The sequence below is a fragment of the Lactuca sativa genome, chromosome 8 (genome assembly GCF_002870075.4).
Source record: "Lactuca sativa cultivar Salinas chromosome 8, Lsat_Salinas_v11, whole genome shotgun sequence".
In the NCBI taxonomy this organism is placed as follows: domain Eukaryota; kingdom Viridiplantae; phylum Streptophyta; class Magnoliopsida; order Asterales; family Asteraceae; genus Lactuca; species Lactuca sativa.
Window position 1 is genome coordinate 71,231,796 of NC_056630.2, and position 144,179 is coordinate 71,375,974.

Below are 144,179 nucleotides of genomic sequence, written 5' to 3' on the forward strand. Positions count from 1 at the left end.
ACGCGTATGTGATTGCAAGAGGAGAACTCGTGGGAGTTGCTCTAGGATTGAAGAGTGGGTCTTTCTGTCAGCACGGAAAGGTTAGGGAGGGAGTCGGATCGGGGATCCGATGGTTTATGGCTTTCTAGCCCTTATGGATCGAGCGTTTGTTGAGATTTGGAGCAGTGATGCATCTCGGGTAATTCTCGATTGTTGAGTGTGATTATCAGAGGGTACAGCCGGTGCACGGTTTGAGACGGTGGTCAGGACACTGTAAGGAAAGGGAAAGCGTGTTCGAGTTTCGATGGGTATGCCTTGTTAGACCTGGTCCGGTTAAGGCCAGGTGGCACGTTGTGGGAGTATTTCTGGAGTTGAGTTGTTGTAGGCTTCGAGGACGAAGCCTAATTTAAGTGGGGGAGAATTGTAACATCCCGAAATATCAAGTGTAGAGTTGAAGGGCTAAAAGAGTAAAGTTTTGAAAGAGTGACTCGGCGAGTCCATGGGTGGACTCGACGAGTAGAGTCGCGACTGGGTCGCGTGCTACGTAGCCGACTCGGCGAGTCAGTGAGGAGGACTCGGCGAGTAGGCGCTGATTGGAGAAAACCTTAATTCTCGGGGTTGAGCCCTATATAAAGAACATTATGTCTTCCTCCCAACCTCCTTATCACCCCTTGAGCCCCAGAAAACCCTAAATCGCGGTGAAGCACCATTGTTGAGTGGATTGGAGCTTGGAGAAGTAATTGTTGAAGGAATTTTGGGAGATAGAAGGCTTGGAGCAGGGGACTTTGCTTGGATTCGAATTACATTGCAGTTGGTGCATCTCTTGGAGGTAATATCTCGTTCTTGGGCTGTTGTTATGTTGTTTCTTCATTTTGGGGTTGTGGGAACTTGTCTATGGATGTAATGGGAAGTCTAGAGATTAGATCTGAGGTTGCTACCTCAAATCTGGAAGGGAGAAGAATCAGAGAGTATGAAAGTCGCTGTGTTGGAGTGTTTAGTGAAGCTTTCATGTCCCAAACCCTAGCCCAATGTGCAAATGGCCTAGATCTCTTTGGATTCACGTAAAGTTTGCCACTTTACGTGATGGATGAGTGGTAGGAGGCTAGATCTATGTTTTGGAGCAATTGCATGGCCTGGAATGCTTCTGAATGGATTCAGACCGGTGGTACTCGGCGAGTCACATGAGTGTACTCGACGAGTTGCTTGAAGATGAGCTGGGACTCGGCGAGTTGGAAGAACAACTCGGCGAGTTGGATGAAGATGGCCTGGAACTCGGCGAGTTGTATGAACAACTCGGCGAGTAGGTTGATGATAGTCTTGGACTCGGCGAGTCTGTTCTTGGACTCGGCGAGTCTTGTCAAAGAGTCCCGATATTCCTTGGTTGAGTCGAGTATCGGTGAGTCAAGGGATGACTCAGTGAGTTGTGTGCGAGTGGACTCAGAGTTGTTGGACTCGGCGAGTCTCGGAGTGACTCGGCGAGTTAGGTCGCGGATTGAGTGAAGTTCTGATTATAGGAACTCGGCGAGTCATAGGGTTGACTCGGCGAGTAGGGTCAGTCAGGGGTTGACTTTGACTGAGGACTTTGATTTTGACCAAGGGTTGACCGTTGGCTTTTAGGGTTTGGTCAGCGATGTGGCCTTTGGGCCAAGAGAGGGGTAAAATAGTCTTTTACCCTTAAGAGGGTGCATTGAGAGGATTGATTCTAGTCTCGAGAGTCATAGTCATGAGAGTTTTGCCTTACGTGTTAGGCGGTGGCGAGTTCGAGATTCCAGTATGGAGATATCTGCTTTCTGCTTGCCAGGTGAGTCTCCTCACTGTACTTTACCTTGAGTAGGTAACCAGAGTTATGTGACAGAGTATTTGTATGCTATGTATGTTATGTGTTGTACTGCATTATTTCTATGTGATTTATGTTATGCATGTTTGCAGAGTTGGAACCGAAGGGTTCCTAGAGTTAGAGCCGGAAGGTTCACAGAGTTAGAACTTGAGGGTTCACAGAGTTTGGGTGCACGGACCCATAGAGTTATAGCCCCGAGTGGCTTATATGTGTTATGCGTGTGGTATTTTGGGGAACTCACTAAGCTTCGTGCTTACAGTGTTTTGTGTTATGTTGTTTTCAGGTTTCTTTCAGTATCACGAGACGGCACCGGCTTGATTGTACACACCAGAGAAATAGTCATATTTTGGAGGATCCTGGTTTTCTATGCAAGTAAAAAAAATGGAGCTATGTTTTGTAATTCGATTATGAATAAGATTTTAAACAAGTGTTTTAAGAATAAAATGATTATTTTAAATGAAAATTTTGTCTTGAAATTTACGGTATTATACATATATATTACCTTATATATTAAATGTGGAATTTTAATTTAATAAAATGAAAAATACAATAAAATGACAAGTGGAAAATAGAAAATTTAAAATTTTTAGAAAATGTCATGTATCCAAATGAATGAGAAGAGGACATGTGGCAAAAAAAACATTCATTTATTAGAGTAGATATCAAAATGAATATAACTTTTTTTGATGCAAGTATTAATATATATGCTTATCTATATTTTCCTAAATCTTTTAAAATTAATTTTTTTGATAAAAATCTTATTTTAGTTGTTATGTTAACATACACTTCTTTGTTGGAAGTCTTGATTTTTATTAATGTAAAGTATACGATTCTTAAATACCGTAACACCGTAAATTTCATAATCGAAATATTGTCAATATACTTTTTATTACATAATTTTTTTTGTTCTTAAGCTACAAACACGATATGGATTCAAACGAACATAAACAAAGGCGCAGATATAGAAATTTTTATTTGGATCAACGAAGATCCAATGTTATGTCCAACTTGTCATTTGGTAATTCTTTATCTACATCTCAATTTACTTTCACATTCAGTAATGTTTCATATTTAACGGCTGTTGAACAAATATTGTTTTATATCTTCTGACGTTTTATCTCATATAATCATTGCATTTTCTAATTAGCCATTCTTATTATTATATATTCAATGTAGGTTATTCTCGGCAACATTTATCATCTTCAAACAATTGTATACATATTCGCGATGACAATGAAAATTTGAATCCAAATATATCATCTGTAAATCAACATACAAGTTTCCAATCTACTTCAACTTTTAATATTAGAAATGCATTGTCTGCTAGAAAGAACAGAAAACTTAGAAAATTATATTTGGATAAGAAAAGATCCAATCATATGTCCACATCATCTAATGGTATATCGTTTTTTATCGGATACACTAATTTTTATTTTATATTATATTTTTAATCTCACACAATTCTCTGAATCTTAAATATTATGATGTATTACCTACACTCTTTGCTACATTGCAATTAATTAAACATTATTATTTTATAAATCGCTTATATATATATATATATATATATATATATATATATATATATATATATATATATATATCATTTCTAATTATATCACTAAAAAAAAATTTATTTTTCTTATTATATGTAACTTACACTTATTTGTATCTGCATTATAACTTACATATTTTATATTATTTTACAGTGCTTTCTAATATAACTACCAACATTCAAACACCTTCATCAACCAAGTTTGTGAATATTGTTGGTAACAATGAAAATATCATCCCAACTTTGTCATGTGGATATCAGTAAACACGGGTTCAGTCTATTTCGAATATTTATATCGACAGTCCATTGTCGAACAAGGCTAAAGATAAACGAAAAGAAAGGAAAATTTATTTGGATACAAGAAGATCCAATCACATGTCCACCGTACCAATCGGTATATGATATATATCATCTTACTAATTTAATTGTATCCATATGAACTTATTCTAAATAGTGTAATAAGATACTATGTTATTTTACATGTTTCTTAATTGTTCCCTAATTAATACATATTTATATAAACTTATCTTTTATTGATAGGTAATGTTGGTCGTGATCAACAACATTTTCAATCTGCTTCTGATTTTTTTTCAAGAACTCCGTTGTCCAACATTTCGAATGGTACGACTACGTTTATATTCAACTTACTGTTTGTTACTATATATGGTACACATAAAATAATATGTATTCATTTTTTTGTTATTTTTTATTTTTTATATATTTACTTTATAAGTTTAATACTAATTGTCATACTTTTATTGTTAGTAAATGCACAATATTCTACCTTGTCCGGTGACATGAGAGCTACGAATTCATCTTCAGTCACTCAAGCTTCTTCCAGCAATTTATCATGCAGAAAACTAAATAGAAAAAGAAAGATTCCAAATATATCTCAGATACCCATTTTGGACCTAACATCAGATGAAGATGTACGTGATCAACAAATCCGTCAACAGTTTATATCAGGTATTGCAAAAGGAAAATATTAATTTTTATTTATAATCCCCTTTTATATTTAAATGATTACTTGTTGCAACATTAAATTATTTCAAAGTTTTACAAATGTTTTTATTAAACAGATTACTTGGACCATGGTGACCAGACATTTGTGTGTACGAAGTGTCATGCATAATTATGGACATATGAAGCTCTTAAAGGCAATACTTCCGAAAAAAAAAACTTCTTATTCCATGTGTTGTGGTAACGGAAAAGTCGAGCTTCTTGAATTAAAACAAGCTCCAACAAATTATCAAAATCTCTTTCATAATGTTGATCCAAAAGGAAAAAATTTCATGAAGAATATTCGTCGATTCAATTCGATGTTTTCCTTTACTTCAATGGGTGGAAAAGTTGATTCTTCCATTAATAGGGGCAATGCTCCATATGTTTTCAGACTTAGCGGTCAAAATTACCATTGTATGGGAAGTCTTCTACCTATAGACGGATCCAAACCAAATTTTTCACAACTATACATATATGATACTGAAAATGAAATAACAAATAAACAACACGCTTTGAGGTATAACTTTATTAATTTTTTTTATAAACCATGACTTTTATAATTTTGATATAATTATTTACTTGCTAAATTTTACATATAACCGTTGTTGTTAACAGTACACAAAACGACGGTTGCACATTAACTTCTCATTCTCTTGATATTGAAATCATTAGATTTTTGAAGGACATGTTAGATTCGACCAATGAGTTGGTTAAGTGTTATAGAATGGCCAGAGACTGTTTTGATGAAAAATCCTCATATAGATCTAAAGTTACGTCTTATAGGAAGAAGGTAACAAGATGGAAGGACATATAACTTACCTACTACTTCTGAGGTTGCTGCTTTAATTGTTGGTGACATTGGCGATGCAATTGATAATAGAGATATCATCGTAACAACTAAATCAGGAAGTCTACAACGTATAAACGAATTACATCCGGCTTACCTTGGTCTTCAGTACCCGCTACTCTTTCCATATGGAGACGATGGATATAGAGTTGATATACCTCACAGGGATGTTGATCCTTCAACTAATACCAAACGTCGTTTCTGTACAATGAGAGAATTCTTTGCTTATAGAATTCAAGACAGAGTTAATGTTTTTTCATTAATTTTTAATTCAAGAAGGCTTTTTCAACAATTTCTGGTTGATGCTTATACGATGATTGAAACTGAGAGACTATATCACATACACAACCAGCAAAAAGTTCTTAGATGCGAATCTTATGAAACTTTAAAAAGTGTACAAAGTCATGGTAATATTGATATTTCCAATGTTGGAAAACGTGTTATCTTGCCTTCTTCTTTTACGGGTGGTGCACGCTACATGATGCAAAACTATTTAGATGCCATGTCGCTTTGTAAGTGGTTTGGATACCCAGATTTTTTCATAACCGTAACATGCAATCCAAAATGGCCTGAAATTAAAAGGTTTCTAGCTGACACCACACTTAATCCCGAAGATAGGCCTGATATCCTTTCTAGATTATTCAAAATTAAGTTCGATTCTTTGATTAAAGACTTAAATAAGAAGATGTTATTGGGTTTGGTCAAAGCAGGTACCATATATTACAATAATAGTGTTATTAAAATGTTTTTTTATGTTTTTTATTATCTTATAATATTATACTTATTTAAATATACAATTGTTTATACGGTGGAGTTTCAAAAGCGCGGTCTGCCTCACGCACATACATGTTTATTCATGCACCCTGATTACAAACTCCCTACTGATGAACATATTGATCGAGTTATTTCGGCAGAAATTCCAAACAAAGATGATGATCCAGACTTGTACTCACTTGTCAGTGAGTTCATGATGCATGGTACATGTGGTTCTGATAATCCAAAATGCCCATGCATGACTGAAAACAAGTGTTCGTAAAACTTCCCGAAGCCATTCTTCGAGAATATTTCCGTTGATTCAAATGGTTATCCTATGTATAGGAGACGTAATGATGGATCTTTTATAGAAAAGACGGGAGTTAAGTTAGACAACAGAAGTGTTTTTCCATATCACAAAACCCTTTTGAAACGATATCAAGCTCATATTAATGTTGAGGGGTGCAATCAAGCGGCTTCCATCAAATATTTGTTTAAATATATTAACAAGGGTCCTGATCGGGCTACTGTTGAAGTTGCACAAAACAACAACGGAGGTGATAATGATGATGCTCCGGTTGATGAAATAAAGAACTACTATGATTGTAGGTATTTGTCTGCATGTGAAGCTTCGTGGCGTATATATGGATTTGATGTTCATTACAGATATCCTTCAGTTGTAAGGCTTCCGTTCCATCTTCATGGAAAACAAAATGTTGTATATGGAGCAGATGATGATATTGAAGATGTCCTCAACAAACAATCTGTTTCTTCTTCGATGTTCTTATCTTGGATGAGCTGTAATGAACATAATGAGGATGCGCGAAAACTTTCTTATGTTGAGTTTCCTACAAAATTGGTATGGAAACAAGATCGTTGTTGGGAGCCAAGAAAGAAAGGGTTTTCTATTGGGAGGATTCACACAGTTTCACCTAATCTCGGTGAAGCATATTTTTTGAGAATTCTTTTAAATAAAGTCAAAGGTCCAAAATCATTTCCAGATATTCGTACAGTTAATGGACAAGTATGTCCTACTTTTAGGGATGCATGTTATGCTCTTGGACTTTTAGAAGATGATAGAGAATATATTGATGCCATCGAGGAAGCAAGTCATTCAGGATCTGGTTATTATTTACAGTTTCTATTTGCAATTATGTTAAAGTCTAATAGTTTGTCTAAACCGTGTTATGTTTGGGAAAATACTTGTCAATACTTATCCGATGGAATTCTCTACAATCAACGAATAAGATTAAAGTCTCCAGGTATTATTATTTTTGTCATTCCTTACATTTTGTACATTACTTATATATTTTTTAAATGCTAAATATACTATTATTTGAAATTTATATGTTTCTTATAAATATTTAAAAGTTTTTTATACACATTATTTTTATTTCGTGATAATTTTCTGTATTTATCTTTTAATAATTAACTCTGCAATTGTATAGGTTTATCCCTTAATGACGATCAACTTAAAAACTTGATGCTATATGAGATTGATAAAATTCTACTCCAAAACAATTCAAGCCTTAAAGATTTTGTTGGGATGCCTTACCCTAATCATGATTCGATATCTTCTTCAAACAACCGTTTGATTACTGAGGAGTTAGATTTTGATATGAACAGTCTACAACAAGAATCTCATCAACTACTTGATTCATTAACAATTGAACAACGATCAGTTTTTGATGAAATCATGACAGCTGTTAAACAGACTAAAGGAAGTGTGTTTTTTGTTTATGGCTATGGAGGTATCGGTAAAACTTTTCTTTGGAAGACTTTATCTGCATCTATAAGATCTAAAGGTGATATCGTTTTAAATTTTGCTTCAAGTGGTATTGCTTCATTGTTACTAACCGGAGGTAGAACAGCACACTCACGCTTTATAATTCCTCTAAATCTAACTGAGGATTCCTTTTTTTCTTTTGCACCGGATAGTGATGTAGCCGAATTGTTAAAAAAAACATCTTTGATTACATGGGATGAGGCACCTATGATTCATAAGCATGCATTTGAAGCCTTGGATCGTTCTTTGAAAGATATATTGAGTTGTAATTTTCATGGAAACTCAAAATTGCCATTGGAGGAAAAACAATTGTCTTTGGAGGCGATTTTAGACAAATTCTACCAGTTGTTCCTAATGGAAGCAGGCAAGACATTGTGAATGCTTCTTTAAGTTCCTCGTATATTTGGTCAAGTTGCAAAGTCTTAACATTAACAAAAAACACGAGGTTAAGTGTTCTCACATCTGATATTCAAGAAACTACGACTTTTGCAAAATGGATTTTGGATATAGGAGAAGGAAAAGTTGGTGGTTTGAATGACGGCGAGGCAATTATTGATGTTCCCACATATCTTCTCATTGTTGATTTAGTTGATCCTATTGGTTCTTTAATTGGATTTGTCTATACTTCTATTGTTGAAAATGCCAACAATCTGATTTATTTTCAAGAAAGAGCAATCCTCGCACCGAAGAATGAAGTCGTTGAAGAGATTAACGAGCGTTTGTTAAAATTATTTCCAGGAGATCCACAAGAGTACGTAAGTTCAGATACTTTTCTCATGCTGATTTTGTTCATGATGAAGTTGATGCAACTTTATACTCTCCTGATGTTCTAAATGGTCTTAGACCTTCAGGTATGCCAATTCACAAGTTGGTTTTAAAAGTCGGTGTTCCGGTTATGTTACTAAGGCATATTGATCAGAAATGCGGATTGTGCAATGGCACGAGGTTACAGGTTATTGCATTGGGTAAACGTGTTATAGAAGCTGAAATAATATCTGGAAGTAATATCGGAAACCGTATGTTTATTCCAAGAATGTATTTGACGCCTTCGGATACAAGGATTCCTTTCATATTTCAAAGACGACAATTTCCACTGGCTGTATGTTTTGCAATGACAATAAATAAAAGTCAAGGACAATCACTATCGAGGGTGGGGTTGTTTTTGAGACAACCAATATTCACTCATGGACAGTTGTATGTTGCATTGTCGATAGTTAAAAGTAAAGTTGGATTAAAGATATTAATTTTAGATAAAGATGGTAAACTTACCAACACGACATCTAATGTTGTATTTAAGGAAGTCTTTGGAAATTTGTAATTCATAAAAATAGGTGTCAATATTTTAATAGTTGTTTTTATTATTATACATTAACTTTACTTACTTATTCACATTTTGTTTTTTTATATGTAGCAAATTTTAATTAATTTGTGTTTAATGTTTACATCATTATTGTCGTCATCATTTTACAAATATGTATCATTTTATTAGGGTCGATATATTGAAATATTAACTTTATTCATTATAGGTTTTTGTATTTATGTAAAATTATTACAAAAAAACATGTAATTCTTGACAATTTATATTAATTTTTTAATAAAAACCCGTGTAATACGTGGGTCTCACACCTAGTGTTATATAAAACAACTAGTTGGGAGCTAACAAAAATACAAGAAGAAGATAGCAAGATACCATTGTTAAAAAAGATGATAAAATAATAATATCGGATTTTATTAAAAAGGTATTATATTTGAAGCTCATTATAATAGATGTTAATACAAGAATCAAATTTTATTTCATATATAATAAAGTTAAAAATAGAGTAAACATCATTAATAATTAACATTAGTATCGTTTTGAAGTTATCTTTTTGATATGTTGGTTTTTAGATAATGGTGGATATCTTTTTTGTCATAACAATTCAAATAGATTAAGTTAAACTTAAAACATTGAAATGATAAGCGAATAAAGTTGAAATTAACTAAGCATATAATAGAACTTGATATTTTTTTGTAAATAAAACGGATGTAAATGAAAGATACGTTATTTACACCCCGGCATTTTTTTTTCAAGCACACCAATACTGACTTTGAAAACTAAGAGCAGTTTAGAGGAAAAGATGTTAGAAGAGATGAATTAGATTTGGCAGGTGGAATGATATATTTGTTTTTATTTAAAAAAGCAAAAAGAAGTAACAAAAAGAAAGAGATGAATATGGTAGGTGGAATGATATATTTGTTTTTATCCAAAAAAGCAAAAAGAAGGAACAAAAAGAAAATGTCCACTTCATAGCAAGTATCGTTGAACAATGTTAAAGTAATGAAATTTTACAAAAAGGAAATTCTATTTACACGATAGAAATTTTATATACTCCACGTTATATTATATTATGAACTAGAAATTGCCCTATTTCTGCTTCACAGGGACATAAGTGTGTTCGTTCGTTGTTGTCGATAGAGGGTTTTGTTTTATTATTATAATACCCTACTCCTGTTTCTTTGTATTATAGCAATATAGCATTATACTTTGAGAATATGCGTGATTATATTTTGCAATGTTCATTCAAATACAAATGATAACATTACAATTACAATGTTGTAATAGAAATAAAATAAATAAATAAATAAAAGTAGGATCTACCTCTTCTAATAAAACAAACCTTAAGCTATCAAATGTCCATTTTTTACAGCCCTGCATTGCCACGTAGCAGCTTCTCCTACACCTATTCCTTGTTTCCCACCTATTCTTTCAATTTCAACCAAAATTTGTTCCTCAAAATCATCCATTAAATGTAGAAACTAATACATAATCTCATAAATTCAGCATGATATGAAGGTTATTATTTCAAATGGAATCAAATTAGACAGATATTATGCAATAAATAAGGCAATGTAATATTTTCAAAAATATAAAAGGATAATTCAGTTACTTATTAGTTACATTTTTATATACCTTAAAAGTTATTCCATTATTTCAACATTCTTATGCATTGATTTTTTGGTGTTTGTAGCCGACCAGGCTCCATTAAGTTTCTCCCATCGTTTTGAATAGTAATTAATTTGCTACATTTTAACTTATCTGCCATCGAGTAATTACACTAATCTGACATATGTATGTATGTGTGTTTCTTTTGTTGCTCTTCTGTTGTACCATGTAAAGATCTTGTATAGGCATATGGCCCTTATTTTTGTTAATTCCGTTTACCATTGTCTACTTTTGCTGCATGGATTTCGGCTAAATGATGTCCCCCTATAAACTACTAAAACTGGTACAAATGATAATAAGCATAAAATAGCTATTTACTAAAAACTAGCCAAAATATACGACAAACTTTTAAAAATAAGCATAAAATAGCTATTTACTTTCCAAAAATATGATTTTTGCATAATTTCTAAGTAGTTTCAGAAAAAACGAACAAAAAAAAAACCTATAAACATATGGAAAAATAGCAATGTATTTTCATGAAAATCGGATTTGTGCATCTTTAACAACAAAAATATATGCAAATGATTAAAATTTCTTGCTAAAATGTAGTTTTCTGCATATATTACTACTACTTCCCCAAAAGACAAAAACCACAAAATGACTTTACAAAATATTCAGTAAATAATGTTGTACTTTCGGAAAATCTGATCCATGTTTTCTAACAAATAGATATGAAAATAGTTGAATTGAAATCATTTCTAAAAAGTTTGTGAATAGGAAGCATTAATGTAAACTTAGTAAAATAGGGACCATTCCTGTAAAATTAACCATTTTATCTTAATTTTCCTTCAAATATCACAAACATGTGTAACATTCGTATCCTCGTATGTAGTTTAATTTGGCTTTATTCTTTTTAGTTCATTGAAATTTGAAAAAATGAAATATTGGGCTTTTACCCGAAAGCGCCGTGACGCCTTTTGTGGGGTGCGGGGCACCCAACCATGGGTTAAACAATTTGTTTCGTGTTTTGGTACTATTTAATGGTCATTAACCCCTAATGTTTGATCATTCTCAGCCTCCATAACCCTTAGAGCACTTTTTCAAAAACCCTAACGTCATCTATCTTGTTTTTAAGCTTTTTGTGAGCTTATTTCTCCAAAGTGTGCGCAAAACATAAGTCCACGAACAAAAAGGTATCGGATTTTAGCACTTTGTTTAATAGCTTTAGACACAATTGGAAAAATAATGAAGATGATGGTGAAAATGACGTGGATTACATCAATTTAAGCAAAACTCTTCTAATTTTCTAATCAAAAAATAAAAATGCTTTTAAGTATTTGGAGTTTTGAAATGTTGTCAAGGAGTCCAAAAATGAGTTACAAGACAACACTATTTTTTATTTTTAGTATCATGTTTTATTTTAATGTTATGCTTTTGTTTAATATATATAATGTTAGGTTTTAATTTAATATATAACGTTTTAATTTAATTTAATGTTTTATTTTAATATCTTATTTTCATATATTATTTTAATTTAATATAATATTATTTTTTTAAATTTTACTTCAGGCAATAACTTGTCAGAGCAAATCAATCCTTGCAAATGACAAAAAAAATTAAATTAAATTAAAAATCAAAAAGTATGATAAATCCGTGGCAGAAAAAACCTAATGACAAAAATGATAACACTGATCGGTACTAAACTTTTTAAACCTTATTCAAATTTTTTAGGAAAAAAACAGATAGCAATATTGAGACCCGACCGAACTTCAAATGGGCCTGTTATTTTTATTTTCCAAGACGCGTATGTTCACCTTTTCATGGTGGAAATAGAACTCCACGCCACTATTATTTTATTTCCCTTTTTCATCATCTTCACTAAGCACAATTCAATTTCAACTCCAGTTTCAATAATTTATCAATGGGTGCCGGTAGAAAGCTTCAAGGTGAGATCGATCGAGTTCTAAAGAAAGTTCAAGAAAGTGTTGATGTTTTCGACAGCATATGGAGCAAGGTATGCGTAAATTTATATATTTTTCTTTGAATTATTGACGTTTCTGGTTGTTGTTGTTTAATCTGAATGCTGAAGGTTTAATTTTCGCAAGCTTTAATTTTTGTATTTTAGGTTTACGAGACTGAAAATGCCAATCAAAAGGAGAAGTTTGAAGCCGACTTGAAAAAGGAGATTAAGAAACTAAAAAGATTCAGAGATCAGATTAACACATGGATACATTTCAGCGAGATCAAGGATAAGCAGGTCATTTAAGTTCCCCCTTTGTATTTGTTTGTTCTTGCACTTGACTCGTGATGAATACCTTTCCTTGTGTCACAAGTATGTCACAATCGCAGGTTACCTAGTGTAGCTATGTAGTCGCCATATGAAACAAATTTTGCTCTATGTGCACTCTTGTTGCTTACTTTGAAAGGAATATTGATATAAAAGATATGATGAGTTTACACTGTGTTCCCCACTAAGAGATTGGTCAGAAAAAACAAGATGCTTAGTATCTTCCTTATTGACATGGTTAGTTCCTTCTATGAGCAGGCTCTGATGGATGCTTGCAAGATTATTGAGCAAGAAATGGAACGATTCAGGATTTTTGAAGAGACAAAGACAATCTCTTTCTCTAAGGAAGGAGTGGGACAGCAGCCTAAAACGGTAGCTATGGGATCTCTTTTTGCATATGATACAGAAACTTGGCATACATGGAAATCACCATTTTGTCATTGTAAACTTTATCTCTTGTAGGATCCAGCCAAGTCAGAGACTAGAGATTGGTTGAACAATACGGTATGAAACTATGCTACTGATTGTTGTATGTGGTTTTAAATTAAGCAAATTAACTGCTTAAAATGGTCAAAATTGAGAGGAGTGACTTGGATTGGAACAAAGTTTTTTTTTTTATTCAGAAAGTGAAATTAAAAGTCCAGTGGCTTGGATGATGGAACAGATGGAAAAGTTTATCGCTATTTCATGACCTTAACGATAAATTTTAAGACAACGTCTTTCACACTTCCTATAATGGCACTTATTAATAACAATGTCACAATTTATAACTTATTTAAAAATGAGAGGTGTTATGGTTTAGAAATTCGGTAAACATATAAACAGATTTCCACCCTGTTTCGTGGATGATCAACTAAAATAGAGCGAATACTTAGTTTTGTTGGGTTTGTGGATCATTTTCATGTTTTGTTTATCCCATTTCAATGAGATTGAAGACACATCCAATTCAGATGACCGCATGTTCTATTGAAACATTTATTTCGATAAATGGAATTCTACTTTTAATTACATATTTACCGCCTTACTTGTTGCTACTCCTGATCTCCTTTATATTGATTGGGTCTTCCACTTGAAAATTGTTACGTATGTATCTACATTGCTTCCATTGTTCGAAAAGGTTAAAGCCAATATTCGTTGCTACAAACACTTGTGGATAGTTGTGATATTCACTTCAGCATATTAATTTTCTTTCAAATGTGAAACCTACGATATATTTGAGACTCCTTAAGCTTACTATGTGGGACAGATTGAATACGAGTTAGTATATGCTAATTGCCCTTAACTATAAATCAACTATGCAGGATGACCTTGTTGATGCAATTTTTAATCCTAGTGAAGACCTCATTGGACTTCAGGATGTCGCGTACTTGAACATTCCTCTACGAAAATTAGTTATGGAAACTAACAACTTCAGTAAAGAATACGTGATTGCAAAGGGTGGATTTGGGTTGGTGTACAAAGCCCAAAGTGAACATGGCACTATCGCAGTAAAGATGTTGGATCCTAGGTTTGGGCAAGGAGAGCGTGAATTCATGATGGAGATTGCAATGCTTTCAGCTTATACACATAAAAATCTCGTCTCTCTTGTTGGATTTTGCAACGAGGGTGATAAGAAAATCCTTGTTTATAAGTATGAAAGTAATGGGAGTCTCGATCAACACTTACATAGGAAAGATCTAACCTGGATCCAACGTCTTCGAATTTGCTTAGATGTTGCCCAAGGATTAAAGTACCTTCATGATGATATTGGAACACAGCATAGAATACTCCATCGTGACATGAAGAGCGCAAACATCCTATTAGATGAGAATTTCAGAGCTAAGATTTCCGATTTTGGGTTGTCTAAAATAGCTCTTGCAAATGTGCCGTGTACGATTCTTATCTCTGAAGTTTGTGGCACACCAGGATATTGTGATCCAGAATACTATAAACATGGCATTCTTACACAAAAATCTGATGTTTACTCTTTTGGGGTAGTGATGTTTGAAGTCTTGTGTGGAAAGCTGGTAGGTGTTTCAAAGCATCTTGATGAGCCTTTTTCAGCAGAATTACCCCAAAGACATTACGAAAAGGGAACCTTAGATAAGATCATTGATTCCAATCTACGAAATCAAATGAGCTCCGCTTCCTTGAATATATTTTCAGCCATTGCTCATCAATGCCTGAAGTGTCGTGGACGAGATCGCCCAAGGATGAATGTGGTTGTGAAAGAACTAGAGAAAGCTTTGGTTTACCAACAAGTTCTTTTCCTGGAATAAGGTTTCACATTCTTAGCGTTTATCACCTTTTTTCTCTTTCATAATAATGCTTATTATTGTCAACATCAAATTTTATTATATGGTGCATTCATCTAAACTTAATATTTTTATTTGTTTGCTTTTATAGGCATCAAGTGGATTTTGTGTTGGAAGTTGCCCTAACTCTAGATCAGCTTGTTTGGTGGCTGTATGAGGTAGCTAGTTCTGTTATGAGCTAGTTCCATATGGAATGATATAACTGTAGAGCGTCTGAAAGTTCAAATAGCCAAAGTGATTGGTATACTCGGCACCATAGTATGCCTTCCAATTATGGCTTATTATTCTGAGGAAACTGCAGATACACATAGGATGCACATGTAACGACATTCACACCAGCTATATATCTTATGCTCTTTGCAATATTGCTTTCCCATAACATCTTTTATTTATTGTGGATCTTCAACAAGAGATGGAGTGAATCTATTGTTAATGATCGATAGTGGAGACCTGATCGACGTTGGAGTAGAATTGATCGAAGATATTGAGGATCGGAGACGTTGAAACATAATTTTTTGATGATGATGGTGATATGATGATGTTGAAACAAAATTGGTCGGTTAAGATGTGATGCTCAATTATGATGGTATGATATTGACGATATTAGATTGTAGATGATCGATGGATATAAGATCTGATAAATACTAAACAATTGAGATTTTAGGAAGTCATATATTATTGTTATGATTTAATTAATAACTACAATTACCTACTTGCCTTTTAATTAGTAACTACAATTATTTATTTAGAAAGTCATATACTATTGTTGGAGAAAATTACAAAAATGGTCCATGTGGTATGACATACTAGACATCTATAGTCCAACTTCAATAAAATGGACAAACTTGGTCCTTGTGTTACTTGGATATTACAAACTTGGTCTCTAATCCGTTAACTCTAACTGTAGAGCCCGTTAAATACAGTAAAATTACCTTTATACCCTCATCTTTTTTATTTATATATTTGTCTTTTATTAAGATGTCCTATAGTTACAAAAATGGTCCCTCTCACCCTTATTACTGTTTATCGGAGTGTCAACACCATTCATCATCTGTCGTCGTCTTCAACCAATCCCAATCCATTCGAAATCATACAAATCATCATCTTGATCTTTCATCATCTATGTATGGCAATTTAAATCACATTTCGATCCACCTTCTTATCAAGATCAGTGATCAGCAGATGAAATGGGAGCGAAACATCACAAAATCAGAGCAAATGATCCAACTAATATCGAAACCACAACTTCAATCTTAGTTCATCGAAATCAATCATTCAAGGAAAGCGTCGTAATCATCGACAAATAGCCAAGAACACCATTACCCGAAAATTTCTCAGATCAAAATATTGTGTTCAGGGCATAATAGTCGACTTTTTTTTTTCAGAAATAAACTTCAACCTAAATGAACAATTAAACGGATTCAACTGCAGACAATAATTTTCAAGACCATTACTATATATTTAATCAATCATAAGAACAAGATGAAGAATTGATTCTAGCAGTGGGTTTGAATGGAACACGCTGATGACAAAAAAATCATAAAAATCGGTTAAATCAATCAAGTATAATCCGTGAACTTTAGTGGATTTCAATCGATTCTGATATGCAAGCTTTGAAGCACAAGCCGTGAATGGAAACATTAAAGAATGCAGACCCAAGAAAAATATACGAAGAAGAAGATGAAAAATTAGTGAAAACTTGCAATGAACAGTAGGATGGATTGCAATTTTCTTTTTTATCAATTAAATTTACCAATGAATCAACAAATGAGTAGAATAAATCAACTAAGCAGGAACTCAATGAACACAACAGATTCAATGAGCAATAAATAATGATGGACAACAATATTTATTTTGGCAAAAGACAAAAATAATTATCAAGATCAGATGATAAATAGAGTGGATGTGGGAATAACTCATTAGTGATTATCCTATGTAAGAGAGAAAATCTAAAGAAAACTCATCATAAAGACCCAATGTTTATAAAACCAATAAATACTTATTTTGCAACAAAAAAATTAAAGATTATATATATATATATATATATATATATATATATATATATATATATATATATATATATATATATATATATATATATATATATATATATATATATATATATATATATACAAATATACAAATTGAGAACTCAGTCGGTCAAATTATAACATGAAATGGGCGGTTATAAATACAAAATGTATACAAAACAACAAATTAAGGAGTTTATTTTACAATTAACTAATTAATCTACCCTAATAAATGAAAATATTTTTGTCATTTGTCATTTCCTCAAGATTTTTGCCACATGTCATTATGTGAAAATTTTGAATTACTTAAATTGCACATTTTATTATGTGGTATTTTTATTTTTTTGTTACTAAAAAATTAATGAATCCCATTAATTAACACCTCTATTATAATTAATGAAACATTTATTATTTAAGATAAGTATATTTTTCTCCATAAAATGAATATAATAATAAATTGTTTTTTTTTTCTATCACTAAAAACATTTATTATGATTTTTTTGTTACATAATTAAAATAATGAAATATTATAAAATAATATTGTCAAATTTGAGATATAATAAAATATATTTTGTTAAACTTTGAAATGAAGTAGACATTAAAATTATTTAATGTTTATACCTTGATATTAAACTTTATTTTTAATAAACTCGTGTAGTATACGGATCTCGTACCTAATAATAATAATAATAATAATAATAATAATAATAATAATAATAATAATATGTACAATTAAGAATTGTTTTATTTTTTTGGTCGTTTTCCTAAAACTCTAAATTGAGACCCGACTACCCAACCCAGCAAAATACGTTCAAATAGACCTATTATTATTTTACTTTCCAATTCCAAGACCCTTATATTCCCCTTTTCACCTTCATATTGTTTTATTTTCCAAGGCGCGTATTTCGCTTTTCATCTTCTTCACTCAGAAACAGAACTCCACTGAAAGACAAGACTGATGTGTTGGCCGGCGAAGGTTTTGGATGCTTAGATTTCACAATCTAATTTCAATAATAGATTTAATAACTGTTAATGGGAGCCAGTAGAAAGCTTCAAAGTGAGATCGATCGAGTTCTAAAAAAAGTTCAAGAAAGTGTTGATGTTTTCGACAGTATATGGAACAAGGTATGCGTAAATGTTTTTGATCTTCTCTGAATTACTGACGTTTCTGGTTTTTGTGTAATCTGAATGCTGAAGGTTTCATGTTATGTTTGGATATTCGTATTTTAGGTTTACGATACTGACAATGCCTATCAGAGGGAAAGGTTTGAGGCCGAATTGAAGAAGGAGATTAAGAAACTTCAAAGGTACAGAGACCAGATTAAGACATGGATTCAGTCCAGCGAGATCAAGGATAAGAAGGTCATTTGAGATCCCCCTTTGTATTTCTTTGTTATTGCACTTGAATCGCCATGAACGCGTTGGTTACCCAGTCTAGTTGCCTTATTTCGTCTACTTCCTTCCTCGTAGGTTAGTGCCTCTTATGAGCAGGCTCTGATGGATGCTCGCAAGCTTATTGAGCGAGAAATGGAACGATTCAGGATCTGTGAAAAGGATACAAAGACAAAAGCTTTCTCTAAGGAACGTCTGGGTCAGCAGCCTAAATGGGTAGCTATTGCCATCTCTTTTTAGTCTTTTTGCACATGATACAGAAACTTAATTAGCATACATGGAAATCACCTTTTGTCATTGTAAACTATATCTTTTGTAGGATTATAAGGAGAAAGCCAAGTCAGAGACTAGAGATTGGTTGAACAATACGGTATATGAAACTATTTTATGGATTTGAAGGCCTGTCTTTGCTTTAATGCTTGAAAGTTGGCACTGATTCGTGCTTATAATTGTTTAGGTGTTTGAGCTGGAATCTCAAATCGATGGATTTGAAGCTGAGATGGAGGGGCTATCTTTAAAGAAAGGAAAAGTATGGCCTCCGAGACTGGTAATATGATGAATACTAGATTCAATTTCTTTAAATTTCACCTCATAATTAATTAATAGACACCATTTCTGTAAAATTTAATTACCTTACATTGGATACGTTTTTTGTTTCATAGAGACATTTAGAGTCATCAATTGCTAGGCACAAGGCTCATATATTGAAGCTAGAGTTGATATTGAGGCTGCTGGATAATGATGAATTGAGTCCTGAGCTAATCAATGATGTTAAGGACTTCACTGATGACTATGTGGAACGAAATCAGGTTACATTTTATTTAATTCCTCACACTTTTTATCAATTTTATCTTTGAGATTCTCGATGCTTTGTCACCTTTGTCAAATTGAATATGAAGGAATTTTCAACCAGCATTTAAACCTACCACAAATCGTCTTTACTGCAGGAGGATTTTGATGAGTTTGAGGATGTTGATATGCTATACGACATCCTACAGCTGGATAAAGTAGAGGCGCTAGAAGATTTTGTTATTAGTGGGACACCTGGCCTCATTAAGGTACATAATTTCTATTGTTGAAAACCCTACTTCCAAGTTATATTTCATTTCATCATCCTCATATATCAGTTACAAACTTACAATACAATAATCTTGTCATAACATCAGAGGAGCCATAATCATCGCCATTTGTCATCAAATTTAATTAAATAACAATGTACTCTCTCGTTCTTATCAAGTTAGGTAATACACTAATATTGGCATTAGCCCAACATTAGTTCCAATTTGTGAACGATGTCCTTTTCATGCAGAGGATTTTTACCTGAGAATTATCCGGACGATTTAAATTTCTTTTTATTCAGGTTGGTGCAAGCATGAACAACATTGAACACAGATTTCAAGCTACAAGTCTGTTTCCGGTAATTGTTCCACTGACAAAAGAAGGAAAACAAAATGGTTATAAGGTAATGTATATTGTTTTTTATTGCTTTATACATATACATATACATGGTCATATACAGATACGGATACGGATACGGATACACATACGTTTTTATGGTTTTTAAAGCTTATAATATATTAGTTTTTGGGATGATGACATTGATCACTATAACTTTTTAAGTTTATTATGAATTTTGAAACTTATACATATACGTATACATACACACATTTGATTTTTATGGATTTTGAAACTTAAAATATTTTAGTGTTTTGGGATGATGACATTGACTATAACTTTTTAAGTTTATGACGGACTTTCATATTGGTTTATATGGCTTATATAAAATATCTTATAATTTATTATATACAATGCAACATTGAAACCGTTTTGTTCCTGTATCACAGAGACTTGATACAAACTGAAGCAATAAAATTGAATCAAACCTTTTATTTAGGTCGGTGCAAACATGGACAACATTGAACAGAGATTTCAAGCCACATGTCAATTGCCGGTAGTTATTCCACTGACAGAAGAAAGACAACAAAATGAATCACAACCTTTTATTCAGGTTGTTGCAAACATGGACAAAGTTGAACAGAGACTTCAAGCTACACATCAGTTGCCAATAGTTGTTCCACTGACAGAAGAAAAAAAACAAATCGAATCACAACCTTTGATTCAAGCTGGCACAAGCATGGACAACACTGAACAAAGACTTCAAGCTACATGTCAATTGCCAATAATTGTTCCACTTCCACCAGAAGAAGTAATAAAACAAAACGGTTATAAGGTATAACACGCCTTTTATCTCATCAACTGATGCATCTCACTAATATGTCTAAAGTTATTATTATAAAATTAATCAGGAAGATATTGTTTAACACCTGTGAACAATAGTAGAACTGAGTAACTGATAAAACGTCGAACAAATTAAAAGAAAAAATCACATTATAGTATAGTGGTAGTTTCCTAACAACAACCTCATTGGACTTCAGGACTTCGATCACTTGAAGATTCCTCTCGGAACATTACTTATGGCAACTAACAACTTCAGCAAAGAGTACGTGATTGCGAAGGGTGGATTTGGGTTGGTGTACAAAGCCCAAAATGAACATGGAATTATCGCAGTAAAGAAGTTGGATCCTAGGTTTGGGCAAGGAGAGCGTGAATTCATGATGGAGATAGCAATGCTTTCAGCTTATACACATAAAAACCTTGTTTCGCTTGTTGGATTTTGCGATGAGGGTGATGAGAAAGTTCTTGTTTACAAGTATGAAAGTAATGGGAGCCTTGACCAACATTTATGTAGGAAAGATCTAACTTGGATCCAACGTCTTCGAATTTGCTTAGATGTTGCCCAAGGGTTAAAGTATCTTCATAATGATATTGGAACACAACATAGAATTTTACATCGTGATATGAAGAGCTCAAACATCCTATTAGATGAGAATTTCAGAGCTAAGATTTCTGATTTTGGGTTGTCCAAAGTAGCTCTTGCAAATGTACCGTGTACGGTTCTTATCTCCAAAGTTTGTGGCACGCCGGGATATGTTGATCCAGAGTACTATAAACATGGCATTCTCACACAAAAATCCGATGTTTACTCTTTTGGGGTGGTGATGTTTGAAGTCTTGTGTGGAAAGCTGGTGGGTGTTTCAAAGCATCATGATGAGCCTTTTTCAGTGGAATTACCCCAAAGTCATTACGAAAAGGGAACCTTAGATGTGATCATTGATTACGACCTACGAATTCAAATGAACTCGGCTTCCTTGAGTACGTTTTCAGCCATTGCTCATCAATGTTTGAAGTGTCGTGGCCGAGATCGTCCAACAATGACTCTGGTTGTGGAAGAACTAAAGAAAGCTTTCGTTTACCAAGAAGTTGTTTCCCCAGAATAAGGTTTATAACGTCACTACAACAAACAGGACCTATAGGGACGACATTTGTCGTCTCTATAGGTTCAAAAAGTCGTCCCTATAGCTGTCTGGGGCGATATGTCGTCCCTATATCTCTCGTCTCCATAGCCCCGTCGCAATAGATCTGTATTGTTGTCGTTAAAAAACTCGTCGCAATAGCACACCTATAGAGACGACATATCATCTCTAAAGTCGTCGCTATACTTTTTCCCATCACTATAGATAAAGCTATAGAGACGACATGTCTTCTCTATAGATAAAATTATACACACGACATATACCTACCTATAGCAACGATGGATCGTGGCAGTAGATTCTCCTATAGAGACGATTTGTCGTCCCTATACATTCACTTGTAGAGACGACATGTCGTCTCTAAAGGTATGCCCACATGTTTTCAGTTACACCCTGCTCTCTTTTTTTTCTGTGTATTTTACCGGTTTTCACAATCTCAAAATAGCTAAAGCAGTGTATCTACAAAATAGCTAAAACAATAAATTCAATTGCAACAAATAATGCTAAAGGATTTTATTACATGTTTTAAAGCACTGCAAATTGAAGGAAGACTCCCAAACATTACATGTTCTTGTTTGGAATTACCATGATCAAAATGAACGGTGATAAGCTGAAGGTCAATACAAATTTCAACTTTCATTTTTGTCCCTCTAAACAAATAGTAGAGCTTTTTTGTTAAATATACTTTCAGCAGCAAAGATGCAGCTTGCCACCAAAGGGTTTCCTCCTTGCTTTAGAGCACTAGGATGAATAATTCAAATGAACTGCTTCAACCCCTTCAATATTATACCCCTTTTCTGCATCCTACACATAATAATATAGAAAAACACAAACCAAAATGAGGGATATAACATGAAAAACGAAAAAAAAAAAAAAAAAAAAAAAAGAACAAAGCCTTGGTTTTTTTTTATTGTTTTTGTTTCATGATATATATAACAAGGGTACTTTGGTATTTTAATAAAAAAAAAAGGACGAGCAAAATTAAATTCCTTCGGCGCTACCCTAGGAATGGTGAAATCAATCAAACAGGAAATTCTAAGGAATTGAATTGTGTCTATTTGGAAACAAAACACGGAGTGGAATGGAATCACCAATTCCAACTCCATAAACCAAACATACCTGGAAAAACAATGTAGGGAACACCCGGATGCCTGCTTTCAAGGCCCAACTGCCACAAAGGAACACCAACGAATGCTTGCCCAACTATCTGATGAAGTAATTCCACCCTACAAAAAAAAGAAACTTTGTTAATATTACTTATTAGCCTTTTCATCCTCGATCACTCCTTCCATAGTACCATCATTCCTTTGCAAATGATTTCTTGAAGTTGATATCCAGACTCTCAGAAGGAGCTGAAGTCTTAGGAATAATAATAATTAGCACTTAGATTGTTTAACAAATGATTTCTTGCATTTATCACTACTAAAAATTCTTAAGGTACTCTCTCTTCTGCTGACTTCATTGCAAGTTTATCACCAGAAACCTATACAATTACAGGAACAAACGAAATCAGTGTGTGTGTGTATTTGTGTATGCATCCTCTCAATCACCTCAATGCTTCTCAGATTATGATCACATTGCAACTTGAGCTCTTCGAGCTGTGTATTTTAGGAAAATCAGTAATGGTAATTTATTTAATGTGAAAAAAGAAAACTCAAACTTTACATGGAGAATGAACATTAATTCATCTAAAAACTACTGGACCTGTTTTGTGGTCTTTGGGACATATACTGCCAAAGATTAACTTAAATGCTACACTTTTACATCATATCCAATGTGTACTTATCCATGTCGCTTTCAAGGAGGTTTGTGAGGAGAGGTAGTAGACAAGAACAAATATCCAATGTGATGGTGTCCATTTTTTCTGTCAAAAGACTCACAATATCTGCAGTCACTTGAATTGTAATAAAAAGATTGGGAGTCAAGACTAAAAAGAATCAATCACCAAGAGATTCATGCAATAAGAAGATATATATATATATATATATATATATATATATATATATATATATATATATATATATATATATATATTTACTCACAGAATGATCAGCCATTCTCTCCATTGCTCTAATTGCTGCTTTAATATCATTCCTATCACAGCATCTATGAATCATCTGCAGATAACAAGAGAAAAAGTATGGGACGATATATAAACTTTTCCAATAGCATATATATAACTTGGATCTTATGAAATAAACAATGAGAATAAAGAGAAACCTGTAGTTTGGCTAGACGAGACTGCATTGAAGATACGAATTGATCATGTCTTCCCATTATATCTACAATAGTATCCTCCTCTGTGAGAGGTTCTGTTTCCTTTGCACTAGATTCAGATAACTGTTTCTGCATAGATTCAAGATAATAGCAGAAGAAAGATTAATATTATCTTTTGTTTATAAAGAAAACAAGACAATAAAAAAAGTGTATGGATTGGAATAATGAGTATAAAACTATCTGCAAGTGTCATACCACAGTATTTGGCAGTGTGTTGACAACAGAGCTCAATTTGATGTCATTAATTCTCACTCAATGCTATTGAAATAAAAAAGGAAAATAAGTTACTTTGATTAGTCATAATAGTTGTAATAAGATTGATAAATAAAGGTTCAACGTAACTCATCTGATTACATTACCTGAAAGAACTGAACCAGCATGCCCGAGAGCTTCATCTGTACCTAATGCCATAATCTATACAATGTATTTACAAAATTGAGTGGATTATGTGCTAAATGATTTTATTACATGTTGTAAAACGGTACAAATTGAAGGAAGATTACGGAACATCAGTAAAATAAACAGATCAGTGAAATACCTTTATGATTTTCGAAATTGGATGTTGTTGGAGAGTGAAGAAGCAATCGTTGTCACAGGGGAATTGAAGCATCGTCGATAGGGAAGGTGGTTGTGCTGTGGAGTCGGGCTGGTAAAATGGCCGTCGATTTCGTATCCAGAAAGCAACAAATCTTCGATCAAAGAAGAGAGAAGATTGAAGGGAAGACTGCGATCACGAATTACCGAAGGAGATCGCCGGTACCAACGCTAGCAATGATAGTTGTTGCTACTGAGGAGGCCGGAGGTGAAGGTGTTCGACATAAACCAATCGCCGATCGAGAGAGAGAGAGAGAGGAAAATGTGATAACAGTTGCGATTGAATAAGAGAAAGGGGGATGATGTATTCTCGATTTAGGGAGTAGAAGCCTATGGGACGATCTGTCATCTCAACACCCTTTGACAAAACGACGTCCCGCGAAAATTCCCACCTAACTTGTAGACCCGCCAACTAATGGCTTAACTTTTTGCAACAACTGGTCGTCTCTATAGATTAACGAGTCAAAAAATGTTGGTCAACTATATAGAGACGACATGTGTAACAACGGAAATTTTTAAACAAATTTTTCATTACTAAAAATGTATTTTCATCCCAAACAAGGCATAAATATCCAACGTATCATGTCATAATACAAATCATATGAATCCCAAGATCATAAATCATCTATCAGTGTGTACAGATCACGCCGGCGCCTTCCCACGGTCCTCGCTAGTACCTGAAACACATACACAACAACTGTAAGCATAAATGCTTAGTGAGTTCCCCAAAATACAACTTACGTGCATACGCCTTTCCAGGCCCTGACCTTCCGGTCCATGTGTCTCAGGGGACTTCCGTCCCTGCTGGGTAAACCTTCCGGTCCTACCCACGCCAACCCCTCGGTCCACATTACAACGCCTTTCGGCCTATAACATATTCGCCTTCCAGCCCATAACATAATGCCTTCCGGCCCACATTAAGCATATCATACATAGCACATATAACAATTAACTTATCACATATATCACATATGTCTCATATCATATCCGACCTTCCGGTCACACAATCAGACCCTTCCGGGTACAGTATAGTGAGAAGACTCACCTCGTGAATATCGATAGCTAGCAAATCCTGAAATCACTCGTGCTCGATCCTCCGAGCTACAATCTCCCTATAACATCATACATCTCTTATAAACACTTTTACCACTAAGGCTGACTACCCTTTTTAAGTCAACACTAGTCAACTCTTGGTCAACAGTCAACGGTCAACTTTGACCGGACTCGGCGAGTGCACTAGGGCGACTCGGCGAGTCTAGACGTTTTCACCAACTTTCTAGGATTCCCTTTTGACACGTCGAGTACTCCCCCCTAACTCGACGAGTTCCACCTGGAAGAATCGCGGGGCCACCCCGACTCAACTCGCCGAGTCTCAAGAACAACTCGGCGAGTCCTAGTTCGACTCGGTCCACCTGACAACCCTCTCTAATTTGCCCTGACTCACTGAGTCAACCCGCGACTCGACTGGACCACTCACTGGACGATCTAAGGCAATCTTCAAGCTACTCGTCGAGTCTGCTCATCGGACTCGGCGAGTCCATGCCATGCAATCACTCAAACTCGCTTCTAAGGTCAGATCTGCTCCAACAATTCATAGATCTGGCCTTCCTAGACTGATTCATCACGTAAAGCCCTTATCTTGGTGTTCACAATACACTCCATGTCTCATAAATGGCATTTTGGCCCAAGGCATAAGGATTCCAATCCAAAACCTCCATTGATTCACAGAAAGCTTGGGCAAAGGGACACTCTGGACCCCCAAGGGTCCAGATCTGTGGTCTAAAACGCTTAAGGGACCAAGGGAGCACTAGATCTAGCCACATGAGGCCTCAATAAGCCCTAAATTAATGAAAACATCAACATAGAAGAGGATAGCTCGAAGATATTACCACAATAACGAAGCTCTGGACTCCAAACCCTCAGAAATGGCTCCTCTTACTTTCCCCTTAGCTGATCCTCCCTTTCCCTTGCAAGATGACACTTCCAAGATCAATAATGGCCTCCTTCTTTGCTCCAAACGCTCACACTCGATTAGGGTTTCACTCAAGGGACTGGTGAGCACAAATGACGGCCATAAGGCCCTTTAAATAGGTCCCAAACCCGAGCAATTAGGGTTTCATTAAACAGCGCGGACTCGCCGAGTCCATATCCTGGACTCGCCGAGTCCAGACGAATCCCGCGTCCAGAATCGCGACCCTACTCGGCGAGTCTGAGCTCCAACTCGCCGAGTCCACTCACAAAACATCAAAATTAGAATTATAAAAGATACCTGGAAATCCGGCTGTTACAACATGTCGTCTCTATAGATGATATATAGAAACGCCTTTTGTCGTCCCTATAGGCATGGTCCCTACAGATGCTTTTTCTTGTAGTGCGTTCTTAACTTTTATTATCTTTTTTTTTCTTTCATAATGCTTATTGTCAACATCAAGTTTTATTTTATTGAAAACTACAAAAATGTCCCTTGTGGTGGGAGAATCTAATATTTTATTAGAAGTCATGTTTAATAGTGTGTTCCAAATTACAAGTTCAAATACATTACATATGAATTTTGGGCAAGTATCATAGTCAAGTGGGGTCCAAGCACTCAACTTGGGGAAGTGGGTATCCGCCATTGGGGTGGGTGGATGTAGTGGGACCTTTCTCATTTTAATGATAGATAGATATTAAAAAAAAATGTAAAAGTTAAATCAAAGGGTATAATAGTCTTTTTAGTTTGGGATGAGTACAAAGCCACAACAAAATTTGCAATTTCCAAACTTGTTGGACCGTGCCCAAAGAAAAATGCAAACCATAGGGACCTTTATTTTGTGACTGGTTCATGTAAATTTTATTTCCTATTTGATTGTTTTTACAGGCATCAGGTGGATTTTTGGTTAGAAGTTTCCCCACACCCGAAGCTCCTCCACGCCTCGATGCCTACACAATTGTAGAGGGTAAATATAATCAGCTTGTTTGGCACAGCCGTATGGGGGAAATATTGTAAAACGTCCATCTACTATTCTCCACATGATGTAAGAATGATCGCTACTATGTGGGATCTACCAAGCACTTGAGTGCCATGTGGTATTTGATTATGCTTTGGTTCAGTGGTACCCTTGTTATCTCTAAATGCTCATGGTTTGTTGAACATGTTTCTTGTACTGCTGGTGTTAATTTTGTAACACTTATCCAAAGTGATTCAAAGTCCTCTATCAAGATTTTTTTTACGCCTAACGACAACATGATTCAGATCCATGCCCAACGTGATTCAGATTCCTCTAACGACAACATGATTTAAAGCCATTTCTCCGGTATAAACCATTTCTTACCTTACATGTCAAAACTATTGAAATTGAATTCATGGCTTGCTTTATTATACTTTCAATAATATCAGGGAGACCACATACAAATATTTTACTAAACATCTGTGAAACTTTCAATTCCAAACTGCTTGGTTGAAGGGATAGACCTATAATGTACACAAGATTGTTGTAACTTACATTGTTGTGTTTTCCTTGTTTAAATTGGTATGTGCATGCTGCTATCAACATGGTCAAAAAACCTGACAATGTTGACAAATTTTTGACCTATCTATGGAAATGGTCAATTTCTTGCCTAATGGATACCTTATTGACAAAATGTTCAAAATTATAATGTATTGGTTCACAATAAAATCACAGTAAGGACTCATCATGTTACTATACATGTATAAAAATCATACAACATATTATACATATAAATTTAACAATTGTAAATAGAAACAAGTTCATAATTAAGTCAACATTGTTCATTGCATTATGATATACAACAAGTACCAAAAAAGCCATTCACAGACAATTTAAACTTGATAAACATCTCATAAAACTAAAGACAATTGTTACAGTTTCAACAACAAAAGAACCCCCTTTTCCCTTCGAAAACGTACATCACCCAAAATACACCTAATCCTTCATTAGATGCTAAAAAATAGGCAAAAAACCAAAGAAAAAATACTTGTACTTAGCATTTGTACTACTTGGCGGAGCTCATTCATGGACCTGACTAACCGGGAATAACTTCTATAGCTCCTAGACACATCGGGGGGACTTAACCAACCTACAAAACACAACTGATTCCACTTTGAGAACAAAACCAGAATCTCCTACTTGGATTGAGATTCAGGATGCCAATATTATTGCTTGGGTACCACATGCACATATCACCATCTTCAAAATAGCTTCATGAAGCAGTTGCAGAGAGAAGAGAAGGAAGAAAGAGATGAAGAGGGAAGGAAAGGAAACTCTCTTAGCTTTTTACTTATGCATGAGATGGATCACAAAGGAAATGATTGATCATGTGAGGGCCACATGACTCTTTAATAGTGGAAACAAATGGGGGTTATACTCAGGGACTCATGTTAATTTTAACTCTTTTTGTAGAGGGTATTTCATCGGTTGCAATGTATCCATTTTCATGTGGATGGTCGACCCGTGAAAGAAATGTCCGGATGCACTACAATAAATAAAGAAAGTATTTTGTTTTTTTCCACTAACACTACAAGAAATGTTGCCATTAGCGGCGACACAGGGCATTAGTAGCAACATGTAATTTACGCGTTACATGTCGCCACTAATGCCCTACGTCGCCACTAATGCCCTACGTCGCCGCTAATGACAACCTAATAGCAATCCGCGTCAAACGAGCCCCATCTGTCCGATTTGTTTTCAATCCAAGGGTCGTAGAGGAACGAAAAAACGCGTTGACTTTTTCCTCCAAGGTCTCGCCGCTAATAGTCTTTTGTCGCCGCTAATACCAAGGTGTTGCCGTTATTGCCCGTCGCCGCTAAAGGTCTTGACCGATAACCCCCTATCAGCTTCCTTTTCTATGTCATTCGTTTCTATGTGTTCCTTTTCTCTCTCACTATGAAAACCGGCGACGCAAGCTACAATCCGGTGACCATTCCCCGCCGCCACAAGACCGCCACACCGCCCCAATCCTCCATTACCGACGACCTAGAGATCGATTACCAGTGACCTACAGCTCCAATTACAAAATTTTGACATTGGAGGTCAAATTCCTCCCTATTTTCTATTATTTTTCTGTTTTGGTGCTAATTTGGGTGATAAATTGATAGTATTCTTCAATTTTATTGAGTGATTATCTTTGTATTTTGAGGTATGGAAGTGTTTATGCATTTTGTGGGATTATATATGTTTTTCAGATTTGTAGGAAGTGTTTATGCATTTTGTATATGTTTTTCTGATTTCTGTTTATACCACATTGGCTTAAAAATGAAATTTGGCATGAAATTGAAATTAGATATTGAAATTGGATGTATATATACATTTGTTTGATTTTGTATTTAGAAGTATATATTTGTATGAAATTGAAATTGGATGTATGCATTTGTTTGAAATTGGATGTATACATTTGTTTGAAATTGTATGCTTAATTGTATGAAATTGGAACGTGCAAGTTGTATTGTATGTCTAAAATGAAATGAAAATTGGAATTGAATGTATTGTATATATGTATGATTATGTGATATTTAGGATTAACAGTTTGGCTTAATTAGGTTATTAATAGCAACTTACTTCTAGTAATGTATTGTATATGGTTTCAAAGTGCTTATTTTTGTTAGTATCTTTATGTTGGTCATTACAACTTTAGCTTAATTAGGTTATTAATAGCAACGTACTTCTAGTAATTTTAATTTAATTATAGAATAAAATTAAATTAATTTTAAAAATAATAAAAAATAATAAACTAATTGTAAAATCAAATTAAATTAGTTTTAAAATCAATTTAATATTAATATTAAAATAAAATAAAATTAGTTTAAATAATTAAACTAAAAAAAAAATTAAATTAATTAGAAAATCAAATTAAGTTACCTTTAAAATCAAATTAAATTTATTATAAAATCAAATTAAACTAATTAAAAAATCAAATTAATATTAATATTAAAATAAAATAAAATTATTTATAAAATCAAATTAAATTAATGTTAAAAAAACTAATAACAAAAAATAAAATATTAAATTAATTATAAAATAAAATTAAGTTAATTTTAAAATCAAAGTGCTTAATTTTGTTAGTGACTTAATGTTGGTCATTACAACTTTAGCTTAATTAGGTTATTAATAGCAACGTACTTATATTAATTTTAATTTAATTATAGAATAAAATTAAATTAATTTTAAAAAAAAATCAATAAAAAGAATAATAAATTAATTGTAAAATCAAATTAAATTAGTTTTAAAATCAAGTTAATATTAATATTAAAATAAAATAAAATTATTTTAAAAAATTATCTTTTATTTATGTTGTTTGTCTATATTGCATATCTTATAATTTTGCAAGGTAACTAACTTTTATTAATATTGTATTTCTATATTGTACATCTTGTAATTTTATGTTATGGGCCATGGACATAGAGATGATGGAGATGGGGATCCACCACATTAGGAGACTTTGGTCGCATGCAGCATGAACATGATGGTATGTTTTATTATGATATATTTATTAGCTATTTTTATTAATTTATTATAAGTTATCATGACTAATATTTTTAATTGTATTTTTTCAACCGAGCTTCCAAAGAATAGAAGAGGCTTGTCAAAGAACATCGAGCTAGGAAAATCGATACGGGCAAATAAGGGAAAGCCCGTGGATTTAGCTTTCTATAGGGAGATCATATATTCCCCTGTCGGGAAGGTTGGTAATTGGTTGACACATGAAATTGGAAGGTATTTGTGGAACAACGTCCCTTTGAACGTATCTGGTTGGGACGATGTTTCTCCCGCATTAAGGAATGCAACAGTTGTGCATCTAAAGGTAACTTTGATAATATTTTAAGTTTAGTTGTGATTGTTATTTAATTAACTAACTTTTTTGTATTTGTAGAATAAGTTTGATTTGAATAAGGTTAACTTGGATCTGGAGCGTGTATAATTGTTGCGGAGCATTGATTCGAGTCTTGCAAAAGTTTACAGAGGCTGAAAACGTAAAACTCATTTTTATTTTAAGGAAATCGGGGGGCCTGCAGAGATATCCCTATGGCACTAAACAACCCCCCCCCCCCCCAAGGGTATGTCATCTGAAAATTGGGCGAAGGCAGTTGAACATTTTCAATCGCCCGAATTTTTAAGGCGTTCGACGTCAAACACAGAAGTCCGTGCAAAACAAGTAGTTGTAAACAAAGGGGGTCGAGCTCGTACAACAATACATGTTTCAAAGAAGTAAGTTATGATATATTTAAATGTTTATTTAAAGTATAATTAATCTAATTTTTAATGTTAAATATGATATCAGTTGAAACGAAGCATTTCGTAAAACTAATTCCAATCGTCAAGGGGTATTTTATAGTCCTACAGTTGAGCAACAATACGTATGTGGTTAATTTGTATTTTCATATAAGTGTTTATATCGTCAAGTGTATTAGTAATCTAAATTTGTATGATGTTTATCATTTTTTGAAAATACAGAATGCTTTACTCCAAGAGATCAATCAACAAACCCAAGCTTCTTCTGCAGCAAGCGGTCTAACACTAAGTGGTATAAGAAAATGTTTTGAAAGAATATTGGGTGTTTGACGCGGACATATCAAAGGCATTGGGTGTAAACTTCCTACCGTTGTGTCTATGTACGACCAGGAACAACCGATGACATAAGAACCACCAGAATCACAGGTAATTTTTACTTTAAATTGAAAAGTATAATGCTATAATGGTAAAACGAAAAAAACGAAAGTAGGATGTTATAATGTGTTGGTTATGGTTTGATATGTTGATATTTTGTAGTTTGGTAATTTTTGGAAAGTATGATGCTATAATGATATGTTGGTTATAGTTTGATATGTTGATATTTTGTAGTTTGGTAATTTTTGGAAAGTGGAATGCTATAATGATATGTTGGTTATGGTTTGATATGTTGATATTTTGTAGTTTGGTAATTTTTGGAAAGTAGAATGCTATAATGATATGTTGGTTATAGTTTGATATATTGATATTTTGTAGTTTGATAATTTTTGGAAAGTATAATGCTATAATGTTTTGCTGGTTATAGTTAGATATGTTGGTATTTTTTATTTTGGTAATTTTTGGAAAGTATAATACTATTATGATATGTTGGTTATATTTGTAGTTGAAAATATTGCAAACGATACTAAAGGACCCGGCATGTTCTACGGCATTGAAAGAGTGGTTTCGTTCATTTCCACCACCAAATAATAATGAAGGAAATCATGAGAGTGGTGACGACGAGTAGGAATTTTAGGATTTTATAAAATGTTTTGTTTGGAAGAATACTTTAGGTTGTATGGATTAATATTTTATAAATGTTATATTGTTTTTGGTTGTGTATGGGTTAATATTTCTATAAAATTGTACTAGATTTTATAAATGATATAATGTTTTTTATAATTTCAATATTAAATAAACAAAAAAAAAACGAAAACAGTTTTTGTGGCGACGTCTTTAGCAACGTATGAACGTTATTAGCGGTGACGGTGTTTTAGCGGCGACGGGGAAGTATTAGTGTCAACATGCCAAAAACGGCGACTAACTGGCCATTAACAACGAAGCATTAGCGGTGACCTTTTTGCAGCGACACGTCGCCGCTAAAGCCCGACTTTCTTGTAGTGTAACTCTATATAACAAAAACCTATTATTGTTAACCTTATCCAAAGATTAACCCTTTTCAAAAGCTTATTTATTTTAAAAAATTATTATCTAAATTTTTTATTATGAAACCCCCTCTAGATTAGACATATAATGCCATAAGCACACAAAACTGAAAGAAAACTATGCTGGGTTGTTTCGCAACAACTTGAAATATGATTAAATTAATATGTAGTTTACAGGTTTTTTTTAATGATGAAAATATTACATAAACAAGTCACTGTAGGATAGCTTTATTGAAAATGCCAAACAAATACGTTAAACTTTTCACAATTGAAAATTTCAAGGAAACTCATATCCTTCTATATAAATTTGGAAATTTCAAGGAAATTCACTTATCTATATAAAATTGGAAATTTCAAAGAAACTCACATCTATCTATATAAAGTAAATTTCATGTGCTCAAACCACATACAAACACTATCAAAAATCAACATACATACAATATGAAAACTCAACATTGATGGCATCTTCATCATCTTCTCCTTTGGCTCAGGTCTATTATTCTCAGGTGTGGAAATATCATGTTTTTATTAGTTTTAGAGGAGAAGATACTCGTAAGACTTTTGTGGATCATCTTTACACAGCTCTCGTAGAAAAGGGGATCTACACTTACAAGGACGATGAAACACTTTCTCCGGGTGAATTAATTGGTGCATCTCTTATGAAGGCCATCGAAGAATCACAGATCGCCGTCATTGTATTCTCTAAAAACTATGCAAATTCTTCATGGTGCTTAAATGAACTTGCATGTATTATGAAATGCAGGAAAATGAAAGGCCAAATTGTTATGCCCATATTTTATGATGTGAATCCCTTTGAAGTACGAAAACAAAAACGAAAATATGGAGAAGCATTTGCCAACCAAGAGTTGGAGAACAAGAAGAAAATTAAATCTTGGAGACAAGCATTTCTGGATGACCCTTGGGGATGGCTCTCTGCACCACGAGAACAAATCTGGAAACTCCAAGAAGCCTTGGCCAGGCATGAGCTGGAGAACAAGACCAAGATTGATTCTTGGAGAAGAGCACTTGTGGATGCAAGTAACATTTCTGGATGGGAACCCCAACACATTGCCAATGGGTAATTTTCTTCTTTGTTTGTTCACTTTTATACTTAAGATATATGAGCTCTACTATAAGACATTTATACGTATACCTTCTAAGATTTTAAAGTATAAAGCCAAGTTATTGATGATAAAATACATGGTTTTAGAGAACAACTAGTCATGGACATCAATCCATGTAGTTATACCTGTACTATGCAATAATCCAATAACAATATCTATATTTCAGAAGGGAATCAACAACTATGATTTGAAATTGTTCTATTAGCCATTTTGAAAACACAACTGGTAATACAAAGTGATGATAATAAGTAGGTTGCCATACAAATATTTTATTTATTCTTGATGATATTGATGATCTTAATGAATAAACTAAGGCTTTAACTACAATCACTACTACCAGATATAAACATTTGCTAAGAACTCACAAAGCAACATTGTCTAACGGTAGTAGTTTATGATAAGGTTATTTGTTAAAGTATGTGCTAATGACCCTTATATATTTAATTTGCAGGCATGAGTCAAAGTCCATTAAAAATATTGTTGACACAATTTCACGCAGGTTGCATCCAATAAATTCAAGTGTGGATTAAGTCTAGTTGGAGTACAAGCTCTTAGCATAACAAGTTGTTTGACTCTTTTTCTATTAGGCCTTATGTTTAACAATTTAGCTAGGTTAATCTTAGATAATGTTAGTATTTATAGTATTATTTATCTTTCTTCGTAAATACAAGCTTCCTTTCAATATTGAAGTACTTCTAATCAGGGTTGGTCCGTCGATTTTAGGGCCCTATGCTACAAAATGGGCCCGGAAATATAATATTTTTACTTATAACAAAAATTCATTAATTCTATAATAATTGACTAAATCTAAATATTGAATACAGAACAATATTAATAACAGTGTAGATTTGAAAAAAGAAATAAATGATTAAAAAAATATGGAGAATTATGAATTGTAATTACTAAGAGAGAGAGAGAGAGAGATGGTTCTTGTTCCCTTGCGTGTCCAAATACCAAGAACTCAAACAAATTAATGGGCTATAAGGGTGTGTTTGGTATAAAAAAAATAGAATTACAGCAGAGAAGGAAAATTAACTTTCCCGTTTGATAGAATTAAGAATCCACTAGAGAAATATTTTTAATAATTATTTTTCTTGTTTGGTTGCATTAAGAAATCAAATGAAAATGTGTTTTTTACCTTGTTTATTAATTTTCAAACAATACTTTTTACAAAAAATGCATTATGATGTTCATCTTAATTAGTCAAAATATACATCTTTTATATTTTAAAATTTTTCATTTTAATATTAATTGTTACCAAATAATTTATTTTCTAATCAATTAATATTATTTTATATACATCTTGTATTGGAAAACATATTTCTAATATAAACAAATAACTTACAAATAGATTTTAAAGAAATATGAAAATCATACTATTCAAAAACTATGTCCAATATCAGTGGCGGAGGGGTTGACGGATGTCTAACCCCTCCAATAATACAAATATTTATTTGATATATATAGTCTATGCCCACCATTTAAGTTTAAAAATATCATATCTTCTCTTCTAATAAAACAGTGTATTAGTTCTTAGAAAACAAACCCCCCCCCCCCCCCCCCCAATTGATTTTCCCGCTCGTATAATCTAACTGAATTGCCCTTCCACTCTTTATTCTCAGCAAATACGTTAGTCAAATCACGTCTCCCCTAATCACGCCTCCATCGGCTCCAAATTCGTCTTCTTGATTTTGGAAACTAGATGCCTATTCAAATTTAAAATATACCTTCTATTCCTCCATCAAATTTTCTCCCGAAATCAAAGATAACGTACAATATGAATGCTGCCAAGATTTTAAACCATTTAAAGATTTCACCCTTTCATATGCATCAATGGGACACAACTACGTAAGATTAATTAGACTCTCCCTCTTTCTCAGTTCCACTTTCATTCTGGGTTGGACGTTGGAAACAATTAAAAGTTTCCAACTTCTATGTGGTAAATCAGCTCCCAAGAAATCTCAAGCATTCATCCATTCCTAGAAATCAGCAATCACCGAGATTTTTTTGATGTTGATTACCAAGATCGGAATGAATTTCATGAAAATCCGCTAATTCCATCTCCTTATTCTGTTTGTGCGGGCTTTCTCATAATTACTTTCAACTTTCATTGTCGAAGTATTCATTTTTTATCTTTTTTTTTTATTCTTCTTGGTTATTGAAATCGATTACTTAAAGTGGGTTTTGTAAGTTTGAAGTTTCTGGAACCCTAATGCCCTGGTATATCTATTCTCGCATACGTTCCTTGTGGATCAAAGAGGTAAAAATCAACAGTCTCTTATTACCTAAATTTCACCACATAAATTTGTATTGCCTTGATAAATTTTTATTTGGAAAATCCATTATACAACATTCTTATTCAATTTACAGTCCACTTTGTGGTAATTTTGCTTAAAGGCAGTCGATTTGGAACATTACCTACTTCACATATTTTCTTTTTAAGTTCATATAGTTTTTTTTTCCTACTTGATATGTTTGTAAATCACTAATCGTATTTGGAACATTACCCATGATTGTATCATCTCATATATTTTCATGAAATGTTGATAAAAAATGCTCTTCAATTGAAAACTATAATCTTTCATCTTTTTAGTTCATATAAGTTTCATATACCATGTGTTTGATAAAATGCCTAAGAGAACCATGAATTATATTTTAAAGATTCAAACATCTATTTCTTTCTGATTGGAGTATGAACTGTATTTTAAAACTCTTTTGAGATATAACTTGAACCTCTAAACTCATAAAAAATTATCAATTGCATCCATAAAACTATAACTACATTGTAAAAAACAAGGAATTCAATAAAATTCAAACTTTAATACTCAAGGTCTGACATCAAAAAGTGCTACTGCGTTCGATTGTGTGTTTATGTGACTGTGTGGATTCAAAGAATATGTATCCAAATACAAAAATACAATGTTTCTAACAAATTATTGATTCTAACTACAGATTAATAGATTCAAAGTTCAAGAAATGGATCTCTACAAAGATACTTACACCACCAAGGTTAAAATCATCCATATTTGGAGACAACCAGACTTGAAAATCCCTTCGGAGACCTTGTCCTTTCGTGTGCAAGTTTAGTTAAAGGGCGTTACACAAGCTAATGCGGTTCATTGCTCATGGGCAGAGTATTTTGATAGTTAGTTGAAGATAATGAAAGCACACTTTGTAAGTTTTATAAACTTTTAAACTAAATTGATGATTCTTTTATAAAAATTACTTATTTTATATGGATGTTTAGGTACCTCCGTTTCTGGATTTTTAGGTACCTCAATTTAAAATTATATTATTGATTCTTTTATAAAAGTACTTCAATTTTATTGAGATGTAAGTGCTTCTCAAGATTGGTTGAACTAGAACAATGATGTTGTTATGTAACCGAGGAGGTGGAGATCACATGAAGGGTAAGTTAGTCATTTCATTTGGATCAGAGACCAAAACATTTTAAAAAAGAACCAATGTTGCATGACATAATCTTTTGGGGCTACACCAAGAGCATCACTATTTTTGTCAACTTGAATTACATATTATAAAAAATCATCTCATTCCTTATATATAACATGATTTCCTTGCATTGGACTATATGTAGATCTTGCTAGAGTTTTCAACTTGAATTACCTGCAACATATGATGGTTCGTTGCTTGCTGTTCTACTGGTATTAACATGTGTTTCTATTATTGTGTGTTGTAGCTATTCTTGGGTATTATCCTTTTCGTTTGCTGTTGTAATTTGTTTTTTGGCTGTTAATAGCAATGTACTCTATGATAGCCTGTTTTGGGTGTTTTAGGAGCTAGGATGTTGGGTTTCTTTTGTCCTTTTCCTCGTGTATTCTTGTACACAATGTAATGGCAAAGTCATGTTCAAAATAAAAATTGGTCAATGGCCCTAAAAGAAAAGGACAAATCGATGGTTGGGTGTTTTCAAAAATTTAAATTTGTCAAATAGGAAAAATGTTGCGGTAATCATTATTCATATTCAAACCATAAAATGTGACTATGGTTTTCATAACCAAGCATGTGTAAATAAAATGTTGTTTATGCAATATTTTAGGATTAATATAAATAAAGCCTTTTAAGGTAACATATATTCCATTTAAATTAAATAATATTAGGGTTTCACATAAATAATAATATACTATGATTATAATTATATCAAGTTTTGTAATTAAATCTTTTAGAAAGATAAATAATTTAGCCCAAAATAAGAAAAAAAAAAGCCATATATCTTTGTTATTTTTGTAGTTTAACCATTTTATTCATGTTTGTTATGAAACCAATTCAAGTTTGACCATTTTTTTTCAATATTGACTATGACTTGCTATAACAAGTTAAATTAGTAATAATACAAATGTTGTCAAATTTAGTAACATAAAAAATTTGAAATGTAATGTATGTATTCATTATAATGATGAGATTTTTTTTGGATTTCTTGGGGAATTGATTTGCTACCAAATAAAATGAGATTTGAGCATTTGACAATTGTCTAGATACAAGAGTTAAGAGTTGGTGTTGGTGTTGGAATTGATTTGAGATTTAAGTGAGATATTTAAAAGTTTAACAAAAAACTTGATTTTAGAATGAATTAAAGAGTTACCCATTATATTATTCAGTATATAAAAAACTTCTGTTAGTAGCAAATTTTGTGTAGTGTTGTAGAATTGTAGATTTAGCACAAAAACCTTTGTTAAATTGAGTTTAAATATTGGTATTGTTATTTTTAAATCTTGTTATATATTTTTTTTTCTTTAGTTGAATATTTCTACATATCTACAAGTGGAAAAAAATTATGAGGACTTCAGTAGTTAAGAAGTTATTTTTTTCATACTTATTAAATACATATATATATATATATATATATATATATATATATATATATATATATATATATATATATATATATATATATATATATATATATAAATTTTCACAATTCATGATTTTTTTGAAAGTTATAAAATCTAGTTTTACAACAAAATTATGCTTTTATTTTTGAAATATTTATATTTTTATTTTATTATCAACCTTCATTTCCACAGCTAAACATGTTGTAATAGCTTAGGCATTTTGACGATCATTTTAACTACACCTATAAAGCATCAATACTTTCTTGCCTCAAATAGTTGTGTGTAAAATAGCAGTTATTTCTGTTTTCTACAATAAGAGCTGATTTGAAAGTTAATAAGATCATGTGACTTTCTGTTTAAATGTGACGGTAATATATAAGAAATATAAAGTTATAAACTTTTAATTAGAAGTGCAAATGGTATTTTATTCGTATAGATTGAATTTCCCAATATTATTAGTTTTAATATTATTAGTTTTAATAAATTAATTTATTGTTTTGTTATATTAAAATTTTCTATTGGTTTTTATCTACTTAGAATATTTTACATAATAATATTTTTATATCTTTATGAAATTGTAGAAATCAAAAAATATATATTAGGTTCAATTACTTATTTTATATAATAATGAATTGCTCCAAATGGTTTCATAAATATCATTTTTTTAGTTCTATTTAAAATTAATGTACTTGGGTTCACGGGTTTTAACCTAATATAATATAAAGTGTATGTTGATTAGCCTCTTTATTTTTTTATTTTTATTTTTTTGTATTTGTCAATTGTTAAACTAGAACCACCTAGGTTAAAAACCCAAGTAATATCTCACGTTAATTTAATTGTCATAATCGAATATACTATGTTTGGAATCCAATATTAATTATTAAACCTAACCACACAGACAAACCTAACCACATAGCCACATATACCGTACCCTTTTTTCAATTAAAAGATGAGTTCAACTTATGAAGATCAATTTTTTGCTCTTTGCTACTCACTTTTCAATTTCTTGCTTTTGCTACTACTACGCTAATTAATAAGGTAGCTTTTAATTTTTATTACATTTAATTTTTCTAGTAATTTGTAATTGACAGTATAATCAATTCGTAAGTAGCTACGCTAATTAATCACCTAACTTTATATAACTTTATATATGTTCTAATTTTCTAAAATCAACCATATGTATCTAAATTCTAACTAATTATTTTAGTAATGGTAGGTTAATGGGTTAATTAACTTTATATATATTCTAATTTTCTAAATTGAACCATATATCTAAGTTCTAACGAATTATTTTAATACTTGTAGGTTAATGAGTGAATATAGATGGATTCTTATAAGTAGTTGAACACTTTTAAAGTTTTAGGTTAATGGAGACAATTTTTTAATTTTTTGTGATTTTTTTGCTTTTAAAAATTTAGACCATTATTTTATTCTGGTATAATATTATTGTTTGATATATTATTGCGACGTCAGCCACCCTTATTTTTTTAATCTTGGCTCCGCCCCTGACCAATATAAGATATGCAAAAAGTAAAATTCAGTATTCCTAATGTTAGGTGCATTTCATGCACCTATTTTGTAGCTTTATTCCATAAAAATGCATTGCATTTATGTTTAAACTCATGCATTTTGCATGTTTTTTGGGATTTTTCTTGAGGCAATTTCATTCACACATTTTTGTGATATTTCATGGACTTTTGGAGGTAGGATATTGTTGGAGGAGGTAAATAAGAGTTGCAGACAAAATTTTTGGACTTGCGGAGCACCGAGGAGCAAGTTATCAAAGAAATGAATATTTTGGCTTTACAGAGATTTACACGGACGTGTAAATGGAAGCTTTACGTTTACACGCCCGTGTAAACGTAGATTTCTGCGCAGTGTATTTTTGCGTTTACGCGGGCGCGTAAACGACAATGTTAATTTACGCGGGTCTTGTAAATGTAAAAGCGGGTTTTAAAACAGTTTTTCACCATTTTTTAAAGGGAGGACTGATTTTTTTTTAAAGGGGAGTCGATTTTGGGAGCAGAGAAGGTGATTTTCTGGAGGATTTTGGAGTTGATTAACACCTGGGAACATTTGATTTCATTTTGTAAGAACTTTAATTTCATTTTCTAGATTTGTGATCTCGTTCTAGTCATGAGTGGCTAGGACCCAAGATTTTCCAACTTTATGTCTTGACTTCTAGTTGTGATTTCAATCATATGACTTGATATTTGCTTTCAATTTTCTATCTAGTGAATTTGATTTTGTTTCAATCGAATGTTTGATTCGAATTGTGATTCTTATTGGCCATTTGAATTAGGGTTAGATCATTCAAGTTTTCTAATTGCAAAATCCGTAATTGTTTTGTAAATTGGACTAGGTAACAAGCACTAAACTGATTTCTATTGAATGAATTTAATGTAAATCTTATTCACACATTCTTATGCTCTGTGAACTTATGAGGTGTATTGAGTGTTGTCGGGAACAATCACATAAAGTTTAATGCAATCTTTCAACCTAATTCTAAGAGCTTGTTTAGATTAGATTGGTAAGGTTAGGATTAATCAAAGAGCTTATTTTGGTTAATCAATGTGGTGAATGGGAGGTGCTAGAGCTTGTTAGCATTTCCAAGTACCAATTTAGATAGAATTGAACAAATATCATTTCATCCTTGGAATCACATTGCTAATTTGTCTTGCATGGAGTTGGAGTCCTTACAAATCTTGAATCTACTTCATTTAATCAATCATTTACGTATTTCTTTATTCTATTGTTTAAATCATTGCTTATAAATTCCCCCCATTATATGACCATTTTTGTACCTTATGCAAAAAGGTATAAGCACTTGTCTCGTGTCTCTGTGGATCGACCCTGCTTACCTTGTATTACATTTATAGTGCAAAGTAACAGTGTTTTAGAGTCATTTTGTACCCCTCTATTTGTTGGGTTTGACACGCCTAACAAATTGGTGTCGCTGTCGGGGACACGGTGTTACCAATTGTTTATGCTAAGATCTTTCTGTACAGGTACACCATTGTCAATTGACTCGGAGATAGAGAATACTATAAAGAAGTTAAGGAAGCAAGCCAAGCTTCGTAAGAAGCAACCGGGCTCCGGGACTTCTTCATCTTCTAACCCTCTAGAATAAAGGAGTAGTTGGCTCCAGAATCAAACGGTGTTACCAACTAACAACTTCGACTAATAAAGCATTATCTAGTCTATCAACAGGCAAAGCTAGTTTTCTACCAAACTCATGCGAAATAAAGGAGTAATTGGCTCCAGAATCAAACAAAATTTGAGCAGGCAATTCGTTTACGAGAAAGGTACCTGAAGCGATATCAGCTTCATCTTTCGCAGCCTCAAGTGTCATCTGGAAGGCTCTTGCTTTCGGCTTTGGGGGAATGTTGGGTTTTACTGCCTCTTTCTTTTTCGGACAGTCTTTCAAAATGTGCCCCTCCTCGTTACAACCAAAGCACATCCTCTTGTTGGACGGGCACTCGTTGGCATAATGCCCCGTTTTTTCACAATTGCAGCAAGTCACCTCCTCGCTACATTTCCCAAAGTGCTTTTTCTTGCACTTCTCGCACCATTTCTGAAACAACCCAAAAAATACGACCCAAAAATTTCATTTTTATATAACCAAAAGTCATAAAACTAAGTATCATATGATAAAACCATACGCTACGTATCTTAAACCATACTAAAATACTGTGAGAAAACTGTGTCACAACTGTATCAAAACAAATCTAAGAAAACTGTATCAACTCCCAGGACAAAAACTGAAGTCGTGGTGTGTGCGATGCCATCATCCCGAGCTCTTCCCTTTACTTGCGGAAGTACCTGAAACCAAAAACTGAAACCGTAAGCACAAAGCTTAGTGAGCTCCCCCCAAACTACCACATACCACGCAATAACAAATAAAGCACATACTGGGCCTTGCCTACTGCATCGGACCGAAGTCCGAAACTAGCTGCATCGGACCGAAGTCCGGAACAGACTGCATCGGACCAAAGTCCGGAACTAGCTGCATCGGACCGAAGTCCGGAACTAGCTGCATCGGACCGGAGTCCGGAACTAACTGCATCGGACCGAAGTCCGGAACTATCTGAACATAGCATAACATAAACACGTATTTGCTAACATAACACATATACTGCATCGGACCGAAGTCCGGAACACATAACACAAAACATGCTTGAATCACAAAGACATCAAGCACTCTAACTACTGCATCGGACTGAAGTCCGGAACTACTGCTAACTAAACTGTCCGGCATTGTGGCCGTAGACCCGTTCCTACTGGAAAGGAAACTCACCTCGTGAACTGGCTGCTGTGTGTATGGCTCTGGAAGCTATCTGCTGCTACTCCGGTATGTCCCCGGCTACAATTCCATAAACACACTCAATCAAATACTAATCACTGCATTGGGGTAAAATGACTCTTTTACCCCTGGACAAAGTCAACTCTCCCAGTCAAAGTCAACCTACAGTTGACCTGACTCGCCGAGTCTCTATTCTCACTTCTCAACCCTACTCGTGGCTACTCGTCGAGTATGGCATCAACTCGACGAGTTCCCTTTTGATTCTAAAACTCAGGCAATTTGCATCCGACTCGCCGAGTCGTATGAACAACTCGACGAGTTGTTCTTCGAGCTAAGAAGATTGCCTTGGACTCGCCGAGTTGTATGAACAACTCGTCGAGTCCCTCCATTACTGAGTCTGGCCTCCAACTCACTGAGTCCACTCTACTACTCACTGGTCCCCACTCGGCATCACTCAAAAAGGGAAAAATCGGGGACTCGCGACTCGACTCGCCGAGTCGTTCTTCCGACTCGCCGAGTCGCTTGCATGCAACTACTCTAAACTCGATTCTTCTTGAATCCAGCGTATAAAACTTATAGATCTGGGCTCCCTTAGCTCGATTAGCACGTAAAGATTCTATCTTTACGTGCCCATAAGCATCCATGAAGATTATAAGGCTCAAAAAGCATAATAAAGGCTAGATCTAGGGTTCTCATGCAAAGCATCTTCAAAAAGGCAATAGATCCGGGCTTTACAACTCCTAAATGAACAGATCTAGGGATATCTCGACCTATTAAGGCACCCATACAACTATAAGGGTTGGAAAATACATCAAACTAGCCCTAGAAGTGTTCTAATGGAGGTTTAAAGCATAAAACAGAAGGAATCCGAGAAATACCTCAATGAACTCTGATTTTGACCTTGGATCTTTGCTCTACACCTCTTCCCTTTGGTCCTTTCTTCTTTCTCTTCTTCAAACCTTCAAGGATTCACACAAAACACTTTAATCAATCAATGAATGGTTAAGGATTTTCTCACAGGCTCTCTGAGGGTGAAGGAGGCGAGTTTGGGGCACATAACATTGCTTAAATAGTGAGCAAACCCGGGGATTTAGGGTTTCTTCCTGGCAGGCAGACTCGCCGAGTCCCGAATATGGACTCGCCGAGTCGCCGACTAACATGTGCTTGAAATCCCGTCCCTACTCGACGAGTCGGGCTATAGACTCGCCGAGTCCCTCTTGAAAACTTCTAAATAAATATCATGGAAGCAACATACCAGAGACGGGTCGTTACAATTTCGCTTCGCCTCCCTTTCCTCCAAACTTCTTCGAATTTGACTTCGAAAATTTACTTTTCTTATTGGAACTTGAAGTTCCCTTGATCATGTCGTCAACAGACTTGGCAGCCCAAATAGCTGCCTCTAGAGTAGGTGTCTGACGTACTGGCACCGCGTACTCCCATGGGAGTCCTTTTGCGTATCGATCAACCTTTGTCAGCTCATCTGGAACGATGCGCAAAGCAAACTCCATCTTGTCTATGAAAGCATTTGTGTATTCATCAACTGACATGCTGCCCTTTGTCAATGTCAGAAACTTGTTCTCCAACTCCAACAGATTTTGGGCCGAACAGAACTTGCGCTTGAACTGCACCAAGAACTCTGCCCATGTCATTTGCAGTGGCTCATTAGGGCTTAGGGTCTTCCCTAAAGTGTTCCACCAACGAATAGCTCCACCCCTGAACTGGCGTACTGCGAAAGTGGTCTGCAACTTGCCTCTGCAGCCACACGTCATGAAGGCTAGCTCCATTTCCGATATCCAATCCATGACTCCGATCGGGTCCTCCTTTCCAGTGAAGGTCGATGGTTTTCAAGTCAAAAAGTCCTTGTACTTTCACCCCATTCCATCATTCCTTCCATCCTGGTTGTTTTGCCTAACTATCGGTGGGTTGGTTTGACCAACAGATCCACTGAAGTTTCCTCCTTCTGAGTGCCCTTCATTTAATTCGGGCTCTTCCACTTGAATTGACAGTTCTTCACGATTCTGTTGAAGCAACCACCTAGTCTTCTCCATCTGACGATCCAACATTGTTTGAATCATCATTTGTACACCAGCCATTGTCATTGGCTCAAGTGCTGCTGCTACAACATGTATTTGCTCAATCACTGGTATTTGAATTATGTTTTCATCAGCATTTCCAACTCCACTTCTCGTTCTCACCATTTTTGATCTATACACCGAATAAGGTGAAATTAGATCTTCATTTATGATAGATATTCAAATCATCCTTATCACTCCGAAACGTTTACATGCTAGTTCTAATATCGTAGACGTACGCTTAGAATCCTACACACATAATGTTTCCAGATCCAGTCGGCAACAGACCATAGATCCGAACAAATAATATCATATATGGCAAACATATAACATTTAGCACATAAAAGCATTTTAGGCAATTTCCCTAAAATAAACTAGTGCTCGTGTCTAAAATATAACAGACACACATCTCATAATTTCACTTAGCATTCTAAGTTTAAGTCTAGAAATCCTACAAATTCCTAATTCGCTTAAACTAATGCTCTGATACTAACTGTGGCATCCCCAAAATCACGGCCAGAAAAGACCGGTTTAATTTATGCTTTTAAAAAGATTTCAGAGTAATCCTTTGATTAAAAGAGTTGCGGAATTTGTTCCCAAAACAAAATATGATAAAAATAAGATTTACCAAAGCATTTCTTAAAGAAATGTATTTTTCATTATATTACAATATTCGGGACGTCATGTTCCGATAAACAGACCAAAAGCATAAACATTTCAATACAAACCTTACAACAGTTATTTACAACAACAGGTCTATAATCCAAAAATAACTTGACAAATCATCCAACTTATGCTCTGGCGCCACTACCTGTAATACAAAGAAAACTGAGTGGGTAAGGCTTGGGAGCCTGGTGAGCACATAGGGTTTTCAACCCACAATAAGTAATTAAATTTATTTTCATTAACCAACAATAACCCAATTACCCATTCCCGTTATTCTCACTTTATGTCCCTAAAACAACTGACACAAGGGACCTAGTCTAAGAATATTTCATCGGGGCGACAACACATGCATTCGGGGGTTTCCCAACAATATATGTCAAATAAGGCAACCATGATGGGGATGGAGTACAGCGAATGAACACCCAAGTTCATTAACACCTACAGGTGGCGAACCTGCTAGCGTTCCACAGGACTGTCTAGAAAAGTATGTGGTCGTCATCTAAACTCTGCTAGATGACTTAATCAAAAACAACATCGAGGCCTTTCATCTATTTATCACACATCAACTATCTACCCATGTTCTACCCAACATATTAGTAGATAAAAATATACATTTTTATACATAGTTTAAAACCTGCATAGCATTCTCATTCAATACATATTCCAAGAAACAGATGAGACACATACACATAACACGTATTTCATAGAGAACAAATCATATCTATGAGATAGAAGAAAGTGAATATACATTCACACATATAACAACAAAATATACATATAACACGTATTTCGTATAAAATACTTCATAATTATGCATTAGAAGAAAGTGACTACACACTCACTTGATTAGAAGATGATCGGACAGCACTACGGCTTGTAGAAGTAGTATTCTTTGGTAGATCTGGAAGATCTTCACAAAAACCGGGCTCCTCGGGGGCAGAGCTTCGGCTCGGAAATTTTACTTCTCAGGATCTTCGAGGTTTCGGGACTTGCTTCGGGTCTCAGGAATGATACCGGGGCTTCGGGATAATTTTTGAACGAAAAAAGAGGTAAAACAGGAGAAAGAGAAGAGAAAAGGAGCAAAAAGGCCGTCTGCCCTCACATCCTTTATATAGGGGCAGAAACCTCGCATTACGATGGGCGTAATGCTCAGCACCGAGGGGCGTAAGCTTTGGATCATCACTACTTACATACTTCCGAGCACTCGAGTTCAAGGCGGGTCATGCTTCGCTGTACGTTGGGCATACAACTCTACGCTCCGAGTAACCCGGATCGGATTGCTGACTCCTTCGGATAACTATCTGATTTAAAGATTAAATAATAAATATTAATTATTTAAAAACTTCAGAAATTCATATCCTCTTCATACAAACTCCGTTTTTTGATGTTCTTTATATCCACGCGTAGGTGAGACTATGCTCTACAACTTTCGTTTAGACCCCGTCGACTAATTTTGACTTTATTTTTTATTATTTATTTTTAGTAGGTCGGGACATGAAAACTCCATTATAAAATCATAATTTCTTCGTCTGACGTCTGTTTTCGCCTGTCTTTTTATCGTTTCACTACTATTAACGAGATCTTCGATTTTCGTTTAGATTGTTTCGGCTAAAAACTGCTCGATCGCAAATCGAGTATTCGGGCTGCATACTGCTAAGTCGAAACTTCGAAAAATCATAACTTCCTCATACGAAGTCAGATTTGTACGATCTTTTTATTCATGCTCTCGGTTTAACGAACTCTACAACATTTGTTTAGATCACTAAGGCTAAATATCTCTTTAACGTAAATTTCATTTTTTACGTCATTCAGCGTTGTCGGTTCTGTCGCGAAACTTCGACAGGTCATAACTTCTTCGTTATAACTCAGATATTAGCATTCTTTATATCTTCGGAATCCTTGTTTCGACCACTACAACTTTATGTAAAGATATCGGGCTTATCTCACACTTTAATTTTGACGCTCATTTTATTCTTAATTCATTAAATTATAGTAATTAAGAAAATAAACACATAATTCACATAATTCACATAATACTCAAATATTTCATCATTAATACTTCAAAAAGAGTTACAAGGGTTAACCTAGACTATTACATCAACGAAAATGCCTAGCCTGGAAACGCGGGCGTTACATTCAGCCACTTCTCACGCGATGGGAGATAACCATGGAGGGAATCCACCTCCAAATCCACCACCCGAGCAAACTCTTCTCCAATGGGCGAGGCAGGAGGTTACACAACAACCTCTTTGCATTACATATCCAGCTGCCACCAACTTAGAAATAAAATCCGGACTCATCCACTTACTCCCTACCTTTAGAGGCTTGGAAAATGAAGATCTCCACAAGTTTCTAACAGAATTCCATGTTGTGTGTGTTAGGATGAAACCACATAATGTCACGGAATATCAAATCAAGCTTAGGGCATTCCCCTTCGCAGTTCAAGATGCAACTAAAGACTGGCTCTATGACCTCCCACCGAGGACGGTAACTACTTGGGTAGATCTTGTGAGGTTGTTTTTGGATAAATACTTTCCCAAGATGAAAGCTTTAGCCATGCGAAGGGAAATCATTGGAATTAAGCAACATAAAAGAGAAGCTTTTCACACATATTGGGAAAGGTTCAAGAAACTTTGTGCCTATTGTCCCAAACATGGAATTACCGAGTACCAACTCCTCCAATACTTCATTGAAGGCATGAATCCAATGGAAAGAAGGCTTCTTAATGCTTCAAGTGGTGGATCTTTACCCGACAAGACTCCAACTGAAATCCACAACCTAATCAAGAACAAGGCTGAAGATTCTAAGCATTCAATCCATGATGAAGAATGGTACACGGATACACCCCGAGGTGTGAAGGAAGTCCAAACTCCACAAATTGAAGCTCAATTGTCTGAGCTTACGAAAGTGGTAATGATGCTAGCTAAAGATAAAGGTGTGCATCCCACACCCCGCCCTTGTGGTATTTGCACTCAAGTGGGACACCCAACTGACATGTGCCCACAACTTCAAGAAGAAGATTATGAAGAAGCGAAAGCCATGAGGGCCATTCTGGATCAAATCAAAGAGGAAACGATCAGCCACGAGGTGACCAAAGATGGAACAACAATCAAGGTTGGGGAGGAAATCACCAGAGAAGCTATCAACCACATCAATACCAACAAAGACCACCTTTTCCACCACAAAAATTTCAGCCAAGGCAGCCACAACACCCTCCTCAACAAGCGGGTTCATCAAGTATGTCCTTAGAGGACATAGTGAAGAGTTTGGCAACTAGTACACAAGCTTTCCAGCAAGAAACAAAAGCAAGCATAAAGAACTTAGAGCAACAAGTTTCACAGCTTGCTACTTGCGTAAGCAAACTAGAATCTCAAGGAAAGTTGTCCGCCCAAACTGAAACGAACCCAAGGCACAACGTGTGTGTCATCACATTGAGAGGCGGAAAGAGCTACAATGATCCAAAAGTATCGGTTGATCAAGAGGAAGAAGAAATAATGGTCGAATAGGAAACCAAAGAAGAGAAGGAGAAGGATAAAACAACCGAAAAGAAGTCCTTTGTTACTAAATCTAAAGCCACACCCGCTCCATTTCCTGAAAGATTAAAGAGCACGAAGAAAGAACGGGAGGAGAGTGAGATCATGCAAATGTTCAAAAAGGTTCAAATCAACATCCCACTCCACGAGGCCATCAAGAAAGTACCTAGATAGGCAAGGTTCCTTAAGGATCTTTTTGTATCTAAAAAGAAATTGAAAGGAAACCAAATCGTAAAAGTTGGGGAGAATGTATCCGTGATTTTGCAAAAGAGGATGCCCCCGAAGTGCACGGATCCCGATATCTTTACCATGCCATGCAAATTGGAGAATATTTAAGTAACTCGAGTCATGCTTGATCTAGGTGCATCTATAAATGTTCTACCATATTCCATTTTTAAATCAATTGGTGTAGGAACATTGAGCAAAACCGGTGCGATCATCCAACTTGTCGACTGGTCATTAGTACACCCGAAAGGTGTACTAGAGGACGTGTTAGTGCAAGTCAATGAATTTGTTTTCCCGGCTGATTTTTATGTTCTAGATATTGGAGATGATGACTCTCCAAGTTCAAGTTCCATACTTTTGGTAGACCTTTTCTTAAAGTTTCTAAAACAAAATTGATGTCTACAATGGAACTTTAAGTATGGAATTTGATGGTGAAGTTATCAATTTCAATGTTCATGAAGCAAAATATGTTCCTTTCAATGTTCAATTTGTTAATTTTGTGAATATGATCCAGCCATTGGCTGAAAAGAGCTTAAACTTGACTACCCATGATCTTATGGAGTTAGTCTTGTCACAAAAATTAGACAGGGACAAAGCCAAAGAACTTGCAAAGGAATGCGGCATAAACGAGGAGGTGATGGACATTTTGAAGTTCAAGGATGATAAGCACATGGGGATTGATGGAAGAGAAGTAGAATTACCCACAACAAAATCCAAATCTACCTTACCGGTGGAACAAGCACAAGATTCGGGAGTAAAAACTCCACCGGACCCTTTAAAGATAATACATGTTGAGAAGGAGAGCACTCAATCGGTCATCAACTCAAATAAACTATCAAAGAAGTAAGAGAAGCAGTTGATAACCCTGCTTAATAAATACTAAAGAAGGATCAAGTGGACAGCCTCCGATATTAAGGGTTTAAGTCCTTTTTGGTTTGTACGCAAAAAGAAAGCCAAAGAAATGGTGAATGTCTCATTGAAGGAGGTGGCGAGAAGGTTGATGTGTTGGAAAGGCCCACCTACTTAGAACAAAGCAAATTCAGGGGCCACGTCGAGCCAACGACTTTAAAAAAGGGCAGCACTGCTAAGCCAAAAACTGCTCGAACTAAAAATCGAGTTTCGGGTCGTGCACTTCTAAGCTAAATCTTAGAAAATTCATAACTTCCTCATACGAAGTCAGATTTGGGCGTTCTTTTTTTGTATGTTCTTGGTTTAACATATACTACAACTTTCGTTTAGATTCCTAAGGCTAAAAGTCGCTCCATCGTAAATTTACTATTTATGCTTCCCGGTGTCGTGTCGGTTTTGCCGTAAAACTTCGACGGGCTATAACTTCTTCGTTATAACTCGGAGTTCGGCGTTCTTTATATGTACGGAAAACTTGAGATATATTCTACAACTTGGTTAAGACTATTTATTATAAATAATCTTTTGCCGAAAATTCGCTTTCGACACTTATTGCCTCTAAATTGACTAGCCCGGATCTACGGGCGTTACAATTATCTCCCCCTTAGGATGATTACGTCTCAGAATCATCAACGAAACTGGATTGTATAATGACTCCATACGTTATCTCTTCATTCTAGGTAATAACTGTAACTTCTATGTTGCTTCGAACGAGTATCTAACTCTTGGACTCCTTGACTACAAGCGGTGCTCGGTCTTGCACCTGCTCGTTAGACTTTCAATCATGACCTTCGTGTCACAAACTCATTCTTTATCTGGGACTCCTTCTTCTTCTTAACAAACTTGGTTTAAGTCGGACGCTACATCAAACTTGGTTCTCTGAACCATGTAAGCTACTCATCGTAGTCGGACTCAATGTGATATGACCACTAGGGTCGTAATAACAATCGTCTTCTTAGTCACTAGCGAAACGATGGTAACGACATTCTTGAATAAAACGGTATCAATTACTAGCTTCTTGGTAACCTTGTGACTTTCCCTGATCCAAGTGTGAGTCCTGTGCTTCCGGTAGTATAGGCATCTACTACCATTCACACCTACTCATACCCGTTCCAAGTATTATCTCGTAGTTTTCCAAGTCATTATCACAAAAAAAAACAATTTTAACACATAAAATGTGTCCAAACAATCAGACAAATTTCCCCTAGACTCTACTAGGACTTCTTCTATACGTATCTTCATTCATCAATTCTGCTTCAACTTGGTTGGTGGTGGAAATTCCATACGATGGGATAAATTCTTTGACTATACCAAAAGTTCTTTCTTTTTGCTAATCGAAAGTGTACTTCTCCCGTACTAGACGTATTTATTTATTAGACACATTCTAAAGGCAAGATACCTATCTTACGATATCTTCCAACAAGCGTCATTCACTATCGCAAGCCTCCTCATTTCCTCCATTTACTCAATTAGCTACGAGCCTTCACCATGACGTTACATTCACGGAAGCATGCATTCAGCGCATCGAGACGAGAATATAGATAGGGAAGATTTTAGACGCATAATCCTCTTTCTTATTTCGAAAAGTTACATGCCAGTTCTAATACCGTAATTAAACATTTAGAAATCTGAACACATAAAATTTACAGATCCGGTCGGCAACAGACCATAGATCCGATCATATAATACATATCATAAATCATTTAGCACATAAAAGCATGTTAGGAATTTTCCCTAAATAAGCTAGTGCTTGTGTCTATTCAGGTGTATTACCTAAATTTTATTAGACACACTCCTCACAATCATTGCTTTGCATTCTAAGTTTAAGTCTAGAAATAAATCCATATTCCTAGTTCGCTCAAACTAATGCTCTGATACCAACTGTGACATCCCCATTTTCACGGCCAAAAAAGACCACTTTTGTTTATGCTTTATAAAAATCAGAGTATCTCTTTTTAAGAAAAACGTTGCGGAATTTGTTCCCAGAAAAACATGATAATTACATTATCAAAGCATTTCCAAAGAAAAGTATTTTTAATCTTTTTAAAACATTTGGGATGTCATCGTCAATATAGAAACATAAGCATAAACAGAACTTACATTCATTATCACTAGTGATTTATATCTCCTTAATCTCTCAGTGTAATGTGACTTCATATCAACACCTGTGATATAAATAAACTGAGTGGGTCAGGTTGGAAAACCTGGTGAGTACATAGGGATTTCAATCCCACAATGTTATATCATATATATAATTTAGAACTCACAAATGATACAATTTCACCACATATGTATAATCAACTCTTATCCCACCCCGTCGATCCTCACAACGAGACTATCCATACTCTCAAACCTAGGATTAACTGTTTTACCTAATCCATACTCCCGGACCAGAAATGAACGGCTTTACCTAATCCATACTCTCAGATTAATTACGAATGGTTATGCCTAATTCATACTCTCGGACTAGGGACGAATGACTAATCCATACTCTCGGATTAATGATGAATGGTTATGCCTAATCCATACTCTCGGACTAGGGACGAATGACTAATCCATACTCTCGGATTAATGACAAATGGTTATGCCTAATCCATACTCTCGGACTAGGGATGAATGACTATGTCTTAATCCATACTCCCGGACTAACGACAACTGACTATGTCTTAATCCATACCCCCGAATTAATGACAGCTGACTATGTCCAATCCATACTCTCGGACTAGGGACAATGATTGTGTCTAATCCATGCTCCCGGATAAATGACATATACTAAAGTTCTATTCTCTGAGAATAACTCAGTTGTACTCATAAGAAAATACTACCCAATATTCCTCATAATTAATTTAGGTCTACTCTTTATCCTAAATTATCATATATAATCATGTATGTTCTTTAACACGTATCAATACCACTAGGGTTTAGTTCAGTATTTATCGAGACTAATTTAATAGTCTAGCTGTTATTGTTATTATATAAGCATAAACAACACTATATAACTCATAATAATAGCCCACTTAATTATTTTAAGGTCCTAATAATGTTACTTTAAGTAATTAGAAGCTATATTAAAAATAGTGTAGGCGTAGCTCACTTACAGCAGGTTTTTCGCAAAACCGAGCTTCGCTGGAGCAGCGTTACCGAGCCGAAAGGCTCTTTTCTCGGGACTCTGGGAGCCACGGGGCTTCCTTCGGGTGCTAGGGGGTTTACCCTGGCTTTTAGGGGGGTTAGGGAGCTTAGAGAGAGAGTATAGAGAGAGAGAAAGAAGAGGGTTGAGGGGTGAGGAAATGAGGGAACCCGACACCTCTATTTATAGGGGTGCTGACTGATGAACTCGCCGAGTAGGAGGACATACTCGCCGAGTTGGGGCATGTGGCAACCTTCTGGTGGTGTCACGTGTCCAATTTTGGTGGTGCCACGTCCCCCCTATCGCGTATCAGCCTTCAAACTTAGAAAAATCATAACTCTCGCATACGAGATCCATTTTCAATGTTCTTTATATCCACGCGTAGGTAAAAACAAGATCTACAACTTTCATTTAGACTCCGTCGGCTGATTCTCGACCGATCTTAAATTTAACAGTAGGAGGAGTTTAGACTGCTAAATGACCGCGAAGAATTCATAACTCCTTCATACGGAATCCGTTTTCGTCTATCTTTTTACCGTTGAGTTCCTATTAATGAGATCTTCAACTCTCATTTAGTTCGCGTAAGCCAAAAACCGCTCGAACTAAAAATCGAGTTTCGGGTCGTGCATTGCTAAGCCAAATCTTAGAAAATTCATAACTTCCTCATACGAAGTTAGATTTGGGCGTTCTTTTTTGTATGTTCTTTGTTTAACATTTACTACAACTTTCGTTTATATTGCTAAGGCTAAAAGTCGCTCCATCGTAAATTTACTATTTACGCTTCCCGGTGTCGTGTCGGTTTTGCCGTAAAACTTCGACGGGCTATAACTTCTTCGTTATAACTCGGATTTCGGCGTTTTTTATATGTACGGAAACCTTGAGACATCTTCTAAAACTTGGTTAAGACTATTTATTATAAATAATATTTTGCCAAAAATTCGTTTTTGACACTTATTGCCTCTAAATTGACTAGTCCGGATCTACGGGCGTTACATGTTGTTTTATTGAAAATCTAAAAGCAGGCTAATCACACATGAACACACCTCCCGAAGCTACTTGTGCAAAACAAAAAGTGAGAAAATTGTCAACATTGGAGAATAACAGCAGACATGAGTCAATTTTTGGGACATATGACTGGTCTTATGAGTAGTAAATGCTCAATTGAACTCAAAATGCCAAATTCAAAAATTCATAAAAAGAATACAAAATTTCAATGTCTCGAGCCTTCAAGCGCTCTAAAAAGTCCTTTCTACTCATTCCCTTTTATATACCCTGCTTGGGAACATATTTCCAACTATACCTACAGGTCTTTGCATGTTAACTTCAGTCCCCCGAAAAATGTCTAGAAGCCCTCATAGTAATAGACCATGAGATGTCCCACAATAGAAAACTCAAGGATGAAAATATAAAGAAATAGGCCTAGCAAATAAATTTATAAGAGTGTTATATGTTATCTTTATTTTGTTTTGTATATATATGTAAAAAAATATTATTAAGTTAATCTGTGACATTTGGGACTCGAACAAGTAAACTCTGAGGGGTGTTCTACACCTAATCGTCTAAAGCTAAATTGTTTGGGACTGATTGGGTTGAAAGTTCGCTACACGGGTTCCATAGAAAGTTATGAACTTAATAATAACAAACAAAGCTAATTTGTGGCCTTTGAGGTTCGAGCAAGTAAACCCGAGAGATCTTTTTAAATCTAACACACTAAGGTCATTTGATTTGGATGTGTTGGTTGAAAACCCGTTACACGGATTTCAAAGAAAGCCATAATCTTTTTTTGTAGGAAAATGTAATTAGGAATTTTGTACATATTTGTGTTTATAGTTAATTGAATAATATGTTTAGGAAAAATGCTTGGCTGTCAAAAGATTCCTTTGGACTTGGATTTGAACTTATGACATTAGGACTGAATGTTAATTAGTTTGACTGGTGTAAGTGGTTTGAAATTTGTAACCAATCTGGTTAAATATTAGGGAATTTTTAGAAGATATTTTTTAGAAAAATATTGTTGTTAATCAACAAATAGTTGGAGTCAATCATTGTTATATTTTGTGAAACAAGATGATTGAGCATGTTTTGTCACATACAATTTCACGAGAGTAAGACCATAATTTGTTCCATGCATTGACTTGACGCTATTGAGAGGGAACAAGTGTTGTAATCTTTGATTCTATTGAGTTGCATTAGGGAGTAGCTAAAGTCTTATATCTATTTTTATATAATATTTTGAGACTAAAGCCAAGTTTACTCAAGCCACGGCAGGTACATTCTCAACTACACTACAAAAATGAGGTTAATTGGACTGGATCTCTTTCATGCTTGTTTTGGTTATTGCATTAATTTTTGAAAGTTTGAATTTGATTTTTATTCATTTTCTTTTATTTTCCCCGATCTAAATTTTTCTTGCTCTTTCTTGGGGACAAGAAAGGTTCAAGCTTAGGGAGATTTGTTAGGTGCATTTCATGCACCCATTTTGAAGCTTTATTCCATAAAAGTGCATTGCATTTATGTTTAAACTCATGCATTTTGCATGTTTTTAGGGATTTTTCATAAGGCAATTTCATTCACACATTTTTGTGATATTTCAAGGACTTTTGGAGGTAGGATATTGTTGGAGGAGGTAAATAAGAGTTGCGGACAAAATTTCGGGACTTGCGGAGCACCGAGGAGTAAGATATCAAAGAAATAAAGATTTTGGTTTTACAGAGATTTACACGGCCGTGTAAATGGAAGCCTTGTGTTTACACGCCCGTGCAAACGTAGATTTCTGTGCAGTGTATTTTTGCGTTTACGCGGGCACGTAAACGACAGTGTTAATTTATGCGGGTCGTGTAAACATAAAAGCGGGTTTTAAAGCAGTTTTTCACCATTTTTTAATGGGAGAACCGATTTTTTTTAAAGGGGAGTCAATTTTGGGAGCAGAGAAGGCGATTTTCTGGAGGATTTTGGAGTTGATTAACACCTGGGAACATTTGATTTTATTTTGTAAGAACTTTAATTTCATTTTCTAGATTTGTGATCTTGTTCTAGTCATGAGTGGCTAGAACCCTAGATTCTCCAACTTTATGTCTTGACTTCTAGTTGTGATTTCAATCATATGACTTGATGTTTTCTTTCAATTTTCTATCTAGTGAATTTGATTTTGTTTCAATCGAATGTTTGATTCTTATTGGCCATTTGAATTAGGGTTAGATCATTCAAGTTTTCTAATTGCAAAATCCGTAATTGTTTTGTAAATTGGACTAGGTAACAAGCACTAAACTGATTTCTATGGAATGAATTTAATGTAAATCTTATTCACACATTCTTATGCTCCGTGAACTTATGAGGTGTATTGTGTGTTGTTGGGAACATTCACATAAAGTTTAATGCAATCTTTCAACCTAATTCTAAGAGTTTGTTTAGATTAGATTGGTAAGGTTAGGATTAATCAAAGAGCTTATTTTGGTTAATCAATGTGGTGAATGGGAGGTGCTAGAGCTTATTAGCGTTTCCAAGTACCAATTTAGATAGAATTGAACAAATATCATTTCATCCTTGGAATCACATTGCTAATTTGTCTTGCATGGAGTTAGAGTCCTTACAAATCTTGAATCTACTTCATTTAATCAATCATTTACGTATTGCTTTATTCTATTGTTTAAATCATTGCTTATAAATTCCCCCCATTCTGTGACCATTTTTGTACCTTATGCAAAACGGTATAAGCACTTGTCTCGTGTCTCTATGGGTCGACCATGCTTACCTTGTATTACATTTATAATGCAAAGTAACAGTGTTTTGGAGTCATTTTGTACCCCTTTATTTGTTGGTTTAAGCACGCCTAACACCTAACAACTAAAAAGAATAACAGTGTCTAATATAGAATGTGCAAAGAGACAACTTTAATATTTGTAAAAACACATAACTTAAAATAGCCTAATCATGACATTGAGCCATTCACACCCATTTCCATGTAACAAATATTTTCTTCTACCGTCATCTTAAAAAACGATCAGGTGTGGAATTGATCTTTGCTAAATATGTCAATCGCCTTAATTCGTTGTTTGGCATTGATATTTGCCATGTGTTGTATATCTTTGATAACGTTATCTATCATATCACATGCTTCCTTATTTTCTTGCCTTCCTACATTGTATATTGTTTCAATAAGTTTCTCACCAACCTCCTTGAAAGTCTCTTTCATTTCTTTTGCCGCTTCCTTATAAGAGCTTTCAGTGTCATCAGTTGGAGGTCTTTTGCGTTTACTATTGACACGAGCAGTTTGTTGTGTCTCTTCAACAATATCTTCTAACCCTTCCCCCATCAACAAATGAGTTTCTTTGTGTCTCTTCAATCACATATTCTCCAAGATTAGAAGATCCATTACCAGCAACTCTATCCTTACCAAAGATTTCACACAGGTTATCGAATTGCGGAAATGGTTTATCTCGAAAACACGCAACACCTTTATGACTCTATAAGAATGGAAAAAATTAATTGGTCACTATTTATTTACAATATGTTTTAATGATGCTAAATCTACTACAAACATAATCATTATAGTTGCTTTATGAACTCATCCCAAACTTCAGCATCTGCGGTACCACAACATTTATTCGTATCCCAACCAAATTCAATCGTGTTTGTTCCATATATCATGTTGTGCATGATGTTGAAATGATTTTTCCATGTCTTCGTCATCGATTTAATATGAGGCCATGCTTTTAAACCCGAGTTACAGAGACTTACATTTTGTAATTGTTGCATCGCCTTCAAATAACCGGGTTTGAATCCGTTGTCGGCACCACTATACTTTTCGGATACATGTAACTCGAACAATGTTTCAATAAACCTTGCATCCTCTTTAGTAGTCCATGTATGTTTGTTTCGCCCCGTCATGCCTACAAAACAAATTACATAATAGATGCTTGAAATAATAATTCAACCATTAAACATAATATTATCACACCTCATAATCAATACAAAATTGTAACGTCCCAAAATTCAAGACTAAAAATTTCTTTTAATAAAATATTACTTAAAGTAAAATCATCATTTCAAAACATAAACAGAGTATTAGTTTTCAAAACACGTGTTCATTATTAGAGTAAAACATTCCCAGGCGGACTAATCTATGGTGTGTGCCATGCGATCATCCCGAGCTCCATCATCCGCTACCGGAAGCACCTGAAACCAAAACTGAAAATCGTAAGCACGAAGCTTAGTGAGTTCCCCAGATACCACATACCATACAAACCATTCATAGCCAAGTACCATACGTAACCGACTTATCCATAATCAAGTAAGGTGCTATGTGCCAAACATAGTCTTGCCATTATGCCACGGGCCGCGCGTGGTCTTCTTGGTCAAGCCTGGGCCGCTCCGTGGGTCTTATAGACAAGTGCCAAGGGCCACCCCCTGGTCTTACAGACATGTGCCAAGGGCCACCCCCTGGTCTTTTATGCAAGTATCACAAAGACAACCGTACATACTACTCTACTTAGCTAAACAGCATACAGTGTGCCAGAAGCCACCTCCTGGTCTTTCATATATAATAGCATACAATACGCCAGGAGCCACCTACTGGTCTTTCATACATATTGCCAAGGGCTAACACCCGGGTCTTCCTGTCATCCATAATAACATACTGTGTGCCAGGAGCCACCCCCTGGTCTTTCATGCATATTGCCTAGGGCTAACCCCCGGGTCTTCCTATCACCCATAATAACATACAGTGTGCCAGGAGCCACCCCCTGGTCTTTCATGCATATTGCCTAGGGCTAACCCCCGGGTCTTCCTATCACCCATAATAACATACAGTGTGCCAGGAGCCACCCCCTGGTCTTTCATGCATATTCTAAATGGGCCGGCATTGGTGCCTTAGACCCATACAAACAGTGAGGAGACTCACCTCGCACTGCTGAACTCTGCTGATAATCCTCTAGTTGTTGACCGAAAGCTCTCTGAACTCCTACTCCACTAGCTCTCCTAGCTACCAATATCAATGCAACACTTAGTCTAACTATCCCCCAAAAGTCAACTAAGTCAACTCTGGTCAACGTCAAAGTCCTGGTCAAAGTCAACCTTCTAGGTCAACCCTACTCGCCGAGTCACCCTATTGACTCGCCGAGTTCATATGTTCAGAGTCCTTCTCTTAGCGACTCGACTCGCCGAGTCAGTCCATGACTCGCCGAGTCTACCGATTACCGAGTCCTGACCTGTCCAACTCACCAAGTCTCCATTCGACTCACTGTTTCAAGTCTTAACTCGAAGGGTTTGGGGTTTCGCGACCTGACTCGCCGAGTCCAAGAACAGACTCGCCGAGTTCAAGACAATCTTCATCCAACTCGCCGAGTTCATGCCCAACTTCATCCGACTCGACGAGCTGTTCATCCCACTCGTCGAGTTCCTCCTCATCTTCAAGATACTCGCCGAGTCCACTCAAAGGACTCGCCGAGTCCATCCGGTCCTTCATACATGCAGAGGACTTTTGAGTCATGCAGGGACTCAAATCTGTAGATCTACCCTTCCCAAGCCTATTCCTCACGTAAAGTTGCAAACTTTACGTGTAGAGAAGGAGATCTAAGCAAAATACACCACAAACTAGGGTTTAAGGCAAGGAGGCTCCATAATCAACTCAAGGGCTGCTACTTTATGCTTCTCAAGACCATAATATGCTTAGATCTGAAGTAGCAACTTCATATCTGGCTTCTAACTCAAAATAATAACATTATGGCTAAAAAGCCCCAACAACCACACACAGATCTAGGTGCAAAAAGGGTCCAGGAACTAGTTTATTACCTCCAAATGCTCATAATGAACTCACAATCCCAGATCTATAGTCCCTTCTTGCTCCTCCAAGTCCCTTCTTCCTTCTCCAAGCTTTAATGCACCTTCCAAGGCAACAAATGGCTCAATCAAAGGATATGACGGCTAGGGTTTGGTATATAGGGCTAAAGAGGCAGTAAGGAACCCTAGGAAGAAGATTAAGACGTTTATATAGGCTCTAAGTCCCGAATTTAGGGTTTTCCACGCCCAGACCAGACTCGCCGAGTCACCTTGGCCGACTCGCCGAGTCGGTCACTTACTCCTCGACCCGGATCCCGCTCGGACTCGCCGAGTTCCTCCTTGGACTCGCCGAGTCGCCCCTAAAAATTAGGTTTTTCTTTCCTTTCTTGGCCTCCAAAACTTTGGGTGTTACAAATCTCCCCCGCTTACACTAAACTTCGTCCTCGAAGTTTGCCATGGTCCACTACCTGCGATCTGCTTTCAAAACCCGCCAATTATCCCAACACCAGCTGCCTACCTTCACTGGTCTTCCACCTGGTCATTCTGACTAACACAAATCCTTGCGGATAATCATTTCGGGTCAACTCTGACCCTGATCATTCTGGAAACACAACTTACTCATCCGACAACCTTCTGGTACTCTCCGAGTACTGCAACTGGACCCATAGGGATTCACCCCTTCTTTCCTCATGCGATTCCCTTGCCTTCCCAAGGCGATGCCCCAAAACAACTATCTTCCCTGCCACTGTGAAGATCCTATCTTTACCAAATCCATTACTCCCGCTACTTCCAGTACGGGTCATTATCGCCAATATCCACTGGGCATTCTTTCTACTATAATTGGTGTTGAGCACCCCACGACCAACTATCTAAATTTCACCATAGACTGCTTACCAGCACTGCTACTGACTGGAATTTCTGCTATTCTTTATCTGCCTTCCGGATAAACTGAGACCACCCTGGTCCCTACCAATCTATCAATATCTGGATGATCGGCCCCCACCGGTCGCTAGCCCCAACTCAACTCCTAGTCGCTCCCAGCGACTTTCGAAGAAACTTCACCAATAACCGCTCAATCCACTCTGCCACTAAATCATACACCTGATACATTCGCTCTAACGAATAGGGACCGATGAATGCTACGAGCCACCCCGTAGTCTTATAACACTTCTACGCTGCCAGCCAACCAAAGCTACGGGCCGCCCCGCAGTCTTGCTAAACCAGTGCTACGGGCCACACCGTAGCCTAGCCATACTCACATACGATTGCTGCGGGCCACACCGCAGTCTTGCTAATCTAATGCTACGGACCACACCGCAGTCTTACTAATCTAATGCTACGGGCCACACCGCAGTCTTACTAATTATCCTCACGTACGATTGCTACGGACCACACCGCAGTCTTAATATACTTCTCTTACTATTTAGCCACTGGTGAATGCTACGGCATCCGGTAGTCTGACAACACCTTTCCACACCGACTAGCTGCTAGTGGATGCTACGACTAACCCATATTCTTACATCATCATCCATTGTTGACTGCTAATACGAAGGCACCCATGTGCCATTAGCTCTCAAGATCCTCATTCCGACTCCCCCGAGTCCTACGGGCGATCCACAACCTGAATTCCCAACCACGAATTAACCATTACCATTACACGCACTAGCTGATGGGGAGTTTCTCAAACTCCCAACCCTGAAATCCTCAATCCATCCAACGCTGAACCACTTCTTTTCCTTCTCGGAGGTCGCACACTCATTCTGGGTCTGCGTGCTCCCACCTTTGCACACTCGGAGGATTCTCCCCCACTTCGATCCTGCTTACCCCTTGTTGCTCAATACTCAAAAGAAATCCTTGCTACCATTCCATAATCAATCTGCTGAGGAATCCAAGCCTACCATAGCTAGGGATCCAACCAATCCATCTCCAACACTATACAACTGCGATCTAGCGAGACATACCAAGTCCCTCCCAGGCATGCTACAGTTATTGCATCCTATGAATCCTTCTCCCATAGAGCACATCTCCTAACTACCATTCAAATATCCAAGGTATGCAGATGGCATATCAATCGACCACAAGCAGGTAATATAATACTCACAGATACATGCCTACTAACATCGATGCAGTACCATAACAATAGAGTTACTACAAAGGGAAGGATTCAAACTACATACCTGCGATCTAGTGCGGCTCGATCTTGACTTTTTGCGGAACGGTGGGCGCCTGGCCCTAAACTCTCTCCACCACCAAGACGGGACATCGAGACTTGAAATGACCCGGCTGGTGACAATGAAAACATCTCTGATCCTGCTTACAATCCCGATACACATGCCCCCTTTCCCCGCACTTGAAACACCTGAACTTGTGACAAGCAAACCCATGAGTCCCTCCACACTTACCACACACCTCTAGGTCCTCCTGACCTCCAGCGCCCAAGTCAGCTGAGTAGGACTCCACACTCCTTCCCAATCTCCCTGCAACATGTGCCCGCTTCCTTTTTCCGAGTTGCCCATCCAAACCAATCTCCTACTCTCGTGTGACCCCGACTACTCCATCAACCATATGAACAACAGTTGGTTGTCCCTGGAACTTAGCGGTCACCCGACCCGTGACCCGCTCAATGATGTTGGGCAACTCTTCGCGAATGACTAGCGAAACCTCATTAATTACCTAGTCATACAAGGGTCTCTCCTGGAGACAGGGTGCCCCACTCACTCCTGACTCCTGATGGCAAAAGCCTGAAATGGAATCCGCCTCTCTGATGGATCCCCGAACTCCATAAGAATCGGGCTCTAGGCGAGCCCCAAACTGTCCTGATACTATCCCGGCCCTAAAGGCCTCAAGATGACTGTCCATAAGCTCCACGATGGCCTCTCTAACCAAACCAAAAATCATTGGAGTCTGATCAATGATGTTGCGCACAATCTCTACGGAAATGAAATCCCTCATCTGATCATCAAGCTGCCCGGCTCTAGAACTTGATCCTGATCCCTCTCTGGCGCCTGATCCACCCGCTGGTCTCTCCCGCAATGTCACCATACTGAAAATATAATACATCCTCTATCAGAATACTTATCACTGCTGTGCAACCAAACACATACCCTATCAGGTTCCCGGTCTTGTCTCGGCCTTTCCCGAATCGAGTACGGATCCTCTACTTTCAGTAGTACGGGCCCATACTACCTTCCACATTTATCCGTACTTTCCTCAGGAATTGCTTCGACTCCACCAAGTCCCTTACCCATTACCACTGCTCCCAGCACTATCTCATCCTAGGCTTACCCTAGGGAAACCTCTAACTCAGCTCAAACCATTACCTGGATACCATCACATGTGACGAGGCTCAGATAATCCTTCGAGTAAGAGACTCGTCCCTACAACAGTTGGACTCAGACGAGAGCTGCGCAATAGGGCCAAATCCAACACTCTGAGATTATTCAAACCCGATCACATGTGGCGTGATGTATCCACCTAAGGGCTAACTTCCATCACTCAGAATCCCACAATGCACAAAGCAAGCAGCATTCAGACAAGGGAAAATCTAACCCCAACATACTCAAGCAATCATATCCACATAGCAAGAAACTGAACTAGCATGCAACATAAACTCATAAACTCAGGCATAACCTAAACAGGCTATCCCACTACTGTCTAATCAGCACTATCATGCAGCTCAAAACACATATAATAGGCACATAAGACATCGTTCCTAGATCCTTAGTCCTAATCTAGCATGCTGTTCTATCAACTGATAAGCATAGCATAAACTTGTATGGGTATTTTGGGGTACTTAATTGAGCTTGGCTGATTGCATGCACCACACCTCTTTTCTCTTTTCAAAGTTCTTTTCTTTATGAATTCTTTTTGCTTTTCTAAAACCGTTTTCTTTCTCAAAAAAAAACTCTCTTTTTACAAAACTGTCTTTTCATTTGAAACCTTTTATACCAATTCCTCAGTTTGAGTTCAGACACACCCGAGAGCATGTCTGAATCCCTCAAACCAAGGCTCTTTTACCAACTTGTAACGTCCCAAAATTCAAGACTAAAAATTTATTTTAATAAAATATTACTTAAAGTAACACTACAAGAAAAATAGCCTTTTACGACGCGCAAACCACGACACTCATTGATTTATGTTACGCAATGGAGAGTGACGTTAAAAAGGTGTCATCTCTTCAAAAAATTTAAGGATAGAAGACACGCATTATTGCGCGCCCTTAAATTAGTGTCTAAAAAAAAACACGGAGGGCACCTATAATAAATTGCGCGTCGTCTAAGGATGTCGCTTTATAATTTTTAATGGAACGCGCGTTCCATCCTTTAACAGTAGGGAGAAATGAAATTCTGAAAAAATTAAAAATCCCGCCTTCCTTTTTTTTCTCCTTTCCCTCTTGCCCAAATTATGGACGCTCCTTCCTTCCCCCTCCTGCTGCCTACTTCTTCCCTCACTTCTACCTACTGGAACCCACTCGATGTTGAAATTGTTAGAAAAAGCCCTAATTATACTCTCAAGTCTAAATACAGAAAAAATAGAAGATGGTGAAGAAGTAGCAGTAGAGGAAGTGGAGGATGAACAGTCGAAAATGGAAGGAATGGCATCAATAGCGTTGTTACTAGATGGCAGCCATACGGAGGTCAACATTCTTTTCTCCACAAATTTCTGCCTTTGGGTCATCTTTATTTCCCTAATAGCGTGCCCTAAGAGTTATAACTATTACTATGGTTTTCAGCCATTTGATGCTTCGTCTCTCCCCCATTCTCCTACACTCCTCCATCTTCTCCGAAGGTTCGCCTTCATGATTCTCTCACCCCACATTCAAGCGATTCTCTCCAAAAAATACTAGGTAAAACTTAATTTCATGATCTTGTGAACAAGAAAGTCAAGTCGTCGCCGTCTTCTTCTTCTTCTATACCATAGATATCGTTCATATTCTCTCTCCTAAAACTGATGCCACATGGCTTTAGTTTCATATGGAACCAAACATACTGATGCTATTTGAATGCTCATGTATCATTGATTCATTGCTCTGTTGATCTTCATTTTCTATTTAGATCAGTGGAAAAGCTTCTATACATGCCTATGCATAAAACAACTATGTCAATTTGAGTATATTGCATCAGCCATGTAAACAGTTCTATTCTTTATTTTATTTTTTTGCATCATGTCGATTTGAGTCTATTCTTATCTTGATAGGTAAGAACTGTGAAGGTTATCAATGTTTCCTTAAGTGCTTCCGAGCAAGACATCAAGGAATTCTTTTCGTTTTCTGGTGATATTGAATATATTGAGATGAAAAGGTTATTTCCCATTTTCTTAGGGTTTTTAAACATAGGTTTTTCTTTTTCTATAAATTATTCTAAAGAAAATCCATGTCATAAACACCATTTCAGTGAGAATGAGCGAGCTCAAAATGCATTCGTCACTTTCAAGGAGCCTCAAGGTGCAGAGACTGCAGTTCTACTCTCGGTATATACAAATCTTGATTATCGTGTATACAATTCTTCACAATTTATAAGAGTACACTCTTCCACCTTCTGGTTTTGATGATTTCAGGGAGCAACTATAGTTGACCAATCTGTTACCATTGTTCTTGCACCAGAGTACACTCTCCCTCCTTTTACAACTACACTTTCAGATCAACAAAACACCGTATGTTCTTTTTGTTATTTTATCATCAAGAATGCGTGTAAATGCTTTGTTATATTATCTGATATTGATATAATGTGGTTCATAATTTAGGCAACAGGGGGGCAAGGTGTGGGAGGTGCTGAATCTGCTGTTCAAAAAGCAGAAGATGTCGTGAGCAGTATGTTGGCAAAAGGTTTCATACTGGGAAAAGATGCAGTAAACAAAGCCAAATTGTTTGATGAGAAAGTCCAGTTTACATCAATAGCTGCAGCAAAAGCAGCTACAATAGACCAGAAGATTGGTCTAACTGAGAAAATCAACTTGGGGACAACATTAGTGAATGAGAAAGTGAAAGTGATGGATCAGAAGTTTCAGGTGTCTGAAAAGACAAAAACGGCCTTTGCGACTGCAGAGCAGACTGTAAGTGTTGCGGGATCTGCCCTTATGAAGAACCGGTATGTGCTGACTGGGACCGCCTGGGTCGCCGGAGCTTTCAGCAGGGTGACGAAAGCCGCCGGAGAAGTGGGACAGAAGACCATGGAGAAGGTGGCGGTGGAAGAACAGGCGGCTGGAACGGGAACCACCAGGACTACTCATCAAGAACCACCGCCTACTGCTACACACCCTGCTACTAGTTGAACAAGAGCACCACATGATCAGGTCTTGTTGCTTCAGTTAAGTGTTAGGCTGTAGATTATGCAGGATTTATGGATTTTATTATTATGAATTTTCTGTTTTTTTTCATGGTTTTATTGGTTTAGGAGTTGATATATGACCTTTCATTTGTGATGTGAAGGCAAAGATTTAGAAGAAAGAGGGGATTCCATGGCATCAACAGATTTTGATCATTGATGGAAAGATCCTCGAGGATGGTAAGACTTTAGCAGATCATCACATCCAAATTGGATCTAGATTGGAGTTGGTTGTGAGTTTGGGAGGACCATAAAGTTGTTGTGTACAATCACCCTATCATGTCCCAAGCCGATGTCTCCTACAGGTATCTACATCGATCATGATTCGAATCTTATTCGATCACTTCTCATTTCAATTGTTCTACACAAATACCTGTGTCGATTGACTTGATTTTCATTTGATCACGCATAATTGACTGATCTTTGTGTGTCCGTATTAGTTTACACCAGAGTTTATTAGGTTTTGTTCATTCATTTCTGTATCTGATTTGGCCAAGTTTATTTTAGGTAAAATCGTGTTATTCAAAAGTGTATTCTTGTCATTTTGTTATTCTCTTCCGGCTTTTACTAATCTGGAACACACAACTAGGATGATTCAAAATCAATCAGTAACTTCAAATTACTTTCATTTATATTACACACTATTAACTTAAGCTCTGTATTTTCCTAAATTCCTATTTATTGACTGAAAATTTAGCTGATTGTCAGTTGTTGAATCATATATGCAAGTTTTTGTTAAGACTTTGACAGGGAAGACAATAAAGTTGGAGGTGGAGAGCTCAAAGAACATTGATACTGTGAAGTCAAAGATTCAGGACATAGAGGGGATTCCACTGCATCAGCAAATGTCTTCTGCCTATTCTTTCCTCTAAATGGTGTACCACCATACAACATCTCATATAATAAAATACATGAAATAAAAAAAAGAATATAATAAAAAATTAGTTAAAGTATTGAAATGGGTAAAAAAAGGTAATTCAAATAAATGGTGTATATTTTAAAGAAAAATTTTAATTCATGAAAATTAATAAGCTTACCCACTGCCCACCAATCAATAGCACTGGAGTGGCCAGCTCCTGTTATGACTTCCTGAAATATCATCATAATTTCAAAGGGTAAAATAAAGAGACCATAAATAAGTGAAATTACGTAAATGCCCTTTGAGTACTTTTCATACCAGAGGTGGTGGTGAGCCCTCCTTTTGTGTTTCTTACCTCTGCTAAAAGTGAATTGAGGCCTGAAATCCAAGTTGCAGCTCAAAATTGTTGGGTTAAGAAGGGTGGTGCATTCACCGGTGAGGTTAGGTATGTTTCAAAGTGTCATTTATCAAATTACCATCCTTTTTTTTTTCTAAAACTTTTCAATTTCCTATGTCTGATTTCTTCTTCTTGATTCTTACTAAATACTGAAGTTGGTTTTCTATATTTACAGTGCTGAGATGCTTGCCAATTTGGGTGTCCCTTGGGTCATCCTAGGTCACTCTGAAAGGAGAGCCCTATTGAATGAAACTAATGAGGTACCCTTTTCCTTGTGTAGATTTTACTCAGCCTATTCAAATCAATTCACACTTTTCCTTGTGAACATCTTAATCAGTGTTGTATGCAAGTTACTGAAAAAAAAAATTTCTTTTTCTTGTTTCATTCAGTTTGTTGGAGACAAGGTTGCATACGCACTATCTCAAGGTTTGAAGGTTATTGCTTGTGTTGGGGAGACTCTTGAGCAACGAGAAGCTGGAACCACCATGGAAGTTGTTGCTGCACAAACCAAAGCAATTGCTGGTAATTATTTTAAAACTAAACTTGCTTCTACTGTATGTCAAAAATCAAAAATCTTGTTTTATCTTTGATATAATAAGTAACTTGCACACAAAAGTTATGATTTTGGTGTTTAATGCAAGAAATCACAATATGCCTTTTCTATGTGATTCTGATTTTGGTAATTTTTTGTTGCAAGAGGAAAAGAGGAAAAGAAAGCTCAAGCCGAAAGAGATAAGATGCTGCAAATGCAAGTGTTGCATTCTTCATTTCAATTGTTAGTATGAAACACAGAGTAGATGGGCCAATGTAAACTTCTTATCCATATAACATCTGTTTGGAGCATTAGTCTTAAAGAATTATGAAAGGCAAGATACAACTTTACTTAGTTGGAATTTGATGTAGAGAGTAGATTAGATGCAAATTTAGATATTGTAAAAAATAGAATTGTATGACATTAAATTTTATGCAATGGATTGTATTTTTTGTATATGATATTTTATTTCTATTATGAGACATTAAATGCAAATTTAATTTAAAAATTAATAAATATATAAATATTTTTTTAGAACATTTAAAATTATGATACGCAAAAATGTGTGTCATCTTCATTTATGACATGGCCTTTCTTGACAGGGGCTTCCTTGATACGCATTGCGTGTCATAAACACGCGCGTCGTAAGGTTACGACACGCAAATGCGTGTCGTCTTCCTTTATGACAGGGCCTTCCTTGATACGCATTGCGTGTCATAACCGTGCGTCGTAAATGCGCGTCGTAAATGCGCGTCATAAATGCGCGTCGTCTCTCTTTATGACAGGGCCTTCCTTGACACGCATTTGCGCGTCGTCTGAGCGTTTTACGACGCGCAATGAGCGTCGTAAAAGGCCTTTTTTCTAGTAGTGTAAAATCATCATTTCAAAACATTAATAGAGTATTAGTTTTCAAAACACATGTTCATTATCAGAGTAAAACATTCCCAGGCTGACTAATCTATGGTGTGTGCCATACGATCGTCCCGAGCTCCATCATCCGCTACCGGAAGCACCTGAAACCAAAACTGAAAACCGTAAGCACGAAGCTTAGTGAGTTCCCCAGATACCACATACCATACAAACCATTCATAGCCAAGTACCATACGTAACCGACTTATCCATAATCAAGTAAGGTGCTATGTGCCAAACATAGTCTTGCCATTATGCCACGGGCCGCGCGTGGTCTTCCTGGTCAAGCCTGGGCCGCTCCCTGGGTCTTACAGACAAGTGCCAAGGGCTACCCCCTGGTCTTACAGACATGTGCCAAGTGCCACCCCCTGGTCTTTTATGCAAGTATCACAAAGACAACCGTACATACTACTCTACTTAGCTAAACAACATACAGTGTGCCAGAAGCCACTTCCTGGTCTTTCATATATAATAGCATACAATGTGCCAGGAGCCACCTTCTAGTCTTTCATACATATTGCCTAGGGCTAACCCCCGGGTCTTCCTGTCATCCATAATAACATACTGTGTGCCAGGAGCCACCCCCTGGTCTTTCATGCATATTGCCTAGGGCTAACCCCCGGGTCTTCCTATCACCCATAATAACATACAGTGTGCCAGGAGCCACCCCCTGGTCTTTCATGCATATTGCCTAGGGCTAACCCCCGGGTCTTCCTATCATCCACAATATCATACAGTGTGCCAGGAGCCACCCCCTGGTCTTTCATGCATATTGCCTAGGGCTAACCCCCGGGTCTTCCTATCACCCATAATAACATACAGTGTGCCAGGAGCCACCCCTGGTCTTTCATGCATATTCTAAATGGGTCGGCATTGGTGCCTTAGACCCATACAAACAGTGAAGAGACTCACCTCGCACTGCTGAACTCTGCTGATAATCCTCTGGCCGCTGACCGACAGCTCTCTGAACTCCTACTCCACTAGCTCCCCTAGCTACCAATATCAATGCAACACTTAGTCTAACTATCCCCCGAAAGTCAACTAAGTCAACTTTGGTCAACGTCAAAGTCCTGGTCAAAGTCAACCTTCTAGGTCAACCCTACTCGCCGAGTCACCCTATTGACTCGCCGAGTTCATATGTTCAGAGTCCTTCTCTTAGTGACTCGACTCGCCGAGTCTACCGATTATCGAGTCCTAACCTGTCCAACTCATCGAGTCTCCATTCGACTCACTGTTTCGAGTCTCAACTCGAAGGGTTTGGGGTTTCGCGACCTGACTCGCCGAGTCCAAGAACAGACTCGTCGAGTTCAAGACAATCTTCATCCAACTCGTCGAGTTGTTCTTCCAACTCGCCGAGTTCATGCCCAACTTCATCCGACTCGACGAGCTGTTCATCCCACTCGTTGAGTTCCTCCTCATCTTCAAGATACTCGCCGAGTCCACTCAAAGGACTCGCCGAGTCCATCCGGTCCTTCATACATGCAGAGGACTTTTGAGTCATGCAGGGACTCAAATCTGTATATCTACCATTCCCAAGCCTATTCCTCACGTAAAGTTGCAAACTTTACATGTAGAGAAGGAGATCTAAGCAAAATACACCATAAAGTAGGGTTTAAGGCAAGGAGGCTCCATAATCAACTCAAGGGCTGCTACTTTATGCTTCTCAAGACCATAATATGCTTAGATCTGAAGTAGCAACTTCATATCTGGCTTCTAACTCAAAATAATAACATTATGGCTAAAAAGCCCCAACAACCACACACAGATCAAGGTGCAAAAAGGTCCAGGAACTAGTTTATTACCTCCAAATGCTCAGAATGAACTCACAATCCCAGATCTATAGTCCCTTCTTGCTCCTCCAAGTCCCTTCTTCCTTCTCCAAGCTTTAATGCACCTTCCAAGGCAACAAATGGCTCAATCAAAGGATATGACAGCTAGGGTTTGGTATCCAGGGCTAAAGAGGAAGTAAGGAACCCTAGGAAGAAGATTAAGACGTTTATATAGGCTCCAAGTCCTGAATTTAGGGTTTTCCACGCACAGACCAGACTCGCCGAGTCACCTTGGCCGACTCGCCGAGTCGGTCACTTACTCCTCGACCCGGATCCCGCTCGGACTCGCCGAGTCGCCCCTAAAAATTAGGGTTTTCTTTCCTTTCTTGGCCTCCAAAACTTTGGGTGTTACAAAAATATTATAAAGCAATCCTAATAGGCCTGTTTAGGGTTGTATAAATCAACCAAAAATTAACCAAATAAGCTATTTTTTATCCTAAAAATAGAAAATGGATTTGATGGAAAAGGAATTAATTTATTTCTCAATTCCTTATTTTTTGTATTAACCAAACAACCCTGATTTTATTTCCCTTTACCAAACACCCCTAAAAATCTTAATTTAATATGCTTCGATTTGAAGCATAGGAAAGAAAAGTAGTTAAAAGAATCTTGTAAGCGCCACGTTTCGAACCTAAAACAAAGGCTAAATATAGAATATCTTTAGCCATCTCCGTCACCAGTTCATTATTGTTATTATTCTCAAAAACTATTACGTATTGAGTATATACAGTATAAGGTAAAAAAAAATATTGGATTTGTGCGGTCGTACACCCCGCATGTGCTTAGGGTCAGGCTTGCGTCAAGTTTACATGGTATCAGAACTATAAACCTTGATCCTATCAGAGTCTCGGTGGTACCCTAGCCATCATCGGTGCTATGGGTGTAAACGAGTCGAGTCGAACCAAGTCGTACAAAGCTTGAAGCTCGACTCACCTAAAATACTCTAGCTCGTAGCTCGACTCAAACTTGCATCGAGCCTAAATTCTAAGCTCAGGGCTCGTGAAGTACTCGATACTATTGAGCTCAACTCGGATCAACTAAAATTTAAAAATATTTTAAAAAAAGTTAAAATCATCAAAAATTAAAATCATTCCACATGCTTTTAAATTGTTAAAAATAAAAAAAAAATCATAATAAAACATCTAATTTCAATATTGCATCAACTATCTATGTCATTGCATTTTACATATATCCAAAATACCGAAAATAAACATTCAACTTATCCGACTTCTCAAAAGTTACATCCCACAAACCTCGCCCCCATTATCGGAAATGGCAGTATACTTCTCCACAATCTGATTTTCTTGTTGCATCCATGTGGTTATACTTATCCACCAAATCAACTTGTCTTATTACTCTTTCTTTGTTTTCTTTTTTTCTAGTCATAGGGTTCAAATCACTAACCCTTCTTTTAATATTTATCATGTAACATCCTATTTCCTGTCATTTCTTATTTTTGGGCCGTGGGCCGGAATTAGACTTTGTAAAAGATTTGGGCCTTAAGGAGGTAAATATTAGACCTTGTGGAAGGAGGTAATGATGGTTGAGAGATCTAACCCTTGAATTGTGTTTTGGGCCAAAGAGTAAAAATGGAAAAGTCATAGGTCAGGTTCTTGCGTGAAATATGGATTTTTGTTCGAGAAGTTTTTAGCCCAAGATATTTAGATAATATTGTGGAGCTCTTTAACACTTTTCTGTGGATATAAAGAATGTTGAAAACGGAGTTAGAACGAATAAGTTATGACCATTTAAAGTTATGACGATTTTTGAGTTAGCCGCATACACTGGGCGTAGCAGGAGTACGCTGAGAATACGCAATTAGTACCCAAACCCTATTTTCGTGGTTTGATCCATATTTAAGCTCCTAAACTTCCAAAAACCTACTCCATTCTCGGCCTCCACCTCTCCAACACCCTCTCTTGAAACCCTAACCCTGTTTTGAGCCTTGTGAGCAAAAAGAATGTGTTTTAAGTGCTTTTGAGTGTTCTCCGGCAACCCTTTTTGTGGTCCTTCATTTATCTTCGGTCACATCAAGACAGAAGGAAAGCAACAGTTGTGGTTGATGGTTCAGGGGGTGTTTGTTTTGTTCAAACTAATAAAAACTTTGGGGACCTTCGTCTTCAACGGATCGAAGAAGAAAGAAACAATCGGAAGAAGAAATCGAGGGGTCCGGAAGTGGTTTATAAAATTGCAAGGAGAGGCGAAGGGAACATGATCTCTGGTTTGTTGTTGATCAGGGAACGACAAACACAAATGGATGGAAGTCACGGGAAGCTCCGGTATGGCTGAGAATCGCGAGGAGGGGAAGGGCAGTCACCTTATTTCGGCGATCCTTGTGGGTTCCTTCTTCGTCTCTGTTTGGCAGCAACCCAATCGGAACAAGCAACAACTATAACCAATGGTGAAGTGGTGGTGCTACATAATTTGTGGGAGGCGGAGAGGGGATGCTACAGTCGGTGGGAAGGTTGATTTTCCGGTGGCCTTCAACATCAATTTGGCCATCATCAGGTCTGTGGAGCTCATCAAAGATGGCAACAATCAAGGGGGGGGGGGGGGTGTTTGGTTGGTTTGTTTGACAGGTACCAAGGAGGAACGTGGGTGGTTTCCAATGTTTTAAAACCCGGGTCGACCCGGCCGATTGAACCGGTTGAACCGTGACCCGGGATAGAAGACGGGTTAATCGAGACCGGGTTTTTGTAAAAATACCGACTGGATTGAACCGGCCGGGTTTACCATGAACCGCGGTTGAACCGGGTATTGTGAACCGGTAAAAACCGGGTTGGACCGTTTATTAGGGCTTGCTTAATTATTTGACTATCTTGTATCACTCCAGCCTCCAAGCCACAAAATAGACTTCCGTTCTTCGTTCTTCTCTGGGAAACGAAAGCAGCACGTCGCAAACGAAAGCAGCAAGTCGCCTCTATTCTCCGGCGACTTCATTCTCGATCGACTTCATTCTCCGGTGACTTGCATTCTTCTCCAGCCGCCTCCAGGTGAGTTTCCGATTCCTTTCTTTTCTTTTTTCTTTTTGCTGCTAAATCGACTTCCGATTTCCTTTCTTTTCTTTTTTCTTTTTTTTTGCTGCTACATCGACTGGTGTTTCAGAAGTGCCTTGATTAGTTGGTTGTTCCTTCTCCACCTAAACCCAATGCAGTGATGACCGTCGACCTCAACAGCAACTGCAATACAGTGACTTTTTTTTTTGATTAGCTGTAGAAACTAGAAACTTCCGCTCTTTTGATTAGCTATTATGAAGTTAGTTTTCTTTTGGCTATGAAAGACTTAAATCAATTGACTGTGAAATCAATTGCCAGATTTGTTTTATTTTCTTCTCTAATTTTCTTTTCTTCTCTAATTGACTTTGAAATCAGGTGAACTTACAGTTCATTTATTGTTAATTATCAACTACAGGTGATAGATTTTGTTAGTTTATTTATTCTTAATTATCAATTACATGTGAAATCAATTACATTTCATATATTGTTAATTATCATTGTTTCAAGATTTTGTGACAAATTTGGTTATTTACATTTCATTTATTGTTAATTGGTCATTGTTTCAAGGTTTTGATTATGTAGATTATGAAATTAGGATCCAATTGACATATGTTTATTAATTATAAAATTACTTTTCAATGCAGTTAGATATGGAATCAAGGGAAGAACAACCATCGCAAGCACAATCTCAAGCTCAATCCCATTCTTCGGTTCAATCAAATGTACGAACAAAGACGGATATAGCATGGGAACATGTTACTCAAGTCGTTGATGAGAAGGGGAAAAAGGCATGGATATGTAACTTTTGTCAAAAAGTTATAGGTGGTGGTGGAATAAACAGGGTTAAGAAACATCTTGCTGGTATTAAAGGTGAGGTAGTAGCATGCCCAAAAGTTAGTCCAGAAGTGCGGTTTACAATGCAAGGAAAGTTGAAAGAGACTGCCCAAAAAGAAAAAGAAAAACGCACCACTAGTGTTACTATCTTGGATGATGATGAAGAGATGGAGGAAATAGAAATGTCAACTGTGAAAAAGGGTAAAAGGAAATCTACTTCAAACTTGCATCCATTTTTTACAAAAGGTATAAATGATCCTTCCCAACCCACTATTAAATCTGCAATGCAAAGTAAGGCAAAAATACATGATGTGGATTTAGCTATTGCTATGTGGTTTTATGATGCATGTATACCTATGAATGCTTGCAACTCTCCTTTTTTTCAACTTATGGTAGATAAAATAGCAAGTATTGGTTATGGGTACAAAGCACCTAATTATCATGCTCTGAGGGTTAATTTATTGACAGATGCAAAAAAGTCAGTTTCATTGATAATTGATTCGTTAAGAAGTCAATGGGTTGATACAGGTTGCACAATTATGAGTGATGGGTGGAGGGATGTTTCACAACGACATTTGATTAATTTCTTGGTTTATTGTCCGAAAGGGATATCATTTCTTAAATTTGTTGATGCATCTGATATAGAGAGCAATGCTACAAATTTGTGTAATTTGTTTGTTGAGATTGTTGAAATGGTAGGAGAAAAAATGTGGTTCAAATGGTAACTGATAATGCTGCTAATTACAAGCTTGCTGGTACTAAGTTATGTGAAAGATATCCTTCTATTACTTGGTCTCCATGTGCAGCGCATTGTCTTAATCTTGTATTAAAGGATCTTTCAGAATTGGATAATGTGAAAAGTTTGGTCAATCTTGCATCGAGGGTTACTATTTTTGTTTATAATCATAAGTGGCCGTTGAATTGGTTAAGAAAAAGACCCGGTTGGAAAGAAATTATCCGTCCAGGTGCTACTCGGTTTGGTACCGTGTTCATAGCATTGCAAAGTTTGTATGACCATAAAGAAGATTTACAAGCAATGGTCATATCTAATGAGTTTAAGAAGATGTTGAAAGTGGGAAATGCGGTTGAATGTAAACAGATTGTCTTGAATGAAATCTTTTGGAAGAATTGTTTGATTACAGTGAAAGTAATGACTCCTTTGTTAAAGCTTTTGCGGTTGTGTGATTCGGATGAAAAACCTGCAATTGGTTATGTTTACGAGGGAATGCGTCGGGCAAGAAGAGGGATTAAGGAATTGTTTAAGAAGAAGAAGGAATTATATAGGCCTTACACTAACATAATTGATAGCCGTTGGGATAGGATGTTAAGAAAAAGTATTTATTGTGCGGCTTATTGGTTGAATCCTGTTTTCCAATATGATCATGCAAATCTTTGTAAGAAGAATGAGGTGTTTCAAGGCGTTCTTGAAATGGTTGAGAAGACTTTTAAAGGTGATGACGTGTTAAATATTACCTTGAATTTAGGGAGGTTTCGTGATGCTGAAGGTACCTTTGGTAGATCTAGTGCCGTTGCTTCTCGTAATCTTACTCGTCCAGGTATGATTTAAACTTAATGTGTCATTATTATATATAAAATATTGTATTTTCTAATATATTTTTTTTGCTGACTATATCATTTGTAGATGAGTGGTGGAAGTTATTTGGCGGAGATATTCCGGTTTTGCAAAAGTTTGCTATTAGAATATTAAGTCAAATGGCATCTTCTTCCGGTTGCGAACGTAACTGGAGTGTATTTGAAAGGATTCACACGAAACGGAGGAATAGATTGGAACATCAAAGGCTAAATGATCTTGTATTTGTTCATTACAACTTGCGTTTACAAAATAGGTATGGTAACTTGCTAAGATATACTATGCTATAAAATGACCAAGTTATATTTGAGATTTTTTTGAATGTTTTTGTAGATTGAAGGTCTTACGATCCTGTTGACTATGAAAATATTGATAAGACGGGATTTTGGGTGGTTGAAGAAGAGCGGGAAGGAGAACTTAATTATGATGATTTGGAAAATATGCTTGATGAGCAAGAGCATGAACCGGCTTCTGAATCACAAGGTGACCATGTTGATCATGAAGTTGATAGTGAATTTCAGTTACTAAGTGACCGCGAGATCGATGCTTATAATACTCCAATTTCTCAAGATCCATGATTTGGTTAGGTCGTAACGTGTTTGGATTTGTCTACAACTATGTTTTCTTTTGTTATTTATACTTTATGTTGTTGTTTGTTGTGTTAAGATTGATCTATAACATGTTATTAATACTCTATGTGGTTGTTTGTTGTGTTAAGATTGTTTTTTGTGTTTAGATTAAACTTTGTTGACATCAAATTATTGGTATTATATGTCTATGTAGTATGGAGGAAAGCAAAAATATATGAAAATAAAAAAATGCCATAAACCGGGTTGACCCGACGGTTGAACCGGTTGACCCGTGAACCGGTCTTCACACCGGGTCAACTAAAAACCCGGGTTTTAAAACATTGGTGGTTTCCCCTTTTGCTCACTGGACATAGCAACCACCTCTGGTGGCGTTTCTTGACAGAAAAACAAAGAAGAAACAGGATAGAGAAGAAAGAGAGTGACGAGTGTGAGGGAAGTTTTGTGAGAATGATTGAATACAGCAAGCATATGATCTTATGAGCACTTTTGTTTTTAGATTTTGTACAATATGATCTATGAAAGATCAAGAAGTACATGGCAAGATTATCTAACTATTTTCCATGTGCAAGTTGTAGAATCATATTGAGAGTGTGTGAGGTGAGAAGAAATTGACAGAGAAGGAAAGATGGGTAAAATCTGGATATTCATTTGTATTAGTGTATTTTTCTAATAGATAGTTTAGGTAACAAATTTGTAATATATATTTCGTTATATAAATCTTATTTCTCAATTCTCGTGTCCTCATACGATCTCATAAATTTTTTGTGAAAGTGCCTGCTCAATGTCCCAGCCGTTGTGATTCCAAAAACACAGACAAAATTCAATTCTGATATACCAAACTCCGAGAACCAATGTTTAAAGTTTCACGATTAATTTGGACCCGATTCGACAAATTTTATGAATCTAATTTTGGTCGAGGTTAAAAATATTATAAAAATATAATAAAATAATAGACCATAGTATGAATTCAAAAACATGCTCAAAAGTGAATTTCGAGGTTTGTAGTTATTCTAAACGAAACAGTGCACAGTTTGTTTCTGGAAAATCAGATAAATACTGGTTTTTATAGCTTTAAAGATGTGTAACTTCTTCATACGATATCCGTTTTGGACGTTCTTTATATCTACGAAATCAGGAGAACATAATCTATTACAAATATCTTATCCATAACTCTCATATATACTTAATACAAAATTTTATTTTTAATGTCACCAATAAATTTAATTTTTGGCGATTTTCGATTCGCTCTTCACAATAGACATTTTGAGATGTTCTAAAAGAGATTATGAATATGGAGTTATATATTTAATATACATATTAAACATAAAATTACACATAATAGATCAATAATACATAGCGGTTCGCGGTGGTTTGACCGCCGAACTCTGACCGATTTTTACCAATTGTTTCAGATTTTCCTTTAGAAAACGAGCAAGTTTCTTGCATTCTTTGGTGTCATGGCCAGAGATTTGACAAAACTGACAACGGATACGAGTGTCACGTGAATAGCAGTTGTTTCCACTTGCTGGACTTTAAAATCGTGATTATTTGGGTCCAGAGTTCTAAAATATGTTGGAGTGACGATTATAATTGGTAGGTGGCTTAGAGTTGTATCGAGATTGCCTCCTTTGGGTATTGTTGACTGTGGCTATAAGTGGTACGGATGGAATATCCTTGAGTGTTCTTTCATGGTCAACAAGTTTGTCAAATAGATCAGGGAAAGTAATTTTTGTGTCACGAATTTTGAGAGTTGCTTTAATATGTACATAGTCTTCACCGAGTTGACTCAAGATATGAGCAACGAGATCTTCTTCATTCACAGTGCTCTGAGCAAGAGCCAATTCATCTGCAATGGTTTTCATCTCATGGAGAAATTTTGCTACAGGGCGAGTTCCTTTAGGATTATGCTATCAATGGCGCGCTATAGTGGTGCTATAGCGGCGCTATAGCATTTTGCGGTGGTACCGAACCACTATTTTAAAATAGCATTTACGAATAACGTTGGCGCCATTATCGATGCTATTAACAATTATTTACCGTGAACCCCATTAGTGATATAGCGACACTACACCTGTTTTTATAGTTTCGTTCACAATGGGCTACTTTAACAAATAAAAAACCGATTGTGGGCTCTTTCAATATTTAATCTTTATTTTTTTAATTAGCCCACTACACTTTTTGTTTTAATAAATCTAATTAGTTACAAAATACAAAGCAACGAATAACAATTTCTCTTTCTCGTCTGTTTCACTACTTAGAAACCACGAACAACTTGAGCCGCGATGACACTTTTTAGTTTCCATATTACTATATTAAAATATTATATATGGTTTATGTTATGTTTTTATATGACTTTTTATGATATTAATTCTATATAGTATTATTAATCTAATATATAAATTTTGTATAAATATTAATATAAATTATACATAATATTATAAACCGTTATATCATTGCTATACCACCGCGATAACCTCGATTTCAAATAGCGGCATGTGACCGCTATTGAAATTTCGACCGCAGTAACTACTTAGCTTTAGGGTTATTAGCTAGACGAGATTTGAGGGAGATAATTCTGGATCGAGATACGTTAGCATAGCTGTCAGTCAAGCGCTTAAGCGCTTAAAGACTTGATAAGAGGACTCAGTAGAGGAGACAATGGGTTGGATGTATCGAAGCAGCTTCCTAGTAGAACGCCTAGTATAATTTAATCTTGGTGGAACCAGGGGCGATACGTTGGATTAGATTTTGAGGGATTAGTGGCTAGGACTTTTGACGAAGCCTCACCCGATCCATTAACATAGCTGTCTAAGCCAAGACCAATTAGGGTTGTCATGACTTGTTTTCGCAACACATAGAAATTGGTGGCAGTGAACTTGATAGGAAAATGAGTGTATTTGGTAACTTCAACAATTTTCGACATGTTGATTGTGATAGAGAAGTATTTGGATCGAAAAAGAACTCAAGGAAGTTATGAACGCTCTGATACCATATAATCGTATAAGAGTATGATTGAAATTATATACCTATTATAATGAATACGTGCCTTTATATAGACTAATTACAGTTAGATGAAGCCTCATATACGGGAGAAATAATAGGATCTAAACTATAAATACAACAGATATACTTGACTAAGTATTTACACATGATTGTAATCACTGAAGGTGACCCAGTGGATACCGGTGATCCATTTTCCTTCTCCTTGATATGCACTTCTATATGACTGACTTAATATGAGTTCCCAAAAAAATCTTCAATATATATATATATATATATATATATTGGAAATATCAATAGAAAATACACTAAGAAAAAAAAAACTTTGAGATATCTATTCTCTTTTTTTTTACTTTATAAATAAAAAATCGCATATATAGCAACATTATCGCTGAAAATATTTTAAAAGAAATTGTTCTTTTCATGTTTTTTTAGAAAAAAAAATCAATTTTTTTAGCGTGTATATATATATATATATATATATATATATATATATATATATGTGTGTGTGTGTGTGTGTGTGTGCGTGTGTGTGCGCGCGCGCGCGCTTTTAATGTCTATAAAGTCCAAAAAAAGATTAGATATCTCAAAATATTTTTTCTATGTATTTTTATTGAATTTTTAGGTTTTAGGGTTTCCAAAGATATATGCATTTTCTATTGATTTTTCGCCTCTCCTCTCTCTCTCTCTCTCTCTCTCTCTCTCTCTCTCTCTCTCTATATATATATATATATATATATATATATATATATATATATATATATATATATATATAGACAGAGAGAGAGAGAGAGAGAGAGAGAGAAAGAGGCAAAGAAGGAGAAAAGTGAGAAGAGAACTTGGAATGCGGTGTCGAGTTCTCTTGCCATGCACTAGGGGTGGTGTTCACCATTGCAAAAAGTCTAGCATGTAATGACTGACATCATAATCGATTTATTCATTATATATTTTTTTTCAATTAAGTCCTAAAAGCAGGTAATCATATTCAGTTTGACTGTTTTACCCGATCAACAGGTCATCCAACTTTTAAAAACTACACTTTTGGCCCCGATTTCAACTTTTTTTTTATAAATTTGGTTAAAATTTTACACTTTGGCCAAGATTTTAAATTTGATTACAAATTTTGGTCCAAAATTTTCCCTTTTTGTCCAACTTTTAGAATTTTGTTTTGAATTCATCATAACTTTAATTTTCTTTTTTACAATATATTTTATCAAAAAAAAAAACTCGTAAACTATTTTTCGAATAATTTTTTTTTATAAAATCATATTTATACAAAAAAAGAAATTTTTTTACATAAGAAATCTTATATTTTCTTTATAAAAACTTTTTTGTATACGAAATACCTATTTATAAAAATATTTATTTATTAAGTACATAAATATATAAAAATTCATTTTTATAATATATATATATATATATATATATATATATATATATATATATATATATATGCACACACACACGTTTAGAATGAAATATATATATATATATATATATATATATATATATATATATATATAGGTGTTTGTATACATTTTTTTATAGATATGTGTTTTTTACAAATATATTTATAATAAAATAGGTGTTTGTATAGATTGTTTTTTAAAATATGTGTTTGTATACATTTTTTTTTATATAAAAACGAATTTGTATATATTTATGTACTTAATAATTACCTATTTTAAAAAATAGGTGTTTCATATAAATAAAATTTAAACTAAAATTTTTTATATATAAGATATAAGATTTTATGTGTGAAAATGTGTTTTTTTTTTTGTATAAATATGATTTTTTTTAAAGAAAAAAATATTCAAAATTTTTTTGAGAAAAAAAAAAGTTAAGAAAAGAACTAAAGTTAGGATGAATTTATAACAAAATTCTGAAATCTAGACCAAAAGGGAAAAAGTTTGAACAAATGTGTAATAAAATTTAAAATCTAGATCAAAAGTATAAATTTAAGACAATTTATAATAAAATTTAAATTTTGGATCAAAAGTATAAATTTTGAAAGTTGGATGATAAAAATGGTTTGACTTTTTTTCATAGGTTGCTGAAATTGACATGATATTGGTCCACCAGTTTTATATTTGTTCGATATACATCTGGTTGTAATTTGCTGATAGCCGCCTTTTTGTTAAAGGATGCATTTAAATTTGGATCCATGGTAATGGGCTCCCTTTTCCATCCTCTCTAATAAATGAAAATGTTTTTGCCACTTGTCATGTTCTTCTTGATTTTGCCACATGTAATTTTCTTAGCATTTTTGACTAATTTGTTTTCCACATGTCATTTTCTTATTTATTCCATTGTTATTTTATTGATACATCATTAATTTATTTAAGGCAGTTCATTATTAGAATAATAAATTAGAATAAATGTGATTGATAATGCCAAAAACGGTTACTTTCTTCTCTTGATAGGAAATATTTCAAATTTTTTAAACATTTTGGTCTCTTAAATTTCAAATGGTATCATATGTAACTGAAAAAAAAACATTTAATACAAAGTGGTGCATTTCCAATTTATTAATTTTTTGCTTATTGTAGAATCGTTGAATTAAGAAAAAATGAACTTGTATTGAACTTTTGGTTTGTCTTGGTTGTAACTGACTTTGATTTTACATTTTGAATTTTTAAATTTTTAGGTTGTTATAATATCATATTCATTTTTATTCGATATTTGTTATGACTTACATTGGCTAATGACTCCCTTAGCTGTGTAGTAAAACAATTGCTTGAACGATTTATTAGGTTGGGTGATTCCTATAAACAATTGTGCTTTAGGATCTAGAGGAATTGCAAACCATGATAATTAATTATAAAATTTAATTGAGGGTGTAATAGATTGGAAATATTAATTATACAATGACAGTAACCTTAGTAATAAGATATCTAATGTTGTATTCAAAAAATTTTTTGAAAATCTATAATTCGTAACAATTATTTACAATATGTCATTACTAACTTTTATTAATTTGGGTTCAATTACATTCTTATTTATCAAAGCCTTTGTATATATGTAAAAGTAATACTTTAAAAATTGTTTAATGTTCATAATTTGATATTAAATTTATTTTTTTTAATAAACCCGTGTAATACACGGGTCTTATACCTAGTTACAGAATCTACAAGGGTGTAATTCCACATCTCGTTACATCAGTGTGCTTCAAGAATTAATAAAAGTAAGCTTTAATTTTTTAAATTGTTATAACATCCGGTGGACATATTTAAAATATTAGGTAATTTCACCAACCATTCAATGTGAAAACAATGTTAAATGATAGAGAAAAAGTCACCTAACATTTGTTAATATTGACCTTGTTTTCATTTATTTACGGTACTCGGGTTAGGTACTCATATATTATATGGGTTGATTAAAAAAATTATTAAATAGGAAACTAAATGACATTTGGCGTAGGTGTATCACGAGTTGAACGATATGTCACTCAACCAAAAAATATTGTTCAAAATAACAAAAGGATAGTAATAAATCATAAATTTTCAAGGAAATATTTGAATTTGAAGACAAGTCAATTTTCTAATATATTTTATAAAAAACTAATATTTCTTTAAATGTGAGCCCTTGAAAACTTATTTAAGAAATATTTGCAACCTTACTAATATAGTGATGGAAAGAGTTGCTAGGTTTATTGAAGATTTAAATCTAATGCATTGGAATATTTTGAGTTTTAATTTGAGCATTTTATTTATTTTGGGACTGGAATCTTACATTAGAACTGTTTAAAGTGTTCATGAAAGGAGACGAGAAAGATGAAAGAGAAGACATAATGGGTATATTTTATAATTTTAACTTGTTGGGTTCTGCGTTAAATTCTCTAGGGACTAAAAGCGTTATGGAAGTGAGAAAAAAATTCTATTTCGGACCCAAAAACCAAAAAAAAATAAACTGTGGATAGCGACATTAATATAGTTTGCTCTCTTTCAATTTTGTGGCAAACTAATATAAAACATTATCAAATTACACAAAAAGTTAAATTAGAATTTAAACAAAAATCTTTTTTTATTTTTATTGAAAATGGCCCCATTCAAAAATTTCTTCCGTGTTTTCTTTAAAAGAAATAATTTATGATGACATCAATGGAAAAACAAGTCACATTATGATGCTAAGTGATAAGAAAACTCTTGAGCTTTTGTTTTGAAATTTCCTGGAAATTCACGTCTCCTTATATTTACTTCATTTCATTTCATTGATGTGCCGAAACCACATACATTGTATCTCACAAGTCAACATGTCAGTCTCATATTCACTTCTATATTTACTTCATTTCATTTCATTGATGTGCTGAAACAACATACATTTTATCTCAATAGATCAACATGTCAATGCCATATTCACATCTCTTTATATTTACTTCATTCCATTTCATTGATGTGCTGAAATCACATCCATTTTATCTCAACAAATCAACATGTCAATTTCATATTCACCTTCCTCTTCTCCTTCTACTCCTGCCTTTTATTCTCAATCGTGGAAGTACGATGTTTTTCTAAGCTTTAGATGAGAAGATACTCGTAAGACTTTTGTAGATCATCTCTACTCAGCTCTTAATCAACAAGGGATCAATACTTACAAGGATGACGTGACACTTCCTCGGGGAGAATCGGTCGGCCTATCCCTTAAGGAGGCTATCAAGGAATCACGGATTGCCATCATTATATTCTCTAAAAACTACGCAAATTCGTCATGGTGCTTGGATGAACTTGCACACATTATGGAATTCAAGGATATCAGAGGGCAAACCGGTATGCCCATCTTTTATGACGTGGTTCCCTCTGCGCTGCGAAAACAAAAGCGGATATGTAAAGAAGCATCGGTCAAACATGAGTTGGAGAACAAGAAGAAAGTTGAATCTTGGAGAAAAGCACTCATGGAAGCAAGTAACATTTCTGGATGGGAAATCAAGCACATTGCCGATGGGTAATTATCTTCTTTTCTGCACTTTTTATGCCTAACTCATGGTAAAGTTCATATTTACCACCCATTGCCCATTTAAACCCGCCCGATGTACAATTTGGAAGTCCATTAAGACCCAATTGAGGGTGTGTTTATTTAATTAAATTAAAAAATTAAGGGCAAAATAGTCTTTTTAGGTAAGACAAGGACCAAGCGCGTAACAAAAACAAACAATAAGGACCTTCTGAGTTAAAAAAAATAAATTAGGGACTAAACGCACAAATTACCCTAAACCATAGGGACCATTCATGTAATTTACTCTAAAATCTAAGAGGGCACACTTCCTTTATTTTAAGGAACATGGACCTCCTTAATTTATCCATGATAGTTATCATGTGTTAACCATGCTTGAACATTCAATATGTGTAGGCATGAGTCAAGGTGCATCAAAGAAATTGTTGACACAATTTCACATAGGTTGCATCCAGTAACCCAAGTGCTGATAAGAACCTGATTGGAATAGCCGCTCACATGCACAAATTTATATCATGCCTAAAAATTGGGTTAGTTGGTGTGGTCATGATTGGAATATGGGGTGTTGGGGGTGGTGGTAAGACTACTCTTGCATCCTCTGTTTATGATATAATCTCTAGCAAGTTTGATGATTTCTGCTTTGTAGAAAATTTGCGGAAGGAATCAAGTAAGTATTGTTTGGTTAATTTGCAAGAAAAAGTTCTTTCTAGTGTTTTGAAAGAAAAGCAAGTGTGTGTGATACTGGGTAGGTCATGCTACAGATACAGAACCGTCTTAATTGTTCTTGATGATGCCAATCATCTTGACCAACTAAATGTGTTCGCTGGATCACAAGATTGGTTTGGTGAAGGAAGCCGAATAATCACATCTAGAGATGAACATTCTTTTATTGAACACAGAGTAGATGTGATACATAAAATTGTTTTAATAGACAATGATGAGGTTATTCAGCTTTTTCGCATGCATGGACTTAAGCCCATTGAGAAAAGGTTGCTCGTTAGAGATGAAAGGGCAATGGTGTTGGTTGCAGTTTGGATTTTTCACCGTGTTAGAAGCATAAATATGTGGACACAAAAGGCTCTCATAATTATTTGGGATGGAAAGTTTGATATGCATGATTTGACAAATTTCATGGGACGCTATACTGATAGAGGGATGTTGGTTCAAGAAAAATGAACAATGCGAAATGCTGAAAAGCTCTCGTGTATTATTCAGTGAAAAACAAAGAACAGAAGGCTGCAATATATAGCAGCACTTACAACTGAAAAAGTAAATGCTGGAAACATGAAAAGACTAAAAGTAAAAGCAGGAAATATGAAAGACTTCAACAGTTATGAAGACACACACGAGAGCACTTTATTTCACTTTATTTCACTGACTTTGAATCAGTCTTCAACACCCCCCTTTGATTCAAAGCTTCCAATGCCAATACAAGCTCGGAGACACTGAAAACGTGCAGGCGGAAGAGCCTTAGTGAACATGTCGGCCAATTGTTCTTCAGTAGGACAGAACTCCACCCATATTACACCTGCTGCCACCAAGTCTCGAATGTAGTGGTGCTTAATTTCAATATGCTTGGTACGCCCATGCATAACTGGGTTTCTTGTCATGGCAACTGTTGATTGACTGTCACAGTAAATCACAGTTGGTTCCCTTTGTTCCTACATAAGATCACCCATAAGTTTTCGTAACCACACAGCTTGACACGCGGTAATTGTGACCGCCACATATTCCGCCTCAGTTGATGATAAAGCTACCGTTGCTTGCTTCTTTGACTGTCATGAAATTATTCCAGACCCAGTACTGAAACAATTCCCTGTTGTACTATCCCTGTCTTCTTGTGATCCTGCCCAATCACTGTCACTGTATCCTTTTAGCACAAACCTTTTTGAGTTCAAATACCAGATACCATAGTGCTTGGTACCAGCTAAGTAACGAATAATTCTTTTGACAGCTCCATAGTGTTGTTTTGTGGGTTTGTGCATGAATCTTGAGACTACTCCCACTGCAAAACTTATGTCTGGTCTTGTGTGAGTGAGGTAGATTAACCTCCCAACTATGCTCCTGTAATTTTGAGGATCTGTCATTCCTGTGCCATCTTCACATGTTAGCTTTTCATTGGTGTTCATAGGAGTTGTGACTGGTTCAATATTCTCCATGTTGAGACCCTTTAGCATGTCTGATACATATTTTTCTTGAGCAATAAAAATACCGGTGTTTGTTTGCTTTATTTCGATCCCAAGAAAATAATGTAGCTTTCCAAGGTCTGTCATTTCAAACGTCTTCATCATCTCCATTTTAAATTGATAAATGAGCTCTTTAGACGACCCTATGTAGATCATGTCATCAACATAGAGACTGACTAACATGATCCCTGCATCACCTTGCTTCCTAAAATACATGGTGGGTTCACTAGGACTTTTCTGAAAACCGTTGAAGCGAAAGAAGTTGTCAATCTTGCTATACCATGCACGCGGAGCTTGTTTAAGCCCATATAATGCCTTCTTCAACCTATATATCTTCCCTTCTTGCCCAGGAACAATAAATCCTTCGGGTTGTTGAACAAAAACTTCTTCTTTTAGGTCCCCGTTTAAGAATGCCGACTTAACATCGAATTGGTAAACTTCCCATTGTTGTTGTGCAGCTAATGCAAGAATTAACCTTATTGTCTCAATTCTTGCCACCGGTGAGAATGTTTCATTGAAATCTACACCCTGTTCTTGTCGAAAACCACGAGCAACTAATCTTGCTTTATGTTTTTGGAGACTACCATCCGCATTGAACTTTTTTTTAAAAACCCATTTCAAAGGAATTGGATGCTTACCAGCTTGAGGTTCCACCAGATCCCATGTCTCGTTCTTTTCGATCGCCATAATTTCTTCCTCCATTGCTTTCTTCCAATTAACATCTTGAAGTGCCACATCTGCTGAGACTGGATCACCAGCGAACAGGGATAGAGTGCTATCATAAATGTCATTCAAGTTCCTATATCTGAGTGGTGGAGTATCTGGAGACGACACATCAGAAGAGCCAGGTGTGGTCCTCGAGGGCGTAGCAGAAGATGATTCACAGTGAGTAGAGCTCGGAGTCGGACTTGATGGAGGAGACATGGGTGTATTGATCGGATGATCATGCACTTTATCTTCTACATTTTCAAATGAATTTGGCTGTGGCATTAAGTTTGTGTGAACCGATGTATCCACATAACTTGAATATTCTTCAAAAATCACATCACGGCTGATAACAATATTCTTATTTATAGGATCGAATACCTGTAGGCTTTTGACATTGTACAATAGCCCACAAAGATGTATTTCTTGGATTTCTCTTCTAGCTTGTGCCTATTTGTGGTGACCAATGCATAGCATAAACAGCCAAAAACACGCAAATGATCAACAGTGGGCTTGAACTCATACCAGGCTTCGAAAGGTGTTTTATTCCATACTACTTTGGTGGGTGACAGATTGAGGAGATACACAGCTGTGGCTACCGCTTCTGCCCAAAATGAGTCAGACAACTTACTTGTTTTTAGCATTGATCGAGCCATCTCCACAATAGTCCTGTTCTTCCTCTCTGTGATTCCGTTTTACTCAGGTGTATAAGGAGCTGTCAATTCTCTTCTTATTCCTTCTTCTTCACATAATGTGGTGAATTCCTTTGACATAAATTCACCGCCTCTATCAGTTCTTAGAATCTTGATTACATTGCTTCCTTGTTTTTCGACAAGGGCTTTGAATTTTTTGAAGTTCTCAAAAGCTTCAGATTTCGCTTTGATGAAGTAGACCCAACACATACGAGTGAAATCATCAATAAAAAGCAAGAAGTACTTACTCCCCGAGTGTGATTCTGTCCTCATTGGACCACATATATTTGCACATACTATCTCCAGTTTTTCTGTTGCTCGTCTTGCTTGCCCCTTCGGAAAGGATCTTCGTGTTTGCTTACCCAAGACACACCCTTCACACACATGGGTAGAATCTTTTATGGTTGGCAGCCCGTTCACCATTTGTTTGCTTGTTAATAGTTGTAGACCTTTTACATATAAATGACCATATCGATAGTTCCATAATCTTGACTCATCATCCTTTCTACTCATCATCATATATCCTTCTTTTCGTGAAAAATCTACTGGAAACATCCTATTTCCAGTCATTTTTGAGTATAATAGAACTTCACCATTTTGTTTCTTTACCACACAAGCATCATTTTCAAATTCTACCTTCAATCCATTTTCAATTAACTGGCCTACACTTATCAGATTGTGGGCCAGACCTGGTGCAAAATGAACATCACTGATGAGTTTATCCTTTCCGTCGATGCAAACCGTCACAGCTCCTATTCCTTCTATCGCAACTGGTTGGCCATTGCCGAGACGAACACGTGATTTTCTTGTCGTGTTCAGGCTTTTGAACTTGTCACGTACATCGGTTATATGATTAGAACATGCACTGTCTATATACCATATCTCCTTTGTAACATCAACCGGATGAATGTGGGTCATGAACAAGTAATCTTCCTTCTCTTCAAATTCCTCTTCAGTGTACTTTGCTTGGTTTTGCTTTGTCCAACAATCTTCTTCTTTATGACCAAACTTCTTACAATGATCACATTGAACCAGTGACCCTTGTGATCTCCCTCGACCACGACCACGAGATGATGCTCTGCCTCTTCCTCGACCAAAGGAATATCTACCTTGTTCTCCTTGGATCTGAAATGCACGTTCTCCATCTTGAGTCTGAGATCTGTTGATTCTTGCTTCATGTGCTTGTAGTGAGCCCATCAGTTCATCAAAGGAAAATGTTGCAAGATCCTTTGACTCTTCAATAGCCGCCACAACATGGTCGAATTTAGAAGGTAGACTCCTCAGTACTTTTGCAACAACAACTTCATCAGAGATTTTATCTCCATAAGCGCGCATCTGAATCACAATCGAAGATGCTTTTGCAAGATACTCTTGAACGGTTTCACTTGGTTTCATGTTTAAGGTCTCGAACTGCCTTCTTAGGGACTAGAGTTTAACTGTGATCACCTTTGCTGATCCTTGATATTCAGTTTTGAGAATGTTCCAGGCATCTCGTGATGTGTCTGCTGCAGCAATTCTGGGAAAGATTGTTTCATCAACATCTTGTTGGATGAAAAACAAGGCTTTTGCATCTTTCTTTTGATTTTCTTTCTGACGTGTCTCATCTGTGCTTGCTTCTGCATACCCATTTTCAACAAGATCCCATAAATCTTGTGACTTGAACAAAGTCTTCATTTTGGTACTCCAGAACTCGTAGGAGTCTCCCTTAAAGATTGGAATTTGAGGGTGAGACATGCTAATAGTGTTGAGGTTCTGTGCCATCAAAACAAACCAGAGAGACTTAGGAATGCAACCTAAGCTCTGATACCACAATGTTGGTTCAAAAAAAATGAACAATGCGAAATGCTGAAAAGCTCTCGTGTATTATTCAGTGAAAAACAAAGAACAGAAGGATGCAATATATAGCAGCACTTACAACTGAAAAAGTAAATGCTGGAAACATGAAAAGACTAAAAGTAAAAGCAGGAAATATGAAAGACTTCAACAGTTATGAAGACACACACGAGAGCACTTTATTTCACTTTATTTCACTGACTTTGAATCAGTCTTCAACAAGGGAAACATGGTAACAATCATGAAAAATGTTGTAGCATTTGGAAGAAGGAAAGCGTTGTGAACATATGTGCTACAGATGCAAAGGTAATGGTTAATCACTCTTAGTGCAACCATGACACCATTTTGTTCTTCTCTCATCGAAACAATGATAAAATTGAATCACAATTTTTTCTTCAGGTTTGTGCAGACATGAAAAACCGTGGGTGGATTGATTTTAAATTTAAACAAAGACTTGATGTTACAGGTCCATTGCCCGAATATTTTCCAATATGGGAGCTTTCTTGTTTTACAATGATCAGCCTTGTGCAAAAACAACTTTCAGAGGGTTATAAGGTAATCCTTATTGCTTCTTTAATCAAACTTATAAGTACTTCACTATAATTTTTAAATTAAGCAGTTATTATTTTTTTATCAAAGTCGGTGGAAATGATATACGCATGAAAGTTGGGTGCTAAACTTAGGGACGTAATCGAGCCAGACTCGTTTGAAATTAGTGGGGTTGTTTCTTTGGAAAACTTTACCTGACTATTGGAAAATGGTTATTTTTTTCTTTAAATAATTCGGTATCGGACCAAACGAAGCTGAAACCGAGTCGACTGATGTTTCAGTTCTTTACTTTTTTATCTTTTCTGTTTTGATTTTTATTAGAATATAACACGCCATATATAATTAATGATAAATTTGTATATGTGGCTATATTTCTACGTACAAACTTACTAAAATGTGTGTAAATTTTATAAGAATAAACTATTTTTAAATGTGTATTTTTGGAACAAAAGTATTATGTAGTTTTTTTTTCAAATGTGATTGTTTCTAACCATGCCACGGTGGGATCATAAGGGAATTTTGGGTTTCTATGTCATATATGGCCTTTATATCCAAAAACATATCATGAAACTGAATAACCTTATAAATATGGATGATAGTCCTCGCAATGGGTAGTGATTCTTTTCCTCTTTTCATATCAGGTTGACGTTTTTGATATGTTGCTGCCACGAACCAACACTAGCCTGACACTTGGTGATCAGGGCATTACTTATGGATATAATGTGACAGTTGATTCTGATGACAATGATGAAGACAGAAGAGTGATCCCTTTGCTTCATGAGACAAGGAAGAATGACAGGGTAGAGAGGGAGATTTTGGAGAGGTTAGAAAAGGGAAAGAACAAGTTAAAGAGAGATGTCATGGATAGGATGGAAGTGGTGCAGAGGGAGACAGTGGAAACATTGGAAGATAGGATTGTAAACAGGATGGAAAGGGTTTTTCATGAGATGATGGACAGGTTGGAGGATAAAATGATGGAGAGAATCAATAGCTTGGAGAAAAGAATTGTGGAGATCAAAGGGAGCCTTGTGGAACAAGATGAATGGCTAACAAATAAATTGAAGATGGAAGTAGGGGTTGTAGAGAGGATGGAGACTTTGACAAATAAATTGGTGGGGAGGACAGAGAGGTTGAAAAATAAAATTGTGAAGATGGAACGTGAACTAGACAATAAAGTAGAAGATGTTGAGAATTTAATGATTCAAAGCCTACTAGATTAGAAAGATTAGGTAGGTCTTTTTGTTACTATACTTTAAGGGCATATTTATTTTGTGATCGTCTGGTGTTGAAATGAAACTGTTAAACATATGTTTATATTATATGGTATCTAAATGTACTGATCAAGCCTATATACAGGATTGTATTTTACGCTTCTAATTAATACAATCAATTACTCTTCTACTTGGTTTAACTTGGTATGAGAGCCAAGTAAACCCTACCTACGACACTAAACCCTAGCCGCCGAAAAGTCTCCTACGACTTCAAGTTGTGTTTAACTCCAATCATTGGCAATCAACTCAACCTTGTATGGCTACTATTACTGCCTCTACTGCAGAAAAGACATCACATAATTCCCATTAATTTGCTTTCACCTTCTCACCCGTACTAGAAAGCAATGCTTGAACCCTTTCTCATCACCAACAATTTATTCAGCCATGTAGATGGCACAATTCCCTGTCCACCACCGAAAGTGGTTTCTGGAGAAACTGTTGCGAACAACCCTAGTCATCCTCGATAGATAGCCAATGATGCTCATGTTCGGATGATTATCATATCCACCATCTCTGAAGCTTTGTTTCAACACGTTCAAGGGATAACCTCCAGTTCTATGGCTTGCCCTAGAACGGGCATACTCACCAAACACTACCTCTCGTGAATACACTCTAAAAACCCAGCTTCTTAAAATCGCCATGAAAGGCGATGAATCTCTACATAGCTATCTAAGAAGGGCTCAAGAGTATGCCACAACCCTCGCCAACATCGGTGAACCAGTGAAGGATAAACATCTCGTCATGCTCGCAATCTCATAACTCATGGAAGAATACAACGGTTTGAAGTCAACTCTTTTGGCTCATCATCCACCAATCAGCTTCAACGAGTTAGGTCTTCTAAGTGATCATGACTACATGATCAACAAACCCATCTCAAACCCTGCTACAGTACCTGCATCACCATAGGTTTTTGCTACCTCTACCAGAAACGCCATTCAAACTCTTTAACAATTGGCATCTCAATTAGGTTTTCAATTAAATCCTATTGCCTCCCAACAACCTTCTCCATAAGTTTTTTATTCCTCCCATCCACCCAACAACAATCGAGGCAATCTTCGTTGCAAAACCCGCAACAATTACTCCCGCAATCAATCTCAAAACCAAAATCGGGGGCGTGATAATGCCAACAATGGTACTGGTTCTAGAAAATTTGCATGGGCTTCTACTCAAAACACGGTGTATAGTCACTGTAATCGTTATGGTATTGGCCACCTCCCCTCTTAATGTCCAAATCAACAAAATTTTGCCCAACACAGACAACCTTCTCAAGCCAACTTTGTTGCCTTCTCTGATCACGGCTCTAACTCTAGCGCAACCTGGTTTCCTGATACTGGTGTTAACACTCACACCACACCAGATGTAACATACACATTCAGTTATCGTGTTTTTGTAACTTTTAAAATGTAACATCCGGGATTTCAGGTATATTAATTATTCTTTTTATTTTGAGTTTTCTGGAAGAACTCGGCGAGTTGGTGCATAGACTCGCCGAGTTGAGACGCGATTTCTCACCCGGATTGATGCCCAGACTCGGCGAGTCGCCTTGGTAGACTCGACGAGTCTGCGCTGTTTAATGAAACCTTAATTTCTCGGGTTTGAGGCACATTTAAAGGGCCTTATGGCCGTCATTTGCGCTCATCAGTCCCCATAGTGAAACCCTAGAGCATTTGAGCGATTCAAGTGAGGGAAGGAGCCATTATTGATCTTGGAGTTATTGCCTAGCAAGGAAAGAGGAGATCTAGCCAAGAGGAAGCAAGAGAGGGGTGGATTCCTGAAGAACTGGGGTTCAGGACATCACAACTGAGGTACTATTCCGAATCATTCTCTGTTATTGTGATGTTCATGTAGATTTAAGGCTTTTGAACCCATTTGTGGCTAGATCTAGTGTCCTCATGGTCCCTTAGCGAGTTAAGGTCCTGGATCTGGACCCATAGAGGTCCAGAGCACCTCTTTACCAAAGCTTTATATGTATCCATGGAGGTTTTGGCTTGGGATCAATGTATTTGAGGCTAAAACACCATTCATGAGCTATTCAATGCTTAATGAGCACCAAGACTTGGACTTTGCGTGGTCAATAAGCTTAAGGAGATTGGATCTATGAGTTAGTGAAGCGGATCTGACCTCAGAAGGTCGTTTGGGGGTTGTGCATGGAATGCACTCGCCGAGTCCATTCCTAGACTCGGCGAGTTGGTGCGGGTTGTTCAGTGATTACGAACCAGGGGTTGAGTAACCGAGTCGGGTGAGTGACTCGGTGAGTCGGAAGAGATTCAGAGGGATCGGGTTCCCATAGGGACTCGGCGAGTCCATGCTAGACTCGGCGAGTCGGGTCGACCGTTGACCGTTGACCAGAGTTGACTGGTTTGACTTCGTGGTATTAGTCAGCCAGAGTCAAGGTAGTATTAAGTAGAAATATGCTTGTGTTGTAGGAGGACGATAGCTCGGGAGATCGAGCACTAGTGGTTACGAGATTTACGAGTTACCAAGATACGCGAGGTGAGTCTTCTCACTCTAAGCAGATTGTTTTTAAGCAGATTGTTTTTAAGAATTAAACGATTATTTTTAAATGAAAAATTGTTTTGAAATTTTCGGTGTTACAAGTTGGTATTAGAGCCTTGGTTTGAGTGATTCGGATGCGCCTGCGGATAAATCTTGACTCAAACTGAGGAAGTAAGAAAAGTTTTCAAGGAAATAATTTTCTAAAGCGAATAAGAGTTCAAAGAGAAAGCGAGAGAGAGCAGTGTGTACAATCAGCCAGAGCCCGAACGGTGATTTCCCAAAATACTCTTACTTTTATGTTATGAGATATTTATGATGCACTTTATGAGATATTATTGCATGCTAGAGACAGGCTAGGTATTCCATATCTTAGGACTAGAGTGGCCTGATTTGTGATGCCTTAGCCTAGGAATTGCTGTTATATGCGATGTGCTTTTGAGTATGTGATGAGTGAGAATATTTAGTTGGAATCCTTTAGGGGATTTGAGTAGAGGAGTAATCTAGGGGAGATACCTAGATAAGTATCGTGGTACTTAGAGAAAGAATAGTTAGAACCCGCGAGGGGAAGAGTTGCAGAGTTCGGTGGTACTTTCGAGGATGAGCAGAGCAAGCGGAGTTATCACCCAGAGTGAGTCATATATATATATATATATATATATATATATATATATATATATATATATATATATATATATATATATATATATATATATTCTTCGATGCTCGAATGCTGCTTGCTTTGTGCTTTGTGGAACTCTCGATGATGGGAGTCAGCTACCAAGCGAATATGATGATATTCAGGAGGTAGATGGCTGGCATCATTAGGAGCTCTTCAGCAGCTGATGGCAGAGAAGTGTGGGAATCTAGGAAGAGCCTAGGGAGTAACCTTAGCCAGATGAGTGCGCTGGTAGAGTAGAGAATTTCGCTGGGGAGCGAACACGCGACGGAATTGATGATCGAGAAGGTCGAGCAGCTACTTAGGAGCTCCGGGATAGTCCGTGTGGAAAGTATGGGTAGATGTGACAGGTAGTATGGGCCCATACTACTGAAAGCAGAGGACCCATACTTGATACAGGGAGTATTCTGAAGGTTCTAATGAGTGGATGGAGGAGCGATGTTATGGTTCGAGTACCATACATCAAAGCGTATTGAGGAGTGATGTTATGGTTCGAGTACCATACATCGAAGCGTATTGAGGAGTGATGTTATGGTTCGAGTACCATACATCGGAGCGTATTGAGGAGTGATGTTATGGTTCGAGTACCATACATCGGAGCGGATTGAGGAGTGATGTTATGGTTCGAGTACCATACATCGAAGCGTATTGAGGAGTGATGTTATGGTTCGAGTACCATACATCGGAGCAGATTGAGGAGTGATGTTATGGTTCGAGTACCATACATCAGAGCGGATTGAGGAGTGATGTTATGGTTCGAGTACCATACATCGAAGCGGACTGAAGAGTGATGTTATGGTTCGAGTACCATACATCGGAGCGGATTGAGGAGTGATGTTATGGTTCAAGTACCATACATCGGAGCGGATTGAGGAGTGATGTTATGGTTCGAGTACCATACATCGGAGCGGATTGAGGAATGATGTTATGGTTCGAGTACCATACATCGGAGCAGATAGAGGAGTGATGCTATGGTTCGGGTACCATACACCGGAGCATATTGAGAAGAGATGTCATGGAATGAGTACCATGGTTCGTAGTGAATGATGCTTGTGGTTCTCCGGTTATCCGGTCACGATTGATGAGGTAGAGATTGGACGCTATGGGTTTTAGGCCAGTGGGCCATGATTGAGTTCGAAGAGGCATCCCTTGAGAGGGAGGTCGAGAGCCTATCATAGTATTTTGGTAAGGAGTTAGAGGGAGGGGAGAATTTCGTTCTGAGTTGAGCAATCAGTCGATAGAGGAGATGTCACCTTCCATGACCTGAGTGGTGCTATTTATGTTCGTGTGCGGAACATGAGAGGCCCGATGTTTAAGTTTCGGGTTTGGGGGTAAAACCCTGCAGGTTGTCATTGATGATGATTTTCCATCAGAGTATCAGGTAGCATGTGTGCTGCGAGACAGTGATTTACCATGAGCAGATAGTCAGTTGCGACTGAGATAGTCGAGGACCATGTTGCACCTATTTGAGTATAGTAGGGCGTATTGTAGAGGTATCAGTGGGGAGTCCAGTCGAGTTAATCAGTGCAGTGGTTTTTCTATCTATGTTGGGTATTGAATAGGGGAGTGGGTCCCTGTTCTTGGGATGATCCATGTGTTGGAACGTCGGTTGATGAGTCGAGGTGGGGGAGTATGATGATTTCGTGGTCTAGTATATGAGTCAGTAATGTTATTGGACAATTGAGTTGTTTGGTATGGGATTGGTACGAGACTTGGAATGACTAGAGGCAGTCGTGACGAGAAGTTCTTGAGGATTTCATCTGAGGTTTAGAGTTATGAGATCGATTGATTTCCTTAAAGGGGATTATCGGGCGTTGTGTAGCACTTTCCAGGGGCAGGTGCGTTATTGCTGGTGAAAATAGTTCGTGAGGTTGTTGATGTGTCAGATAGTGATGGTTCGAACCCTAAGTGGGGGAGAACCGGGTGGTTTATTGAGAGAACCAGAGATTTGTGCAAGAGCGGTTAGGGGTTGGATGCAGAAACCTGCGGCTTGAATTCATGAGATCAGGGTCATTGGTGATCAAGGAAAGGTGCAGGGTGAGATAATGCATGTGGTATATGTCTGAGAGAAGGATGGGTGTCTCCACGGCAGGTGACCAATGGTCAGCAATCTGGTAGTGGTCAGAATCGTTTCAAGTGGAAGACTCGTAATGATGGTATGGGCAGTTGAGAACTTCTGGGTTGAAATATGGATAGAAGGTTGTCGAGTAGCCAACTCCCGGGCTGGGATGTGTATTCTTGCTTGGATTTTGAGCAATAGTGGAAAGGGTTTCGGAGGATCATCAATGTGTCCTGAAGGGTTAGTGCCTTCCTTGTATTCCAATTGAATGTTTGGATGCACTGAAGTTGCGCATTGAGTGATATAGGAAATTATTATGGGATTCAGAGGAAATGTATTGTTGTATGTGTATGGTGCTGGGAGTAAGGGAATCAGTGGTAGAGGCAGGACATTGTGATGCTCTGTTAGGGTGTTCTGTGGTTTCCGTGTATAGCGTCCCGATTTCAGAGTTATTTAGAGTCTTGGGTTTAAGATGACTAGTGATGTATCATGTATCCACGGTTCCAGTGGGAGCCCTTCGTGTATTGTCATCAAGAGGGATTATTTAAGGAAGCGGATCTCCGCAGAAGTAGGTTCTGTGTTATGGCGGTTGCCGCCAGAGTCTGTAATGCATATCGGGGAAAGTGTGTGTGTAACTATCTATGATAGTCTTCGGTGCATGAGTTAGTGAACATAGTGTGGCGTTGTAATGAGAATGAGAGTACAGGGTGAAGCTACGGGGAGTCGTAGTATTTACCAGTCAGAGGGTGTTGTGATGCTACGAGGAGCCGTAGTACTCACGAGTCAGAAAGAGAGAGTCGTGATGCTACGGGGAGCCGTAGTATTCACCAGTCAGAGGGTGTTGTGATGCTACGGGGAGCCGTAGTACTCACAAGTCAGGGGGAGGGAGTCGTGGTACTACGGGGAGCCGTAGTACTCACTAGTTAGTTGGCGTTGTGATACTACGGGGAGCCGTAGTACTCACTAGTCAGAGGCTGTCGTAATGTTGTGGGAAGCCATAGTACCCACTAGATGGCAAGAGAGTGTGATGATGGAGTGTTCTCCGATAAGTGCATGATGCAGAAGAGTTTTAGGCTTGAGTAACCCTAGTGTTGAGTTTTTGGAGCCTAGTGGTTAAACCGGGGCGAGACTGGGGTCTCCGTCTCTGTCGGGAGGGTCAGCGAGGCGCGCGGGAGAATATGCGCAGCAGACGCTAGAGGTTAGAGCTGAGTCGATCTTCGCTTGGATTGTATTTTTTATGAGGAATAGGGAATTTCGTGACTTGCGTGTCACTGAGCCGTGATAGTGGTCACGGGGAGGAAGTTAGTGAGATGTTTTGGATCATGTTATGTGTGACCTTTGGGGGGGTTCAGCTGTGGGGCCAAAAGCTGACCTGGTGCTCGGTATCGAAGATGAATATGAGAAATGAGCTAGAGTTTGCCATGGTGATGTCTGCGGACACTTCAGAGCGAGCGAACGATTCAGATGCTCGAGGATATGTTTCGGGCATGTGTATTAGATTTCGGGGGGAAATTGTGGCCCGTATTTGCCCTTGGCAGAGTTTTCCTACAACAACAGCCATCTTTAGTGCATCAGTATGCCGCCCTTTGAGCTGTTGTGGGGAAGGGGTTATTGGACCCCATTTGCTGGGGAGAGGTAGAGCAACGTGTGATGGGAAGTACAGAGATCGTGCTTCAGACGTCAGAGCAGATACAGCAGGTCAGGCAGAGGTTGTTGACCGCTCAGAGTCGCCAGAAGAGTTATGCGGACAGGCATCGGTCCAAGCTCGAATTTTTGGTCGGTGACCTTGTACTCCTGAAGGTCTCTCCTTGGAAAGGAGTGATCCGATTCAGGAAGAGGGGCAAGTTGGGGCCCCGATATATCGGTCTTTTTCGGGTGATCGCAAGGGTGGGCAGGGTAGCATATCGCTTGGAGCTACCCGCGGAATTGGAGCGGATTCATAATACCCTCCATGTGTCTCAGATGAGGAAGTGTATAGCCGACGAGTCGGCGGTAGTACCGTTAGAGGACATTCAGGTGGATGCAAGCCTGAACTACGCGGAGAGACCAGTTGCGATTGTGGATCGAAAGATCAAGCTTCTGAGGAACAAGGAGGTGCCTCTGGTACAGGTTCAGTGGCAACATCGGAAGGGATCCGAGTTGACCTGGGAGCCAGAGTAGGAGATGCGGGAGCAGCATCCAGAGCTATTTCAGGAATGAGACTTTAAGGGTGAAGTCGGATTCAAGTGGGGGAGAATTGTAACATCCGGGATTTCAGGTATATTAATTATTCTTTTTATTTTGAGTTTTCTGGAAGAACTCGGCGAGTTGGTGCGTAGACTCGCCGAGTTGAGACGTGATTTCTCACCCGGATTGATGCCCGGACTCGGCGAGTCGCCTTGGTAGACTCGGCGAGTCTGCGATGTTTAATGAAACCCTAATTTCTCGGATTTGAGGCATATTTAAAGGGCCTTATGGCCGGCATTTGCGCTCATCAGTCCCCAGAGTGAAACCCTAGAGCATTTGAGCGATTCAAGTGAGGGAAGGAGCCATTATTGATCTTGGAGTTATTGCCTAGCAAGGAAAGAGGAGATCTAGCCAAGAGGAAGCAAGAGAAGGGTGGATTCCTGAAGAACTGAGGTCCAGGACATCACAACTGAGGTACTATTCCGAATCATTCTTTGTTATTGTGATGTTCATGTAGATTTAGGGCTTTTGAACCCATTTGTGGCTAGATCTAGTGTCCTCATGGTCCCTTAGCGAGTTAAGGTCCTGGATCTAGACCCATAGAGGTCCAGATCACCTCTTTACCAAAGCTTTATATGCATCCATGGAGGTTTTGGCTTGGGATCAATGTATTTGAGGCTAAAACACCATTCATGAGCTATTCGATGCTTAATGAGCACCAAGACTTGGACTTTGCGTGGTCAATAAGCTTAAGGAGACTGGATCTATGAGTTAGTGAAGCGGATCTGACCTCAGAAGGTCGTTTGGGGTTGTGCATGGAATGCACTCGCCGAGTCCATTCCCAGACTCGGCGAGTTGGTGCGGGTTGTTCAGTGATTACGAACCAGGGGTTGAGTAACCGAGTCGGGTGAGTGACTCGGTGAGTCGGAAGAGATTCAAAGGGATCGGGTTCCCGTAGGGACTCGGCGAGTCCACGATAGACTCGGCGAGTCGGGTCGACCGTTGACCGTTGACCAGAGTTGACTGGTTTGACTTCGTGGTATTAGTCAGCCAGAGTCAAGGTAGTATTAAGTAGAAATATGCTTGTGTTGTAGGAGGACGATAGCTCGGGAGATCGAGCACTAGTGGTTACGAGATTTACGAGTTACCAAGATACGCGAGGTGAGTCTTCTCACTCTACGTTACCTTGAGTGGTAGTTATGTGTGACTGGAAGGTCGTATGTGCTTACATTGAGTATTATGTTATCATATTGTATGTGACATGCTATGCATTATGTCTTTGTGATTTATGCTATGCGGAGTTTATAGACCGGACCGGAGGGTCCAACGATTCATGAGCCGGAAGGCTCAAGCAGACCGGACCGGAGGGTCCAACGAGCTTAGGACCAGAGGGTCCACAGAGTTATGGGACTGGAGGGTCTCACTGAGACACATTGACCAGAGGGTCAAACAGAGTTATAGCCTCGAGTGGCTAATGTGTGTTGTATGTGGTATTTTGGGGAACTCACTAAGCTTCGTGCTTACAGTGTTTTGGTGTTATGTGTTTCAGGTTTCTCTCAGGATCACGGGATGGCACCGGCTCGATTGTACACACCAGAGAAAGAGTCATGTTTTGAGAATCTTGGTTTATTATGCAAGTGAAAATGGAGTTATGTTTTGTAATTCAATTATGAATGAGGTTTTAAGCAGAGTGTTTTTAAGAATTAAACGATTATTTTTAAATGAAAAATTGTTTTGAAATTTTCGGTGTTACATAAAAGTAAATAATATTATGAAATATTATATGATTATGAGTGTTGAGTTCTAACAGATAGTTTTTTTACTAGAATTTAAGTAGAACTATGTTTAGAATCGTTCAGAAGGTGATGGAAGTCTTATAATATTCCGATCAAAAGTTAACTATTGAAATTAACGAAAATATAAAGTTGAAAAAAGTAAAATTATATTATTGAAAGTTGTAAAGAATCTCATTAGAAACATTTAGGCAAAAACCTCATCGAAATCCGAGCTATTACGAAGAAGTTATGACTCCTTAAAGTTTTGCGACAAAATCGACACGACGTCGTATGACGTAAAAAGTGAGTTTTCGATAAACTACTTTTTAGCTTTAGTGATCTAAATGAAAGTCGTAATATTCGTTAAACCGAGAATTTTCATAATAAGAACGTCAAAATCTGAATTCGTATGAAGAAGTTATGATTTTTCCAAGATTCGGTATAACATTAGACAACTAAAAGCTCGAAATTAAGATCGAGTTATTTTTAGCCAACACAACCTAAACGAGAATCTAAGGTCTCGTCAATAGTAGTACAACGGTGAAAAGACATACAAAAACGGACGTCGGATGAAGAAGTTATGAATTTTTAACGGACTTTTTCTGTCCTGACCTGTTAAAAATATAACTTTAAAAATAAAGTCAAAATTAGTCGACGGAGTCTAAACGAAAGTTCTAGATCATAATCTCACCTTCGCGTGGATATAAAGAACGTTAAAAACAGAGCTCGTATGCGAAAGATATGGATTTTTGAAGTTTTGGGCACAAACTTCGAAGCTGGTCCAAAGTCGTACGCCCAACGTACTTCGCACGTCATCGACCCAGTGCCAGCCACGTTGCCCTTTCCTTTGCACGAAGACACCTATTACGCATGCATGACCCGTCCTAGGCACAAGATCCAAGCAGCTTCCACACCTCGTACGCCCAACGTACCAGAGTACGTTGGAGTACGCCCAGCATACTCCGAGGCTTCGGCCAGCTATAAAAGGCACGCGAGATTGTCCGGTTTTAGGTTACAAATTTTTATATCTTTCACTCTCTGCTCTCCTTTTTACCTAATTTTAACCCCTCGAGGTCCCGGTATCATCCCTGACACCCGAAGCAAGTCCCGACGCTCTGAAGTTCCCGAGAAAATCATATTTTCAAGTCGAAACTTTGCCCGCATAAGGCCAATTTTCAACTACAGTTCCCGGTTTCGTCACAAAAAGTCATTTTTAGAGTCGAAGTGCTGCCCAAATTATCATTTATTCCTTCAGTTATTTCACGGTGAGTTCAATATAGGGACAATTGTATGTTATGTGTTATATATCCAATGTACTTTCCTCTGTTATATCGGATTTATGCCTTTAACCATGTAGAGCATGATTCGTATAATTTTTGGTATTGGCTTTGTGTCTTTGGCCATGTAGAGCATGACTCGTATACCTTCTGGTATTGGCATAGGGCTATGTAGGGCTAAAAGCCTGTATATTCTAGCAAAATGATAATCCGGAATTGTATTTTATGTGCCATTTGAGTTGAAGCTTTATTGATGTATATCAAGTATGGAAATTGTTATGTCTCATTGATTGTAAATCATTGAATCAGATTGTTGGTTGATATGGAAAGTCTGTCATATTATACACATAAGCCTTTGTTGTTCTTTGTCCCTCTTTGCTTCTGTCTTATTGATATGTATATGGCATAGCGTTATATTGTAACTGTTATTGAACTCACTAAGCATCATCCGCTTATCCCTCTCAATGTTTAAACTATTGCAGGTGATAAGCATCCAGTATAGTCACATACTGTTGGAAGATTTAGAATAGTTTATACTATTACTTTTGTACTTGGTTTTACGTTTGTATAAAAGCGTTAATATCATGGGTAGTTATGTAATATACTAAAACTTAGTCGGTTTGTATCCAGTCTTTTGTAATCAAACTAAAATGTAAATATTGTTTATAAATATGCATGTAACATGTTTTGGAATAACTTGGAGTAATAATATGTTGTAGTTATAGAAAGGGGTTCTTTCAATCATGGTATCAGAGCAGTAGTTTAAGTGAACTAAATGCCACGGATTGGTGTTTAGACTTAAACTATTGGAAGTTCAATATATTAACGAACTCGTTCTAATTATATGGATACAAACCATAGGAAAGACTAGTATTATGTAATAATAAATCCTAATATTCTAAAATACTATATTACTCCAAATTTCAGAGCAATGGCTAAACAGGTGAGTAGCCATACGCCAGAGGTGGGTAGAGATCCTTGTCCTGACAGACTTTCCATATCAACCAACAATCTGATTTTCGAAGAACACAAAAAGAGTAATGATAAAGGCAAAGAGAAAGTCAATAGAGAATCTTCTAAGGGGGGGGGGGGGGGGGGGGAAACGTCCCTCATTCAAAACTTTCAAGAGTAGTGGTGCCACAGAGTTTTCTAGTGTCCTTAATCCCATAATTATTCTAACTTGGATTCAAAACACAAAGAATGTATTTCGTATCTCTCATGTGGATAATGAAGACAAGGCTAATTATGCTTTATCGGAAAAGCCTTGGTTTGGTGGGAGGCAACATATGAAGCTCTTAACGGGTATGACCAGGAGAATTTATCTTGGGAAATGCTCAAAACTCGTTTGCTAGGGAGGTATTGTCCTCTAGAGATGAATGATCAAGTTCAAAGCTTTATACCTTCATCAAGCTGGGAATGAGTCCTAAAAGCCAGATCCATAAGCTCCTCCTTGATTCCCATCTTTGCATCAAACTCCTTCTTCTTGAAAACGGATCAAACATCCCAAAAATGGACTCCATAAGCTCAAAATGCCACCATGGATGATATATGACGATTTCTAGGGTTTAGAGGGGTGGAGGCTAAAGATATTAGGTTTAGGTTATGAGTTAAGGAGTTTAAATAGGGTCCAAGACCCTAAAATAGGGTTCTGATCTGAATGAAGTACGCCCAGCGTACATATGGTACACCCAGCGTACTCCGGGAACATTCGCAACCCTCCTAGTCAGTACGCCCAGCGTACTACCTTCTTCGCTAGTACGCCCCGCGTACACTTTGTGTACGCCCCGTGTACTCAACTACGCCTAAAAACCACAAAACTTCTGAAGGCCATAACTTCTTCGTTATAAGCCCGATCCCGACGATCCTTATATCCACAGAAAGGTGACGAGAAACCCTACACTTCTAACAACTCAAACCTTTCTTAAGACCTTCCAAACAAAAATCAATTTTCCATAAAAGCCAGAACTGCCACTTTACCGAAATACCTCTAGGCTCCAAAACACGAACCGAACACCCGGATCACTTCTAATACATCACCCGCACCCAAATGGGCCTAGATCTTACCTCCCCAAGAGACATAATCCTTATAATGACCGACCTTCGAGCCATAGCCTCAGACTAGGAGTCAATTCGGAACAGAGCGTTACAATACTTCAGCGCTCCGACTTAACAGATTGCAAACCGGTCTCCTCTCCCATGAGTACTACCCAGGTCTTGACCACTAATGACAACCTGTACCTCTCCAATCTTGTTGCTTATCGACAAACTGTTGGAGCACTTCCGTATGCCACACTTTCTAGGCTTGATATTGCATTTGCAGTTAACAAGGTTTGTCAATTTATGCATGCTCCCACTGAGAACCACTGGTCTGATATCAAAAGGATCTTGTGGTATCTCAAAGGCACGACTAACTTTGGCCTTTTTCTTTGTCACAATTCAAACTCTTCTCTTCAAGCCTTCATTGATGTTTGTTGGCATCCTACAAATGGCTCAAAAATTAACGTATTCTCTTATTCTGATTGGGATGGTTGCCCAGTCAATCGGCGTTCCACGGGAGGATTTTCTATCTACTTAGGGTCGAACTTGATCTCCTGGAATGCTCGCAAACAACGAACTGTTTCAAGATCCTCCACCGAGTCTGGGTATAAGGCTCTTGCAGATACTGTAGCTGAGTTGATTTGGCTAAAGGCTCTCCTTCAAGAACTAGGTGTCTCTACAAAGTTCTCTCCCACATTATAGTGTGACAACCTTGGAGCCACATATCTTTCTGCAAATCCGGTCTTTCATGCCCGCACAAAACATGTTGAAGTAGATTTCCATTTTGTTCGTGAACAAGTTGCTCGAGGTCAATTAGAAGTTCAGTTCATATCTACCTACGATCAGACTGCTAATGTGTTCACCAAACCTCTATCCACTCAAAGATTTCTCTTTTTACAATCCAAGTTGCAGGTCGTTCTCAGCCCTCAACTTGCGGGGGAATGTTAGAAATATGTTTATATTATAGGGTATCTAAATGTAATTATCTAGCCTATATATAGGATTGTATCTTACGTTTCTAATCAATAGAATCAATTACTCTTCTACTTGGTTTAACTGAAACCAAGAAAATAAAATAATTAAATAATGATTAAAAGTGAACCTACTTAAACACACAAGGATTCATATGAATAGAAGCATGGTTCTAATTCCCTGTAATCACTCCATACCTATAGGCTCTACAAAAGAAACGATATTTTATATTGATAGGTCAAGAGACTTTTTATAGGCTCTAATTCCCTGTAATCACTCCATACCTAAAAAGCAACAAAAAATATCCCAAAGTAAAGGTAGTATTCCACTAAAGCATGTATATTACAAAATGATATGATATGCATGGAACAAATGCGTTATATGTAATAAAAAAGTATGTAAAAACGAGATAAATCATACATAAAAATGTCCCTAATATTATCGTTTCTTTTGTAGAGCCTATAAAAAGTCTCTTGACCTATCAATATAAAATATCGTTTACAGCACCAGGAAAACTTTCCTACTCTATTATTTTCTAACATTTTGGTAACTAAACTGCAGCCCAGGAGTAGATAAATAGGAAATATAGAAATGTTTCCTTGTATATTGCTAGTATGCCTAGTTATATACAGAGTATTACATGACTAGGAAATTAGATAAGGACCATCAAAACCAATAAAACAATATTCTACATATACATATATCTAACACTCCCCTTCAAGTTGGAGTATTAATCATGTGCGCTTTGTTTTTGATAGTTTTGAATCACAAGTGAAGAGCGATTAATAAAAGGAGGAATCAAAACATGTAATAAGAAGTAAGAACATAACTAGAACTTGGGACCACTAGAACAAGAACAAGAATTAACAAGATTAGAACTTGGAATTTGGAAACCATGTTATGAACAAGAAATAGAATGGTTAGGATTTTATTAGGGTCCATACATTTGATATGTAGTGTAAGAATTTTCTTTTCATCATCGAGGTTAGTGTTCTATTAAGTTTTATTTTTAAACTAACATTTCCTTGGTTTAGAGTTGAAATATGAGTGCCAAAGTATAATGAAATGATTCTTAAACATGTACATGTATATAAGAGTCATTTTGAGGGACAATTGTGAAAGATATGGGTGTTTAAGTGGGGCTAACCCTAAAATCAGGGTTTATAACCCTATTTAACTACCAATGCTCCCCAAGAATTTGCAATTTTAGTAAAGTAGCATTTGTCATAGCTTATCTCAACTAGAGGATTGATTTGCCAAAAATAACAATATACATATCATCTCAAATGTTCTCTTGAAAAGTCGTATCTCTCTCCAATATCTCTATTTTTGTACCTACATTCAAAATCTCAATTAAATACCAAGAATTGAATTTGGATGATGGCATTTACATCATGCTATGATAAAAAAAAAACATCGCACCTCTATTCGTGGGTGTTTTAACTTTGGCAACATCTTATTAAATATTAATAAACATCAACAATTTCATTGCAAATAAAAATGTAATTAAGCGAAAGATAAGGGGGGTTTTATGTCATCATCCCAAAACTAAACTACAAAGTACCAAAACTCGTTGCAACTTCACTAAAACGAGGAATACAGAGCTAAAGCAAGTCAGCAACAGCAAACAGTTAGCAGGAGAATGGAGACGAAGCAAACTGATATTAAATTGAAATCTCCAGTTCGTTGCATCGTCAAACTCGGTCAGGCATCGTTTATTTTACCCTAAAATCTTCAAATTTCGTCAACTTCCACTTGATTTCCATTATTCCCTTGCCGAATCTGATGAACTCTCTTTTCAATTGATCTAAATATGTAGTGGTATCACCCTTATTGATCCAACTGTTCAAACACTCTTTTGTGTTATTATCTTCGTTATATTTTTTATTCTATATTTATGAACTAGGGGAAATGGGATTCCTAAGTACTCTCTGTTCTTCTTTCAAATCACGATTGGTCTCAATCTGTCTACGTTCACTGATGATTGGGGTTTGTGTGATTAGGAGGTGCGGCAATCACATGCAAGAATGACTTTGAAAAGATAAATGAAAGCAATCTTTTTAAGGTTTCTTCACAGTTGAGGGAAACAATGATGTCTGGATCTTCATCTGGGCCAGTTCTTGAAATGGATTGGAGCAAACGCCCTGGAATTTCAGAAACTTCAATTACAGTGGACGCTTTTAAAGACCAAGAAGTTTTAGACTACAACAGTTTTGTTGTTATTCATGGAGCTGGTTAGTAAAAAAAAATCTTGTTACTTATTCATTCTCTGTGATAAAGTGTTTTCACTGCAATTAATTTCCAGTGACTTGTTTCACTAACAATCAAGTTTCCTTTTTCTATCCATTTTATGTGCCATAAAGCTAATGAAACTTCATATCCAGTTATTATTGCTGTTTTTCAGGTTCTTTTGGTCACTTTCAAGCTAGCAAATCCGGTGTTCATAAAGGGGGGTTGAATAAACCTCTTGTGAAGGCTGGTTTTGTTGCTACTAGGATTTCTGTAAGCTCTACTTCTTTACCTCTAGCGTATTATTGTTGTTCATGGCTATACCCTCATTCTGTTTTTTTTTCTCTAAATGTATATGAAGCTTTGTAATATCTACTTTTGTATAAAGTTCACCTTCATAGCCTTTTTAATATATCTTATGATATGTCTCTAACTGTTTGTCATTTTACTAGGTGACATCCCTCAATCTTGAAATAGTTAGAGCACTTGCAAGAGGTAGAGTTCTCATTACCAAACTAAAGTTTCCACTCATTTTAATTTTGACTTCTGGATATCCAATTGCATGTTGACTTTTGTTTTTAACTCTTTTTTGCAGAGGGTATTCCATCAGTTGCGTTGTCTCCATTTTCGTGTGGATGGTCAACCCATGACAGAAATGTCAGGAAGCACTCAAAAACTGTCTTCCATCAACTCATTTAAAATCTATACACCTTTTACACAACAAGAATGAAAATCTTTTGTTTTTACAGATAGCATCTGCTGATGTGTCAACTGTGGTTAATGCCCTTGACTGCGGTTTTGTTCCAGTAAGTTTTCATTTTCTCAACATTCTTGCATCCGATATAAAAAATGTACCTTTTTCCATATGATTTCGTCGCGCTAGTCCTTTCTAACCAGACAAAAGGGTAAAATTGTCATTTACTGTCATTCAGATTATTTATTCACAAATCACAATAGGACCTTGAAAACTATATGATATTGTTATGCAATTTTAACGTTGATATTTCCATCTAGGTTTTGCATGGGGATGCAGTACTAGATGAGTCACTGGTATGTAGCATCTAACAATAGGGGTGTAATTGTAAATTTGTAATTGTATGCCATTGATGATTAGCATCTAATATCAACATGTCATTTCTTATTGTTACAGGGTTGCACTATATTAAGTGGAGATGTAATTATAAGTCATCTGGCATCACATTTAAAGCCTCAATTCGTTGTTTTCCTTGTATCCTTTTCCACCACATACTTACAGATAAAAAAAAACATTACAAAGATTCTACATTTATTTAGTGTTCGATGATGTATGCTTGCTTCTTTAGCATGATATTATATGCAAATGTTTCCTATATAATGAGCAATGAAGACCGATGTTTTTGGTGTATATGATCGGCCTCCTTCAGAACCTAATGCTGTACTTCTCAGGGAGATTGGTAAGCACCATTTTTATATATATCCAGATTTTATATTTTTTAATTGATGTTTATATGATTATTTGATTTGATGCAATGATGTCCATGATAATTGACAGCTGTACGTGATGATGGAAGCTGGTTTGTTGTGAAACCAACATTTGAAGACATAGATAAGCAAGGTTAGAAAAACATTAACAATTTGAATGTAATTTTTTTTGTTACAAAACAAAAATCAAATTTTTGATAATACGATTTTAAATGAAACAGTTGAGATTAGTGTAGCATCCCATGATACAACGGGAGGGATGGTGACTAAAATATCAGAAGCTGCAATGATTGCGAAACTTGGTATTGATGTGTATATTGTGAAGGTAAATATAATTAATTATATAAATATATAATCAATAGTTTCCATTTGTAATTCGTCTTTCTTTTTTTTTCATCTGAATCACTTCAATGCTAAATAGTGAATACTTTGTGGTTTATAGGCAGCAACAGAACACTCATTGATAGCCTTAAGTGGCAAATTGAGAGATGAGATCCCTGAGGATTGGCTTGGAACAGTTATTCGTTATGTTCCATAAAACAAAGGATGAGTATTATTATGTATTTTGCAACTGTTTATTCATGGGTTTTTGTTGTTTTCATGCTATTTGACTTGTTCAGAGGGAAATTTTAGGTTATAATTGTTTTAATTACGATTTTACGAGGGGAAAATGACTTAGGAGGATAACTACCTCTTATTCGTGTTCACCTATTGACAACTTTTTCTTTTTTGTACATAATAAAACAACTAACTTGTTTTAACCGTTTAAATTACACCAATATTATCGGTTAATACCTATTCTAACCGGTAACTCAAAGGGAAAATGACTTAAGAGGGTAACTACCTCTTATCCGTGTTCACATATTGGCAACTTCTTATTTTTTGTACATAAGAAAGCAACTAACTTGTTTTAACTGTGTAACATCCCAAAAATCATGAACAAAAATTTCGTTTTTAATTTAATACTAAAACCATAATTGTCAAACCATTAATTTAATACTCCGACATTGGGCCCCGCCCGGCATCAAGCCCTGTCTGGCATCGAGCCCCGCTCGTTATACAGATCTGTCTCTCTTAGGCCCCGCCTACTAAACACATGCAATGATATAACATGCTAACACATAAACAAAATACTCTACCGTATCTCTGTCCTAAGAAACATACTCTGCTAATAATGAGATACGGAACTTCATCCGTACTCAACTAGTTCCAGCCATGGCTTAAGCAGTGCAAAGTAAGTCTCCTCACTGTGTGAATGGGTCTAAGGCCACAATGTCAACCCATGTAGTCTATGAGTAGGAAGACTCGGGGGTTAGCCCTAGGCATTGTATGCTAGTATGTTATTCCAGACCAAGGTCCGATGTCGGGCGGGTGCCCGAGAAATGTCTGCATGTTAGATTATACTTGGTGCCCGAGGAATATCTGCATGTGCCTGGTAAGGAGGTGAGTGTGGGCGAGGTCCCATATCTCATCACTAGCTGAGTACGGACGATGTTCTGTATCTCATTATTAACAGAGTATGTTTCTTAGGACAAGAATATAGTAGAGTATGTTTCTTTATGTGTTAGCATGTTATATGATTGTATGTGTTTAGCGGGCGGGGCCCGGAGACAGGCAGGGAGTAAGAGAGACAGACTTGTATACCGAGCGAGGCTCGATGCCAGGCAGGGCCCGATGTCGGAGTATTAAATTAATGGTTTGACAATTATGGTTTTAGTATTAAATTAAAAACAATTTTTTGTCATGATTTTTGAGATGTTACACAATTAAAACAAGTTAGTTGCTTTCTTATGTACAAAAAATACATGTGAACACGGATAAAAGATAGTTACCCTCCTAAGTCATATTCCCTTTGAATTACCGGTTAAAACATGTATTAACCGGTAATATTGGTGTAATTTAAACAGTTAAAACAAGTTAGATGCTTTATCATATACAAAAAAAAAAATTGCCAATATGTGAACACGGATAAAAGATAGTTACCCTCTTAAGTCATTTTCCCTTCTACATGTGCTTATAATTTTGCTAAAAGTTCACACTATTAAAGACTTCTTGTATTTTGATTGTTTAACCACAATTGCAAGAAAAAAAATGCAATTCTCGGAGCTTTTAAACATTAATTACAGGAATCAAATCTAAAATAGGTTGTATTAGATTACATATCTAATTAAACAATTAATGTCTCTTTTTGTCAAAGGTTCAAAACCATTCTTTCTTTCTTTTTATTTTATTACAAAAAGAATGGCTTCAAAGCACAATATATATACATGTACTCTAAAAACAAAAAATCAAATAATGAAGACGAGAAAAAACAGCACTAGAAATGAAACAAAGAGAAACAGAATAACCACTCCATAAGTTCACAAGTCGCATCCCAAACATATCGAGATACAAAGTGTACGTACATATTGCCCATCCTCTCCCCAAGCCCAAATTTCAAGACTTTTTTAGCACATCAACAATAACCAAAAACAAAACAAAAATTTGTAAAATAGAAAAAAGAAACCTAATAAAGTTTTTTTTTTCTTAAATAACCATCACCACAAATCTAGCAAACGCAGTTCTTCATATAAAATCTCTCTCAATCCACACAAGGTAAAATTACTTGGGACCAATATCCTTAAGAGCACAGATCTGCTCCTCTCCCATCGCAGACATCACTGTCACCACAAGATCCTTTCCTTCAGCAAATCCATCCTTAATCTGCACAATTTTTAAGAGCACAAAAATTATTAAATACATAAATTATATTTAACAACTTCAAGTGAACTTTCCATGTTTAATTACTAATTACTAACCTGTGTAAGCAGACTATCATCGGTTGGAAGCTTGAGATCATCCTTAGTGCCACCATTTTCAGTCAACAGACTCACCTATAATAAATCCATTTTATTAAATTCATCACAATATAAACCAAATAAAAAATAAAAAATAAAAGTAGAGGTAAAATGACAAGATAAGTAAATCCATTTTATTAAATTCATCACAATATAAACCAAATAAAAAAAAAAAAAAAAAAAAAGTAGAGGGAAAATGACAAGATAAGTGACACGTACAAATCCATCTTCAGAAATGTCAATGAGCTGGTAGTCAGTACGGTTGACATGTGGAACCTGAAACCCAAGAAAATATTATAATCTGTATAAATATAAAGTTACAAACAAATAAAAGATGTAAAATATGTTGTAAAATGCATAAAACATACATCACAATTGTGGGAAGAGGGAACGATATCTTCAAGCTTCTTTCCATTGAAGATATCAATGGCAACGAAATGACACTTGGCGTGTCCGTGCTTGCCAGTCTTTGAGGTTGAAACTTCAACAACCTGCAAAAAGAAAGTAATGATATAAATTGCTTCATCTTCTAAAAGATGGTTTCTTTTAGAGGGATGAATTTCAAACAGAGTATAGATCCAAAAGATGGGAAGTTCACACTGATATAAGCTAGTAATGACATTAATTTGTCAATGTAACGATCATAAAAATCTTCTCAGAGAGTAAAAAATAACAGAAAATATGACAATTAATACAGGGACCCATTGATATATGTGTATTCGGTCATGCGATTAGTTGCCAGATGAACGAATTTGCAAAAAGTAGACGTATCAGAAACATAATCAAATATAAGAAAACTTAAAACATGACCTAAAACGTAAAATCTGTAAGAAAATAGCAATTTCAAGCAATCGAATCCAGCAAATTAACATATAAATCGATGGATTAATAACAAGTCTAGTATCGATACCATGCTATAAGAACAGATTGACCACATCGACGGTGAAAACTAACAACAACGATCTATAATACCAACTCCGAAGAGTACAGGAGTAAATCAGATCTATAATTGAAAGAACAAACACATGAATAATAAATCGATCGATACCTTGCAAGCACGATTCTTGATAACGATGTAACCGTTCTTCCTGATAGTACCAGCTTGCTGAGGGAAAGTTTTGGATGCTCCTGCATCGGCTTTAGACTCGAATTGATGCTCTTCGTCAGACATATTTTCAAAAATGAGACAAAAGATCTACAGAGGAAGTGACGAAGAGTAGTAGTATATGTGAAGATTGAAGAAATTTGGGGAGAAAGGTATATTAGGGTTTTAAGCAACAGCCGTACAAAGAGATATTATATAGTATTATTCAGATTGAATGGTAACCGTCGGATTAGATTACACACTTTTTGTCATTCGTAGTAACCCTGTAGTTCTTTGTAGATTGCCAAAAAGCCCTTCAGTTTTACTCTATGCTATATTACGCCCTCCCTCTTTTTAATCTTCTTTTTTAATTTCTTTAGTGCATTCCTTTTCAATTTGCTGTAAAGTGTAAATGGTGTTAAATTACATTAAAATGAAATCTTTTAACGGATGGATTTTAATATTTCACCTAAAAACCTTAGAAATACAATTTTGAATATTTCATATTTGTTAATGATACATTTAAAAAAAAGTCTAGAATTTTACAATTAATAGATGTTTCATCTCTTCATTCGGTCGGACTTCACAAATTGGTATTTCACTAAAATCGAAACAATTCAAAAGTGCAATTTTTGCTTTAAAAATCCATTATATTACTTCTTTTATGTTTTTTTTTTCATTTCCCATGTTAATAAAATTACAAGAAAAAGGCTACCTTTTAAAAAGTACTACAAAGATTACAAACAACATAAATACTTGTTAGTTATTTTAGTTTACAATGATTGGTTAAAACAATGTGTGGGGACAATCGCTACAATAGGAAGAAACACAAAAATTAATATGATAAAGACATTCATGTCTTAAAGCTTGTTGCCTTGTCATTTGTGTTTATGTAAAAATGGTCTATTTTGAACTTCCGGTTGAAAAGGAAGCAATGTATTTGTCATCCATTTCATGTATGTATATCCTTGGAGGCATTTCCCTGTATAACAAAAAATCCAAAATCAGATAAAAGTAAGAAAAGTATATTCACAAATACTTATTTGACAACAAGGGAAAACAATAAAAAATTTAAACCAGGTCAAGTCTAGTACACAAGCAATAAAAATAGAGGTCAAGTCTGTCATAAAATGTAATTCATACAGTTCGAAATTTTGACCCATTTACCAAAAATGGGTAGATTTGGTCCAAAGAGTCAAACAGGAAAATTTTAAAAAGTTTAGCTTTGAATTTCTAAATCCTGTAAAAAAAAGTTTGTAAATTGTAATCAAAATAATGTCGAGAATAGACTTGAACAAATTCAAATGAAAATTCATTAAATTCCTATGGCCCAACCAAACATGACGATGGAATGTAATGTCTCATTCCATTACACTCTCCATTCCATTCCTTTATCATTCCATTCCATCTTTAGTAAATCATATCTAATATATATATATATATATATGAATCATATAAAAAAAACTGGTTATATTTACTTAGAATTTAAGTGGGGACACAAGAAGATATACTAACAATTCATTTTCTTCACTGTAAGTGTAACTTGAAGCAACAGCCAGAAATTGTCCTCCATGGCTATATGATAAAGAGGCAATACTATTTTCAAATTTTGGCATCTGAAATTACAACAAGAAAAGTTTAACATCTTTAGATCTACCACAATGTTTATATAAAATTTCATTAGAAGATATTAATAAATAACCATTGGATTCTGTAATATTACCTCATAAACTCTCTTTTTACTTTGAGCATTCCATATTGTGACATAACCTTTATTATCACCCGTGACAAAATCGCCATAAGTCCTAATCACAAAAGATTATCAGTATAAACTTCTACGAGTTTTTTTCATTAATTATTATTATTTTTTTTAAAAGACATACGATGGGCTAAATGCAATATCATTCACAGCTGCAAAATTATGCCTTGCTCTCTTTGCCTTTGGATGACATCGAAAAGCATATCTGTAAGAACACAGGAATGATGTATTATTAGTTAAATATTCAAAATCTTTAATAATACAAGTACTAGAAATGAAAAGTGGGTGTTATTTTAAAAAGATTAAATTACATATCTGATCCTTGTTTCAATCAAAATGACTATTTTTGGTCCCAAAAATAATAATTTTACATGGAACATGGACGAAAAAAGACAAAAATTGCAACAGAGAACATTTTGGGAACAAAATTGAAAAAATCAGCTGTACTCAGGGACCAAAGTTGTAACTTTATCTTTTAAATAATATGGCAGTTGAAAGATGCATAAACTTACCCATCGTTGTTTTGATCAGATGGATTAAAATACTTCAATGCAACACGTCCATCAGTTGATCCAGCTGCAAATCCTGCATTATTTAAGATATATAATTAAATAAACTCACCTAAAACTTTTCAAAAAAGTCATACACTAGATTTATTGCTAAATACCTTGGTCTAGATAAGGTCGAACACACTCGATTTGAATTTCTACACATTTGCTATTAAATGATTTGTTGAATTTGCGTAAGTCATATATATTTACTGAATCCCCAACAGCAACCATTGAAGCAAATCCACATAGGGATATAGATTTGACCCCTGTATTAACAGTATTTACAGCAGTAAGAGTCTTTGTTGACCTTGAATCCCAACATTTTATCTTTTTGTCCCACCCTGCAGTCACAACTTGACCTGTGGAACCAAAAAAAATGATGAATTTTTGGAACATGAAATATAAAAATGTAACAAAAGTTAACAGCACAATTTTCTCTAGAAAAAGTCACTAGAAGAGGAAGATGATCTTTTATTTCTAGAGGAAAAGTATCCAAGCAAATATGGTTGACAAAAATGTCATTGATTGTGAAGATTATGAAAACTGATGACTTATTAATGAAAGTGTTCATGCTTTTTAAAACAAAGTTGTAACTAGCATTATTAAAAATCTTAAAACATTCTAAGTTTGCTATGGAACTTTGTGTTGTTTATTGTAAGTTTTTATAATATTTTAGAACTTTGGAAGTAAAAAATTGTTTGTGGTTTACCTGTTTCATTAGAATATTCAACACAAGTTGCTAAATCATCATGATTTCCAAAGTTTTCTCTCATTCCTGAATGCAAATCGTACCTGCAAGGATTTTTCTTACAATGGTCATGCTTAAAACCAAGAAATTAAGAAGAAAATGTCTGAATTATGTAATGTACTAGTGTTATAGCTTTAAACCATCTGTTGGTGTTCAAATTTATCTTAAATTTGTATGGGATTCAGCACAGACTTTCATCTGTTTTATCTTAAATTTGTATTGGGACTGTTCTTTTATATGTTCTATTGTTCTTACTCAAAAACTGAGGAGAATACAAAGATATACAAATAAATGATGTACAATATTCACTCTTTTCCAAACAAGACTTGAACTTTGACCTTGAAGGTCAGACAAATGGATGATTCGTAACTGGAAATCAATTCAATTGCATTAAGTTGCATTGAGCGTTTTCCCTTAAACCAGAACCCTAGAACACATTAAGTTCGGGATTTCAAATACACATATCGAGAGTCGTCTTTTCAACTTCACTATAATTAATCATAAATCTGAGAACAGACCTAGTTATGGAACAATCAGAAGCAGCACTGAAAGCAGCTGACTCCCCTTGGAAACAACAGTCTAGCAGCGCAGCTTCCCCGGAAGCTTCAAAAATTGACCTAGATCGATCCACATCGTACAATCTAAGATTCTGCACATACAATACCCCATAATTAATGGTTCTGGAGTGTATAGTATAAAAAGCTGCACGCAAACATACAAACAAACTCTCGATAAAGACGAAATCTTACAGTATCCCAGGAAGAGATAAGGAGATTGTTGGATGCTGGGGCGAAGCGAATTCTGGAAATAGCATCTTGAATTGGGTTTTCTTCGAACTGTAAACAACTTCCGTCCATCTTCTTAAACTGAAAACAATTGGAGCTATTGAGCCCTAATAAGGTACACAATGGTTACAAATACAGAAGCACGGAAATATGCAAATTGAAGTTTCTCTGTATTAGAAGTTTCCCGCCCGGTCGCTGTTCAAAGGGGTGTTTGGGTCTTTTTTTTTGAACTCTAAAAAGTAGAGATTATGCCCATAATATATTTTGGGTATGGTTATTAAAATTAAAATACAAGATAAAAAAAATAGACATGAATTCTGCGGAGATAACCTCCAAAGCTCTGCGGAATGGCAATATGATAAATTAAGGAGGGGCATATATGTAAAATCGACGGATCTAAAGAGGTTATAGCGAGGTCCGCAGGGCATTTCTATGAAACTTTCGTAATTCCAGTAACGTGTTCTTTAAGGTATCGTTTGGTACATGAGACTTGATAGAACAGGACAGAACAATGGTCTTTTAAATAGTGTTTGTTATGAATGGAAAAGAACAAAATTAGTTGTTAATCAAGTCAAATAGGACTATTTTGTTAGATTTTCACCCAAAAAGGTAGAATATGCAACGAAGGAATATGCAACCAACTGTTAACAAATTATGTACATAGTGATAAGAGAAGTCTAAATAGATGTGAAATGGGCCACCAAAGTTTGTTATGCAAAATGTCTCATTTTCATGTGTTTTTATTCAGTTTAACCGGTTCAGTCAGGTTTTAACAATTCAATTTAACTGGGTTTTTGTAAAAATTGATCGATTTGTTATGGTCCAGAAATAGGCTTAAAACCAATGCTAGTTAAGCTACTCCCTTCTCTGATTCTCGATCCAATCGATTCAACCGGTTGGTTCTAATCGATTTTTAAAACATTGCACGCATGACTTAAAAGACTTAAAACATAACTCATACAAATCTTCCCAGTTATATTTCTTCGTAAATTTCATCTTCACCTTCATCACAATTCAACATTCATTCTCGTCCATTTTAGAAACGTCTTATAATCACATTCTTTTTTTTTTTTCTTTTTCTTGATCAATTTGCAACATTTTTTTGTATATTGTCATTTAACCTATGGAGCCCCACTATCATATCCTCACCATGTCTTGAAGAACATTCCACATCCTTTTGCATTCTCTTGGCTTGATATCTTCCCATAGGATTGCTCGACATTGGAATTTCATAATGTCATCTTTGTTGATGCCTAACTCAATATTTTGGTTCTTTTTTGAGCCACCCGTGAAATCTTTTGATGTTTGAATTTGAAGACATTTTTTTTTATCCTTCACAACTAACCAAATCTTAGTACATCGTTAGCACCGCTTGGCCAAAAATGTGTCACGTTGACAAACACATCATTGAACTCCATTGCAAGTTTGTTTGTATTCCTCCATTTCGAATATATTTGATCTATCGTGTGGTATTTGCCTTTCTTCATTCGGTCAAGAAATTTTTTTCACACTTTACATAAAGTATTCCATCTTCATCGTCCGATCCTCCAAAATGTCAAGTCATGCTTCTACTAACGCCTTCTCTTCATTCGGGGTCCAAGGTTGGTTGTCGACCTTCCTTTTTTCTTCGGGTCAGCTTGACGCTCAGGTTCATCTTCGGACCAGGTTAAGGAACTGGAATCGAAATGGGGTTGAGATTGGAATAAATGTTCTTGCAATGTTTCAAATGCGTAAAATCAAGTTGGGTATAGGTTAGGATTAGAGTTGGGTTTGGTATTGATTTGCTCTATGTAATATAGAGCATTTCTGGATAGTGATACATCCCTGGTGACTAGATGGGTGCATCAAATTGAGGTCAAATGCTTGAGAAAGGGAATTGATATTGTGAAGGTTATGGTATGGTAAGAATTGAAGGTTAATATGCATATTATAGTGGTTGAATTTTAAGTTCCACCTACAAATGCTTGTTTAAGCCAATAGGCTAATTTCCTAAGTTTTCAACCGAAGTGTTTTTGACCCTCAAAGATATAAAATCTTACGATTATGCCATTTACATATCTTTATGCAAATTTTCATTAAGATAAGTGGGATTCACGTAACACCCACAATATGGTACTAAAAGTTTTAACCTTTTAAGTGTAGATTTCATAAAATAAATTAATTTTCTATTTAATTTCAGTAATATAATTAATTTAAAAAATGTTTAATTGAAAAGTTATAATTAAAATAGTTTGAAGCTAGGAGTTGACTTTTCAAGAATTAGAATGGAGGTTCTAACTTGGATTTAACCTCCTTAGCCAGTGTTGGGCCTTGATTGTACACATATTTAAAGTTTGGGGTTAACTAGAAACTATTTCTAGCTACGGTTTATGTTGCAAATATGAGGAATTATGGGATTAATCGTGAATGAGGAATGTTTATATGAGAGCTCAATGTTTGAAGAAGGATTCAAAATTATGAAGCATCAAATTCAAGTGTCAAATCCTTTAAGGTAGTCTCTTTATTTGAATGCTTTGTTGTTAAGTTTGAGCTTCCATCAATGGTGAATCACTCCCTAGATTCACTAATCTCGAATTAATGATGAAATACATAGTTTTATGTTCTATTGCTAATACGTTGAACTTTATACATCTACATGGTAAAAAATGTGATTATGAAGCTTAGATGGCGTCTTGAGCCCTAACTTTGGTTTATTACACAAACATTCTTACGAAACAACTCCTAATCATGAGATGATAAGATGACCAAAGTTATAAGAACAAAAAATTATAAAAGGCTCTAGCAAAGTAGAAGACTGAAATTTAAAGCATATGAATATTTACAAGATCTGCTATAAATTATAACAAATTTCAGCCACCATCAAACAAGGGAATCAATCAATAATCTTTCCCACATGATTTTCAATTTCAATTCTCCCAATCACCCGAATCAAACTCACAAACATCTTTCACTCAGGAACATAAAAATCAAACTTCACATCCATAGAACCAGAATCCACTCCATTATCCTTATACTCCACATTCATAATCGTCCCCTCACCATCTTCTTCTTGATACTCTGCTTTCACACGCCTCACAGGCACAGTCACCGAGTAAATCGTCCCCATAGCGGGGTCCGTTGCCACGCTGAGCTGGACTTTATCTTGAGACTCAATCACCACAAAATCCGAAAGGGTTTTCACTATATTACTAACAATCTTCTGTTTAGCTTCTTCACTTACAGCACATCTGTCTGAAAAGAGAATCATTTTCAGCCTTTGTTTAGCAACACTTGCATTTGAGTTCTTGATCATTGATGGAGATGGAAAGACAATTTTCCATGCTAGACTTAAACGTTCAAAGAAACCCATGTTTATGGCGTTTAAAAGGAAGCTTTCTGCATCTTGATTGAAGGAGCTTGTGGACATTTCATAGTCGTTCATGAAGGTGAGAGGTCGTTTGGAGTTGCAGCGTGTGTTGTGGGTGTGGGTTATTGAGGTTGACCATTTAGGCGTTGTAGTTTCGGAAAGAGTGGGTCCCGCGTTTAGGAAGTTAACATGATCTATCTGTATTCAAGATGGAATTATCTAGAATAATCTTTAATGATCAATAGATATAGAAGAGTTATAATCACCAAATTCAATGGTATTAATGTTTTTACTTTCAATTTCTTTCATATTGAAACAATTGACTTTGAAGAATCTAATCAATTATATAGCGAAAATTGCTTTGTGTTTGGATGACATTGCTATAATTGGGTAGATTTTTCAAATTACAACGTTGTAATAGGAATAAAAGAAACTGGGATGCTATAACTATAAGTTGAACTAAGTTGACTTTCAGTCTGTTAGAACAAAGAGATTCAGTCCAGGTGGATCCTCTAGCAAGACTACCATCAAGGGATACACATTGTGTTCTACAGGAAAGTGCAAAATCACTCCAGAAAAAGGTCAAGTGCTCAAGGGAAGAAAAACTCATTGTGGTTTCATAGAAAATAGTAAAAATCACTACATATAAAACCTAACGTTTACCAAAATCTTAAGTATATACAAGAGTGAATGTCAGAGGTACCAGATAGACCAAATACTCTCAAATCCGCAAAACAAAACCCTATTTCGAAACGATACGCAGATACACCGAACCATATTTATGATTCGATTTCATTAAATATTTCCCAAATTCACGCAATAATGTACCAAAATCAACAATAAATAGCCATGGATCTGAACTATCAGCACTAACAGATGTCTCTTTAAATTCACATACACAAAATCGAAATACAGCCAAGAGAGTGGTTTTAGAGTTCAGACCTTAGGTGGTAAACTGATACGGAGGGGATTCGTAGGAGAAGGGCCTAATGCAGCAGAGACCCTAAAATCACCAGAAATCGCCATTCTGAATCTCTTATCTCCCCGATTGGGGATTCGTGTATTTGGTTTTGGTTTTTTTAGGGTTTTTTTTTGTGGTGAATGCGATGATAATTTCTGGTTCTCGACAACAGTACTAGCCAAGAGTTTTACTTCGCTTACTCTTACAGCTACTTGCACAATTGCTTGCTACGACGTCGTAACTCTAGGCCGTTATCGTTAAGCCGTTAAACATCGGTAGATTTTTACCAAAAAAAGAAAAAAGAAAAAAGAAAAGAAAGGAAAAACATCTTTAAACTTTTCCTTGCGCCTTGTTCTTAAGTTCTATTTAAAATGAGAAATGAGAGGATACGAAGGAAAAGTGAGCGGTGTCGAAGGAAAATCGTGTCTCCGAGTTTCGTTAATAGAAGAAAAGTGAGGGGAGGAAAATGATTTTTGAGTCATATTTTCCTTCCAAATTGGACGGATTTAGGAAGAAAGTGAGATTTTAAGTTTTATTTTTTTTTTTTATTTCTAACTTGGGAACATAAAAACTTAAAATTTTCCTTTCATTTCTTTCGAACTCAGGAATACGGAATAATGAATATTTTCTTTCACCTCCCTTTCTTTATATCAAAATTTTACTTTCCTTTCCTTTAATGAATTTACAAAAAACTCGGGAACAAGGCGTTAGAGTAAACTACATTTTTTGTCCATGTGATTTATATTTATTTATAATTTGAGTAAAAGTTTGGAATAATGACTTGAGAGGGTAACAAACTATTGCTATTGGTCGGTCACTAAAAACTTTTTTTCGTGCTCTAATAGCCATTTAAATTGTTGATTTGTGTAATTTGTCACCTTATGACCGATATTAGCTGGTTTTAACGGTTGAATCGGTCTGAGGTGGCTTTTTTATCCTTCATGGCTAATGAGGTGGCATGTTGGCCCCAATTTTGCCTCCCCTCCTTATTAAAGTTAAGAGTGAAGTCTCATTTGGTCCTTACGTTCGATTAGGGCACGGAGTCTCATTAACCCCCGATTTTGTCTCCTTCAATCTTCAATTGGTCTCTATAATGGCTTCATCATAATGTCTCACTGATCGAAACTTCATTGTAGTTGATTTCCACTACAATGGAACGTTTGCACCCAACCCATTAGTATATTTTGATCCCGAAAGACAATTAGTGCGAGATGTTGACTTCAGTGCATTTGAGATACAAGGAGTTCATGCAATTCCTTCACAAGCTCACCAGAAGTAGAAGCAAAGACATCTACTTTTGTCGTCCACAATAGTCTTTAAGTCAGGGAATTCATATACTGGTGAATAACGGTGATTACAAAGAATTTTTTGGATTTGTCTTATGCAAATGAGAGGAGAATGAATGTGTATGTGGAACACCAGAATGAACCAATCTTTGAATGGATTGAGGAAGAGGAAAATGAAGATCAAGACTACAACTGTGAAGAGGATGAAGACTCATCAGTCTTGTTAGACACTTATTCTGTTGACCATGAAGAAGATAATGTTGAATATCCGTTCCCAACCAACAAAACCATGGATGATAGGTTCTTACACAAACTTTGTCTACATACAGTAAATGTAGATGTTGAACCTCAATACCCTGTGCATGATGATAGACAACCATGGAATCAGATGAATCCATTGTTAGGTATGCGACTTTCTAACCCTGATGAGCTTAAAAACATGTTGAGCAACTATGCAGTTGCTAATGGATATGATCTTTGGTTTGAAAAAAATGACTCCCAAAGTTTTTTAGTTAAGTGTTGCAAAAGAAAAACAAGTCGCCTACTTGTCCATTTAGACTTTAGGCCTCTTGGATGACAAAAGAGAAGAGTTTTCAGATAAAATCTCTAGTTAGTGAACATAATTGTAGCAAGGTGTTTAAGTTTGGGTCCATAGTAACTTATAAGTGGTTATGCAAACAATTTATGAGTGAAATTACAAAGAAGCCAAAAATGAGTGTTAGGAAGACGAAAGCTAAAGTTTCAACAACATTCAATATAAATGTAAGTGTGGGGCAATGCGGAAATGCAAAGAAATTTGAATTACAAGAAACTGAAGGAAGTCTAATTGAACATTATGGGAGATTATGGTCATATGGTCATGAAAATCTGAGGACAAACCTTGGGTCTACTGTGAGGATGGATGTAGACATCATGCCAGATTCCACAACTTTGCTTTCTAAGTACTATGTCTGCTTTAAAGCTGTAAGTGATGGCTGGAAGGAAGGATGCAGGCTCGTCGTATTGGGGCTGAGCTGGCCCTCGCGAATTTTGAAGCCTACTCGTCAAGTTGAAGGGCTCGACTCAACGAGTTGAGTCTGTATTGAGAAAACCCTAATTTTAGGGCTTGCACCCTATTTAAAGGCCCTTAAGCCCTCATTTCTGCCTCCCTAACCATTTAGACACACTGAGAGAAACCCTAGATGAGTTGTAGTCGTTATGAGAAAGAGAGAGAGGGAGAGAGAGAAAGAGAGAGAGAAAGGCTAAGGATCTTGTGTTCAAGTGCATTTTTAGAAGAGGAATGAAGAGCAAGAAGGTTTAGAACAAGAAGAAGCTTTGGGTCCAATGTTCTTTCGGTGCTAGCTGTCAATTGGAGGTAAAAAGCTATCTCATTGATCATTCCTTTTGTTAGATCTCTTTCTAGAGAGTTTTATGGGCATTATCCCATCTATGTTTTGGTTTGGAGTTGTTGAGCTGGTCATGGGATTTGAGACTATAGATCTGAGCTATATGAGTCCCTATGAGCCCAAAGATTCGAGCTTTATCAAGCTTTGGGCAAGTCTTCAAGCATAAAGATCTTTATGGAGCTTGTTTTGGCATTTTGAGCCCTATATGCCATGCATGAATGCAAAGCTTGTAGCTATACGTGATGATTCAACCTTAGGAGGCTAGATCTAGAGTATGAGACCTTATTTATGTCCAAAATCGTCTGAATGAGGAAATAGACTTAGGGGACTCGACGAGTTGATGAGACAACTCGATGAATCGGTTAGGGTTTACCCCGATGGTTTGGACGCGTTACAGACTCGTCGAGTTGATGAGACAACTCGACGCCTTGAATGGGTCTTACCCGTCTTAGGATTCAGAGTGGACTCGACGAGTTGATGGGACAACTCGACAAGTAGGTGGGGTTTTCTCGTCTTCTGGACATTGTATGGACTCAACGAGTTGGCTAGCAACTCGACGAGTTGACTTGGGTTTTCACGATGTACTAATTCTGGGAGATATGATGAGTTCATAAGCTATACTCGACAAATCTGGTCAGCATGGGCTGTTGACTTCTGTTGACTTTAGGGTTTGGTTAAGTCATGGATTATGAGGACCATGGAGGGGTAAAATGGTCTTTTACCCATACCAAGAGTTGGAGAGAGAAAATAGTTTGGTTTATTTAGAGTTGTGATTGAAGTGCTAATTAGAGATAATTATCATATGTGTTAGGCGGAGGCTACATTGGTGATTTGTGTACGAGGTTTATTTGCTTGCTTATGAGGTGATTATTCTCACTCTACTTACCTTGAGTGGTAATTTTGTGTGACCGGAGGGTCTTGTGTGCTTATATTGAGTATTGTGATATCCTGCATTATGTCTTTGTGATTTATGTTGTGTATTATTCTGAGCTTTACTGAGTTAGGACCGAAGGGTCCTCCCGAGTTGTGGGACCGGAGGGTTCCACTGAGACACAATAACTAGAGGGTCTTATTTGAGTATAGCCATGAGAGGCTAATGAGATGTGTGTGGTATTTTGGTGAACTCACTAAGCTTCATGTTTACCGTGTTATGTGATATATGTTTCAGGTACTTCTCAGGATCGTGGGAAGGCGTCAGCTTGATTGTACACACGAGATGGAGTTATGTTTTTGAGGATCCTGGATTTTATTCAAACAATTATGAATTTGTGTTTTCGATAATTTGACAATTGGGGATTTTGTGAAACGTGTTTATGAGATTTATGTGAATAAAAAAATTGTTTGAAAATTACGGTGTTACAAGTTGGTATCAGAGCCTTGGTTTGAGGGATTCGGATGTACTCTCGGGTATGTACGGACTCAAACTGAGGATTTGAGAAAATTTTCAGAAAAGAAATGATTTTACTAAAACGAGTAAGATTTTAAAGAGAAAACGAGACGGAGCAGTGTGTACAATCAGCCAGAGCCCAAACGGTGATTTCCCAAAATACCCTTACTTGTTTGTGTTATGAGATAGTCATGAGATGTTAGGGATGCATGCTAGAGGATAGGCTAGGTATTTCATATTTTAGGGCTAGAGTTGCCTAATTTGTGATGCCTTAGCCTAGGAGTTGTTGCCATATGTTATTTGCCCTGAGTATATGTTGAGTAGGAGTATCTAGTAGGAATCTTTTAGATAGAGCTTCGAGTAGAGGAGTAATCTAGGGGAGACACCTAGATGTGCATTTGAGGAATCTATTGAGAGAGTAGTTAAATACCCACGAGAGGTAGGGTTGCCTGCGATCGGTAATGCCTTTGAGTTGTGGATAGAGAAATTGGAGTTGTATGTTAGAGTGGTTTTATGTGTTGGTAGAGGTGATTGAATGCTTGAATGTTGCTTGCTTTGTGCTTTGTGGAACTCTTGATGATGGGAGACAACTACTAAGTGAATATGACAATATTCAGGAGGTAGATAGTTGGCATCATGAGGAGTTCTTCAGCAGCTGATGGAAGAGAAGTGTGAGAACCTAGGAAGAGCCTAAGGAGTGACTTTGGATCGTTCACCGTTGATTTCTTGCTTGATTGATTGAGGGACGATGAGAAGCTGTAGGAGGTAGCCATCAGGGTATTAAGGCACAATAAAGGAACCACATACGCCCCTCTTTTAATAACATTATGTCATACCCCCAAACCCGAAAGGAGGAAACGTTTAGGGGCGAATAACATCATGTATAGTATCATAATAAGTGAATAATAGTAATCAAAGCAACACAACCATTATATTGAAAATATATAATTTACATTTTGTTCAAAACATTGATTGTTTCATATAAAATTATAGCAAAAGATAAGACGTGTTGTTACTACACTCCGTCTTCATGACACATGTGGGGGCTACCTGTCTACTAATTTCTTGAGAATACAAGTGGTTGGAAAAAGTATCAACATTTAAGTTGGTGAGTTCATAAGTGTAACATTCGTAGATCCGAACTAGTCAATTTAAAGATAATAGGGGTCGAAAACGACTTTTCGGCAAAAGATTACTTAGAATAAATAATCTTAACCAAGTTGTAGTATATGTTACAAGGTTTCCGTACATATAAAGAGCGCCGAAATCCGAGTTATAACGAAGAAGTTATGACCACGGAACCGACACGGCACCGGAAAGTGTAAATAGTAAATTTACGATAGAGAGACTTTTATCCTTAACGATCTAAACAAGAGTCATAGAAAATGTTAAACCGAGAGTGTCCATAAAAAGAACGCGCAAATCTGACTTCATATGAGGAAGTTATGCTTTTTCTAAGATTTAGCATAGTAGTGCACAACCCGAAAATTCGAATTTTAGATCGGTCGATTTTCAGCCAAAATAATCTAAATGAGAAATGAAGATATAGTTAATAGGAGTTAAACAATAAAAATACAGTAAAAAACGGAACTCGTATGCGAAAGTTATGGACGAAGCTTAGTCTCTACTTTTCGAGCGCGACAAATTCGATACAGTTTTGTAAATCCGAGATAGATTGAGAATTAGCCAACGAGGTCTAAATGAAAGTTGTCGTACTCGTAAATACCAACGCATGAATATAAATAACGTCGGAAACGGAGCTCGTATGCGAAAGATATGGACGAAGCTTAGTCGCTACTCTTTGAGCGCGATAAATTCGATACAGTTTTATAAATCCGAGATAGAATGAGAATTAGCCAACGAGGTCTAAATGAAAGTTTTAGTACTCGTAAATACCAATGCATGGATATAAATAAAGTTGGAAATGGAGCTCGTATGCGAAAGATATGGATGAAGCTTAGTCGCTACTCTTCGAGCGTGATAAATACGATACGGTTTTTTGTAAATCTGAGATAGAAGGAGAATTAGCCGACGAGGTCTAAATGAAAGTTGTAGTCCTCATAAATACCAACGCGTGGATATAAAAAACGTAGAAAACGGAGCTCGTACGCGGAAAGATACGGACGAAACTTAGCGGCTACTTTACTATAAAATCTCTATAAATAAAGGGTGAACCCTTCATTATTTCTTCACACCATAAGCATTTATTTCTCTCTCTAACCTCCCTAAAACCCTCCCAAGTCTAGGGAACCTCCCTAGCACGAGAAGAAAGCCCCGGAGCGCCCAACGGCTCCGAGAAGAAAAGCTTTCCGCTCGGAAACACTGCTCCAGCGAAGCCCGGTTTTTAATAAAAACCCATTGTAAGCGAGCTACGCCTATACTATATTTAATATAACTTTTATTTAATTATAGTAACATTATTAGGACCTTAAAATAATTATTTGGGTTATTATTATGAGTTATATTGAGTGTTATTTAACGCTTGTATAATAGTAATAATAGCTAGACTATTAATTAGTCTCGGCGAATAATAGACTAAACTCTACTGGTAATAATAGTAGGTTTCGTCGAAGGAAATTATTTTTTTTAAGAAGAGAAGCGCTGTCTGAGTTCGGAATCACCACCTTTACAAGTGAGTGCATGGTCCCTTTCATCTTACACATAGATATGAAGTATTTTATATAAACTACGTGCTATGTGTGAATATCATCTATATAATTGCTATCTATGTTGGATGAACGATTTTATACATGTTTTAAATGATTTAAACTGTATATGTATTTTATATCTACGATAATATTGGGGTAAAACATGGGTAGATGTAATAGATGGAGTATGAGTTGGATGATGAGTTGAGAGGTGAAATAGACCGTGAGGTGAGGGTGAGAGGTGGACGATGTGAGAAGTCTTTTTCCCAAATGATGGACCCGTCATTCAGCAGAGTATGTATGACAACCATGGACTATTCTATTCAGTCCAGTGGAACACTAGCAGACTCGCAACCTGTAGGTGTTGTGAACGATGTGTTCACCGGTGTACTCTAAAAACCCATTGACATGTATTGCGAGTGGATACTGTCGATAAACGAAATAGCCCTGGCAGCTATGGATTTAGTGCCTGTTGAGAAAATCCTAGCAGCTAAGGATTTAGTGCCAGTTGAGTAAACCCTGGCAATGATGGATTTCGTGCCAATTCCTTAGGATGATCCTTAAGAATGAATTAACAACGAGTAGCTGATTCTTAGGGTAATCCCTTAAGAGTAAAGAAGATAATGAGGATGGGTAATTGGTTTAACTGTTTGATAATTAAACATAATAATTATATTATTGTGGGTTGAAAACCCTATGTACTCACCAGGTTTCCCAACCTGACCCACTCAGTTCATTTATATCACAGGTGTTGATATGAAGTCACATTACACTGAGAGATTAAGGAGATATAGATCACTAGTGATAATGAATGTAAGTTTTGTTTATGCTTATGTTTTTGTATTGACGATGACATCCCAAATGCTTTAAAATGAATAAAAATACATTTCTTCAGAAATGCTTTGATAACATATTTATCATGTTTTACTGGGAACAAATTCCGCAACATTTTTATTAAAAGAAGTACTCTGATTTTTATAAAGCATAAACAAAATCGGTCATTTTTGGCCGTGAAAAATGGGGATGTCACAATAAGCATTTGGTACATAAAAGTATGTTCTTTGTTCCTTGAAAACGTAAGTGTGATCATCCAGAAAATCATATATTTTTTGTTGTAAATGCATCATAGTCTTAATACCTTAAGGTATATAATGTATAAGTTTCTTATGTTTATAATTTGTAATTCGAAGTTCTAATTCATGTAAGTGGTGTGACTCATATTGCTTCCCCCTATGATCACTTAAAGTATACAAGTTATATATAATCAAGATCGAACGGACAGGCGAATGAGTGACTCTGCCCTAAATCCACAACCAAACAAGGAACAATAAGTAAGGTGGAAACACACATTCTAATGCCTATAGGATTTTTATTATATACAACCCTAACGTATACGCTAAGTCATCATAGAGTAAACAATAATAGTCCCTTCAGAAATGTAAGTTGCACCGTACTAGGAAAATAGTATGATGTAGTTGTACTAGTATGTAATATTTTTTAAACGTATGTTTCTAGAAATGTATCTTTTGTTGTACTGTGAAATCGTGTAATGTAGTTTTATTATTATATACAAAACTATTTGAAAGTATGTTTGACCTATAACCCAAATGTAAAGTTAATGTTCAAATGAAACTGTCTGAAAATATATTACTCCGTAAATGTGTCGTTGTTTTCTCCATGTGAGTTCTTATAACCATACTGTGACCTAAGATGGCCTGAACACGACGTTCATCAGGCGTCGGAAACGTTAACGACATTTGAAACCCCATGCATGCCGGCCTAACTGTAGCTAATAATTAAGGTGCGGGATTGTCAGTCCCATATAGATCTATACACAAATATCTCGCTCTCCCTCTGGTTATAAGTCAGGACTTTCGCTGGCACTTAGATAAGTACTTGAAAGCATCTCACAAATTGCTTCAACGAGTTCACGAGTAATGAATGGATAGTGAATGAAGAACTATATGTAATCTCATAAATTATACCTATTATAGTTTATATGCTTGTTTTCCGTATTGTGAACTGAACTTGGTAAAATAGTGCATATGTTCCATAAACTATACCTATTATAGTTTATATGTTTGTTCTTGTATTGTTATCTGACTTAGTAGAATAATATGTAAGTTTTCTAAACTATACCTATTATAGTTTATATGTATGTTATGTATGTAATGATATCCTTTGTAATGTAACATTTTGTATAAACAGTAGTGAAATATTTGAGAAAGATACCCTTTTGCTCAACATGTTAAAAAAATGGTTAAAGTTTTATCTAAATAAGTTGTATACTCATATATATATATATATATATATATATATATATATATATATATATATATATATATATATATATATATATATATATATATATATATATCATGGTTGCAAAAATCGGGATTAATCGGCGATTAATCGTGGATAAATCGCTTGGCGTTCTCCAACCGTCGAGGATTAGGGAATTAATCGGAAATTTAGGATTAATCGGCCTTGGCGGGATTAATCGGTCAACAAAAGTCACAAAGAAGTCAAAAAAAAGGTCAAAAAAATTTAAATTTCTTTTAAAAAATTCAAAAAACCAACGTTTTTTTACTCCAAAATTTTCAAAATTTCAAATATTATACAAAAATGTTCATATATACGTATTTCCAAATTACAATTTTTCTTATTTTCTAATTTTGAAGTACTTGTTTTTCTTAAGATATATTAATATTTAATTAATTTTAATATTTTATTAATAATCTATGGTCTCCGATTAATCCTCGATTAATCCCTGTCAAGACCGATTAATCCCTTAACACCAGTCGACCGTCGAGCTACTGTCAAACGATTTTTATAACCTTTATATATATATATATATATATATATATATATATATATATATATATATATATATATATATATATATATATATATATATATATATATATATATAAGGCGTATATAGTTTTGATTGAAAAGGCAGTCGGACAAGTGATTCTTCCCTAAGTCCACAACCAAACAAGGAACAAGAGTTAAGGCGGAAACACCAGTCCTAAGCCTGTTAAATCTTAATATATATAAATATATGTTTTGTGAAAAACAAAAGTTGAAATAATTGAAGGAGTATGAAATAGTTTAAATCAATTGAAATAGCTTGAAATGGTTTGAAACGGTTTGAAATCGTTTAAATGTTAACACAAGATTCCTTGTTTTCACTTGTATCCCCCCCCCCCCCCCCCCCCCAAAAAAAAATAAAATAAAATAAAATAAATAAATAAATAAATAAATAAACATTGAAAAATAGTGAAAGCGTAGTGAACTCACCTCGTGTGTGTGTTCTCGGTTGGGTAGCCTAATGATAACAATGATCATCGGGTTAGAATACACGCGAATAGTCATATCCTAATAATATTTATAGATGATATCGTATTTAAATTAGCGTAATAATAATTTAAAGTGTTAGACAACACTAAATTATGTAAGAAATACTTACAATAATTTCTTAGAATATTTGAAGGTGTTCTTGATGTTCTTGGTGTTCATGGGTGAAAATAAGGAGATTTGAAGATGATATGAATGTTCTTGATAAGGATATGAAGATTTGAAGGAAAGGAGGGATTCCGGTCTTGGTAAGGAGGGATTTCGGTCCTTAGGTGGTGTTTTCGGTCGTATAGTGTTTCACATTTGAGATTTCGGTCATGGCTTCCATAAAGGAAGTGTTTTCGGCCATCACTTCCCTAAAGGAAGTGATTTCGGTTTTGGTATGGGATTAGATTCCCTAACCCGAAAACCTTTATATAATGTATCCATTTATGGTTTAGACTTAATCGTTTTGGCTTATATTGACTTATCTTAGCTTATCTCAACATAGGTTTCAATTTACACCTAGTTATTAATTTATAAACTTGCCCTCATGGTTATAGATGTTACAATGCAACAAAGTTGCAATGTGGTTTCACTTATACTTGGTTAAGATTTAGACATTGCTTGATCTAAAATTTTCCGGTTGTTACACATTAGCCCTACATGTCACGTAGGATCAAATTGACACGTTGGATCGATAAATCTTTTGCTACCGGCAAAAAGCAGTCGTATGGGGAAATTGTACACGAATCAACAAGTTAAATGGCTATTAGAGCACGGAAAAAAAAAGCTTAGTGACCAAATGTGACCAAAAGCAATAGTATGTTACCCTTTCAAGTCATTATCCCTAAAAGTTTTCAAAAATTGATGTGGCTCATCTTTACGGTTTAAGTTGCATGTGTAGTATCTGAAATTAAGAACATTTTTAATGAGGGATTAAAACATCTCTGAAGATAAACCTATATGATGAGTACAAAAAATTGTCACCTCGCTATTTAGTTATATTGACCTCTAATTAAATTGTTTCTTCAAAAAAAATTATGACTTTTTCCTTTAATAGTTTATCCTTATCTATCTAAAATGTTATATAAACCCTTACGCTTAACTAATTGTTTTTTAAATACATCGTATTTTAATATAAACATTCATTCATGTACAAACGATTCGTTAATATAGTATATATTTATATATTATAAATTGTTTTATCTATAAGTCTAAACGGAATGGAATAGTAGCATGTTTAGTATGTTGCCACAACAGATTTTTTTCATGTCACATAAGCTAGAATGAGTGCTAGCATCAAAGTTGTAAAAAGGTAGGGAGTGATGGTGTGTTAGTTTAATAAATTTTATTTTAGTAAAAAAATTTAAAAAAAAAGCATCAAAACCCACTATTCCCTTTTCTCTCTCCTCTCTCCTCTTGCTATGCAGTTAACGAGTTTTTCTTAACAACCCCCTTAGCACATGGTAGGGGGTGGTGTAGCATGTGCTAAGAATGTCTTGGAGAGAGCTCTTAGTGAACCCACTCCCTATGGCCTAAACTTTGCATAAATAATAAATACTTAAAATTAAAATAAGGGGATAAAATGTAATGTTGTTAAAGAGAAACGGTTAGAGTGTTCAAATATTAAACTATATTGACCACTCAATATATACTGAGTGATCAATAAAAATGAACAAAAAAGTCATCTACTCCATCAGTGTTAAGTTGTTTTGACCACTCAATCAAATACTAATAAACTATAAAAAAATCTCCCATTATAGATGCTCTTATTTTAGAACTTATTGCTATTGCTATTTTTATAAAATTATTTATGACTTATTATGATTATAAGCTTATTTGTTTTTTTATTCACCCTTTAGTACATATATTGAGTGATTAATATAATTTCATGTCTATTTTATTTAACTCATCATCTTCTAATCATATTTCTTTTTTTACCTATTAATTGTATTTTAGTTTTAATGTTTGTAATTTATTTACAAGTTAGTTGTTTATATCAAATATTTAATGGCATTTTATTTATGAAATATAAATTTATAACGATTATGTAATATTTTAATTTTTTTTATAAATATGCCGTATTTTTTGTATTTTATGTTTCTAAAATAAAGACCTGATACACCTTTATGACTTACACTGGAAAATGAAACCCCTAGTTGTGTAGTCAATCTTTTAAAGGCTCATCAAGCGAGACAATTTCTCCCTAGTAATATTGGACTAGGATATGTGAGGATCGGTAGGAATAGATTTGATCGTTCTAGAATGGCTATTTCTCACAATTGCTCCTTGTGATGCAGCGGAACCATGGCAATTAGGATCTCAAGACGCAGCAACACCTATGATGCAAGGAATAATAGACTTACATCACGATATTTTTTTCTTCCTCATTCTTATTTTGGTTTTCGTCTCACGGATCTTGGTTCGCGCTTTATGGCATTTCCAAAAAGAAAAAAATCCAATCCCGCAAAGGATTGTTCATGGAACTACTATCGAGATTCTTCGGACCATATTTCCTAGTATCATCCCGATGTTCATTGCTATACCATCATTTGCTCTCTTATACTCAATGGACGAGGTAGTAGTAAATCCAGAGTGGCCCTTGAGGAAGACCTTCAGAAAACCCCTCTAACTCGGGGAAAGGAATTCAAGCCCATAAAATGAGTCAAGTCTATGATAGGTACCAATAGTCTTTATGGCGTTGGACATCTGCTTCTATCCTGGGCCAATAATAAAAAAAATGACTTTCCAGGTGAGCCAGAGTTTGATCAAGTCCAAAGTCTAATCCAACTCTGGTGTCATGAAGGACCGCGAGACGCCTTTCTTTGCTCGACATACTCTGCCGTCGATGAAGACGTGAGTAAGGGGGCTTTGCTGGCTTGCTGGCTAGCGAGTTAGTATGCCTGTTGGCTTAAAGCTCTTAGCCTATTTCGAATGCTAGATCGGGTTGGTGTTTAGTTAGCAAAGGGAGAGCGACTAAGCACCTTGCTCTTAGGACCCTTCAGTCAAGCTTCTCCAGTGAGACCTTTCTTTTAGGCAGGCGATAGCCTGATTCAAAGATTGGTTCAGAATCTTTCTCTTGTTATGTAGCTAATTAGGAGTTACCGAAGGTTGTTAAACTAACTCATTAGCTAGTCCAAGGAATGTATCGATTTAGATGTATCGAAATATACATAACTCAATTCAATAAAAAAATAAGAAACAAATCGAAATATCTCATAATCAACCATTTAGAAATAAGGAAATTCCACCCTTTTTAACTTGTTGGAATTGAGACTTTAGAGATCATATCTTGTAATTTTTTCGAAGCTTATTTTTCTACTTTTTGTGCTCCTTAATGACCAAAAAATTGAATCTCTTATAATGATAATTAGCAAATTTATGTCGTTTTTTGCCACTCATTTTTCACAATATTCTTCAGAAATTTCCCTCAATTATTCTATCCCTGACTACTCATAGTAAGTTCAATTTTTTCGAAATATTAGAGATTTTTATATAATGATAGAAAAGGAGTTCTTTCGTCTCAAAATCTGAATAATATTATTCATTATTTCAATTTTTCTGGGCATTCATCGAAACGAGATATGTGCTTCGAATTTGACCAATTGAGATATAGGTAAACATTATTTTTTGATTATTTATCCATTCCGATTTTTCGTCTAAGGGCCTATGCCCGGTTAAAGTGAAAGGTTGTAGTGAGAGCGACGGGGCTTACTTTCTCTTTGGTTCAGCTACTAAATAGATAAGTCATTTCTGCTCGACTATAGCCATCGGGGTGAGGATGAGGCAGAAACACTTGCCGCACGTGATAGCCTTACCGGATCAGAATTAAGGAAGCTAGTGTCGACTGTGATACACTGTTCAAAGGCGTCGACAAGCACTACATTCACTTCATGATTCCAACAGATCCATCTTTTATCATCTGCCTCTTGATTTGCCAATGAAAAGTGGAAACCAATTCTGTTGGAGAATTACTGAATCTTATTAGCATGGTAAAGAGGTTCAAGAATAGCAATCAATGATTTTTTTTCCGTGTTTCAGAATACGGTTAACCAACATGTTAACTAATCGATTACGATAAATTGGATCGGATTTTGTAGTTTTTTCTTCTGCAGTACCTCGACGTGACATGAGCGTGAAAGGGGTTCAAGAATCAGTTTTCTTTTTATAAGGGCTAAAATCACTTATTTTGGCTTTTTTACCCCATATTGTATGGTGGATCTCGAAAGATATGAAAGATCTCCCTCCAAGCCGTACATACGACTTTCATCGAATACGACTTTCCGCAGAATTCTATATGTATCTATGAGATCGAGTGTGGAATTCTGTTTACTCACTTTAAATTGAGTATCCGTTTCCCTCCTTTTCCTGCTAGGATTGGAAATCATGTATTTTACATATCCATACGATTGAGTCCTTGGGTTTCCGAAATAGTGTAAAAAGAAGTGCTTCAAATCATTATTATTTGACTCAGACCTGTTCTAAAAAGTCGAGGTATTTCGAATTGTTTGTTAACACAGACAAAGTCAGGGAAAACCTCTAAAAATTTTTCAATATTGAACCTTGGACATATAATAGTTCCGAATCGAATCTCTTTAGAAAGAAGATCTTTTGTCTCATGGTAGCTTGCTCCAGTCCCCTTACGAAACTTTCGTTGATGTGGATTATTCAAGAATCGAAGTTGATTTGCTTTATAGAAAGAAGATCTCAATGAACTTCTATGAAATGATTTCACGGGATTCAGCCAATTGTATTGATTGTGGAATATCAACAAGCACCTTTCTTAGTTTAGTAAGGTTGCTTGTTTCCATTCATTGAAGATTCTATCTACAAAAAAAGGTCAACGGGGGGTACTAAAATGGCTCTCACTGACACCATCTACGAGAAGGTGAGGTCATCTTTATTTCCAGCCGCCATACGGTTCGCCTTAAAGCCTTAAAGACGGAGAAGGGGAGGAGCAGTTATCTATGTAATTACGGTCTTTGTTGGCTGGGGCGAGCACTCTCTTTTCTTTGTAAAATTCCGTCTATGGGACCTTAACGATAATTTTTTTGTTCTTTCTGAAAAAACCTAAGAGGTCCGTGACTGACCCTGTGTTCAGCACATGAGTTAGCGTTACCGCGTATTTAGTAGAAGCAGATAGTTAGGGACTGATCTGGTACCACTTTGAGTTACTGCCCCGAAGTACAGGAAATTAAAAACATAAATCCTGTAGCCCAAACCAGATGTCCAAATAAAAAATCCATGCCCATACTGATAAACTATTCATACCAAAAGGGTATATCCATTAATAAGTTGTGAAGAGTTTAACCATAAATAATCTCTTAACCAGCCCATCAAATAAGTGGAAGATTCATTAAACTGCGAAACATTACCCTGCCATAATGTAATGCTAATTCTACTTTCTAATAGAGTCGTTAGTTCAGCAGCTCTCAGAGAGAATTCCATGATTCTATTTATTTTGGGCTATATCTAAGGGGGAATACCGCTTTCAATTTCAAAGAGCTCTATTTCGGCCTAAGATCTATTCTTATTGATCAGATTCGAGCTTGTACTACTAGAACTAGGAGTTGAGATAGCGCGGAACACCAACACAAACCTTTGTTAAATGTCTGTGAGCTCCTTCTTCTTTCGTGAAAGCATACGAGTCGTTATGTTAAGCATCTAATCCTTGTCTTTATGTTATCTGTGTTAGAGGACTTAGATGTCCCTCATGTTGAACAGTCTGACATCAAGTTGTTAGGACCTGAGTCGCTATGCGAACACTTAACACAAGACTAACAGCAACTACCTAACTCAAAAGAGCAAGTGCCGACTCATCCTACTGGTTAAAGCTCTTAAGGTTAGTGTTCGAGGTTTGATGGCCTTGACTTTCCAGTTGCAAATTGTAAGCGGAAAGAGGCTAATCCTAATTAGGATAGGCTAAGCTTGACTAAAAGTACGATGAAGGGTCAGAGCTGCAGGAAAGAACTCGCTTTCAAGGACTAAAAGGCTGTCCCTAAAGTGGAGAGCAGTCCTACTCTAAATCTTTGCTTTATTGGACTCCCTAAGTAGTATAGCTCAACGGTTGTAGCAGTCCGACTCAAAAGTGGAAAAGCAACCACCTACGTCGATAGAGTGAGAGATAGGTCTCATACTGCCTCTTAAGGTTAGTTCTATGCCTCACAACAACTACCTCAGATTCTAAATCTGTCTTTAGATCAGAAGTAGATGCCTCTTCCAGGGCTCTTTTTAGGCCTTTCTCGTATAAGCAGGGATTTAGAAAGCAAAATTTTCATTGAAAGCGATTGTGCCTACCACAGTCAAGTATGTATGAATAGAAATGAATATTGATTTAGTATGATAATAGTTGGTTTTGCGAGTCTGATAATTAAAGAATATTAGCTCTTTTCAAAAAAAAAAATTAAAGAATATTATCATATCAATATCGTGGGATTGAAATCCCTATGTATCTCACTAGGTTTTCCCAACCTGACCCACTCGGTTTATATGCATCACAAGTATCAAGACTTAGGCTACTGGAACTTGATTAGGACACAAAATTTTGGAACGAAGTATGGTTCATCTTTTGATTTTAACTATTTCAACAATTCACGGTTCCTTTTCTTAGTCATACAATTGCACTAAGATGTCCTTAGAGGATTATCTGTGATATGGTTTTTCCTAATCATTAAGATGATCATAAAACATGATACTGAAGTACTAACCCATCTTTTCAGAATGGAGATATTTTTATCTTTCTGCTTAATCTGATTCTTCTCATTCATCCTGCCATACATTGAATCTTTTCCAATGTTTCAGAATTATATTTAAACTTGTAAGCACAACCATTTTTACTAAACTTTAGTAAATCATGACGAATAGCCTTACCGTTCTTTGTGATGGACATGATCAGCGCACAACCAGTGTACCCAATCTCCTAGTCCTTCACTTGAGTCACATATACATGTGAAAAAGGAATTAGTTTTAATTTTCTGAAGATGAAAATTCTCATTGATCATACAATACAAGTTACATGATTCCAAGTTTCTATCCAACTGAAACTTGGGTGATGAAAATCTTGATGGGTTTGAGCCATAAGAACTTTCCTATGTGCACATGCAAACCCTAATGCTTGGATCTAGGTTTCTCTAATTGAACATGAAATGTATCCAAGACTTATATTGATAGATCTAGTGTAAACATTCAATTCATAACATATGAAATCAGATCTAAAGGAATACCTTGAATTGCTTGCTTGAATCTTCTTGTCTTTGGAGCTTAGAGTCACAATTGTCACTCCTCTAATGGCTTACAAACACCAACTAGCAAGAGGATGATAATAGAGAGAGAGAAGGATGAGAAAATCGGCTCTAGGGTTTCTTGAGATGCAAGAGTGCTGATTTCCTCCACCCTAAGGGTCTATATATACTATTGGCTACTAGGGTTACACCTTAAACCCTAATTGAATAACTTAGGCCTTAAGCAATCCAATAATCCCTATGGACTAGGCCTTGGACGATTTCTAGGTTTCTCCAAACCCTAAAATCGTCCACCCTCTTATCCATAGAGATTCATAGCCTAAAATACAACTATCACACATTTGACAGTTTATGCCCTTTTATTCAATTAACCTCTTTAAGTCACCAAATTAATTCCTAATTAATTTATGACTTATATTAATCAAATACAATATTATTATTCCTTATATTATTCTCCTAATATATTAATAATATTTCTTCTCTCATTATAAATCATCCTGTCAAGTTGCTGTGGTGAAGGCAACCCAAAAGGACCATGCTCAACCGGGTCAAATACTTGCCAAATATAGTTACAACCTTAGACACTATTCCGACAAATCTTTCCTTATTTGGTAAATTATGGCACTACCAAAAACGAAAGAATCAAATCCATTTTCCAATATTGTTATCAATGGAATCATGTAAACAATAATTTTCAAAATTCTCATTGTAAGGATACTTAAAATAAATTATGGCCGAGATATCGCTCTTACCCTTTTAGGATAAAAGTAACAGATAAACTTCGACTTATATGCATTTACTTATTCTCCAATCAATCATACACAACAATGCGTTTTATAACATCAATTTACTGATGCGGTTTCACATCATCAATGTACAACCAATTAACAAATAACAAACCATATATCTAGGTTTTAAGACCATATGATATTATCATCTTGCGATCACTTACAATATATATATATATATATATATATATATATATATATATATATATATATATATATATATATATATATATATACCTTAAAGTGGTTCTAGCAAACACGGGTTTGTTCTAATGCTCAAAACTAGTTCATAAGCACTCATGAACGTTGTAGCAACCTCTTGCTATGTCTAATACCATTCAGACAATCTACATACCAATTCATGACAATCTTCTTTCATATCTACTTCCAACATATGAGCGATTGTGGACCATTCGAATAATTCGATTATTCTAAATAACTTAATTATTCAGGAAGTCAAAACATGCAAAATGAAACAATAGTTAAACAATTAACATAAGACAGTAACTTTACTCATAAATAATACTCCTTTATTTAATCATCAAATGTCAATTACATTTATCTATTATAAGCTTCTAAAACTATCTAATCTAAACTAATATCATCCTTCAACCCAATACTCCTAGCATGCTGCATGTGCTTAACCCTACTCAGTCCCTTCGTAAGCGGATCTGGTGGGTTATCTTCTGATGATATCCTCTTAACCACGAGATGTCCTTCTTCTACTCGATGTCTAATAAAGTGATATTTTCTGTCGATATGACGAGACCTACCATGATCCCTCGGTTCCACTACTAGAAAAATAGCCTTTTACGATGCGCGAACCATGACACGCAGTGATTTATGATACGCAAAGGTGAGTGTCTAAAAAATAATGTCATCTCTTCCAAAATTTAAAGGATTTCAGACGCGCATTTTGCGTGCCCTAAAATTAGTGTCTAAAAAAAACATGGAGGGCACCTGCGTGTCGTCTACGACCGTCGCTTTATAAATTTTAATAGAACGCGCGCGTTCCATCCGGGGAAAATGAAATCCCAAAAACTTAAAATCCCCGCCTTCTTTTTTTTTCTCCCTCCACTTTAATTTCCCTAGTAGCTAGGGCTTTTTTTCAAGAACTTGCCCCGATTATGCCCTCCTGTACTGCTCGTTCTCTCTTCAACTTCCCTTTCTCTCCTTATCACTTCAAAAAACCCTTTCTCTTCTTCTCAGTTCTCGACGTCGACAGCTTCTCCCACCTCCAACGTTTCTCTTGGTGTTGGCGCCTCCCACCTCTGACCTCCGTCTAGCCCTCCCCCACCGTCCAACGCTTTCCAACGTCACCCAGCCGATGGAGCCCCTCATCTCCGGCAATCTCACCTCGCCTGCCCTTGCCAGCAACATTAGGTCCGGTGACCTTAGGGTCATTGCTTCTATTGCTCAAATTTACAAGCCCTATGTCTTATTAAGGTATGTTTTTCTTGATTCTAACTTCTCAATGTTTTCGTTCTTCTATAAGAACCCTAGCTTTGCTAAATCTCTTTTTCTTTCCGGCTTAATTTCTCTCTATTTCATTTACAATCGAAGGAACAAACTTCCGATATTTGGTGAAACTAACAATCGATGATGTGTGATTAGGTGAAATAATCGACTAGGGTTAACTAGGAACAAAGACACATGGAAACGGGAAAGGGGATGAAAAAGAAACACACAATATGTTTGATTAGGTGAAATCATAGGTTTTGGCAATTTTCTTGCCATCATTGGTACTACCGGAAAGCTTAGTTGGCAGGAGGAGTCGCTTCACTTTGGCTAATGCAGATACAACAGTCTCTGCAGCATCAATGGAAGATGATGTTTTGGCTAATTTGATCAGAGGCTTCACATCCCCTTCTACAATATAAGAGATTTTGTTCTTGGACAAAGCACCCAAGGCCTGAGCTGATTGAGTGGCAATAATTTGAGTGTTGCTTGTTAAAAGCTTCATCAAGGATGCACAACCTCATCAGTTGCAAGACTATCACATATATCTTGATGAATGCTGAAGAGATTAGCCAAGACAGAAGCTGCATGTTCCTGTGTTTCCTCATTTGAAGAATTAAGAATCTGAACAAGCGATCTCAACCCTTTATAAGCGTCTGATCCTTTTTGAACAAGGTCATAATGTGATGCCATGGTAAACACATGACCTAGTACTTCAATTTTGTGGGCTTTTGATTTTGGGGTGTCCCCCCCAAAGCAGAGCTAGTAGCTGATTAATAGTGGCATCATCTGCCTTGCGTATAAGCTCTCTTAGTGCCTTCCCTGAGGCTTCTTGTCCCTTTGTTCCACCAGTTTTCAAGAACCATAGGAAAACAGGAATTGCTTCAGCACTTTCAACACATGCATAGATATCTTCACTGTTGCAACATAATTTCCACAGAACATAAGCTGCATCCTCCCTCGCTTTATCAGATCCAGTTTCTAGTTTCCAATACTAATATACGTTTCTTAAATTGAAGTATTTGTTGTTCATGATGAATTACATCACATTATTAACACGTTTAGCTCGCAATCACCTATATATCTATTGACATTATTGATGATGAGATGGGGGCATTCATGTCTTTTTTGCACACAACAAGTTGCAAGTATTGTCCCATTGATTCTTTTCTAGATGTTTAATAGAATATGTGTAGAGACTCAATATTGGCCATTGATTTCAACTGTCCATGTGGTTGAATATCTGTAATTTAATAGGTGTAGCATTCTCATTAATGCAATAAGTGTTCATTCATAGCAACTTAGCAAGTGTTTTTTCTTCCCCAGACATCAATCAGCATGTGTCAAAACTTGAGTGACATTAATCTGCTATCTGTTGCTACATAGACTTGATATCCTTGTGTATTATCCATAGGACAATGTATGTTCCTTTCTTTGTTCATTCTCTTTAAAACCCATATAAATTATGTTTTGAGAAATGGAAGAAAAAAACATAAAAATTTGTAAAAGGAGGAGGGAAAGCCTAGTTTCAACACCCATATATAGTTATACTTATAGTTATACATGAAAGAGTGATCCACCCTGTTATGAGTTATGCTGTACTACAAGTTATTTTTGTACAATCAATCATCTAGGCATCTCACACCCAATATCTTGTATTTGGACATATAATTTGGTACAATGCTGTAATTGTAATAGTGTGTAGTGTAGGATGATGCTATAAAATCAAATTATGTTTGGTATTTATTATTTGGTTTGGACTTTGGTGTTTCAGATGATGTTTAAAAATACAGCCTACACAGAAGGCTTTGTTGCTGGTACCCGCTGCCTAACAAAGCGATTACAGCCGAAAGGTGAAGGAAATTGTTTGTCAAATGCCAATGGATGGGAATTTGGATGCTACACTAATTTCATAATCTCCTTCAAACAATTAACCTTCATGTACTTGGGAATATGGGATGGGTGCTTATTATTTTTTTCTTTATACGTTTTTGAGGAAACACAAGAACGTTTTTGCCCCTCTTTGTTATTGTGAATTTGATTTTTTTTGGTGTAATTAGTGGTATTGGTGGAGCTGAAGGACCTGATCGTATATTTGTTGGGGGTTTACCGTATTACTTTACTGAGGTACAGATAAGAGAGCTGCTAGAATCCTTTGGGTATGTAGTTTTATAATTTTATGATTTTTTTAAATATTTTTACAAAATGAAAATTTAAGGAAT

The 144,179-nt window shown here is 36.2% G+C and overlaps 12 protein-coding genes and 1 long non-coding RNA gene across 15 annotated transcripts; 10 read left to right on the plus strand and 3 right to left on the minus strand.

Annotated features, from left to right (window-relative positions):
* The first annotated feature begins 12,485 nt into the window (after positions 1-12,485).
* Positions 12,486-15,987, plus strand: LOC128127570 (putative receptor-like protein kinase At5g39000). The gene is made up of 6 exons (XM_052766155.1): positions 12,486-12,696; positions 12,808-12,939; positions 13,228-13,341; positions 13,432-13,473; positions 14,271-15,228; positions 15,355-15,987. Exons 1-5 carry the CDS (start codon positions 12,604-12,606, stop codon positions 15,225-15,227), a joined length of 1,338 nt encoding a protein of 445 aa, XP_052622115.1. The 5' UTR covers positions 12,486-12,603; the 3' UTR covers position 15,228; positions 15,355-15,987.
* A 2,151-nt stretch (positions 15,988-18,138) lies between these two features.
* LOC111902635 (probable serine/threonine-protein kinase PBL25) lies at positions 18,139-22,577 on the plus strand. Of its 2 annotated transcripts, XM_023898446.3 has the most exons (10): positions 18,139-18,418; positions 18,524-18,655; positions 18,764-18,901; positions 19,005-19,055; positions 19,143-19,232; positions 19,348-19,494; positions 19,633-19,743; positions 20,046-20,147; positions 20,580-20,915; positions 21,121-22,577. In XM_023898446.3, the coding sequence occupies exons 1-10, from the start codon at positions 18,326-18,328 to the stop codon at positions 22,021-22,023; spliced, it is 2,103 nt and encodes a 700-aa protein (XP_023754214.1). In that variant the 5' UTR covers positions 18,139-18,325; the 3' UTR covers positions 22,024-22,577. The 2 variants fall into 2 exon arrangements, with proteins under 2 accessions (XP_023754214.1, XP_042753480.1); XM_042897546.1 differs by lacking the exon at positions 18,139-18,418 and having other exon boundaries at positions 18,522-18,655; positions 18,769-18,901.
* Positions 22,578-33,984: 11,407 nt separating this feature from the next.
* LOC111902657 (disease resistance protein RUN1) lies at positions 33,985-35,872 on the plus strand. Its single transcript, XM_023898474.3, has 2 exons — positions 33,985-34,652; positions 35,150-35,872. Exons 1-2 carry the CDS (start codon positions 34,033-34,035, stop codon positions 35,226-35,228), a joined length of 699 nt encoding a protein of 232 aa, XP_023754242.1. The 5' UTR covers positions 33,985-34,032; the 3' UTR covers positions 35,229-35,872.
* Positions 35,873-36,086: 214 nt separating this feature from the next.
* LOC122195530 (uncharacterized) lies at positions 36,087-38,605 on the plus strand. Of its 2 annotated transcripts, none has more exons than XR_006185800.2 (3): positions 36,087-36,958; positions 37,651-38,108; positions 38,294-38,605. It is a non-coding gene; the product is annotated as an uncharacterized LOC122195530 (long non-coding RNA). The 2 variants fall into 2 exon arrangements; XR_006185801.2 differs by having other exon boundaries at positions 37,651-37,872; positions 37,946-38,605.
* Positions 38,606-48,743: 10,138 nt separating this feature from the next.
* LOC111902619 (uncharacterized) lies at positions 48,744-50,095 on the plus strand. Its single transcript, XM_023898432.1, has 2 exons — positions 48,744-49,703; positions 49,784-50,095. Exons 1-2 carry the CDS (start codon positions 48,744-48,746, stop codon positions 50,093-50,095), a joined length of 1,272 nt encoding a protein of 423 aa, XP_023754200.1.
* Positions 50,096-58,380: 8,285 nt separating this feature from the next.
* On the minus strand, positions 58,381-59,267 carry LOC111902617 (uncharacterized). Its single transcript, XM_023898431.1, has 3 exons — positions 58,937-59,267; positions 58,682-58,845; positions 58,381-58,587 (listed from the first exon to the last, which is right to left on the minus strand). The coding sequence occupies exons 1-3, from the start codon at positions 59,265-59,267 to the stop codon at positions 58,381-58,383; spliced, it is 702 nt and encodes a 233-aa protein (XP_023754199.1).
* Positions 59,268-65,742: 6,475 nt separating this feature from the next.
* Positions 65,743-67,457, plus strand: LOC128127727 (binding partner of ACD11 1-like). Its single transcript, XM_052766403.1, has 5 exons — positions 65,743-65,793; positions 66,354-66,457; positions 66,551-66,626; positions 66,714-66,809; positions 66,900-67,457. Exons 1-5 carry the CDS (start codon positions 65,743-65,745, stop codon positions 67,425-67,427), a joined length of 855 nt encoding a protein of 284 aa, XP_052622363.1. The 3' UTR covers positions 67,428-67,457.
* Positions 67,458-67,772: 315 nt separating this feature from the next.
* LOC128127728 (triosephosphate isomerase, cytosolic-like) lies at positions 67,773-69,341 on the plus strand. Its single transcript, XM_052766404.1, has 4 exons — positions 67,773-67,785; positions 68,661-68,784; positions 68,912-68,996; positions 69,126-69,341. Exons 1-4 carry the CDS (start codon positions 67,773-67,775, stop codon positions 69,324-69,326), a joined length of 423 nt encoding a protein of 140 aa, XP_052622364.1. The 3' UTR covers positions 69,327-69,341.
* Positions 69,342-75,652: 6,311 nt separating this feature from the next.
* Positions 75,653-78,005, plus strand: LOC111902616 (uncharacterized). Its single transcript, XM_052766405.1, has 4 exons — positions 75,653-76,314; positions 76,536-77,392; positions 77,479-77,683; positions 77,768-78,005. The coding sequence occupies exons 1-4, from the start codon at positions 75,653-75,655 to the stop codon at positions 78,003-78,005; spliced, it is 1,962 nt and encodes a 653-aa protein (XP_052622365.1).
* An 8,508-nt stretch (positions 78,006-86,513) lies between these two features.
* Positions 86,514-87,143, plus strand: LOC111902615 (disease resistance protein Roq1-like). The gene has a single exon (XM_023898429.2). It carries the CDS (start codon positions 86,514-86,516, stop codon positions 87,141-87,143), a length of 630 nt encoding a protein of 209 aa, XP_023754197.2.
* Positions 87,144-108,226: 21,083 nt separating this feature from the next.
* On the plus strand, positions 108,227-111,058 carry LOC111902634 (isopentenyl phosphate kinase). The gene is made up of 12 exons (XM_023898445.3): positions 108,227-108,364; positions 108,665-108,895; positions 109,066-109,163; positions 109,343-109,385; positions 109,486-109,547; positions 109,640-109,696; positions 109,905-109,940; positions 110,041-110,118; positions 110,257-110,323; positions 110,422-110,484; positions 110,573-110,676; positions 110,794-111,058. Exons 1-12 carry the CDS (start codon positions 108,304-108,306, stop codon positions 110,887-110,889), a joined length of 996 nt encoding a protein of 331 aa, XP_023754213.1. The 5' UTR covers positions 108,227-108,303; the 3' UTR covers positions 110,890-111,058.
* Positions 111,059-112,675: 1,617 nt separating this feature from the next.
* LOC111902632 (mitotic checkpoint protein BUB3.3) lies at positions 112,676-118,203 on the minus strand. Its single transcript, XM_052766406.1, has 16 exons — positions 118,080-118,203; positions 117,849-117,979; positions 117,292-117,374; positions 116,699-116,941; positions 116,544-116,616; positions 116,156-116,236; positions 115,996-116,077; positions 115,788-115,888; positions 115,187-115,254; positions 115,050-115,083; positions 114,614-114,671; positions 114,237-114,383; positions 113,557-113,679; positions 113,408-113,464; positions 113,150-113,224; positions 112,676-113,054 (listed from the first exon to the last, which is right to left on the minus strand). Exons 1-16 carry the CDS (start codon positions 118,185-118,187, stop codon positions 112,953-112,955), a joined length of 1,566 nt encoding a protein of 521 aa, XP_052622366.1. The 5' UTR covers positions 118,188-118,203; the 3' UTR covers positions 112,676-112,952.
* Positions 118,204-120,881: 2,678 nt separating this feature from the next.
* LOC111902631 (cell division topological specificity factor homolog, chloroplastic) lies at positions 120,882-122,604 on the minus strand. The gene is made up of 2 exons (XM_023898442.3): positions 122,404-122,604; positions 120,882-121,659 (listed from the first exon to the last, which is right to left on the minus strand). Exons 1-2 carry the CDS (start codon positions 122,485-122,487, stop codon positions 121,063-121,065), a joined length of 681 nt encoding a protein of 226 aa, XP_023754210.1. The 5' UTR covers positions 122,488-122,604; the 3' UTR covers positions 120,882-121,062.
* Positions 122,605-144,179: the final 21,575 nt, after the last annotated feature.

Coding starts and splice junctions, on each gene's coding strand:
- LOC128127570 (XM_052766155.1), top strand. CDS start 12,604: ATGGGTGCCGGTAGAAAGCTTCAAGGTGAGATCGATCGAGTTCTAAAG. Junction 12,940..13,227: donor GCGAGATCAAGGATAAGCAG/GTCATTTAAGTT, acceptor TTCTATGAGCAG/GCTCTGATGGATGCTTGCAA. Junction 13,474..14,270: donor GAGATTGGTTGAACAATACG/GTATGAAACTAT, acceptor TCAACTATGCAG/GATGACCTTGTTGATGCAAT.
- LOC111902635 (XM_023898446.3), top strand. CDS start 18,326: ATGGGAGCCAGTAGAAAGCTTCAAAGTGAGATCGATCGAGTTCTAAAA. Junction 18,656..18,763: donor GCGAGATCAAGGATAAGAAG/GTCATTTGAGAT, acceptor CCTTCCTCGTAG/GTTAGTGCCTCTTATGAGCA. Junction 19,233..19,347: donor AAGTATGGCCTCCGAGACTG/GTAATATGATGA, acceptor TTTGTTTCATAG/AGACATTTAGAGTCATCAAT.
- LOC111902657 (XM_023898474.3), top strand. CDS start 34,033: ATGGCATCTTCATCATCTTCTCCTTTGGCTCAGGTCTATTATTCTCAG. Junction 34,653..35,149: donor CCCCAACACATTGCCAATGG/GTAATTTTCTTC, acceptor TTTAATTTGCAG/GCATGAGTCAAAGTCCATTA.
- LOC111902619 (XM_023898432.1), top strand. CDS start 48,744: ATGGGAGATAACCATGGAGGGAATCCACCTCCAAATCCACCACCCGAG. Junction 49,704..49,783: donor AAGATGGAACAACAATCAAG/GTTGGGGAGGAA, acceptor CAAAAATTTCAG/CCAAGGCAGCCACAACACCC.
- LOC111902617 (XM_023898431.1), bottom strand. CDS start 59,267: ATGACGGGGCGAAACAAACATACATGGACTACTAAAGAGGATGCAAGG. Junction 58,846..58,936: donor AGTTTGGGATGAGTTCATAA/AGCAACTATAAT, acceptor TTCCATTCTTAT/AGAGTCATAAAGGTGTTGCG. Junction 58,588..58,681: donor CATTTGTTGATGGGGGAAGG/GTTAGAAGATAT, acceptor AGCTCTTATAAG/GAAGCGGCAAAAGAAATGAA.
- LOC128127727 (XM_052766403.1), top strand. CDS start 65,743: ATGGAAGGAATGGCATCAATAGCGTTGTTACTAGATGGCAGCCATACG. Junction 65,794..66,353: donor TAGATGGCAGCCATACGGAG/GTCAACATTCTT, acceptor TTATCTTGATAG/GTAAGAACTGTGAAGGTTAT. Junction 66,810..66,899: donor TTTCAGATCAACAAAACACC/GTATGTTCTTTT, acceptor TTCATAATTTAG/GCAACAGGGGGGCAAGGTGT.
- LOC128127728 (XM_052766404.1), top strand. Junction 68,785..68,911: donor GCATTCACCGGTGAGGTTAG/GTATGTTTCAAA, acceptor CTATATTTACAG/TGCTGAGATGCTTGCCAATT. Junction 68,997..69,125: donor TATTGAATGAAACTAATGAG/GTACCCTTTTCC, acceptor TGTTTCATTCAG/TTTGTTGGAGACAAGGTTGC.
- LOC111902616 (XM_052766405.1), top strand. CDS start 75,653: ATGGAATCAAGGGAAGAACAACCATCGCAAGCACAATCTCAAGCTCAA. Junction 76,315..76,535: donor TTATTGACAGATGCAAAAAA/GTCAGTTTCATT, acceptor TTGAAATGGTAG/GAGAAAAAATGTGGTTCAAA. Junction 77,393..77,478: donor TCGTAATCTTACTCGTCCAG/GTATGATTTAAA, acceptor TATCATTTGTAG/ATGAGTGGTGGAAGTTATTT.
- LOC111902615 (XM_023898429.2), top strand. CDS start 86,514: ATGATTGGAATATGGGGTGTTGGGGGTGGTGGTAAGACTACTCTTGCA.
- LOC111902634 (XM_023898445.3), top strand. CDS start 108,304: ATGGAGACGAAGCAAACTGATATTAAATTGAAATCTCCAGTTCGTTGC. Junction 109,386..109,485: donor AGTTAGAGCACTTGCAAGAG/GTAGAGTTCTCA, acceptor TCTTTTTTGCAG/AGGGTATTCCATCAGTTGCG. Junction 110,324..110,421: donor TGTACTTCTCAGGGAGATTG/GTAAGCACCATT, acceptor GATAATTGACAG/CTGTACGTGATGATGGAAGC.
- LOC111902632 (XM_052766406.1), bottom strand. CDS start 118,187: ATGGACGGAAGTTGTTTACAGTTCGAAGAAAACCCAATTCAAGATGCT. Junction 116,237..116,543: donor TCTGATCAAAACAACGATGG/GTAAGTTTATGC, acceptor GTGTTCTTACAG/ATATGCTTTTCGATGTCATC. Junction 114,672..115,049: donor CATTGTTTTAACCAATCATT/GTAAACTAAAAT, acceptor TACACTTTACAG/CAAATTGAAAAGGAATGCAC.
- LOC111902631 (XM_023898442.3), bottom strand. CDS start 122,487: ATGGCGATTTCTGGTGATTTTAGGGTCTCTGCTGCATTAGGCCCTTCT. Junction 121,660..122,403: donor GTATCAGTTTACCACCTAAG/GTCTGAACTCTA, acceptor TCTTGAATACAG/ATAGATCATGTTAACTTCCT.